Source organism: Staurois parvus, unplaced genomic scaffold (genome assembly GCF_062004578.1).
Source record: "Staurois parvus isolate SC_StPar_1 unplaced genomic scaffold, SC_StPar_1.0 ptg000481l, whole genome shotgun sequence".
In the NCBI taxonomy this organism is placed as follows: Eukaryota; Metazoa; Chordata; class Amphibia; order Anura; family Ranidae; genus Staurois; species Staurois parvus.
In genome coordinates, this window is record NW_028318277.1 from 1,841,798 (window position 1) to 1,985,976 (window position 144,179).

Consider the following 144,179-nt stretch of genomic DNA (forward strand, 5'->3'; position numbering starts at 1 on the left):
AGATAGATCTGGGTGTCATCAGCATAGAGGTGATATTGGAAGCCATGGGAGGTTATCAGTTGGCCCAGGGAGGAGGTATAGAGAGAGAAAAGGAGGGGCCCAAGAACAGAACCTTGGGGTACCCCAATAGAAAGAGGAAGCGGAGCGGAGGAGGAGGAGTTGTATGTGACACTGAAAGTGTGCTGAGAAAGGTAAGAGGAGAACCAGGAGAGAGCAGAGTCACGGGGGCCGATGGGGTGGAGTTTACTGAGGAGGAGTGGGTGGTCGACTGTGTCAAAGGCAGCGGAAAGGTCAAGGAGTATGAGTATGGAGTAATGGCCCTTGGTTTTAGCAGTTAGTAGGTCATTAGTATATTGTATATTTTAATATGGTCAAGAAAGGTATTTGTATCATATTGTAGGTATTAGTAACTAAAGTACAACTATTCAAGCAGCATATTACTTAGCATTGGCACAGTATTGCAGCGGTAAGTCACTCAGTACTACACAGTACTGCAGAGTGGCAGTGTTCCAGGCTTAAGGTGATTGTAAAGAATCATGATATCTCTTCTTGGGTTCCCTGCTGGCACTCTAGGCTTCTCCCCCCTGCCAAGTGCCCCCATAACAAGCTGCTTTCTATGGGGGCACTTGTGCAGGCTTATTTATTTATTTATTTCAGGCACTTATATAGCGCCGTCAATTTACACAGCGCTTTACACATACAGTCAGGTCCATAAATATTGGGACATTGACACAATTCTAACATTGGCTCTATACACCACCACATTTGTGGATTTGAAATGAAACGAACAAGATGTGCTTTAACTGCAGACTGTCAGCTTTAATTTGAGGGTATTTACATCCAAATCAGGTGAACGGTGTAGGAATTACAACAGTTTGCGTATGTGTCTCCCACTTGTTAAGGTACCAAGTGAAATAGGACAAGTGAAGAATGTCTAGTGAAGTCCAGTTTTGACTTCATTCATTGTGAGAGAAATTGGATAACCAATCTTTAGCTACAGTTTGTTGTAATGGCCATCATGAGTTTTGCTATTAACGTTCCATTGGGGAATATCCAGTAAAATCTGGTTTTGACTTTATTTGTTGTAAGGAAATTGGATAACCAAGCCTCAACTACAGTTTTTTTTTGTGGCCAACAAGAGTTTCACTATAAACTTTCTATTGGAGAATGTCTAGTGAAGTTTAGTTTTGACTTCAGTCAATGAGAGGTAATTGGATAACCAAACTTTAGCTACAGTTTATATTAGTGGCCATCAAGAGTTTAGCTCTTAACTATTCATTGGAGAATGTCTAGTGAAGTCTAGTTGTGACTTCAGTCAACAAGAGGGAATTGGATAACCAAGTTTTACCCACAATTTGTTTTAGTGGCCATTAAGAGTTTCACTGTTAACATTCCATTGGAGAATGTTCACTGAAGTCTAATTTTGATTTCAGTCTGCATGATGGAATCAATTAACCAAGCTTTCGCTACATTGTTTTTTTAATGGCCATCAAGAGTTCCGCTATTAACCTTCCATTGAAGAATATCCAGAGAAGTCTAGTTTTGACTTTATTCATTGTGAGGGAATTTATTTATTGTGAGTTTGGTGTAGAGGGAACTGGGTGTCCTGCACAGAGCCCTGACAGAAATCCTTCTAAACATCTTTGGGATTAAATGTGGATAACCAAGCCTCAACTACAGTTTTTTTTTGTGGCCAACAAGAGTTTCACTATAATCTTTCTATTGGAGAATGTCTAGTGAAGTTTAGTTTTTACTTCAGTCAATGAGAGGGAATTGGATAACCAAACTTTAACTACAGTTTATTTTAGTGGCCATCAAGAGTTTAGCTCTTAACTATTCATTGGAGAATGTCTAGTGAAGTCTAGTTTTGACTTCAGTCAACAAGAGGGAATTGGATAACCAAGTTTTACCCACAATTTGTTTTAGTGGCCATTAAGAGTTTCAATGTTAACATTCCATTGGAGAATGTTCACTGAAGTCTAATTTTGATTTCAGTCAGCATGATGGAATCAATTAACCAAGCTTTCGCTACATTTTTTTTTTTAATGGCCATCAAGAGTTCCGCTATTAACCTTCCATTGAAGAATATCCAGCGAAATCTAGTTTTGACTTTATTTATTGTAAGGGAATAGGATAACAAAGCTTCAGTTATAGTTTGTTTTAGTGGTCATCAAAACATGCATCATAAATTTAAATTGGTACTTTAAGAGGCATACAGACCTAAGGTTACATGGAAACAGAAATACCTTCATGGAAACATTTTTCAAAGATATTTAGCAAAAAAAATAAAATAACAAATGGGCTTTTAAGCCATCTCACTCTATCCAAAATAAAATAAAAAAAAAAGAAATTATGAAAACTATAGATACTTGTTTTCTATTTTTCTTATTTTGATGTTCCCCTAAAGTTTTGATGCAGATTCTGGCGTCTACTCTCCCCCGCTAAGCTATTTTTGTGAAGCATATTCGTTATTTCTGTGTAAAGCATTTTTCAGCTCCCCTTCTTTGTACTGTTCAAGCTTTAGTAGTAAACAGATCATGTTCGAAAAAACAGCAGGTTTCCTCGACAATGCTAGATTGCTAAATTGTATGCGCTTAATGAATACTCAGAAAAACATACATAAAATTAATAAATAAGTGGCTCTGTAAATTAATAACATCTGTATGTGGTAAATAAAATAATGAGCAAACTTTTCAAGTGTAAAAATAAAATAAATCGTCACTCCCCGCAATTATTTAATTGTACGTTATAATGAAAATATAATGAAATTAATGCTTTTCTTTCGGTGGCAGTTATTTATTAATGTTTCACATTATTAGCGGCTGTAATAACAGACGTCCTTAACGGATTACATGAAGTTCTGTTTATTGTAAAGTTGTAAAAACCGTGAGTTGAAGAAATGTTCTGCTCTATTTTTTGTTTATTAAGGCAATTAATTTAACGTGTTTAATTTGCTTGGGTTGGGAGTATCGTGACCTAAAAGTCGCACTGAGTTCTACAAAGTGTTCAAAGTAACTTTGTGCTGTAAAACTTTAAAAGACCAAAGCAAAGCTGACTAGGGAATGATATGTTCAAAAATAATATGCTTCAAAGCCTGCAGTGGTTTATCATGAAAGCAACAGATTGTATCAATGGCAAGGCTATGTAGGCTGCAACCTAAGGCAGGCCATAGGTTGAAGGAAATAAAATTGCTTGATTAAAAAAGCTTGACGAAACTCTGTTGAGATCCAACGTGAAGTGCCTTTTTTTACCCGGGATTAATCATAGAGTATGGGCTCAGTTGTTGTCAGGGCAGGAGCTGTGGAAAGGACAGGCAGGCCTAGTGGCGGGGTCACGCACTGACTGACGACAACCACCACCCACAGACCGGAGTCCCTCAGGGCATGGAGTCTAAGTCCCAGGCTGCCCTTCACCAGGGCCCCTGATGGTGGGGATGGACTTGACGCAGCCAGGAACCAGGTCGCAGCCCCCGAGACACCCCAGCTGCGGTAATGGAACCAGATCAGACAATAGCGTAGTCGGGCAGGCCGGGTCAACAACAACGGGACAAACGGTATAGAACAGTAGACAAGAATAACAGGTCACAGGCAACGGGAGGTCAGATCAAAGGAAAACGCAGAGAATGGTCTAGTCAAAAGCCGAGTCAGATTCCAGGAGAGTCACGAGAGTATAAACAGAGCTGTTGCAACACTAACACACAAGACACGAATGCCAAGAGCACGTGCGGACAACAGGCTTATATGTGATCAACCACACCCCTCTGGGGGATGGACCTCAGAGGCCTGAAGGCATAAAAGACTCCCACCATGCTCTTTGCAGAAACCCAAGATGGATGCCAGCACATGGAGCAGCATAACCTCTGGGAAAAGGTAGGACCCCGACAGTTGTAGAGTACATCTACAATTAAATCCAGTCTTGGGTGAAGGAGGTCTCAGACAATGGCTTGTTGGTCGTAATGTGTTATTTTTTTGCAGAGCAGATTCCAATTCCAAAAAGCTTCTGAGGAAAAAGACCAAAAACTGGTCCAAAGGTCCTTTCTGTCTTGCCACCGTTTCCTTCTACTGCTTGGGCATTGTTTGTTATCTCTGGTAGGATTTTCAGAGAAAATGTTTCAGACTGTTTTGGGCCCAGTCTGGAAAACCAGTAGTCTCCCAACTCACTGATCTGTAATACACACTATTTTGGAGCCTGGTTAATATTTGTATTAACTTCAATCGGAATTTTCGAAGATCGTGAATTTATAAAAAGTTTAGCCTAACCACGATTGATTGAACTTTTCAGAAGTTTTCTTTCACCTCTAGTGGCCACTCCTCCATTTCTGGTGTTTCCAATGAAGGGTACTATTATTTGTTAGAACATACAAAGACATTCCAGACAATTGTGCTCTTCCAACCTTGTGGCTCCAGTTTTGGTGAAGGCCCTTTTCTCTTCCACTGTAACTGTGCCCAATGAAGGGTACTATTACCTGTTAGAACATACAAAGACATTCCAGACAATTGTGCTCTTCCAACCTTGTGGCTCCAGTTTTGGTGAAGACTAGAGATGAGCGAATCGAAGTATCCGAAGTGGAATTCGAGTCGAATATCGGAAAAATTTCGATTCGTGCCGAATCCGAAAAACAGCCTAATTCGGACGCGCGAATCGAAATTTTTCCGAAAATGGCGGCTGACATGTGCGGCGACGGAGCAGGGATGTCGGGGAAGGCGCGCAGACAAGGCGCGCTGCCCCATAATGCATTCCTCAACGACATGTGATCGCATCAGCCAATCAGCAGCCAGCCAGCCAGCACTGTGTAATGGTCGAGGTATATATAGCGGCCATTTTGGAAATCTTCATTTGCCTGCAGTCATTGAACAGAGGCAGACCGCTCTGTACTAGGGACAGGGACAGAGTTAGGGCCACAGAAATGAGAATTGGGGACAGAGAGAAGTTACTTAGGGACAGAGAACCATTACTCAGGGACACAGACTTGTTAATGAGGGCCACAGAATCGTTATTTAGGGACAAAGAAACGCTAGTTAGGGCCACAGAATTCATACTCAGGGACAGACAGAATTTTCACTCAGTGCCAGAGAATTGTTACTTAGGGCCACAGAAACGTTATTAGGGCCACAGAATTTTTACTCAGGGACAGACAGAATTGTTACTGAGTGCCAGAGAATTGTTACTCAGGGACAGACAGAATTGTTACTGAGTGCCAGAGAATTCTTACTCAGGGCCACAGAATTCATTCTCAGGGACAGACAGAATTGTTACTCAGGGACAGACAGAATTGTTACTGAGTGCCAGAGAATTGTTACTCAGGGACAGACAGAATTGTTACTGAGTGCCAGAGAATTGTTACTCAGGGACAGACAGAATTGTTACTGAGTGCCAGAGAATTGTTACTCGCACAGACACAAAATTGTTACTTGCACAGACACAGAATTGTTACTCGCACAGACACAGAATTGTTACTGAGTGCCAGAGAATTGTTACTCAGGGACAGACAGAATTGTTACTGAGTGCCAGAGAATTGTTACTCAGGGACAGACAGAATTGTTACTGAGTGCCAGAGAATTGTTACTCAGGGACAGACAGAATTGTTACTGAGTGCCAGAGAATTGTTACTCAGGGACAGACAGAATTGTTACTGAGTGCCAGAGAATTGTTACTCGCACAGACACAAAATTGTTACTTGCACAGACACAGAATTGTTACTCGCACAGACACAGAATTGTTACTCAGGGCCACAGAATTCATACTCAGGGACAGACAGAATTGTTACTGAGTGCCAGAGAATTGTTACTCAGGGACAGACAGAATTGTTACTGAGTGCCAGAGAATTGTTACTCAGGGACAGACAGAATTGTTACTGAGTGCCAGAGAATTGTTACTCGCACAGACACAAAATTGTTACTTGCACAGACACAGAATTGTTACTCGCACAGACACAGAATTGTTACTCAGGGCCACAGAATTCATACTCAGGGACAGACAGAATTGTTACTGAGTGCCAGAGAATTGTTACTCAGGGACAGACAGAATTGTTACTGAGTGCCAGAGAATTGTTACTCGCACAGACACAAAATTGTTACTTGCACAGACACAGAATTGTTACTCGCACAGACACAGAATTGTTACTCAGGGCCACAGAATTCATACTCAGGGACAGACAGAATTGTTACTGAGTGCCAGAGAATTGTTACTCGCACAGACACAAAATTGTTACTTGCACAGACACAGAACTGTTACTCGCACAGACACAGAATTGTTACTGAGTGCCAGAGAATTGTTACTCAGGGACAGACAGAATTGTTACTGAGTGCCAGAGAATTGTTACTCAGGGACAGACAGAATTGTTACTGAGTGCCAGAGAATTGTTACTCAGGGACAGACAGAATTGTTACTGAGTGCCAGAGAATTGTTACTCAGGGACAGACAGAATTGTTACTGAGTGCCAGAGAATTGTTACTCGCACAGACACAAAATTGTTACTTGCACAGACACAGAATTGTTACTCGCACAGACACAGAATTGTTACTCAGGGCCACAGAATTCATACTCAGGGACAGACAGAATTGTTACTGAGTGCCAGAGAATTGTTACTCAGGGACAGACAGAATTGTTACTGAGTGCCAGAGAATTGTTACTCAGGGACAGACAGAATTGTTACTGAGTGCCAGAGAATTGTTACTCGCACAGACACAAAATTGTTACTTGCACAGACACAGAATTGTTACTCGCACAGACACAGAATTGTTACTGAGTGCCAGAGAATTGTTACTCAGGGACAGACAGAATTGTTACTGAGTGCCAGAGAATTGTTACTCAGGGACAGACAGAATTGTTACTGAGTGCCAGAGAATTGTTACTCAGGGACAGACAGAATTGTTACTGAGTGCCAGAGAATTGTTACTCGCACAGACACAAAATTGTTACTTGCACAGACACAGAATTGTTACTCGCACAGACACAGAATTGTTACTCAGGGCCACAGAATTCATACTCAGGGACAGACAGAATTGTTACTGAGTGCCAGAGAATTGTTACTCAGGGACAGACAGAATTGTTACTGAGTGCCAGAGAATTGTTACTCAGGGACAGACAGAATTGTTACTGAGTGCCAGAGAATTGTTACTCGCACAGACACAAAATTGTTACTTGCACAGACACAGAATTGTTACTCGCACAGACACAGAATTGTTACTGAGTGCCAGAGAATTGTTACTCAGGGACAGACAGAATTGTTACTGAGTGCCAGAGAATTGTTACTCAGGGACAGACAGAATTGTTACTGAGTGCCAGAGAATTGTTACTCAGGGACAGACAGAATTGTTACTGAGTGCCAGAGAATTGTTACTCGCACAGACACAAAATTGTTACTTGCACAGACACAGAATTGTTACTCGCACAGACACAGAATTGTTACTCAGGGCCACAGAATTCATACTCAGGGACAGACAGAATTGTTACTGAGTGCCAGAGAATTGTTACTCAGGGACAGACAGAATTGTTACTGAGTGCCAGAGAATTGTTACTCAGGGACAGACAGAATTGTTACTGAGTGCCAGAGAATTGTTACTCGCACAGACACAAAATTGTTACTTGCACAGACACAGAATTGTTACTCGCACAGACACAGAATTGTTACTCGCACAGACACAGAATTGTTACTCAGGGCCACAGAATTCATACTCAGGGACAGACAGAATTGTTACTGAGTGCCAGAGAATTGTTACTCAGGGACACCTAATCGTTGAATTAAATAGTATGTCAGACAACATGCAGAGGAGTGGCAGAGGAGGCAATGTTTTAGGAGCGAGCAGACGTGGCAGCAGAGGAAGGGGTCGAGGCAGCAGTATTCGCAGCCAGAGGCCAGTGCTCCCGGTGTCATCCAGCGGTCGTGTCTCCACCGACAACCCTGCCGTCATTGATTGGTTGGCTCGGTCGTCTTCCTCTTCCCAGGTCACCTCTGACACCTACAGCCAACGGTCGGTGGGTACGTCAGACACAACCGTTAGTTGGCATGGCCCGGGAGCAAGCCCACTGAAATCACGTGTCCTCTACCTGCCCCTGTCCTTTGCTGTTCCCTCACCAAGCGAAGTATCGCATGCTGTGGGCTCAGCCCCACTGTACAGTGAGGAAGAGCTAACAGAGGGCGGTCAGGAACGGGGGGAGACATCGGCCTTTTCAGCAGCCAAGCGAACAAGTACTGGCGAGGAGAGTGGCTCGGTAGCCGGTCTAGAGACAGGTCTGTCTCCTGACCCAGACGCAGCCGAGGGGGCTAGTAGTGAGGCGGAGACCCTACTTGATGATGAGGAGGTTGATCGCACTTGGCAGCCTCGTCGTCATCAGGCAATTTCTTCCGCATCATCAGGAGAAGAGGGTGGCAGCTTGGCAGCGAGCAAAACAGTCGGTGGGTTGCCCAGGAGACAGCAGCAGGGTCGCATCAGTGTCAGTGGAGCCAAACGTCCACGGAGTAGAGCACCAGCTCCACTGCAGCCTACCACCACGGCCAGTAGTGGTGCCGGTGCGCACGGAGGAAGTAGCAGTCAGCCAGTGAAGAGTAGCGGGGGCAAAGTTTCCTACTCGGTGGTGTGGCAATTTTTCCTCAAGCCGCCCGAGGAAGTAAACGTAGCCGTATGTCGACTATGTGGCCAGAAATGCAAGCGTGGCCAGGGGGCCCATGTTGGGACTACAGCGTTGCGTCAGCATATGCAGCGTCACCATTCGGTGGCCTGGGAAAACCGTGATAAACATACGGCGGTTCTGCCTGCCCCAGCCCCCGCTCCATCACCCGCTCCGTTACTTGCTCCGTCACCCGACGTCGTCAATCGCCCTCTATCAGCCAGTCAAGGCTCCAACACCTCTGCTGAGGGGAGTTGTCGCTCGTTGGCATCTTCCGCTCGTTCAGATGCTCCTTCTCCTGCTACTCCTCTTCTCGGATTCCGTCAACAGTCTTTCTTGGAATCCGTATCCAAGAGACAACAGTTTGCGAGCACGCACCCGACGGTGCAAAAGCTGAACGTCCTCCTGTCCAAGTTGCTGGTGCTGCAGTCCCTCCCTTTCCAACTGGTGGACTCAGCACCTTTCCGAGAAATGATGGCTTGTGCCGCGCCGCGGTGGAGAGTGCCAAGCCGTCATTTCTTTGCCCAAAAGGCAGTGCCAGCCCTGCATTCACATGTAGAAGAGATGGTGGGCCAGTCTTTGAGCATGTCGGTCTCTGCCAAAGTGCACGGCAGCGCCGACGTGTGGAGCTGTAACTACGGTCAGGGACAGTACATGTCATTTACGGCCCACTGGGTGAACGTGGTGCCGGCACAGCCGCACCAGCAACTTGGACAGGTCACGACGCTTTTGCCTCCACGTTTGCACGTCCTTGGTCCAGCAAGCATGTCCGCCTCTACCACCTCTTTTTCCGCCGTGTCCTCAGCCGCCACCCCCGTGCCAAGTCCCATTACCCGACCGGCATATCACATGTGCAGGGCGCAACGGTGTCACGCTGTGCTGCACCTGGTATGCCTTGGCGAACGTAGTCACACAGGGGAGGAACTGCTGAGTGTAATGAACAGAGAAATCGACAGATGGCTGTCTCCGCGCAAACTAAAAATCGGAACCATGTTGACTGACAACGGAAAGAACATGGTGTCTGCTCTGCGTCAAGGAAGGTTGTGCCATGCGCCATGCATGGCTCACGTGTTCAATCTGGTTGTCAAGCGGTTCCTAAAATCCACCATCCCACTGCAAGACATCCTTAAAATGTCACGTAAACTGTGCATGCATTTCAGCCATTCCTACACCGCAAAGAACACCCTCATTGAGCTGCAGCGGCAGAACGGAATTCCACAGCATCGCCTGATCTGCGACGTTGCAACAAGGTGGAATTCAACCCTACACATGTTAGACCGCCTTTACGAGCAGCGAAAGGCCATCACCGATTTCCTGATGTTACAAGCGGATAAAGGTACTCCCCTGTGTAACTTAGATGTCAGCCATTGGCAGCTCATGCGTGACACCTGCCGCTTGCTCAGGCCCTTTGAGGAGGCCACGCTATTCGTGAGTCGGCAGGACTATGGGATGAACGACGTCATTCCTCTGTTGCACGTCCTGGAACAAATGCTGTTAACAATGGCTGGTCAGGGTGCGGTAGACGTGGCGCACAGATCTCAACGCCACATGACCCCTGTGGGGGCAGGACAGGAAGAAGAGGAGGAGGTAGAGGAGGACATTTGTGCTCAGGAATTATTGAGTGAAATGGGTGGTTTTTCCACTCAGCGGACAGGAGTGGAGGAGCAGGAGCATCTGGTAGAGGAGGAGGAGGAGGAGACAGAGGACCCAGACGCACCGTGGCAGTATGCTGTGGAGATGGAGGCAGGGAGTCCCTCGCATTCCTTGGCACAAATGGCCCATAGCATGCTCGGTTGCTTGCGTAGCGACAGCCGAATAATAACCATCAGACAGAGGGATGACTTTTGGCTGTCCACCTTGTTGGACCCTCGCTACCGGTCCAAAATGGTGGCCTTTTTCACACCTGCTGAGAGGGAGGCCAAAATTACGTACTATAAAAACCACCTATGTAGTCAGTTGGTCTCTGCCTTTGTGCGCCAACGTCCATCCTCAGACACTGTGGGCCCTGTGCGCTCGCGTTCCGCTGGCATGGCAGCAGGGGAGGGGTGGGGTGGTAGGAGCAGTGGCAGCTCCACCAGCAGTGGCTGCCTCAGTCTGCAGTCGATGATGAGTAGCTTTCTTCACCAGCGCAGTGAGGAAACTACTAACCAGCCGCAGCAGCAGCAGCAGCATCAGGTGGACCTGGAGCAGGAGCTCAAACAACAGGCTTGGGCCTACTTGGACAGCACCCTGCCAACCGAGGTAGACAATCCCCTTGACTACTGGGCAACGAAACTTGACCTTTGGCCCCAACTAGCTGAATTTGCCCTTGAAAGGCTGTCATGCCCGGCCAGTAGCGTGGCATCGGAGCGCGTGTTTAGTGCGGCAGGAGGTATTGTACCTCCGCGGAGGACACGACTGTCCACCCAAAGTGTGGAGAGACTCACGTTTGTGAAAATGAATCAGGCGTGGATTAGTCTGGATTTCAAACCACCAGTTCCTGACACAACTGACTAAATCCGCCATGAATCATGCCTCAAACATGTGCCACTTTCAGGTCTCCTCACACTGCTGGTGTGTTTAATTTTTTGACATAGGGTGCTGGCAGATTACGGGCCTCCTATAGCTGCTGCCAGGCCCCTAATCTGCCATAGGCCCCTATATACCGCCTCCTCATGCTGCTGCTAGGTCCAGAGTCTCTCATGGGTCCCTGTACGGCCTCCCATTGCTGCTGTCTCCATCGCCACACTCTGCTGCCATGTGCCACTTTCAGGTCTCTTCACACTGCTGGTGTGCTAAATTTTTTGACATAGGGTGCAGGCAGATTACGGGCCTCACATAGCTGCTGCCAGGCCCCTAATCTGCCATGGGCCCCTATAAACCGCCTCCTCATGCTGCTGCCAAGTCTAGAGTCTCTCATGGGTCCCTGTACGGCCTCCCATTGCTGCTGTCTCCATCGCCACACTCTGCTGCCATGTGCCACTTTCAGGTCTCTTCACACTGCTGGTGTGTTTAATTTTTTGACATAGGGTGCAGGCAGATTACGGGCCTCACATAGCTGCTGCCAGGCCCCTAATCTGCCATGGGCCCCTATATACCGCCTCCTCATGCTGCTGCCAAGTCTAGAGTCTCTCATGGGTCCCTGTACGGCCTCCCATTGCTGCTGTCTCCATCGCCACACTCTGCTGCCATGTGCCACTTTCAGGTCTCTTCACACTGCTGGTGTGTTAAATTTTTTGACATAGGGTGCAGGCAGATTACGGGCCTCACATAGCTGCTGCCAGGCCCCTAATCTGCCATGGGCCCCTATAAACCGCCTCCTCATGCTGCTGCCAAGTCTAGAGTCTCTCATGGGTCCCTGTACGGCCTCCCATTGCTGCTGTCTCCATCGCCACACTCTGCTGCCATGTGCCACTTTCAGGTCTCTTCACACTGCTGGTGTGTTTAATTTTTTGACATAGGGTGCTGCAAGATAACGGGCCTCACATAGCTGCTGCCAGGCCCCTAATCTGCCATGGGCCCCTATATACCGCCTCCTCATGCTGCTGCCAAGTCCAGAGTCTCTCATGGGTCCCTGTACGGCCTCCCATTGCTGCTGTCTCCATCGCCACACTCTGCTGCCATGTGCCACTTTCAGGTCTCTTCACACTGCTGGTGTGTTAAATTTTTTGACATAGGGTGCAGGCAGATTACGGGCCTCACATAGCTGCTGCCAGGCCCCTAATCTGCCATGGGCCCCTATAAACCGCCTCCTCATGCTGCTGCCAAGTCTAGAGTCTCTCATGGGTCCCTGTACGGCCTCCCATTGCTGCTGTCTCCATCGCCACACTCTGCTGCCATGTGCCACTTTCAGGTCTCTTCACACTGCTGGTGTGTTTAATTTTTTGACATAGGGTGCTGCAAGATAACGGGCCTCACATAGCTGCTGCCAGGCCCCTAATCTGCCATGGGCCCCTATATACCGCCTCCTCATGCTGCTGCCAAGTCCAGAGTCTCTCATGGGTCCCTGTACGGCCTCCCATTGCTGCTGTCTCCATCGCCACACTCTGCTGCCATGTGCCACTTTCAGGTCTCCTTCACACTGCTGGTGTGTTAAATTTTTTGACATAGGGTGCAGGCAGATTACGGGCCTCACATAGCTGCTGCCAGGCCCCTAATCTGCCATGGGCCCCTATATACCGCCTCCTCATGCTGCTGCCAAGTCTAGAGTCTCTCATGGGTCCCTGTACGGCCTCCCATTGCTGCTGTCTCCATCGCCACACTCTGCTGCCATGTGCCACTTTCAGGTCTCTTCACACTGCTGGTGTGTTAAATTTTTTGACATAGGGTGCAGGCAGATTACGGGCCTCACATAGCTGCTGCCAGGCCCCTAATCTGCCATGGGCCCCTATATACCGCCTCCTCATGCTGCTGCCAAGTCTAGAGTCTCTCATGGGTCCCTGTACGGCCTCCCATTGCTGCTGTCTCCATCGCCACACTCTGCTGCCATGTGCCACTTTCAGGTCTCTTCACACTGCTGGTGTGTTAAATTTTTTGACATAGGGTGCAGGCAGATTACGGGCCTCACATAGCTGCTGCCAGGCCCCTAATCTGCCATGGGCCCCTATAAACCGCCTCCTCATGCTGCTGCCAAGTCTAGAGTCTCTCATGGGTCCCTGTACGGCCTCCCATTGCTGCTGTCTCCATCGCCACACTCTGCTGCCATGTGCCACTTTCAGGTCTCTTCACACTGCTGGTGTGTTTAATTTTTTGACATAGGGTGCTGCAAGATAACGGGCCTCACATAGCTGCTGCCAGGCCCCTAATCTGCCATGGGCCCCTATATACCGCCTCCTCATGCTGCTGCCAAGTCCAGAGTCTCTCATGGGTCCCTGTACGGCCTCCCATTGCTGCTGTCTCCATCGCCACACTCTGCTGCCATGTGCCACTTTCAGGTCTCCTTCACACTGCTGGTGTGTTAAATTTTTTGACATAGGGTGCAGGCAGATTACGGGCCTCACATAGCTGCTGCCAGGCCCCTAATCTGCCATGGGCCCCTATATACCGCCTCCTCATGCTGCTGCCAAGTCTAGAGTCTCTCATGGGTCCCTGTACGGCCTCCCATTGCTGCTGTCTCCATCGCCACACTCTGCTGCCATGTGCCACTTTCAGGTCTCTTCACACTGCTGGTGTGTTAAATTTTTTGACATAGGGTGCAGGCAGATTACGGGCCTCACATAGCTGCTGCCAGGCCCCTAATCTGCCATGGGCCCCTATAAACCGCCTCCTCATGCTGCTGCCAAGTCTAGAGTCTCTCATGGGTCCCTGTACGGCCTCCCATTGCTGCTGTCTCCATCGCCACACTCTGCTGCCATGTGCCACTTTCAGGTCTCTTCACACTGCTGGTGTGTTTAATTTTTTGACATAGGGTGCTGCAAGATAACGGGCCTCACATAGCTGCTGCCAGGCCCCTAATCTGCCATGGGCCCCTATATACCACCTCCTCATGCTGCTGCCAAGTCCAGAGTCTCTCATGGGTCCCTGTACGGCCTCCCATTGCTGCTGTCTCCATCGCCACACTCTGCCATGTGCCACTTTCAGGTCTCTTCACACTGCTGGTGTGTTTAATTTTTTGACATAGGGTGCAGGCAGATTACGGGCCTCACATAGCTGCTGCCAGGCCCCTAATCTGCCATGGGCCCCTATATACCGCCTCCTCATGCTGCTGCCAAGTCCAGAGTCTCTCATGGGTCCCTGTACGGCCTCCCATTGCTGCTGTCTCCATCGCCACACTCTGCTGCCATGTGCCACTTTCAGGTCTCTTCACACTGCTGGTGTGTTAAATTTTTTGACATAGGGTGCAGGCAGATTACGGGCCTCACATAGCTGCTGCCAGGCCCCTAATCTGCCATGGGCCCCTATATACCGCCTCCTCATGCTGCTGCCAAGTCCAGAGTCTCTCATGGGTCCCTGTACGGCCTCCCATTGCTGCTGTCTCCATCGCCACACTCTGCTGCCATGTGCCACTTTCAGGTCTCTTCACACTGCTGGTGTGTTTAATTTTTTGACATAGGGTGCAGGCAGATTACGGGCCTCACATAGCTGCTGCCAGGCCCCTAATCTGCCATGGGCCCCTATATACCGCCTCCTCATGCTGCTGCCAAGTCCAGAGTCTCTCATGGGTCCCTGTACGGCCTCCCATTGCTGCTGTCTCCATCGCCACACTCTGCTGCCATGTGCCACTTTCAGGTCTCTTCACACTGCTGGTGTGTTAAATTTTTTGACATAGGGTGCAGGCAGATTACGGGCCTCACATAGCTGCTGCCAGGCCCCTAATCTGCCATGGGCCCCTATATACCGCCTCCTCATGCTGCTGCCAAGTCCAGAGTCTCTCATGGGTCCCTGTACGGCCTCCCATTGCTGCTGTCTCCATCGCCACACTCTGCTGCCATGTGCCACTTTCAGGTCTCTTCACACTGCTGGTGTGTTAAATTTTTTGACATAGGGTGCAGGCAGATTACGGGCCTCACATAGCTGCTGCCAGGCCCCTAATCTGCCATGGGCCCCTATAAACCGCCTCCTCATGCTGCTGCCAAGTCTAGAGTCTCTCATGGGTCCCTGTACGGCCTCCCATTGCTGCTGTCTCCATCGCCACACTCTGCTGCCATGTGCCACTTTCAGGTCTCTTCACACTGCTGGTGTGTTTAATTTTTTGACATAGGGTGCTGCAAGATAACGGGCCTCACATAGCTGCTGCCAGGCCCCTAATCTGCCATGGGCCCCTATATACCGCCTCCTCATGCTGCTGCCAAGTCCAGAGTCTCTCATGGGTCCCTGTACGGCCTCCCATTGCTGCTGTCTCCATCGCCACACTCTGCTGCCATGTGCCACTTTCAGGTCTCTTCACACTGCTGGTGTGTTAAATTTTTTGACATAGGGTGCAGGCAGTTTACGGGCCTCACATAGCTGCTGCCAGGCCCCTAATCTGCCATGGGCCCCTATAAACCGCCTCCTCATGCTGCTGCCAAGTCTAGAGTCTCTCATGGGTCCCTGTACGGCCTCCCATTGCTGCTGTCTCCATCGCCACACTCTGCTGCCATGTGCCACTTTCAGGTCTCTTCACACTGCTGGTGTGTTAAATTTTTTGACATAGGGTGCTGCAAGATAACGGGCCTCACATAGCTGCTGCCAGGCCCCTAATCTGCCATGGGCCCCTATATACCGCCTCCTCATGCTGCTGCCAAGTCCAGAGTCTCTCATGGGTCCCTGTACGGCCTCCCATTGCTGCTGTCTCCATCGCCACACTCTGCTGCCATGTGCCACTTTCAGGTCTCTTCACACTGCTGGTGTGTTAAATTTTTTGACATAGGGTGCAGGCAGATTACGGGCCTCACATAGCTGCTGCCAGGCCCCTAATCTGCCATGGGCCCCTATAAACCGCCTCCTCATGCTGCTGCCAAGTCTAGAGTCTCTCATGGGTCCCTGTACGGCCTCCCATTGCTGCTGTCTCCATCGCCACACTCTGCTGCCATGTGCCACTTTCAGGTCTCTTCACACTGCTGGTGTGTTAAATTTTTTGACATAGGGTGCAGGCAGATTACGGGCCTCACATAGCTGCTGCCAGGCCCCTAATCTGCCATGGGCCCCTATAAACCGCCTCCTCATGCTGCTGCCAAGTCTAGAGTCTCTCATGGGTCCCTGTACGGCCTCCCATTGCTGCTGTCTCCATCGCCACACTCTGCTGCCATGTGCCACTTTCAGGTCTCTTCACACTGCTGGTGTGTTTAATTTTTTGACATAGGGTGCTGCAAGATAACGGGCCTCACATAGCTGCTGCCAGGCCCCTAATCTGCCATGGGCCCCTATATACCGCCTCCTCATGCTGCTGCCAAGTCCAGAGTCTCTCATGGGTCCCTGTACGGCCTCCCATTGCTGCTGTCTCCATCGCCACACTCTGCTGCCATGTGCCACTTTCAGGTCTCCTTCACACTGCTGGTGTGTTAAATTTTTTGACATAGGGTGCAGGCAGATTACGGGCCTCACATAGCTGCTGCCAGGCCCCTAATCTGCCATGGGCCCCTATATACCGCCTCCTCATGCTGCTGCCAAGTCTAGAGTCTCTCATGGGTCCCTGTACGGCCTCCCATTGCTGCTGTCTCCATCGCCACACTCTGCTGCCATGTGCCACTTTCAGGTCTCTTCACACTGCTGGTGTGTTTAATTTTTTGACATAGGGTGCTGCAAGATAACGGGCCTCACATAGCTGCTGCCAGGCCCCTAATCTGCCATGGGCCCCTATATACCACCTCCTCATGCTGCTGCCAAGTCCAGAGTCTCTCATGGGTCCCTGTACGGCCTCCCATTGCTGCTGTCTCCATCGCCACACTCTGCCATGTGCCACTTTCAGGTCTCTTCACACTGCTGGTGTGTTTAATTTTTTGACATAGGGTGCAGGCAGATTACGGGCCTCACATAGCTGCTGCCAGGCCCCTAATCTGCCATGGGCCCCTATATACCGCCTCCTCATGCTGCTGCCAAGTCCAGAGTCTCTCATGGGTCCCTGTACGGCCTCCCATTGCTGCTGTCTCCATCGCCACACTCTGCTGCCATGTGCCACTTTCAGGTCTCTTCACACTGCTGGTGTGTTAAATTTTTTGACATAGGGTGCAGGCAGATTACGGGCCTCACATAGCTGCTGCCAGGCCCCTAATCTGCCATGGGCCCCTATATACCGCCTCCTCATGCTGCTGCCAAGTCCAGAGTCTCTCATGGGTCCCTGTACGGCCTCCCATTGCTGCTGTCTCCATCGCCACACTCTGCTGCCATGTGCCACTTTCAGGTCTCTTCACACTGCTGGTGTGTTAAATTTTTTGACATAGGGTGCAGGCAGATTACGGGCCTCACATAGCTGCTGCCAGGCCCCTAATCTGCCATGGGCCCCTATAAACCGCCTCCTCATGCTGCTGCCAAGTCTAGAGTCTCTCATGGGTCCCTGTACGGCCTCCCATTGCTGCTGTCTCCATCGCCACACTCTGCTGCCATGTGCCACTTTCAGGTCTCTTCACACTGCTGGTGTGTTTAATTTTTTGACATAGGGTGCTGCAAGATAACGGGCCTCACATAGCTGCTGCCAGGCCCCTAATCTGCCATGGGCCCCTATATACCGCCTCCTCATGCTGCTGCCAAGTCCAGAGTCTCTCATGGGTCCCTGTACGGCCTCCCATTGCTGCTGTCTCCATCGCCACACTCTGCTGCCATGTGCCACTTTCAGGTCTCTTCACACTGCTGGTGTGTTTAATTTTTTGACATAGGGTGCTGCAAGATAACGGGCCTCACATAGCTGCTGCCAGGCCCCTAATCTGCCATGGGCCCCTATATACCGCCTCCTCATGCTGCTGCCAAGTCCAGAGTCTCTCATGGGTCCCTGTACGGCCTCCCATTGCTGCTGTCTCCATCGCCACACTCTGCTGCCATGTGCCACTTTCAGGTCTCTTCACACTGCTGGTGTGTTAAATTTTTTGACATAGGGTGCAGGCAGATTACGGGCCTCACATAGCTGCTGCCAGGCCCCTAATCTGCCATGGGCCCCTATAAACCGCCTCCTCATGCTGCTGCCAAGTCTAGAGTCTCTCATGGGTCCCTGTACGGCCTCCCATTGCTGCTGTCTCCATCGCCACACTCTGCTGCCATGTGCCACTTTCAGGTCTCTTCACACTGCTGGTGTGTTTAATTTTTTGACATAGGGTGCTGCAAGATAACGGGCCTCACATAGCTGCTGCCAGGCCCCTAATCTGCCATGGGCCCCTATATACCGCCTCCTCATGCTGCTGCCAAGTCCAGAGTCTCTCATGGGTCCCTGTACGGCCTCCCATTGCTGCTGTCTCCATCGCCACACTCTGCTGCCATGTGCCACTTTCAGGTCTCTTCACACTGCTGGTGTGTTAAATTTTTTGACATAGGGTGCAGGCAGATTACGGGCCTCACATAGCTGCTGCCAGGCCCCTAATCTGCCATGGGCCCCTATAAACCGCCTCCTCATGCTGCTGCCAAGTCTAGAGTCTCTCATGGGTCCCTGTACGGCCTCCCATTGCTGCTGTCTCCATCGCCACACTCTGCTGCCATGTGCCACTTTCAGGTCTCTTCACACTGCTGGTGTGTTTAATTTTTTGACATAGGGTGCTGCAAGATAACGGGCCTCACATAGCTGCTGCCAGGCCCCTAATCTGCCATGGGCCCCTATATACCGCCTCCTCATGCTGCTGCCAAGTCCAGAGTCTCTCATGGGTCCCTGTACGGCCTCCCATTGCTGCTGTCTCCATCGCCACACTCTGCTGCCATGTGCCACTTTCAGGTCTCCTTCACACTGCTGGTGTGTTAAATTTTTTGACATAGGGTGCAGGCAGATTACGGGCCTCACATAGCTGCTGCCAGGCCCCTAATCTGCCATGGGCCCCTATATACCGCCTCCTCATGCTGCTGCCAAGTCTAGAGTCTCTCATGGGTCCCTGTACGGCCTCCCATTGCTGCTGTCTCCATCGCCACACTCTGCTGCCATGTGCCACTTTCAGGTCTCTTCACACTGCTGGTGTGTTTAATTTTTTGACATAGGGTGCTGCAAGATAACGGGCCTCACATAGCTGCTGCCAGGCCCCTAATCTGCCATGGGCCCCTATATACCACCTCCTCATGCTGCTGCCAAGTCCAGAGTCTCTCATGGGTCCCTGTACGGCCTCCCATTGCTGCTGTCTCCATCGCCACACTCTGCCATGTGCCACTTTCAGGTCTCTTCACACTGCTGGTGTGTTTAATTTTTTGACATAGGGTGCAGGCAGATTACGGGCCTCACATAGCTGCTGCCAGGCCCCTAATCTGCCATGGGCCCCTATATACCGCCTCCTCATGCTGCTGCCAAGTCCAGAGTCTCTCATGGGTCCCTGTACGGCCTCCCATTGCTGCTGTCTCCATCGCCACACTCTGCTGCCATGTGCCACTTTCAGGTCTCTTCACACTGCTGGTGTGTTAAATTTTTTGACATAGGGTGCAGGCAGATTACGGGCCTCACATAGCTGCTGCCAGGCCCCTAATCTGCCATGGGCCCCTATATACCGCCTCCTCATGCTGCTGCCAAGTCCAGAGTCTCTCATGGGTCCCTGTACGGCCTCCCATTGCTGCTGTCTCCATCGCCACACTCTGCTGCCATGTGCCACTTTCAGGTCTCTTCACACTGCTGGTGTGTTAAATTTTTTGACATAGGGTGCAGGCAGATTACGGGCCTCACATAGCTGCTGCCAGGCCCCTAATCTGCCATGGGCCCCTATAAACCGCCTCCTCATGCTGCTGCCAAGTCTAGAGTCTCTCATGGGTCCCTGTACGGCCTCCCATTGCTGCTGTCTCCATCGCCACACTCTGCTGCCATGTGCCACTTTCAGGTCTCTTCACACTGCTGGTGTGTTTAATTTTTTGACATAGGGTGCTGCAAGATAACGGGCCTCACATAGCTGCTGCCAGGCCCCTAATCTGCCATGGGCCCCTATATACCGCCTCCTCATGCTGCTGCCAAGTCCAGAGTCTCTCATGGGTCCCTGTACGGCCTCCCATTGCTGCTGTCTCCATCGCCACACTCTGCTGCCATGTGCCACTTTCAGGTCTCTTCACACTGCTGGTGTGTTTAATTTTTTGACATAGGGTGCTGCAAGATAACGGGCCTCACATAGCTGCTGCCAGGCCCCTAATCTGCCATGGGCCCCTATATACCGCCTCCTCATGCTGCTGCCAAGTCCAGAGTCTCTCATGGGTCCCTGTACGGCCTCCCATTGCTGCTGTCTCCATCGCCACACTCTGCTGCCATGTGCCACTTTCAGGTCTCTTCACACTGCTGGTGTGTTAAATTTTTTGACATAGGGTGCAGGCAGATTACGGGCCTCACATAGCTGCTGCCAGGCCCCTAATCTGCCATGGGCCCCTATAAACCGCCTCCTCATGCTGCTGCCAAGTCTAGAGTCTCTCATGGGTCCCTGTACGGCCTCCCATTGCTGCTGTCTCCATCGCCACACTCTGCTGCCATGTGCCACTTTCAGGTCTCTTCACACTGCTGGTGTGTTTAATTTTTTGACATAGGGTGCTGCAAGATAACGGGCCTCACATAGCTGCTGCCAGGCCCCTAATCTGCCATGGGCCCCTATATACCGCCTCCTCATGCTGCTGCCAAGTCCAGAGTCTCTCATGGGTCCCTGTACGGCCTCCCATTGCTGCTGTCTCCATCGCCACACTCTGCTGCCATGTGCCACTTTCAGGTCTCTTCACACTGCTGGTGTGTTAAATTTTTTGACATAGGGTGCAGGCAGATTACGGGCCTCACATAGCTGCTGCCAGGCCCCTAATCTGCCATGGGCCCCTATAAACCGCCTCCTCATGCTGCTGCCAAGTCTAGAGTCTCTCATGGGTCCCTGTACGGCCTCCCATTGCTGCTGTCTCCATCGCCACACTCTGCTGCCATGTGCCACTTTCAGGTCTCTTCACACTGCTGGTGTGTTTAATTTTTTGACATAGGGTGCTGCAAGATAACGGGCCTCACATAGCTGCTGCCAGGCCCCTAATCTGCCATGGGCCCCTATATACCGCCTCCTCATGCTGCTGCCAAGTCCAGAGTCTCTCATGGGTCCCTGTACGGCCTCCCATTGCTGCTGTCTCCATCGCCACACTCTGCTGCCATGTGCCACTTTCAGGTCTCCTTCACACTGCTGGTGTGTTAAATTTTTTGACATAGGGTGCAGGCAGATTACGGGCCTCACATAGCTGCTGCCAGGCCCCTAATCTGCCATGGGCCCCTATATACCGCCTCCTCATGCTGCTGCCAAGTCTAGAGTCTCTCATGGGTCCCTGTACGGCCTCCCATTGCTGCTGTCTCCATCGCCACACTCTGCTGCCATGTGCCACTTTCAGGTCTCTTCACACTGCTGGTGTGTTAAATTTTTTGACATAGGGTGCAGGCAGATTACGGGCCTCACATAGCTGCTGCCAGGCCCCTAATCTGCCATGGGCCCCTATATACCGCCTCCTCATGCTGCTGCCAAGTCTAGAGTCTCTCATGGGTCCCTGTACGGCCTCCCATTGCTGCTGTCTCCATCGCCACACTCTGCTGCCATGTGCCACTTTCAGGTCTCTTCACACTGCTGGTGTGTTAAATTTTTTGACATAGGGTGCAGGCAGATTACGGGCCTCACATAGCTGCTGCCAGGCCCCTAATCTGCCATGGGCCCCTATAAACCGCCTCCTCATGCTGCTGCCAAGTCTAGAATCTCTCATGGGTCCCTGTACGGCCTCCCATTGCTGCTGTCTCCATCGCCACACTCTGCTGCCATGTGCCACTTTCAGGTCTCTTCACACTGCTGGTGTGTTTAATTTTTTGACATAGGGTGCTGCAAGATAACGGGCCTCACATAGCTGCTGCCAGGCCCCTAATCTGCCATGGGCCCCTATATACCGCCTCCTCATGCTGCTGCCAAGTCCAGAGTCTCTCATGGGTCCCTGTACGGCCTCCCATTGCTGCTGTCTCCATCGCCACACTCTGCTGCCATGTGCCACTTTCAGGTCTCCTTCACACTGCTGGTGTGTTAAATTTTTTGACATAGGGTGCAGGCAGATTACGGGCCTCACATAGCTGCTGCCAGGCCCCTAATCTGCCATGGGCCCCTATATACCGCCTCCTCATGCTGCTGCCAAGTCTAGAGTCTCTCATGGGTCCCTGTACGGCCTCCCATTGCTGCTGTCTCCATCGCCACACTCTGCTGCCATGTGCCACTTTCAGGTCTCTTCACACTGCTGGTGTGTTAAATTTTTTGACATAGGGTGCAGGCAGATTACGGGCCTCACATAGCTGCTGCCAGGCCCCTAATCTGCCATGGGCCCCTATATACCGCCTCCTCATGCTGCTGCCAAGTCCAGAGTCTCTCATGGGTCCCTGTACGGCCTCCCATTGCTGCTGTCTCCATCGCCACACTCTGCTGCCATGTGCCACTTTCAGGTCTCTTCACACTGCTGGTGTGTTAAATTTTTTGACATAGGGTGCAGGCAGATTACGGGCCTCACATAGCTGCTGCCAGGCCCCTAATCTGCCATGGGCCCCTATATACCGCCTCCTCATGCTGCTGCCAAGTCCAGAGTCTCTCATGGGTCCCTGTACGGCCTCCCATTGCTGCTGTCTCCATCGCCACACTCTGCTGCCATGTGCCACTTTCAGGTCTCTTCACACTGCTGGTGTGTTAAATTTTTTGACATAGGGTGCAGGCAGATTACGGGCCTCACATAGCTGCTGCCAGGCCCCTAATCTGCCATGGGCCCCTATATACCGCCTCCTCATGCTGCTGCCAAGTCCAGAGTCTCTCATGGGTCCCTGTACGGCCTCCCATTGCTGCTGTCTCCATCGCCACACTCTGCTGCCATGTGCCACTTTCAGGTCTCCTTCACACTGCTGGTGTGTTAAATTTTTTGACATAGGGTGCAGGCAGATTACGGGCCTCACATAGCTGCTGCCAGGCCCCTAATCTGCCATGGGCCCCTATAAACCGCCTCCTCATGCTGCTGCCAAGTCTAGAGTCTCTCATGGGTCCCTGTACGGCCTCCCATTGCTGCTGTCTCCATCGCCACACTCTGCTGCCATGTGCCACTTTCAGGTCTCTTCACACTGCTGGTGTGTTAAATTTTTTGACATAGGGTGCAGGCAGATTACGGGCCTCACATAGCTGCTGCCAGGCCCCTAATCTGCCATGGGCCCCTATATACCGCCTCCTCATGCTGCTGCCAAGTCTAGAGTCTCTCATGGGTCCCTGTACGGCCTCCCATTGCTGCTGTCTCCATCGCCACACTCTGCTGCCATGTGCCACTTTCAGGTCTCTTCACACTGCTGGTGTGTTAAATTTTTTGACATAGGGTGCTGGCAGATTACGGGCCTCCCATTGCTGCTGCCAGACATGTAATCTGCCATGGGCCCCCGTACCGACTCCTCATGCTGTGACGTTGCAACAAGGTGTAATTCAACCCTACATATGTTAGACCGCCTTTACGAACAGCTAAAGGCCATCACAGATTTCCTGATGTTAAAAGCGGATAAAGGTACTCCCTGTGTAACTTAGATGTCAGCCATTGTCAGCTCATGTGTGACACCTGCGCTTGCTCAGGCCCTTTGAGGAGGCCACGCTATTCGTGAGTCGGCAGGACTATGGGATGAATGAGGTCAAATCGGCCATGGGCCCCCGTACCGCCTGTTCACGCTGATGCTGGTCCCACAGTGTGACCTGGGTCCCTGTACGGCCTCCCATTGCTTCCACTCTGCCATGTACCTCTTTGAAATCTCCTCACACTCCTGCGGTTGTCCATTTTGTCATAGGTTGCTGGCAGATTAGCGGCCTTCCATAGGTGCCGCCAGGCCCCATATCGACCATGGGCCCCCGTACCTCCTGGTCACGCTGCTGCTGAGCCCACAGTGTGACCTGGGTCCCTGTACGGCCTCCCATTGCTTCCACTCTGCCATGTGCCACTTTGAAATCTCCTCACACTCCTGCGGTTGTCCATTTTGTCATAGGTTGCTGGCAGATTACAGGCCTTCCATAGGTGCCACCAAGCCCCATATCGGCCATGGGCCCCCGTACCGCCTGGTCACGCTGCTGCTGGGCCCACAGTGTGACCTGGGTCCCTGTACCGCCTCCCATTGCTCCCACTCTGCCATGTGCCACTTTCAGGTCTCCTCACGCTCCTGCTGGTTTCCATTTTGTCATAGGTTGCTGTATGGCCTCCCATTGCTGCTGCCTCCACCGCCACACTGTGGCTCCAAACACTGGTTTTGGCCCCGTGACTGGCCAAAGGAGTGAAGTGTGCAGTGATTCTAAGATCGACGGCACTCATCTGCATGTCATACTGACAGACAGTATTATTTCTCTTCCCCAGCAGACTCCAAGGGCATTTAAATTAAAGGTACAGTGTTCTGCACTAATATTAAGTCTCTCTGAAGCCTAGAAACACCCTTTTTTAAGTTAAATTCACAGCGAATTTATTCGACTCGAATCGAATATTGTCCACGAATTCGCCGAATCAGTCGAATCGAATTTTTCATTTCTTCGCTCATCTCTAGTGAAGACCCTTTTCTCTTTCACTATAACTGTGCCCAATGAAGGGTACTATTAACTGTTAGAACATACAAAGACATGCCAAACAATTGTGCTCTTCCAACTTTGTGGCTCCAGTTTTGGTGAAGGCCCTTTTCTCTTCCACTGTAACTGTGCCCCTGTGTATAAAGCCAGCTCTCTAAAGACATGGTTTGGTGAGTTTGGTGTAGAGGGAACTGGGTGTCCTGCACACAGCCCTGACATAAATCCTTCTAAACATCTTTGGGATTAAATGTGATGCCAATTGTGCTCCAGGTCTTCTCATCCAACATCAGTACCTGTTCCCACAAATATCTAATAGCAGTTAGCCAAATTTGACATATTCTGCAATAATATAGATGTTTTGTAGCATATGCAACCAACTTCTTTATTTTTTTTTTTGGTGGAATAGAACAAATTCTCACAATCCAAAGCCTTCCCAGAGAAGTGGAGGCTGTTATAGCCAAAAAGGTGGGCAACATCGTATTATTGCCCGTGGCTTTGAAATGGGATGTTCAATGCGCTAATGGTCGGATGTCCACAAATTGTTGACCATATCTTTTTTTTTTTTTGCAGATTTACCTTTATTAACAAAAGGCAGTATCCAATACAGACAATATGTAAAATTCCAAATGGTAAGACGGGATTCAGTCCTATAACTGGGTACTAGGAGCAACCAAAAACAACAAGCAGATCAAATTTTCACATCCAGAGTTTCAATATTGGAAACAGAAGAAAACAATAAAATGGAATGAACATTGACATCACCAATGGCCATATATTTTAGGTATAGCAATAAAAGTAATGTCCAGTTATTAATATAGCAGCGGTTGTAATACCCAATAATACTCAAAGCAATGGTAGTAATGTTTGCTAATGGTTACAACAATAATGGTAATACTTTGTGATGTGCATATCAGGATTAGTAATGTCTGCAGCAATATCATAAATGCCAAAAAACATAGAGAGCAGTACAAGCAATGGTCATTAAAATGAATAATAATATATAGGGCAGTACAAGTAATGGTCAGTAATAACATTTAGAGCAGTACAAGCAATGGTCATTAAAATAAATATTGTAAAGAGCTGAGCAAACTGTTGGCGCTATATAAATCCTGTATAATAATAATTAAAATCAATAATAATATATAGGGCAGTACAAGCAATGGTCAGTAATATAAATAATTACCACTAATGTGCATATTACTGGGGATTACTGCAGTGATGAACGAATCACTTTGAAAACCAGCCGATTTTGTCAATTTTTGTTGTCACTGAAATATATAGATTCAGATTTGTTGAATAAGGAGAGAATCAAGGCACAATTATTGGGAATATTGCACTGTGTCATTCTCTGTGATGTTCTCCAGCAAGATGATCCCTGCTGGTGATATGCCAGTTAAGGTCTTTCTTTTGAGAGCTACAAGCCGACGCTTTGTATGGTTGGCAGGTCTCAACTTCAACTGACAACGGCCCTACTGATGTTCAGGAACATCATGCAATGTCAGCTATGGCATAGTGATCACATGCAGGATGGAGGTGTAATTAACAAAAGAAGCCTTCAGCTTGCACTGGCACTGCAGATCCTACTACAGTCTGAAGGTGGCAGTGTTCATCTGTTTAATACTGTAATTATCAGATACTATTACAGCAGTAAAAAAATAAATAAATATATATATATTTTTTTTAATTTTTTAATTTTTGCACCTTTGTCAACCTACAGTACATTGCAAATTGGGAACAGCAGTTTTTATTATTATTATTATTATTATTATTATTATTATTAAAAAAGTATATAAAATATAATATAATTAAAATATTTTTTAAACCATTGAAAGCCATATATATTCTTAAAAATGTATAAGAAATGTAAGTAGGTAAGGGTTAAAGTGGAATTATTTTCAGATATACCTTTCAAAAGTGGGCCATCGTGTGCAAGGGTAACACCTCCTGGTATGTATTACCTCTCACAGAGATCCCAGTAGTCCTCCTGACCATGCCACCATCAGGTCTCCATCTACTTCCAGGACTGGGACTCCTGCTCAGAGATGGCACAATCATGTAAATCCTGGTGCCTGTGCAGTTCTTGGTTGTGTTCACAAATGTCTGACACAGATCAGCCTCTGCTTTAACCTCTCATCTTGCGACTTGCTACAACGTTGCAGTCTGATCCCTGGGGGGAAAGGAAACTGAGGAAATGCTTACCCTTGCTGGCAGCAGCCTGATTGTATCATCTCAGACTAGAAAAAGTCACTGGGGGTCAGGATGGCTTTTTAATGATAAAAGTTGGAGAGTTATTTGGACAATGATACTGTCGATGTAAACTGTGACAGGTCGGGAATGTATTCATGCAGTTTCTGAAAGTCTACTTTAAAGTGGTTGTAAACCTCAGACATGAAATATGAACAAAGCATATCCCTCTATCGCAGCCTTTCCCAACATTTTTAACACAGAAGAACACTTGAAATACTTTTCTGGTCTCGGGAACCCCTGCTAAACATTACTATATCTATGTAGCACCACCCCCTTGGGGGATGCTAAGAGATTTGGGTCCTCCTATAGTCCTGCACAGCCAGGCAATCTGCATTCTCCACACAAGCTTGCATTCAAAGTCAGAAATCAGTTTTTGAGAATTTTGTTTATTGAGGGGATTTAGAACAGGGATAGGGTGGGGGGGTATAGGATGCCCAAGGGAACCGATAATTTAGGACAATCTCCCTAGAACTATTCACAAGCTTCTCTGCAGCTCAGTCTCTATTGGAGACCTAGCCAGTGTCTCCACAGTGTACCACCTCAGAAACTAGATGAAATTCTCCTCTTCACCCAGCAATCTGGAGGTTTCTTCCTGAGTAGGGGATCTGGCTCCTGTCCCTTTAAAAAGGTGAACAGTAACTAGTAGAGGCTAATCTAGTTTCCCACTAGAGTGCTCCTTCCCCTATCCTCCAAGGGGGTGCAGTTGTATTCGCTCAGATCCTCTCCTGTACTGATTGCAGGTCGGCAGCTGCTACCAGCCCTATCAGCTGGTCTGCTTCATCTCTGCTATACCAGTGGTCCTTGCTCGGGGGCCAGTGAGTTCCAAGCTTTCCTTCTTTCCAGCTCCAGGCTCGCAGGTAGGCCCCATCCCACTAGGCCTCCTGGCAGCCTCCTTTCTCACAGCTTCACATCTTCCTCTCGATTGTCCACACTCCTCACTCCTGCTACTGAGCAGGTGCCAACATGTTTAAGGGAGTCCCAGCCCCTTGCCAAGCCTTCTGTTGGGAATTGGCTGAGGTCCCTCAAGAGTGCAGCCAGCCACTCCTCAGATCCACCCACTGCTACCAAGGTCTTCCTCCAAAAGCCTCAAAGCAGGGGGAAATTGCAGAGAGGCTGCCCTGAAGAGGCTCTCAGCCCTGACCATAATTTGACCCCTCTGGCTATTTCATCTGGGCTGCTATTCAGTATTTATCTAAACTAGGAGGGTGCTACATCTACAACTCATGATACATTAGTGTGATAGTCAGAGGTAAGAATGCTCCTCACACTTGTGGTTATTGGGAAGACTTCCCCCCTTACAGAGAGCTAAAAAGATCAATGGCGTCAATGGGAATTTATCTAAGAGGGAAAAACTGCTTATTGCACAAGGAACCCCTAGCAACCTTTGGAGGAACCCAGGTTGGGAAACCCTGCTGAATAGTGTGTACTTGTCTCTATCCAGAACACCAAGTGTCATTTGTGTCTGCTGCCTCCTTCCTCTGCTATCGGCATGAGTCACTCCTGACCAGGGGTGGACTGACCATTCGAGCACTCAGGCACTGCCCGAGGGCCCGGAGTCAGTAGGAGGCCCTATGAAATTCCCCTTGTACCTTTTATAGGCTTTTTTGGATGTGCTTTAAGTGTGGGCAAGGACACAGGGGCCCCATGATCCCCTATTGCCTGGGACCCCCATGAGTTGTCAGTCTGCCCCTGCTCCTGACAAGTTTTCCTGACACCAAAAAAAAAAAAAAGTGACAGGGGAGGGACCTCCAGCAGATTAACAGTCTCAGCTCTGCTCCTGTGTGCTGTGTGAGGGGGTTGTGTCCCTTCCCTCCAATCAGCTCTCAGAGCTCTCCCCTCTGAGCTCTGCAGTGTGTAATTTCAGCTCTTCGCCCCCTTTTTAACTGACAGCTCAGCTAAGCTCGATAAATTCTGGACTTTGAACGGATGTAGAAAAGTGAATACTGCAGATATACAGGTACAACTTATGTAGGAGGATTTGTTTCATCTCTGTGTATCACCTGAGGCCAGTCACTTCATTGGGTATACTGTATGCAGGGGCGGACTGACCATTTGGAAACTCGGGCACTGCCTGAGGGCCCGGGGTCAGTAGGGAGCTCCATGAGATGCCCCTGGTACCTTTTTCATAGGCTTTTTTGAGTTTGGGCAAGGACACAGGGGCCCCATGATCCCCTATTGCCCGGGGGCCCCATGAGTTGTCAGTCCGCCCCTGAATACACCCAAAGGTTTCATAGAAAGGCAGAACTATGGAAATAATTTTTGTAATATATACAGCAGTATTAGTAACCTCCATTAATATGTAACATATAATTAGTCGTGACAAATTTTATGTACGTAAGTAAAAAAAAAAAAAACTAAAAACGTTGAATCAGTACAATTGCTGAGTCATCACTTTTTGATTTTCCAAAATATCTGCACACAAATCTGCCTGACCTGCAAAGAATCTCACAGTCCAAGATTCCAGGTAATTGTGCTCCATGAATTGTGTTATATTCTCAGCTTACTTGGCAAATCTGAATTCATATATTTGGAGAATGAAAAAAAAAATCTGCAATCTCAGCTGGTTTCCAAAGCGGTTCGCTCATCACTCGTAGCAATCCCCAGATCAGCGCTTGTTTACAGCAATGCAGTATGTAGTCTTTAGTAGCATAGTATATGTAGTTGTAGTTAGAGACAATCAAAGGGACTTTGTTCTGTAATATTGAAGACATTTTTTGAAGACGTCTCGCAACAAATAGAAGTAGATTCTTCAGTTATGAAGAGTGTCGGGAACAAACCCCAAGGATTTATAGGCGCATGAGCTTCCTAGTGGAGACCACTGACCACCCATGTAGTGTCACGGAGGTGAATGTAATGGATCCATATGTGAGCAGGTGACATGGGATCTTCCTGTGCACTGAGGTTTGTTAAAGTGTTACTAAATCCCGGACCCTGCATTCACTATATCCGCTCTCCCCGGACCCTGCATTCACTATATCTGGTCTCCCCGGACCCTGCATTCACTATATCTGGTCCCCCCAGACCCTGCATTCACTATATCTGGTCTCCCCGGACCCTGCATTCACTATATCTGGTCTCCCCAGACCCCACATTCACTATATCTGGTCTCCCCGGACCCTGCATTCACTATATCTGGTCTCCCCAGACCCCACATTCACTATATCTGCTCTCCCCGGACCCTGCATTCACTATATCTGGTCTCCCTGGACCCCACATTCACTATATCTGGTCCCCCTGGACCCCACATTCACTATATCTGGTCTCCCCGGACCCTGCATTCACTATATCTGCTCTCCCCGGACCCTGCATTCACTATATCTGCTCTCCCCGGACCCTGCATTCACTATATCTGCTCTCCCCGGACCCTGCATTCACTATATCCGCTCTCCGCAAGACCCTGCATTCACTATATCTGGTCTCCTCGGACCCTGCATTCACTATATCTGGTCTCCTCGGACCCTGCATTCACTATATCTGGTCTCCCCGGACAATGCATTCAATGTATCCGATCTCCCCGGACCCTACATTCACTATATCCGCTCTCCCCGGACCCTGCATTCACTATATCCGCTCTCCCCGGACCCCGCATTCACTATATCCGCTCTCCTCGGACCCCGCATTGACTATATCTTGTCTCCCCGGACCCTGCATTCACTACATCTGCTCTCCCCGGTCCCAGCATTTACTATATCCGCTCTCCCTGGACCCTGCATTCACTATATCCAGTCTCCCTGGATCCTGCATTCACTATATCTGGTCTCCCTGGACCCTGATTTCACCATATCCAGTCTCCCTGGACCCTGCATTCACTATATCCGCTCTTCCTGGATCCTGCATTGACTATATCTTGTCTCCCCGGACCCTGTATTCACTATATCTGGTCTTCCCGGACCCTGCATTCACTATATCTGGTCTCCTCTGACCCTGCATTTACTATATCCGCTCTCCCTGGATCCTGCATTTCCTATATCTGGTCTCCCCAGACCCGTCATTCACTATATCCGGTCTCCCCAGACCCTGCTTTCACTATGCACTCCCCCAAGGAAAAAAACCTGCTTGATCCTGTTGTTCTCTATGTCCTCCTTCTGTCCATGTCCCCAATGCAGTTGGGGATTTTGCAGAGCAGTGTTGGCAGCTCTGCATATGCTCAGTTTTCAGAGAGTTTCTATGCTGAGCATTTCCTCCCTATCATATCTGAGCAGCCTATGTGACTATCGGGTCCCGCATGTGGGCGTATACACAGTGGTAAATGGCAGCTAAGTCCCTCCCTCCTGCTCCATGCCCACTAACCAGCTATACACAATAGGAGAGGGATATTACATCTTGACTGATGGAGGCTTCACCTCCCTCTTAATCTAAGACACTGGAGGGGTGTGACACAGCCTGTGACTAGTAGAAATCCGCTCACACCATGTTATTGCCAAATAATAATAATAATAATTTGATTTCAAAAATATATTTGTAAGATGATTTAAGACTGTTTACTGATATGAATTATTTATTTTTACAATGTATCCCAAAGGCTGTTTTTTTTTTTTTAACATGTGACCAGCAGCAGTGGACTACAAGCTCCTCCTGCTTATGTTTCCTTGCAGACAGGCTGGGAAAGAGCTGGGTCATGTGACAGCTGTGTATCGACTTATCAGTGTCCATTTGTAATACAGTGCAGTGCCTGTCTGCAGATTTTCTCTACCCTCTCTCACAGGCTTGGAGCCATTGGCCCCTGCTGCTGTCAGTCAAATCCTGTGACGAGGGAGCGGGGGGCAGGGGCAGGTCTCGCTGTGTGTGTCTATTGATGCACACAACCCAGCTTGGTAGCACGCCCACACATATGCCCTCATAGGAAACAGCTTCCTATGAGGGCAGAAGAGGAGGAACCGAGAGTGCTGGCAGAGGACCTGAGAAAAGGAGATTCGGGGCCACTCCACGCAATTCCATTGAACAGAGTGGGTAAGTATATCATGTTTGTTAATTTGGTTTTGAAAAAGGAGCCTTTACAACTGCTTTAACCACTTCACTTCCAGAAGGTTTTACCCCGTTCTTGATCAGGCCATTTTTTGCTATTTAGCACTGCACTGCTTTAACTGGTAGTTGAGCGGTCATGCAACGCTGTACCCAAATGAAATTGAATAGCTTTCTTTTGGCGGTATTTTTTTTTAACACTGGGTGTTTTATTTTTTGAGGTAAAAAATAAAAAAGACTGAAACGTTTGAAAAATAGCCCAATATTTTTTACATTCTGCTATAAAACATATCCAATAAAAAAAAAAATCAAAAAATCTAATGTCTTCATACCTTTTGGCCAAAATGTATTCTGCTACATGTCTTTGGTAAAAAAATCCCTAAGTGTATATTATTTGGTTTGTGTGAAAGATATAGAGTCTACAAACTATGGTACAGTGGAATTTGTTTTTTATATAATTATTATTATTATACAGTATTTATATAGCGCCAAAGGGTATGCTCAGCACTGTACAGTAGCGAGGGGGACAGAACATGAGACAAGACAGTACAATACAATACACGAGGGGTTCGAGGGCCCTGCTCTTTCGAGCTTACAATCTAGGAGATAGCAGTGATCAGTGACTTATAATGGGACTACAATAGTGCGGCCGGCAATCTGACACTAACTGACACTGGGGGGGGAACTGACTAACTGGCACTGACATCTCCAGTGACAGTAATACGGTGATCAGGGATAATACTATACACTGTCATTGTACCAGTGACAGGGAAGGGGTTAACATCTAGGGGGGATCAAGAGGTTCACTCTGTGCCTAACCCTGTGTAATGTGTGCTGCATTTAATAAGAGATCTCATCCCCACTAAGTTTCTCATCCCTGCTTTGCAGGGATTGGAAATACAGAGATCGGTCCCTCTGTAGAGAGCTCTGTGTCAATTGTTGACACAGAGCTCTAGGCTGTGATTGGACACAGCCGATCAGCAGGTCCCGGCCGGTACTTATTGACAGACTCCCGCTGTGTACAATCATGCTTGTGCCCTAAGTCTGGAAACAAGCAGTGATGTACCAGTATGTTGCTTTGCCTGCAAGGACCGCCCACTCGTATTCAGGTTTTGTGCTGCCCTAGGCAACACAAATATTGTGCACCCCCTCCCCTCCAATGAGACAGTTCAATGAGTGTGTGCATATTCTCTCCCTCTCTTCTCTCTCCCGCCTTTCTCTTTTCCCTCTCTCTCCCCCCATCTCTCTCCCCCCTCTCTTCTCTCCCTCCCTCTCTCTTCTTTCTCTTTCTCTCTTCCCTCTCTCTCTCTTTTCCCTCTCTCTTCTCTCTCTCTCTATCCTTTCCCTCTCTCGTTTCCCCCTCTCTCCCCCTCTTTTTTCTCCCTCCCTCTCTTTCTCTCTCTCTTTTCCCTCTCTCTCTCTTCTCTCTCTCTTCCCTCTCCCTTCCTTCTCTCCTCTCTCTCTTCCCTATTTCTTTGTCTCTCTCTCTCCCTCTCTCTATCGCCCCTCTCTTTCCTCTCTCTCTCTCTCTCTCCTCTCTCTTTCACGCTCTCTCTCCTCTCCCCCTCTCTCTCTCTTCCCCCCCTCTCTTTATTTCCCTCTCCCTCTCTCTCTTCCCTCTCTCTTCTCTCTTCCCTACTAGCACATATTTCCCCCATTCATCCTTGCAAATACCACCCCTATCCCAAAATCCCCATTACAATTCCTAGAAAAGTGGAGAGGAAAGAGCCGGGAGGAGGTGAGCTGTGTTGTGTTCTCTGGGCTCTCCCTCCTGTCGTGTATCAGTGATCGTGTATCATGTGCTGGATGGATGACAGGAGGGAGTGCACGGACAACACAACACAGCTCACCTCCTCCCAGCTCTTTCCTCTCAGCCACTTCTCCTTGCCCTGATCTAGGCTGTCCCCTGGTCCTGGCTCTGAGTGCGGGTGAGGGAAGGAGCTCAGAGGAGAGCGGCCTTTCAGGAACAGCAGGGCATCCCCTCCATCTTGCCAGGTCTGTCTCTCCTTCCAGCAGCAGACATCCGATGGGAGGGAGAGGGGAAGAAACCTAAAATGGAATTTCAGCTGCTGGAGGGAGAGATACACAGTGCACCCTTCAGCAACTGCTCTCCTCCATCACTCCGATCTTCCTGCTGTCAGGGCCACATACAGGAGTACTGGTGGTACCCCTTAGATGGCAGCCCTGCATGGCTCCTTCTGCCACTTCTCACCAGGTCTCTTCTTCCAGGGGGGTGGTGCATCCCCCCTAAAATTTGCCGCCCTAGGCAAATGCTTTGTTTGCCTCCTGATAGTTATGCCCCTGGTCTGCAGTACATTGGTGTAATTTTTCAGTTTTGCAATAGTTTGACTGACAATTGCTCAGTCATGCAACATTGTACCCAAATTAATTTGATATCTTTTTGTAACAGATAGAGCTTTCTTTTGGTGGAAAGTAGATACGTATATTTTTGCCACAATTGGAGAGAGAGAGGGGGGGGAGAGAGAGAGGGGGAAAGAACAAGAGAGGGGGGGGGGAGACAGAGAGGGGGGGGGGAAAGGGAGAAGAGAAAGAGAGAGAGGGGGAAAGAACGAGCGAGAGGGGGGAAGAGAGAGGGGAGAGAGAGATGAGAGAGAGAAAGAGAGAGACAGGGGAAAGAATGAGAGAGAGAGAGGGGGAAAGAGAGAGAGAGAGACAGAGAGAGAGAGAATAGTAGGGCACTCTTCTGGGTCCTTCCACCAGCCATGATCTGCCTACAGGCGTTCAGAGAGCCAGTGATGATGTCACTGAATATAAAATGTATATAATGAAAATGTAAAGGTTTTTGTGATAATGCCATTATCATGCTGATGGGGGGGGGGGGTGGAAAGGCAAAATATAAGCAGATTAAACTTCAGTTTTAGGGTCTGATAAAAGTTCCCACTCCAATCTGCTCCAATCACCTCTGCTCTATAAGTCAGTGGCATTCAGTTGATATGAACTGCGTTTTTTATTTTTATTTTTAGGTTTTAGTGGTCAAACTTACACCTTCACAGGCTGTAAAATGGTGTGAAAATACACTCTTTCAAAAAGTGAAAAATAAACATGAATTGCTCTAAAATTCCTTTCTTTTTATTTTTACAAAATTCTAATTGCAGAGTTATTAGACGGAATTTAGGTAGAGATTGGTTTATAAATCAACGCTGCCACCATGTGGCTTGTCACCAAAAGGCATGCAGGATTTTTTTTTTTTAATTATATTTTTCACTTTGAAAATGAAAAGAGCAGAATTTGGGCATCTCAGAGCTACTAAATGTTTTGTTGAGGGAAGAAAATATCTAGATGGAATATTTACATTGTAGATTTTTTTTATCAAACTTTAATGCTGATTCTTACATGCCTTTTTATATTGGAGTTACTGTAACAGGTCACTCCATTAGGTTCCTCAAAATCACCATATTGTCAATTTTAAAGCTAAATGTTAGACTGCATATACAGTATTTCACCTTCCCTGGTGATTCCCCTCTCCTTCATCAACATGCTAACTAAAAAAAAAATCCATTTACATTACTGTGTTTTCATTCCAATGATGTTCTCACTGGGTCTCTGTGCTGCTCTATGCAATCCAGGAAGATCACAGCTGGTGGGAGGGGCCATTGGGGTGCTGTACATAGCCTCCTGAAAACATCCCTGCACCCACTTCAGTTCTCCTCTCAAGAGCCTTCAGCCCTGATATTGGCAGTAGACAGGCTCTGGAGAGGGGGTTATGCAATCATTACAATGCATTGATGGGTGGTTGTCAGTCCAGAAGTGGGCACTCCCAGGCAGGGTACAGTTGCATGCTGACTGTCAAGCCTGCATGATTGAAAGAACTGAAATCCAGTGAATGAAAGGGGCACTCCAGGTACAGTCAGGCTGGGGAGGAAAGGGCGAGATGATGCTGGATGTCCATTGTTTGGGGCATTAATATTCCTGTTCTCTTTTGGAGAGACAGGGTGAAAAGGAAAGGTGGTGGTGTCTGTCTTTATGTGAGAAGTGATCTCAAAGCAACTGTGAAAGAAGACTTAGTTGAAGGAGATATTGATGAGGCTGAAGCATTATAGGTGGAACTGCACATGGGGGGGCGGTACTACAAAGGTAATCATTGGAGTTTGTTACAGGCCTCCCAGTGTTAATGAGGAGGTGGAAACTCAGCTCCTTGCAGAGATCGATAGGGCTGCAAGGGCTGGGACATTGATAATAATGGGGGATTTTAACTACCCAGAAATTGACTGGAGTAATGGTACTGTGGGAACAGTTAAAGGGCAAACATTTACAAACCTACTACAGGACCATTTTATGGTACAGTTTATAGAGGCCCCAACTAGGAATGATGCTCTGCTGGACCTGGTAACCATTACGTATGTCCATATAAAAGAACATCTGGGTAGCAGTGACCATAACATGATTTTATTTATTGTTAGCTGTAAACAACAAGTACATATGGGAAAAATAAAAACACTCAACTTTAAGAGAGCTAATTTTCCAAGGCTGAGAGCTGCTCTCCAAGACTGGGAGGGAATATTGGCATCGATGAACACAACACAGAAATGGGAGTTCTTCAAAAAGACTGTATGTGAACACACTGCAAAATATATTCCCATGGGCAACAAGTTTAAAAGGTTAAAAATCAAACCTATGTGACTTACAGCCAAAGTTAAAGAGGTTATAGATAATAAGAAAAGAGCTTTTATTAATGAAGGATATAAAAAAATGAAGGAACGTTATTAACGTTTACACATTACAAAGAATATAACAAAATATGCAAAAAGGAAATCAAGGCCACAAAAATTGAAAACAAATGACAGATTGTAAAAGATAGCAGGACCAACCCCCCAAAAATTCATCACATATATTAATTGTAGAAAGGTTCGGTCCGAGCATGTAGGCCCTTTACAGAATCATCTAGAGGGGGTGACTGGGGACAAAGAGAAGGCCAATGTATGAAATCCCTTCTTCAGCTCTGTGTATACAATGGAGCATGGGGGGGCTCTTGTCCATAATGGGCGTGGTACTGACACAGCTCCAGATGGTCCACATTGGCTCATAATTGATATGATCCAAAAATATTTAGACAGAATAAAGGTGAATAAAGATCCTGGACCGGATGGCATACACCCACGGGGCCTTAAAGAATTGAGCTCTGTCATTTCAAAGCCATTGTTTCTAATTCTTAGGGACCCGTTAATGACCGGCATAGTACCCCTGGATTGGCGTAAGGCCAATGTGGTGCTAATATTTAAAAAGGGATCAAAATATTTACCAAGTAATTATAGACCTGTTAGTTTAACTTCTACAGTTGAGAAGTGCCTCATCATTGGTGTCAGTGAGAGGACCCCCCCTCCCCCCATCATTGGTGTCAGTGGGAGGAATAGTGTCCCATCATTGGTATCTGTTGAAGGAATAGTACCTCATCATTGGTGTCAGTGGGAGGAATAGCCCCCATCATTGGTATCAGTAGAAGGAATAGTGCCCCATCATTGGTGTCAGTGGCAGATATAGTGCCACATCATTGGTGTCAGAGGGAGAAATAGTGCCACACCATTGGTATCAGTGGAAGGAATAGTGCCCCATCATTGGTGTCAGTGGGAGGAATAGTGCCCAATCATTGGTATCAGTGGGAGGAATAGTGCCCCATCATTGGTATCAGTGGAAGGAATAGTGCCCCATCATTGGTGTCAGTGGGAGGAATAGTGCCCCATCATTGGTATCAGTGGGAGGAACAGTGCCCCATCATTGGTGTCAGTGGGAGGAACAGTGCCCCATCATTGGTGTCAGTGGGAGGAATAGCGCCCCATCATTGGTATCAGTGGGAGGAATAGCGTCCCATCATTGGTATCAGTGGGAGGAATAGTGCTCCATCATTGGTGTCAGTGGGAGGAATAGTGCCCCATCATTGGTATCAGTGGGAGGAATAGTGCCCAATCATTGGTATCAGTGGGAGGAATAGTGCCCCATCATTGGTATCAGTGGGAGGAATAGTGCCCCATCATTGGTGTCAGTGGGAGGAATAGTGCCCCATCATTGGTATCAGTGGGAGGAATAGTGCCCCATCATTGGTATCAGTAGCAGGAATAGTGCCCCATCATTGGTATCAGTGGGAGGAATAGTGCCCCATCATTGGTATCAGTGGGAGGAATAGTGCCCCATCATTGGTATCAGTGGGAGGAATAGTGCCCCATCATTAGAGTCAGTGGGAGGAATAGTGCCCCATCATTGGTGTCAGTGGGAGGAATAGTGCCCCATCATTGGTATCAGTGGGAGGAATAGTGCCCCATCATTGGTATCAGTGGGAGGAATAGTGTCCCATCATTGGTGTCAGTGGGAGGAATAGTGCCCCATCATTGGTGTCAGTGGGAGGAATAGTGCCCCATCATTGGTATCAGTGGGAGGAATAGTGCCCCATCATTGGTGTCAGTGGGAGGAATAGTGTCCCATCATTGGTATCAGTGGGAGGAATAGTGCCCCATCATTGGTATCAGTGGGAGGAATAGTGCCCCATCATTGGTGTCAGTGGGAGGAATAGTGCCCCATCATTGGTATCAGTGGGAGGAATAGTGCCCCATCATTGGTATCAGTAGCAGGAATAGTGCCCCATCATTGGTATCAGTGGGAGGAATAGTGCCCCATCATTGGTATCAGTGGGAGGAATAGTGCCCCATCATTGGTATCAGTGGGAGGAATAGTGCCCCATCATTAGAGTCAGTGGGAGGAATAGTGCCCCATCATTGGTGTCAGTGGGAGGAATAGTGCCCCATCATTGGTATCAGTGGGAGGAATAGTGCCCCATCATTGGTATCAGTGGGAGGAATAGTGTCCCATCATTGGTGTCAGTGGGAGGAATAGTGCCCCATCATTGGTGTCAGTGGGAGGAATAGTGCCCCATCATTGGTATCAGTGGGAGGAATAGTGCCCCATCATTGGTGTCAGTGGGAGGAATAGTGTCCCATCATTGGTATCAGTGGGAGGAATAGTGCCCCATCATTAGAGTCAGTGGGAGGAATAGTGCCCCATCATTGGTATCAGTGGGAGGAATAGTGCCCCATCATTGGTGTCAGTGGGAGGAATAGTGCCCCATCATTGGTATCAGTGGAAGGAATAGGGACACAGAAAAAAAAGATGGGGTCCCAATCCCTCTGCCTTACGCTAAAATGAACAACAACAAAAAAGTTTTGCCTCTAGTTCTACTTTGGAAATTTTGGAAGAGGATTAAATAACTCTCCAGGTATAATTAAATTATTATATCACTGAAATTCAAATTAAGTTATTGTTAAACTATTATATATTATAATTAAGCTATATCATTAAGTTATTATAATTAATATCTTTTTTTTTCAAGTACAGAGATAGCTGAGCTGCAGCACATACACATACAGTACTTGCATCATATTATTTGGTAAAGCTGGCCATACAGTGGGAGAATGTTTGATCAAAAATATGACATATCGCCTCCTTGTCATCTGTCAACTGCCCTCTGAAAAGTGATCTACCACACCCTTTATTATAATACAGCAGCTAATGGGGGTTGTATATATGCCGTGGCTATAACAACTGAAGCAAAATTATGCTTCCTATTGCATTTGGCAGGCGGTACTGCCAATGAACCCAAATCATTAATATGAATGGGGCCAGTGTTGCAACCAGGGGCGGACTGACCATTTGGAAACTCGGGCACTGCCCGAGGGCCCAGGGTCAGTAGGGGGCCCCATGAAATGCCTCTGGTACCTTTTTCATAGGCTTTTTTGAGTTTGGGCAAGGACACAGGGGCCCCATGATCCCCTATTGCCTGGGGGCCCCATGAGTTGTCAGTCTACCCCTGGTTGCAACCATATGCAGTGCATGCATTGCAGCACAATGGTGATGGCTTTTCAGAGTTAAAAGAGGTGGTAAGGAGGTAACATATCATCTCCAAGCTGCCTGTCAACCACCCTCTAAAAAGCGATCCTTCACATCCTTACTGCCTCTTAATGTAACAAGAAGGAGGGTGTATACATGCCGTCAGTCATGACGCCTTGCTTTGTGGCTGTGGCAAAAATATACCTGTTGAATTTGGTAGGCAGTACCACCGCCAAATGCGACCCATTCAAGTGAGTGAGGCAGTGCAGCAACTGCCCCATACCTGAGTGCAATGCACGCATCACGGCACATGCATTCCGACTTTGTAGGATTAAAACAGAAGGAGAGAAGGCAACATATTGATTGTCAATGCCCTCTGAAAGTGATCCACTGCAGATCAGAGGGGTGGCAATAATGGCCACCAGCCCTAACAGTGAGTGTGGTCCTCAACTGGGAAAAATCCCTTGAATGGTTTTTAAGTAAATGTGTATGGCTGGACTTGTGTTTGGTTGGGTATCAAATGGAGGAGGACAAGGGTGATGTGTCCTACAGAGAGTTCCTTAGTTGCTGCCTCTCTACAAGAGATACATGATCTGGGGAATGATCAAGAACAGTTTTAGAAGCGCACATGGTATAGAGTTAAGTCACAACTGAGATTGGTTTTTAAGAAGTTTATTAAAGAACTTAGTTTACAGGTAAAAATCCAACGTGTTTCGGCGGAACCACCTACCCCTTTATTGGGGCTGTGTGGATCTGTTAAACTGAATCACAATCTGACAGCAACAGAAAGGCTTTCACCCGAAGCTGATCCCTGGTTCCAGATTCGCACCAATGTCATTTATCTAAACAGCCCTGATGAAGAGGGAGGCGGTTCCCCTGAAACACACTGTAAACTAAATTCTTCAATAATCATCTGAAAGACCAAGCATTCACAACGATCTGAAAGCACCAGAAAAGCTCTCACTCAAAGCTGATTCCTGGTTCCAGATCCATACCAACCTCATTTGTCTACACAGACCTGATGAAGTGGGAGATGGTTCCCCCCGAAACATGTTGCATTTATACCTGTGAACTACATTCTTTAATAAATTTCTTAAAAATAAAGAGGTACAATAATCTGACAGCACCAGAAAGACTCTTACCCGAAGCTGATCTCTGGTTCCAGATCGGCGCCAACGTCATTTATCTACACAGCCTGAATGACGTGGGAGGAGGTTTTCCATAAACACGTTATATTTTTACCTGTGAACTAAGTTCTTCAATTAACCTCTTAAAAACAAAGTAGTCACAATGATCTGACATCAACAGAAAAGCGCTCACCCGAAGCTGATCTCTGGCTCCAGATCCACACCAACGTTATTTATCTAAACAGCCCTGATGAAGGGGGAGGCGGTTCTCCCGAAATGTGTTGGATTTTATCTGTGAACTAAGTTCTTCAATAAACCTCTTAAAAACCAAGAGGTCACAATGATCTGACAGCGCCAGAAAGGCTTAAACCCAAAGCTGATTCCCAGTTCCAGATTTTCACCAACCTCATTTATCTACATAGCCCTGCTGAAGGGAGATGCAATTCTCCCGAAACATGCTGGAATTTTACCTGTGAACTAAGTTCTTCTATAAACTTCTTAAATGCCAGGGGATCACAATGATCAGGCAGCCCCAGAAAGACTCTCACCTGTAACTGATCCTCAGTTCCAGATTTGCAACAACCTCATTTTATCAACACAGCCCTGAAGAAGAAGGAGGCGGTTCAACCGAAATGTGTTGGTTTCCTACCTATGAATTAAGTTCTTCAATAAACCTCCTAAAAACCAACCTCAGTTGTGACCTAATTCTACGCATGGTGTGTCTTTAAACCTGCTCTTGAATAGTATTTGTAAACTATTGTAAAGGATTGAAAATCAAGCATTCAAATTTTATTAATTATTACGACAGTCGAACAAAAATTGATAACTGAATAAGGAACATTTTTGGGTCAATGATGGACACATTAAATGTTCACTCGAATGGTCTTCCATAAACGGCTGTTCTAAAATCTAACAGTGTAAGGTCAGCTTAACACGGTCAAAAAAGCCAGGGCTTGATGTCCTCTTTTCAAGATAGGGCAGTGGTCGGGTGAGGGGATGTGATCTCTGAGCATCAACGCAACAGTTCTGCAATATTGGCAATAGACGACTTACATTCCGTAGGTGTCGGCGGAGTCCATTTATTGTTGAAGCACATTTCACTCCATCTAATGGAATCGGATGCAGCATTAATTTTGACAACATATACCACGGCATGCGTGGGGGCAGATCAGGCAGAGTAGACACATTTTTATTGTGATACAAAAGCTTTTCCGATATGAAACATTATAATATGAACATTCCTCAGTGAGAGACATAAGATGAGCGACTTCTGTCTGCGAGACGATTAGAGATGTGGATTTTATACCATTGAAAAGAATTTGTATACAGTATGTGAATGAGATCACCCTAAAGAGGTATTTCTCGTTTCATTGAGAAGGTGGAAGACCTCTCCATTTGCCACCCACTGCTGATCGGCAGGAATATGACGCTCAGCTGTTATGCCAGTTAGAGGAGCCACCACTGCTCAGCGCTTGCATATATTTTTGTAAGTGTGTCACAGTGTCAGAGAGCGTCTTCTGAAATGTGTCACCCAACTCAACAAAGTGGTCCTAGGAACTTTTCAATACGCATTGCTAAGCCACACCTTGACTTACAAATTTGGGTCTCAACCAAAATTCAACACCTGGACCTAGTGGATGGCCAATACACATTGCTAATTGATGTGTACTGACCCACTCTTTAGACTGGCAAAAGGTTTCTGTGGACCCCTTCACCATTCAAGATGTGGATCACTTCAAACCAATCAACAACGTGTACTGACCATCCACTAGGTCCAGTTTGTTTAATTTAGTGTGACACATTTCGGAAGGTGCCAAAGGGTTCCTGTGGACCCCTTCACCAGTCAAGGTGTGCATACGTTCAAAACAATCAGCAATGTTTATTGACCATCTGCTAGATCCAGTTGAATTTGGGTTGACACATTGCAGAAGTTGCCAAAGGGTTCCTGTGGACCCTTTTACCAGTCAAGTTGTGGATCAGTTCAAACCAATCAGCACTATGTATTGACCATCCACTAGGTCCAGTTGTTGAATATGACTACCACCCTCTCCTGCAGTAATCAGTGCCACTGGTCAGTCTGGACCAGAGGTGGAGCCTGCCCTTGTCCCACCTGCTGTAAGATCTCTCCCTGCACTGTCATTGTGGTTGATAAGGACACAATGTATCTGACCACCAATGTAAGGGGCATTCTTCCAACCAATGTAAGGGGCATTCTTCCCCCAGACCATCGATGTAAGGAGCATTCCTACCACTGACCATTGATGAAAGGGGTATTCATCCCAATGGCCATTGATGTAAGGGGCATTCTTCCCACCTACCACCAATATAAGGGGCATTCTTCCCACTGACCACCAATGTAAGGGGCATTCTTCTCCATGACCATCGATGTAAGGAGCATTCTTACCACTGACCATTGATGAAAGGGGCATTCATCCCAATGACCATTGATGTAAGGGGCATTCTTCCCACTGACCACCAATGTAAGGGGCATTCTTCCCACTGACTACCAATGTAAGGGGCATTCTTCCCATTGACCATTGATGTAAGAGGCATTCTTCCCACTGACCACTAATGTAAGGGCGTTCTTCCCATTGACTACCAATGTAAGGGCGTTCTTCCCATTGACCACCAATGTAAGGAGCATTCTTCCCACTGATCATTGATGTAAGGGGCATTCATCTCATTGACCATTGATGTAAGGGGCATTCTTCCCACTGACCACCAATGTAAGGGGCATTCTTCCCACTGATCACCAATGTAAGGGGTATTCTTCCCACTGACCATCGATGTAAGAGGCATTCTTCCCACTTACCAACAATGTAAGGGCATTCTTCCTACTGACCATTGATGTAAGGGGCATTCATCTCATTGACCATTGATGTAAGGGGCATTCTTCCCACTGGCCACCAATGTAAGGGGCATTCTTCCCACTGACCACCAATGTAGGAGGCATTCTTCCCACTGACCACCAATGTAAGGGTGTTCTTCCCATTAACCACCAATATAAGGAACATTCTTCCCATTGACCACCAATGTAAGGGGCATTCTTCCCACTGACCACCAATGTAAGGGTGTTCTTCCCATTGACCAGCAATGTAAGGGGCATTCATTCCAATGACCATTGATGTAAGGGACATTCTTCCCACTGACCACCAATGTAAGGGCATTCTTCCAATTGAAGGGGCATTCTTCTTACTGAACTCCTCAGCCCTCAATTCAGGTGGCAGCAGCATCACTGTACCTCCACTGCTTTGTGAAAATATTCCACCATAGATCGCTGATCACAAATATAAATGATCTCCTTTTACAACACGTGAAAGCTTCCATCTTGATTATAGCAGGTGGACCTCTCCCACTCGTCACTTGCTGAAATGGATTTTTTCGGTATCCACAGAGCAAGAACAGGTAAGTATCTGGAGTTTGCCAAAACCCCTTCAATGTTTGAACCTGACCTGGAAATATTTTCGTTTTCCCCCTGCAAAGTAGAATTTGGATTTAAGAACTGCAGGCACACAGGGAGAAGAAAAAAAAATCTATTTTTGTAATCGTCCTATTTACTGTGAAGTTTTGTTTTTATCGTACTGCCCCCCAAAAAAATACGGATGTGCATCGGTTGTAACTCGGAGCGTCCTCTGACACCGCTGACGGATGATCAACAAAAGCTGATTCTGGCATCCAATTATTCTGATCACTTTCAAAGGATTCTTGACTGTGTCTAACCTTTTTTTTTTCGTCTTTTATAAACTATACTGCTGTAGATGTCTAATTTGGAAGGAATAAATCGCCTCTACTCCTGTCAAGACTTCACGTTTTTCAAATCTCGTTTGAGCAAAAGGTCAGTTTCTTTTGCTGCACTTTTGTTCCAGTTGTTTTTTCTGAAGTTTCTCTTTGTTTTGTAATTGCACCTTTCCGTTTTCTGCTTTGTACTTTGGTGGTCACCCTGATTTCCCGGGGCCAGCGTGTGAGTGGTACCGATGGAAGGGAGAAGGGAAAATAACGTCGACTGTTACCACGAAAACGGAGCTGACAGTGAAAGCAATATTTGACCCGAATTTGAGAGCTTTTTGGAAAATATTTTATTGGGAGATATCCTGCGCTGCCATCACATCATCTAGTACCCAAGCTGAAAATGCCAATTCCCCCCTCCCCCCAATTTCCTGTTTTTTCTGGTTTCTGCAAAAGTGTTGCACCAATGTCTCGAGCATTTGCACAGCAGTCATGAATAATCCCATAATTTGTGTAATATGTTTACTTCCTATGATTTTCAGCACCATCTAGTGGTTATAGTCAGGTATTTTCCTATTGGGGTGTTTCAGCAGAATAATGCATTATGGCCACTAGGTGATGCTGACGATCATAGGAAGGGGCATTCTTCTCACTGGCCACCAATGTAAGGGGCATTCTTCCCACTGACCACCAATGTAAGGGGCATTCTTCCCAGTGACCACCAATGTAGGAGGCATTCTTCCCACTGACCACCAATGTAAGGGGCATTCTTCCCATTGACCACCAATGTAAGGGACATTCTTCCCACTGACCATTGATGTAAGAGGCATTCTTCCCACTGGCCACCAATGTAAGGGGCATTCTTCTCACTGGCCACCAATGTAAGGGGCATTCTTCCCACTGACCACCAATGTAGGAGGCATTCTTCCCACTGACCACCAATGTAAGGGTGTTCTTCCCATTGACCACCAATGTAAGGGGCATTCATTCCAATGACCATTGATGTAAGGGACATTCTTCCCACTGACCACCAATGTAAGGGACATTCTTCCCACTGACCACCAATGTAAGGGACATTCTTTCCACTGAGCACCAATGTAAGGGACATTCTTCCCACTGACCATCAATGTAAGGGGCATTCTTCCCACTGACCATCAATGTAAGGGGCATTCTTCCCACTGACCCCCAATGTAAGGGACATTCTTCCCACTGACCCCCAATGTAAGGGACATTCTTCCCACTGATCAGCAATGTAAGGGACATTCTTCCCACTGACCCCCAATGTAAGGGACATTCTTCCCACTGACCACCAATGTAAAGGACATTCTTCCCACTGACCACCAATGTAAGGGACATTCTTCCCACTGACCCCCAATGTAAGGGACATTCTTCCCACTGACCACCAATGTAAAGGCGTTCTTTCAATTGAAGGGGCATTCTTCTTACGGAACTCCTCGGCCCTCAATTCAGGTGGCAGCAGTATCACTGTACCTCCACTGCTTTGGGAAAAATATTCCACCATAGATCGCTAATCACAAATATAAATGAGTCCCATCTCTTTTTACAACACGTGAAAGCTTCCAACTTGATTATATTACACAAATTATGGAGAATATTTGTGACATGCTTGGGACAGACACAGCAAATATTTGATTAACCACTTCCATTCCGGACACTTTTACCCCCTTCCTGCCCCCAGGCCAATTTTCAGCTTTCAGCGCTGTCACACTTTGAATGACAATTGCGCGGTCATGCAACACTGTACCCATATGAATTTTTTTAGCTTTTTTTTTAAACAGATAAAACTTTATTTTGGTGGTATTATTCACCACTGGGATTTAAATTTTTTTGCTATATGAATGAAAATGTCCAAACATTTTGAAAAAAAGTGTTTTTCTTATAAAATTTTGCAAATAAATAATATTTCTTCATAAATCTTGGCCAAAATATATACAGCTATCCTTTTAGTAAAAAAAAAATAACCCAACTTAGTTTATAACCAAAAATTATAATTTTTCTAAATTTTTTACATTTTTATTTTATCTTTATATATTATGATTTATTTATTTTTTTAACATACTGTCACCCTAGCAGTACAGTGTCACCATAGTGACACTGTAGTACTTGTGGGGGGTGATGAAGATTTTTTTTTTTTTTTTTACACTGATTGCTTTTACACCCACAAAGGCTGTAAAAGCAATCATTTCTCCTTCTCTCTGGCTGCATTCTTGCAACCATTGAGAAATACTGTGAGAGCTGTGTGATTGGTCACAGCTTGTCACATGGTACAAGGCTGTTGTGAATAGCCCTGTACCATGTGATCTCTGTGATCATTCACAGATTTCACTAGTAGTAAGCAATGATGTCAGGAAATGACATATTGCTTACTACTATTCATATGATCACTGATTGGCCAATCAGTGATCACATGATCGGGACCTCGCACAGAGGTCCCGTACAGCGATCGGTGTTAGCGGTGCCGCGCGCTCCCAGGGAGCGCGCACAAGCTGAAAATGCGGGCGCTGTTTATGAATGGCAACCCGCTCCTGCACTACTTTCGCCAGCCGTTTATATACATGGGCCGGACGGGAAGGGGTTAATAGACTCTATATGGTATTGAAGAAGGAATGTACTGAACTTGTATTGAACTTGTAAGGAATGCTGTGAACTGTATTTGATACCACAACTAATATTTTTAGTAATATTAACCAATACACGCCTGGCCAATAGCCAAAAGGCGGCCGGCAAAATGTACTGGATTTCCGGGTTGGACGCCAACTGGCGTCCTCCCGCACATGCGCACGTTTCGCGCTTGCAGAGCCGTGCTTGCAGAGCAGCGCAGCGGCGCGATCGGTCACCGGCCATGTACCTCGGACATGGCCGATGACAGATCTGAGTACCGGCCCCCGTTGCTGGTACCATGTGACCTGCTGTGACCAATCACAGCAGGTCACATGACAGTTGTATACAATGGATGGCTTCATTCATGCCATCCATTGTATACTAGTGTCTAGCTGTGAATGGTCACAGCTAATCACATGCACATGTCATGTGATTAACTGTGGCCAAATCACAGCTAAGCACAAAAAAAAAAAAACCCTGAATGAATCGATGTCATTCAGGTAAATGCTTGCTTATAGCAAAGTAATTCTTTGCTATAAGCAAATTGTGTAAAAAAAAAAAAAAATACTGATCACTTCCCCAAAGTAGTACAATGTTACTATGGTAACATTGTACTACTTTGGACATAGTGAAATATGAAAAAAATCTTAAAAAAAAGAAAAAAAGTAATAAAAAATTCAAAATAATAAAAAAAATTTAAAAAAAACTAAAAAAAAAAAATTTTTTTTTTCATACTGTCACCAGTGTCCCTGTTCACCGCCATGCCAGTTATATGATGACGCTGTACTGCACTGGTGACAGTATGTAAAAAAAAAAATTGTGAAAATATTTTTTGCATTTTTTCATTATCCGAAAAATTATGACAAAAAAAATACAACTTCAAAAAACTCGCCATGCCTGTTATGAAGTACGTCGGACTGTCTACTCTGCAAAAAGGGGTCATTTGGGGGATATCTGTACTATTCTGTTATTTGGGGGATATCTGTACTGTCCTGACATTTGGGGGATATCTGTACTGTCCTGACATTTGGGGGATATCTGTACTGTCCTGACATTTGGGGGATATCTGTACTGTCCTGACATTTGGGGGATATCTGTACTGTTCTGACATTCGGGGGATATCTGTACTGTTCTGACATTTGGGGGATATCTGTACTGTCCTGACATTTGGGGGATATCTGTACTAAACTGACATTTGGGGGATATCTGTACTGTTCTGACATTTGGGGGATATCTGTACTGTCCTGACATTTGGGGGATATCTGTACTGTCCTGACATTTGGGGGATATCTGTACTGTTCTGACATTTGGGGGATATCTGTACTGTTCTGACATTTGGGGGATATCTGTACTGTCCTGACATTTGGGGGATATCTGTACTGTCCTGACATTCTTGGACCTCCAAGAAATTAGATTGGCTGTCAGTCCTTCAGGATTGATCAATTTTCAGATCTATACCATAGTTTGTGAACTCTATAACTTTCCTACAAACTAAAAAATACATCCTAATTTGGGTTATTTTCACCAAAGACATGTAGCAGAATACATCTCGGCCTAAATTTATGAAGAACAATTATTTATTTGCAAACATTTATAACAGAAACAAAGAAAAACGTGTTTTTTTAAAAAATTTTCAGTCTTTTTTGATAATTTAGCAAAAATTTAAAACCCTGGGGGTAATTAAATACCACCAAAAGAAAGCTCTAGTTGTGTGAAGAAAATGATAAAATTTTAGTTTGGGTACAATGTTGCATTGTCATTCAAAGTGTGAGAGCGCTGAAACCTGAAAAAAGGCCTGGGCAGGAAGGGGGAAAATTGCCCGGTATTGAAATGGTTAAAGTAGAACTATAGACAAAACTTTTTTTTTTTCATTTTGGATAGAGTAATGCAGGCCATAGATGGGTCGAAAACCGGTCGATTTTTCCTTAAAAAACGAAAAATCGGTCGTTCAAGCGGCCGACGTTACCAGCAACCGTAAAAAAAATCGGCCCATTTTCACCCCGTCTACAGCCGGGAAAAAGTGTCCCTGCAGAGAGCTCCGCTATTTCTTTGACAGTTCCTTGACATTTATAGCAGTTGCAACAATGTATTTGTATCCATTTAGGATACAGATGTTTTTATTCGGAAACAAATAGATACATTGTTGCAACCGCTATAAATGCCAAGGAACTGTCAAAGAAATAGCGGGGCTCTCTGCAGGGACACTTTTTGCCGGACTGGAATTCCTCTTCTTCTTCATCCTCTTCTTCTTCCTCTTCTTCATCCTCTTCTTCTTCTTCATCCTCTTCTTCTTCTTCATCCTCTTCTTCATCCTCTTCTTCCTATTCTTCTTCTTCCTATTCTTCTTCTTCATCATCCTTCTTCTTCTTCCTCTTCTTCATCCTCTTCTTCATCCTCTTCTTCTTCATCCTCTTCTTCTTTCTATTCTTCTTCTTCCTATTCTTCTTCTTCCTCCTCTTCTTCTTCTTCCTCCTCTTCTTCATCCTCCTCTTCATCCTCTTCTTCTTCCTCCTCTTCTTCCTCTTCTTCATCCTCTTCTTCTTCTTCCTCTTCTTCTTCCTCTTCTTCTTCATCCTCTGCTTCTTCTTCTTCATCCTCTGCTTCTTCTTCTTCATCCTCTGCTTCTTCTTCTTCTCCTTCCTCTTCTTCATCCTCTTCTTCATCCTCTTCTTCTACTTCCTCATCTTCTTCTTCCTATTCTTCTTCCTCCTCTTCCTCTTCTTCATCCTCTTCTTCTTCTTCATCCTCTTCTTCTTCTTCTTCCTATTCTTCTTCTTCCTCCTCTTCTTCTTCTTCTTCCTCTTCTTTATCCTCTTCTTCTTCCTCTTCTTCATCCTCTTCTTCTTCATCCTCTGCTTCTTCCTCTTCTTCATCCTCTTCTTCATCCTCTTCCTCTTTTTCTTCTTCTTCATCCTCTTCCTCTTCTTCTTCTTCTTCATCCTCTTCCTCTTCTTCTTCTTTTTGTTTTCCTCTTGCAGGTCACTGCTCATGTGCAGATTTTTTTATCGGTAAAAAGATCGGCCGATTTGCCCATCATTGCCGCGAACATTGGCCGATCGGCAAAATCGGCCGATTTTTTTCCAACTTTACCGATTAAAAAAATCTGCCAAAATACCGAAAAACGGCCGAACAATTAGCCCACTAATGATCCGAAAATCGGCCAATTTTATTTTCGGCCGAAAAATCGGCCGATTTTCGACCCATCTATGGCCTGCATAAGGGAGGGTTTTAACCCCGTCAGATTTTTTTTTTTGCCATCTGTATTCTATTAGGGAGATTTGCCTTCACTATCTGTCACATAGCCAAAGCAGGAAGTGAGAGGAAATCCCTGTAAATTAACCTCCCTGGCGGTATGATTATTTTCGATTTTTTGTGCTGAAAGCGGTACCATTATTTTGCATAGAAATATGTAGTTTTTTATTGTAGGCTGTAATTTTTAGGAATAACTCACTGAAATCTGTCTGACCAAGAATCTAGTAAACATCCCGGGGATGATAAAACTTGAAAGACAAAATCATAAATTATAATTGAATAAATAATCATAAAAAATAATAATATAATAATAATAAATTTAATTCAATAATATAATCAAACCAAAAACACCGAAATTTGAAATATAGCGCCAAGTTCGCACATCGCTGAGCAAAGTCGCAGAATCGTTTTCAGTGTCTGATGAGGAATTTCCCCCACGAATCATTATCACTCAATTCTGCAAGTGGTTCTGATTTACTATCGCTGTTCTCTAGCCGGTCTAAAACCGCTTTTGACCTAAAGGGACGCTTTTTGGACGCCATGGACGTTTCTCAGTTTCCAGGCAGAAAGAACAGTAAAAATGCAGGCAGGGCGCCGGACAAAGCACTCGGGACAACATGTATGTGAAATGGGTTGAAACAGCAATGTTTTACTATGTAAAATCGTTTGGAAAAAAATTACATTTTTTTTTAAATTTTCAAATTTCCCGCCGCCGGCGGCGCCCGTACGTCCCGACGTCACAGGGACCGGAACACAGAAGCCGGATGCCGGCATCGGCCAGAGGAGATGGCCGGGGACGCTGCAGGGGACACATCGCGGGAGCGAAGGACAAGGTAAGTGCTGCATGGACTCCCTATGCAGCGCCGCATGGTAAGCCCGAGTGTAGCTCGGGGTTACCGCTTTTGGTACTGACATTTTGCCCCGAGCTACACTCGGGAATACCGTTAGGGAGGTTAATGGAATGCCTTGGGGCCCCCGCAGGTCACCAGAACTAGTGACCCCATTGGCAGATTTCCTCTCTATTACTTTTCTGGGGAAAAAATTTGGGATTTTCTTTTACTTCTACTTTCAATGATGATGGTAAACAGGACCAATATAGAGGGGGAATCTCCCTAATGGGCGCAATAAAAACCTAATAGGCATTCTAATCCCTCTCTACTCCATCCAAAACTAAAAAAAAAAAAAAGGTTTGTCTTTAGTTAGACTTTAATCAAATGAATTAAAATGGCCATAAAAGAAATTGCAGCATTCCCTTACTTTGGTGGTCAGTGAAGATAGGAGCACATACAGGCGCACCTCAGTTTACGAATTTAATGCGTTCTGCGGGACTTTTCGTATTACGAAAAATTCGTAAACTGAAACTCGGTTTCCCATAGGAATGCATTGAAAACCAATTAATCCGTTCCGGAGGTCAGAAAAAAGTTAAAAAAAAAATATTTTATCTGTTGAAAACTCATTATAAAGTGCACTTTAAAGGCATAAATACTGTACAGGGACATGATGAAAAAACAATTCGTAAATGCATTGAAAACCAATGAATCCGTTCATAAAAACGTCTGGCATGAGTGGTCTTTGGGGGTAAAAAAAAAGCCTCAGTATCAGCGGTTGGTGGGCAAAAAAGCCATGGTGTCAGTGGTTGTTGGGAACAAAGGCCCTGGTACCCATGGTTGTTGGGAACAAAGGCCCTGGTATCCGTGGTTGTTGGTTAAAAAAAGCCCTGGCATCCGTGGTTGTTGGGTAAAAAAAGCCCTGGTATCCGTGGTTGTTGGGAACAAAAGCCCTGGTATCTGTGGTTGTTGGGAACAAAAGCCCTGGTATCTGTGGTTGTTGGGAAAAAACGCCCTGGTATCCGTGGTTGTTGGGAAAAAAAGCCCAGGTATCCATGATTGTTGGGGAAAAAAAGCCCTGATATCCGTGGTTGTTGGGAACAAAAGCCCTGATATCCGTGGTTGTTGGGAAAAACGCCCTGGTATCCGTGGTTGTTGGGAAAAAACGCCCTGGTATCCGTGGTTGTTGGGAACAAAAGCCCTGGTATCTGTGGTTGTTGGGAAGAAAAGCCCTGGTATCCGTGGTTGTTGGGGAAAAAAAGACCTGGTATCCGTGGTTGTTGGGACCGAAAGCCCTGATATCCGTGGTTGTTGGAAACAAAAGCCCTGATATCCGTGGTTGTTGGAAACAAAAGCCCTGGTATCCGTGGTTGTTGGGAAAAAACGCCCTGGTATCCGTGGTTGTTGGGAACAAAAGCTCTGGTATCCGTGGTTGTTGGGAACAAAAGCCCTGGTATCTGTAGTTGTTAGGAAAAAAAGCCCTGGTATCCGTGGTTGTTGGGAAAAAAAGCCCTGGTATCCGTGGTTGTTGGGAACAAAAGCCCTGTTATCCGTGGTTGTTGGGAACAAAAGCCCTGGTATCCGTGGTTGTTGTGAAAAAAAGCCCTGGTATCCGTGGTTGTTGGGGAAAAAAGCCCTGATAGCCCGGTAGCTATCAGAGCAGACAGGAAGCCCGCTTGTTGCCAGCCACTGATCTGGAGCAAGAGGGAATGCCACACTACTGCTGCACCCAGGGCAGTTGTCCCTTCTGCCCACCCCTTGTCTTGGCCCTGCCTGCACAGTAGATAATGGGTATAAAAATGTCTGGCATGAGTGGTCTTTGGGGGTAAAAAAAACCCTCAGTATCAGTGGTTGGTGGGCAAAAAAGCCATGGTGTCAGTGGTTGTTGGGGAAAAAAAGCCCTGGTATCCGTGGTTGTTGGGAACAAAAGCCCTGGTATCCATGGTTGTTGGGAACAAAAGCCTAGGTATCCGTGGTTGTTGGGAAAAAGAGCCCTGGTATCCGTGGTTATTGGGAACAAATGCCCTGGTATCAATGGTAGAGGCAGTAAAAAATTCCTGCACATTACTGGCCTGTGGAAGTAAAACATTCCCCTGCCTGCATCAGTGGTCAGTAGAAGTAAAAAAAATTCCCTGTAGACAATGGTCATTGCATTAAAAAACACTAATTTCAGTAGAAGGAAAAATGCTCCAGCATCGTTCGACATAACAAAATGACCCCCTTTGGGGGCAGTAAAAAAAAATCTTCAGTGGACAGTGGGAGGTACAAATGTCTCATCGTGTCTGTGAAAATTTTTATTTATCCAGGTTATGGTATAGATCAGGGGTGGGCAACTGTGGCCGTCCAGCTGTTGTAGAACTACAAGTCCCATGAGGCATTGCAAAACTGACAGCTACAAGCGTGACTCCCAAAGTCAGAGGCATGATGGGACTTGTAGTTCGCCAAAACAGCTGGAGGGCCACAGTTGGCCACCCCTGGTATAGATGGTAGTATAGGTCAGTGGGATTCAAAAAGCCTCCCAAGAACCGGTGTTCTGTGGCACTCATCCCAGTGTAGGCTCCACGTCCCACGCCGCTTCTCATGATGACATCACAGCTGGGACTTGAACATGGTTGCAAACCGCTGAAATGAACAAAGCACATCCCTGTACAGTGTGTACTTGCCTCAATTCCTAGCCAGTTTGATTCATTTCTGCTCTCTTCTTCCTCTGTTGTCTCCTTGAGTCACTTCTGACAGGTTATCCTGACACCTCAGAATTTTGGTCGATGGGCGGTCCTCCCATCAGCAGACAGTAGGTGATTGACAGCCTCAGCTGTGCATGATTCCCTATGACACTGTGTAGAGAAGAGAGGGTGTCTTTTCCTTCCACTCAGGTCTCAGATTACACTCCTATAAAATCTTTTTTATATGTTATTTAATTTTCAGGGGTGAAAGTGAGATTTTTTTGGGTATATAATTTTGGATACCAAATTATTGTATTCATCAGATTACACTCATCTCTCTTGTGCTGAGCAGTGTGTGACATCAGATCCCCTCCCCCTGCTTTCTGGAGCTGAGAAATAGTCGTGTGCTTTAGGTGGCTGTAGAGAAAAGGGTTGCAGATAAACAGGCATAACTTACATACAAGGATTTGTTTCTGGCCTGAGGCCAGTCAATTCACTGGGTATAGGTAAGAGTTTACAAAGCACCATCAGGCAAGAGGTCGTTCCGCCTGACAGGCAAGAAAAAAAAATTCATGGCTGTTAGAATGTTCTCCTTTCCGGCGCCCACCACCCGCCGCCCCTCTGCGTTCCAGCTGCGCATGCCGGGGCCCGCCGATTGCAGGGGCTGGTTTATGGCACCCGTTAGTAGTTTGGAGACCTCAGTATTATTAAGAATCTTCCATTACCGGGATAATGTTTATCACCGTACAAAATGGATCGTCCCGTCTTATCTCTACGTCTTCTCCTAAATTCCACCGCCGTAAAATTGTCTGAGTGTCGGAAAATGCGCACAAATCATTCCAAATCACTCCAGTCGTGTCATTCACCGTCAGAAACGCCGATCTATCTCCCCGATCTACACAAAAAAAAATTTCATTCATTCGTGTTATTGGTACAATCGGAGTTCTGTCTAAACAAAGCATTTGCATGATTGATTTCCTCCGTCAGAGTCTTGTTACAATGTAGCACTTAGAGGCAGGAACAGAGCGTACCGATCAACAGACTGCGGCGGGAACTTCGCACTCCGCGCTGAATCGCTCAACTATAAAACGGGGCGGGCGGTAATCACGATGGCGATGAGAAGGAAGATGATGGAAAATCAATTCGGTGACGGTACACGAGCTTTCCTTGTCAATGCCATCTCAGCTTCAAATTAAAACTTTGTTATTTTCTGTGCAGTTCAAACTATTTCCCTTTTTTTATTCCTCAGCTGGACAAAAGAAAATGTCATATTGTAAATGGTAATAAATGCAAAATCTATTTGTATTTATGTTTTTTTTTCCTTTTATATCTCTTTGTATTTTTTATAATACTATTTCTTTGTATTTCGTTTTTTCCCCTTTTTATCTCTTTGTATTTTTAGCTTATTTTTTATCTTTTAGTATTTTTTTCTCTTTTTAATCTCTTTGTAAATATGTTTGTTTCCTTTTTTTTATCTTTTTGTATTTTTTATAAAATTACAAACACTTTTTGCATTTTTTATTAAAATATTCCATTGTATGTATGTTTTTATCCCTTTTATATCTTAGTATTTAGTCTTTCTCCCCTTGTTATTGCTTAGTATTTTTATGTTATTTTTTATCTCTTTATATTTTTTTTTCTATTTTTTATCTCTTAGTAATTATGTTTTTTTCCCTTTTTTTGTCTATTTGTATTTTTTAGAAAAATACAAATACTCTTTGTATTTTCTAAACTAAATATCATCGTATTAATGTTTTTTTTTCTTTTTATCTCTTTGGAGTTATGCTTTTTTTCCCTTTTTTATCTATCTGTATTTTTTAACAATACAGATACTATTTGTATTTTTTTTTTTTAAATCTCATTGTATTTTTTTTTTATCTTTTATATTGTTTTGTATTTTTTATAATACTATTTCTTTGTATTTAGTTTTTCTCCCCTTTTTGTCGCTCAGTATTTTTCGTTTATTTTTTATCTCTTTGTATTTTTAGCTTATTTTTTATCTTTTAGTATTTTTTTCTATTTTTAATCTCTTTGTAGATATGTTTTTTTCCTCTTTTTATCTTTTTGTATTTTTTATAAAATTACAAATACTTTTTTGCATTTTTTAGTTAAATATTCCATTGTATTTGTTTTTTCCCCTTTTATATCTTCGTATTTAGTCTTTCTCCCATTGTTATTGCTTAGTATTTTTATGTTATTTTTTATCTCTTTATATTTTTTTTTCTATTTTTTATCTCTTAGTAATTATGTTTTTTCCATTTTTTTATCTATTTGTATTTTTTATAAAAATACTCTTTGTATTTTCTAAAATAAATATCATCGTATTAATGTTTTTTTTTCTTTTTATCTCTTTGGAGTTATGCTTTTTTTCTCTTTTTTATCTATCTGTATTTTTTAACAATACAGATACTATTTGTATTTTTTTTTTTTAAATCTCATTGTATTTTTTTTTTTATCTTTTATATCGTTTTGTATTTTTTATAATAATATTTCTTTGTATTTAGTTTTTCTCCCCTTTTTATCGCTTAGTATTTTTAGCTTATTTTTTATCTTTTAGTTTTTTTTCTATTTTTAATCTCTTTGTAACTATGTTTTTTTTCCTTTTTTTATCTTTTTGTATTTTTTATAAAATTACAAATACTTTTTGCATTTTTTATTAAAATATTCTATTGTATTTATGTTTTTTTCCCTTTTATAGCTTCGTATTTAGTCTTTCTCCCCTTGTTATTGCTTAGTATTTTTATGTTATTTTTTATCTCTTTATATTTTTTTCTATTTTTTATCTATTTGTAATTATGTTTTTTTCCTTTTTTTTATCTATTTGCATTTTTTAACAATACAAATACTATTAAAAAAAATCTCATTGTATTTATTTTTTTTATCTTTTGTATCATTTTGTATTTTTTATAATACTATTTCTTTGTATTTAGTTTTTCTCCCCTTTTTATCGCTTAGTATTTTTAGCTTATTTTTTATCTTTTAGTATTTTTTTCTATTTTTAATCTCTTTGTAAATATGTTTTTTTCCTTTTTTATCTATTTGTATTTTTTTTTATAAAATTACAAATACTTTTTGCATTTTTTATTAAAATATTCTATTATATTTATGTTTTTTTCCCTTTTATATCTTCGTATTTAGTCTTTCTCCCCTTGTTATTGCTTAGTATTTTTATGTTATTTTTTATCTCTTTATATTTTTTTCTATTTTTTATCTCTTAGTAATTATGTTTTTTCCCTTTTTTTATCTATTTGTATTTTTTAGAAAAATACAAATAATCTTTGTATTTTCTAAAATAAATATCATTGTATTAATGTTTTTTTTCTTTTTATCTCTATCCATTTTTTTCCTTTTTTATCTCATTCTATTCATGGTTTTTTTTTTCCTTTTTCACCTCTTTTTCTCTTTGTATTTTTTTTTTCTTTTTTATCTCTTTGTATTTAAACCTTTTTTCCCCCTTTTTTATCTCTTTGTGTTTGTTTCTTTTTTCTTTTTCCTCTTTGTATTTTCTTTTTCCTTTTTTATATTTGTATTTTTTCCTCCTTTTTTATCTCTTTGTATTTATTTTTTTTCTCCTTTTTTATCTTTTTGTATTTATTTATTTATTTATTTTTTATCTGTATATATTTTTTTCCCTTTTTATCTATATATATTTGTGCTTGTTTTTTTTTCCTGTTTTGTGTATTTGAATTTAAAATTTTAAATAAAATTACTCAATCATCTCTACTCTCTCAGTCCTCTAGACTTGCTCAGTCATCTCTCCTCTCTCAGTCCTCTAGACTTGCTTAGTCATCTCTCCTCTCTCAGTCCTCTAGTGTCACTCAGTAGTCCTCACTTTCTGAGACCTCTAGACTCTCTCAGTGGCAGTTCCTTGATCTGCAGGCTCTCAGTCCTCTGGACTCGCTTAGTTGTCATGACTCTCTGTCCTGTAGACTTGCTCGGTCATCTTGACTTGCTCAGATGTCTCAGCTCTCAGTCCTCTCGATTGTTTTCAGTTTTTCGGACCCTGTCAGTGCTCTAGACTCATTTACTCAGCTCAACTATTTCATTCCTCTAGATTTGTTCACTCGTCTCGACTATCTTAGTCCTCTAGATTTCCTCAGCCATCTCAACTCACTCAGCCCTCTAAACTTGCTCAGTTGTCTGAACTCTCCAAGTCCTCTAGACTCACTCAGTCATCATGTCTCTCTCAGTCCTCTAGATTTCCTCAGTCATCTCAGCTTGCTCAGCCCTCTAAACTCGCTCAGTTTTCTCAACTCTCTCCGTCCTCTAGACTCAGTCAGTTGACTCGACTTTCTCTGTCTTCTAGACTCTCCCAGTCGCTGTTCCTTGATCTACAGGCTCTCTCAGTCCTCTAGACTCACTCAGTCATCATGACTCTCTCAGTACTCTAGACTTGCTTAGTCATCTCTCCTCTCTCAGTCCTCTAGTGTCACTCAGTAGTCCTCACTTTCTGAGACCTCTAGACTCTCTCAGTGGCAGTTCCTTGATCTGCAGGCTCTCAGTCCTCTGGACTCGCTTAGTTGTCATGACTCTCTGTCCTGTAGACTTGCTCGGTCATCTTGACTTGCTCAGATGTCTCAGCTCTCAGTCCTCTCGATTGTTTTCAGTTTTTCGGACCCTGTCAGTGCTCTAGACTCATTTACTCAGCTCAACTATTTCATTCCTCTAGATTTGTTCACTCGTCTCGACTATCTTAGTCCTCTAGATTTCCTCAGCCATCTCAACTCACTCAGCCCTCTAAACTTGCTCAGTTGTCTGAACTCTCCAAGTCCTCTAGACTCACTCAGTCATCATGTCTCTCTCAGTCCTCTAGATTTCCTCAGTCATCTCAGCTTGCTCAGCCCTCTAAACTCGCTCAGTTTTCTCAACTCTCTCCGTCCTCTAGACTCAGTCAGTTGACTCGACTTTCTCTGTCTTCTAGACTCTCCCAGTTGCTGTTCCTTGATCTACAGGCTCTCTCAGTCCTCTAGACTCACTCAGTCATCATGACTCTCTCAGTACTCTAGATTTCCTCAGTCATCTCAACACGTTCAGCCCTCTAAACTCACTCAGTTGTCCCAACTCCCTCAGTTCTCTAGACTCGCTTAGTCATCTTGGCTTTCTCACTCCTCTAGACTCATTCAGTTGTCTCAACTCCTTCAGTTTTCTAGACTCACTCAGTCATCTCTGCTCTCTCAGTCCACTAGACTCGCTCAGTTGTCTCAACTCTCTCAGTTTTCTAAACTTGCTCAGTCATCTCGACTCTCTCAGTCCTCTAGACTTGCTTAGTCATCTTGACTATCTTAGTCCTCTAGACTCGCTTAGTCATCTTGACTATCTTAGTCCTCTAGACTCCCTCAGTCATTTTGACTCTCTCAGTCCTCTAGACTCGCTTAGTCATCTTGACTATCTTAGTCCTCTAGACTCCCTCAGTCATCTGGACTCTCTCAGTCCTCTAGACTCGCTTAGTCATCTTGACTATCTTAGTCCTCTAGACTCCCTTAGTTATCTTAACTCTCTCAATCCTCTAGACTCGCTTAGTCATCTTGACTCTCTCAGTCCTCTAGATTCACTCAGTCATCTTGATTCTCTCAGTCCTCTAGATATGCTCAATTGTTTCAACTCCTTCAGTTTTCTAGATTCACTCAGTCATCTCTGCTCTCTCAGTCCATTAGACTCACTCAGTTGTCTCAACTCCCTCAGTTTTCTAAACTTGCTCAGTCATCTCGATTCTCTCAGTCCTCTAGACTCCCTCAGTCATCTTGACTCTCTTGGTCCTCTAGACTCCCTCAGTCATCTTGACTATCTCAATCCTCTAGACTCATTCAGTCATCTCAACTCTCTCAGTCTTCTAGACTTGCTTAGTCATCTTGACTATCTCAGTCCCACAGTTTTCTAGACACGCTCAGTTGACTCGACTCTCTCAGTCCTCTAGACTCGCTTAGTCATCTTGGTTTTCTCAGACCTCTAGACTTATTCAGTTGTCTGAACTCCATCATTTTTCTAGACTCACTCAGTTGACTTGACTCTCGCAGTCATCTGGACTTGCTCAGTCATCTCAACTCGCTCAGCCCTCTAGACTCGGTCAGTCATCCCTACTCTCTCAGTCCTCTAGATTTGTAGAGTTGTCTTGAATTTCTCAGTCCTCTAGACTTTGTTCAGTTATCTCAACTCTCTTGGTATTCTAGCCTTGCCCAGTCATCCCTACTCTCTCAGTCCTCTAGACTCAATCAGTCATCCCTACTCTCTCAGTCCTCTAGACTCAGTCAGTCATCCCTACTCTCTCAGTCCTCTAGATTCAGTCAGTCATCCCTACTCTCTCAGTCCTCTAGACTCGGTCAGTCATCCCTACTCTCTCAGTCCTCTAGACCCGCTTAACCATATCGACTCTCTCAGTCCTCTATTATTATTATTCAGGATTTATATAGCGCCAATAGTTTGCTCAGCGCTGTACATTATAATGGGAGACAATACACGAGACAGTACAGTAACAATACAATACACGAGGGGTTCGAGGGCCCTGCTCCTTGGAGCTTACAATCTAGGAGGGAGGGGGTGGTGGTACAGGAGGAGATGGCTGTGGGGGATGGAGTGGTGGGAAGAGTGGAGGAGTTCAGTAATTAGCAGAAGGCGTTGCAGGTTTCCCTGAAGAGGTGGGGGTTCAGAGTGCGCCTAAAGGAGAGGAGAGTAGGTGATAGTCTGATGGATTGGGGTAGTGAGTTCCAGACGATGGGGGAAGCCCAGGAGAAGTCCTGGAGGCGGGCATGGGATGAGGAGACCAGGGAACTAGAGAGAAGGAGGTCTTGTGAGGAGCTGAGAGTGCGTTTTGGGTGGTATTTAGGTATAAGGTCGGTGATGTCGTTTGGGGCAGTTTTATGAACAGCTTTGTACGTCAATGTTAGTATTTTTAATTTTATCCGTTGGGCAATTGGAAGCCAGTGGAGGGATTGGCAGAGGGGGGTGGCGGAGATGGAGCGGTTGGTAAGGTGGATGAGTCTGGCTGCAGAATTCAGGATAGACTGAAGCGGGGATAGCCTGCAGTGGGGTAAGCTGATGAGGAGGGAGTTACAGTAGTCGAGGCGAGATATAATGAGGGAGTGAATGAGTTGCTTAGTAGTTTCCGGGGTTAGGAATGGATGTATTTTGGAGATGTTGATTGGACTTGGGGCTGGAAGGACAGATTGGAGTCTAGGATGACACCTAGTACTCTGGCTTGAGGGGTGGGACTGATGGTGGTGTTGTTGGTCTTGATGGAGAAGTCGGGGGGGGGCGCGGGCAGGGGGGAAAACTAGGAGCTCAGTTTTGGATTTGGAAAGATTTAGTTTGAGGAAGTGGAGTGACATCCAATCCGATATTTCGCTCAGTAGGCAGGTGATTCGGGCGGAGACTGAAGGAGTGAGGCGAGGGGTAGAGAGATAGATTTGTGTGTCGTCGGCATAGAGATGGTAGTTGAAGCCATGAGAGTGTATCAATTGGCCCAGGGAGGAGGTGTAGATGGAGAAGAGAAGGGGTCCGAGGACAGAACCTTGAGGGACCCCAACAGCGAGGGGGAGAGAGGGGAAGGTGGCAGCGTTATAGGTAACACTGAAGGAGCATTGTGATAGATAGGAAGAGAGCCAGGAGGGAGCGGAATCTCTGAGGCCGAGGGAGTATAGTTTTTTGAGGAGGAGGGGGTGGTCAACCGTGTCGAAAGCCGCATAGAGGTCGAGGAGTAGGAGGACTGAGTAATGGTCTTTAGCTTTGGCAGTTAGCAGGTCGTTGGTGAGTTTGAGTAGGGCAGTTTCGGTGGAGTGTAGGGGGCGAAAGCCAGACTGTAGGGGATCAAGGAGGTTGTTGACGGTGAGGTGGGAACTCAGGCGATTATAGACTAGGCGCTCTAGGAGTTTGCATGTAAATGGCAGCAGGGAGATGGGTCTAAGGTTGTTCAGGTCGGTGGGATCCAGGGAGAGTTTTTTGAGTATGGGAGTGATGTGTGCATGTGTTTTAGAGGGGAGGGGAATGTGCCAGTAGAGAGGGAAAGATTAAAGATGTGTGTGAGGGAGCGTAGGATGGAGGAGGAGGGAGATCATAGGAGTTGTGAGGGGACAGGGTCAAGGGGGCAGGTGGTGAGGCGGGCTTCAGAGAAGACCTTAGTGACCTCTTCAGTGGTAGCAAGGTCGAAGGAGTGGAGTCTTGAGGGGGTTTTAGTGTGAGGAATGCTAGGTGGGGTGGAAGTCTGGGCAGTGGCGAGGTCGAGGGAATGGAGTGTTGAGGGGGTTTTAGTGTGAGGGATGCTAGGTGGGGTGGAAGTCTGGGCAGTGGCGAGGTCGAGGGAGTGGAGTGTTGAGGGGGTTTTAGTGTGAGGGATGCTAGGTGGGGTGGAAGTCTGAGCAGTGGCGAGGTCGAGGGAGTGGAGTGTTGAGGGGGTTTTAGTGTGAGGGATGCTAGGTGGGGTGGAAGTCTGAGCAGTGGCGATGTCCCTACAAATTGCGTCGATCTTGTTTTTGAAGTGGTTAGCAATCTCGTGGGTGGTGAGTGAGATACAGGGTGGAGGTGGAGGTGGCGAGAGTAGAGAGTTAAAAGTAGAGAAGAGCCGACGAGGACTGGAGGAGAAGGTATTAATGAGGGTAACAAAGTAGGCTTGCTTGGCAGCATGAAGGGAGGAAATGTAGGTTAGGAAAGTAGATTTATATCGGGTGAACACTTGGGATCTGGTTTTGCGCCATAGTCGCTCCAGCGCATGACTGCGTTGTTTGAGATTTTTGGTGTGGTCAGTCTGCCAGGGTTGTAGCGGTCGGGGTCTAATGCTTCGTGTTGTTAGAGGAGCTAGCAAGTCTAAAGTGGCTGACAGCGAGTCGTTGTACATAGCAGTGGCCAGGTCAGGGCAGGACAGGGGAAGGATACTGTCGTAAAGTTGGTCAGCAGCAGAGTGGAAAGGGGCAGGGTTCAAGTTGCGGAGGTTTCTGCTAGTGATGGTTTGACATTTGGAGGGATAGGTGTTTGAGGATGAGAAGACTGTGAAGGTGATGAGATTGTGATCAGAGAGGGGAAATGGGGTGTTTGAGAGGTTATAGGGAGTACAGTGGTGGGACAAGACAAGGTCTAAGGTATTTCTGTCGGAATGAGTGGAGGACTGAATACACTGCGTTAGTTCAAAAGAAGAAGTTAAGTGGAGGAGTTGGGATGTAGCCGGGTTATTGACGTTAATAGGGATGTTGAAGTCTCCGAGGATGATACTGGGTAGCTCAGAGGAGAGAAAGTAGGGTAGCCAGGCAGTGAAGTCGTCAAGAAAGCGGGACACGGGGCCAGGAGGCCGGTAGATCACTGCAATCCTCAGGGAGGTTGGAGAGAATAGCCGGATGCAGTGGGTCTAGAAAGAAGGGAAGGATAGAGAGGGGGGGTTAGGGAGGACTTGACAGATGCTTAGAGGTGACAGAAGTAGACCAACCCCGCCTCCTTTCCGACCGCTGGGCCTGGGTGAGTGGGTCAAGATGAGGACTCCATTGAAGAGTGCTGTGGTGGAGGCAGTGTCAGATGCTTGGAGCCAGGTTTCAGTGAGGGCAAGAAGGTTAAGAGAGCGGGACATGAAGATCCGCTAGATCTGCTTAACCACCTCGACTCTCTCAGTCCTCTAGCCCTGTCAGTCATCTTGACTCTCTAAGTCAGCGGTTCTCAACCTAGGGGTCGCGACCCCTTTGGGGGTCGAACGACGCTTTCCCAGGGGTCGCCTAAGACCATCGGAAAACACATATTTCCGATGGCCTTAGGAACCGAGACACCGCTCCTTGATCCGTCTGCAGGTGTGGGCGGGATGACATGCCGTCCCTGTCATCTGGACACACCCCCGGGATCAATCCTTCCTCGTCGGTGATTGGCCGCCGGAACTGTAGCTCAAGAGAGGCACACAGGCGGCCAATCACCGGCGAGGAGGTGGAGCTTGGAAAGGAGGAGCCAAGCGGCACCGCGAAGCACGAGCGAGTGAAGAGGAGGAAAGCGGCCGGAGAAGGAAGCCATCTGACCGGTAAGTGTTTGTACCATGGGAGAGGGAGGGAGCGAGCGAGCCCAGGCTGGAGCAGGGGTCAGCAAGGTAAGTATCATTGGTGTCAGTGGGAGGAATAGTGCCCAATCATTGGTGTCACTATTACCAACGATGGGGCACTATTCCTCCCACTGACACCAACGATTGGGCACTATAATTCCCTCTGATACCAACGATGGGGCACTATTCCTCCCACTGACACCAACGATGGGGCACTATTCCTCCCACTGACACCAACGATGGGGCACTATAATTCCCTCTGATACCAACGATGGGGCACTATTCCTCCCACTGACACCAATGTTGGGGCACTATTGCTCCCCCTGATGCCAACGATGGGGCACTATTCCTCCCAATGACACCAATGATGGGGGCACTATTCCTCCCACTGATACCAATGATGGGGCACTATTCCTCCCACTGACACCAATGATGGGGCACTATTCCTCCCACTGACACCAATAATGGGGCTGTATTCCTCCCACTGACACCAATGATGGGGCACTATTCCTCCCACTGACACCAGTGATGGGGCACTATTCCTCCCACTGACACCACTGATGGGGCACTTTTCCTCCCACTGACACCAATGATGGGGCACTATTCCCCCCACTGACACCAATGATGGGGCACTATTCCCCCCACTGACACCAATGATGGGGCACTATTCCCCCCACTGACACCAATGATGGGGCACTATTCCCCCCATGACACCTATGATGGGGCACTATTCCTCCCATTGACACCAACGATGGGGCACTATTCCTCCCCCCACTGACACCAATGATGGGGCACTATTCCTCCCACTGACACCAATGATGGGGCACTATTCCTCCCACTGACACCTATGATGGGGCACTATTCCTACCACTGGCACCAATGATGGGGCACTATTCCTACCACTGACACCAATGATGGGGGCACTATTCCTACCACTGATACCAATGATGGGGCACTATTCCTCCCATTGACATCAGTGATGGGACACTATTCCTCCCACTGACACCAATGACGTGGCACTATTCCTCCCACTGACACCTATGATGGGGCACTATTCCTACCACTGACACCAATGATGGGGCACTATTCCTACCACTGACACCAATGATGGGGCACTATTCCTACCACTGATACCAATGATGGGGCACTATTCCTCCCATTGACATCAGTGATGGGGCACTATTCCTCCCACTGACACCAATGATGAGGCACTATTCCTCCCACTGACACCAATGACGTGGCACTATTCCTCCCACTGACACCAATGACGTGGCACTATTCCTCCCACTGACACCAGTGACGTGGCACTACTCCTCCCACTGCAAAATTACAGTTATGAAGTAGCAACGAAAATAATTTTATGGTTGGGGGTCACCACAACATGAGGAACTGTATTAAGGGGTCGCGGCATTAGAAAGGTTGAGAACCACTGCTCTAAGTCCTCTAGACCCGCTCAGTCATCTTGACTCTCTAAGTCCTCTAGAAACAGAACCTCCTGACTCCAGCATGGAGTACGGTCTCCTGAGTGGAGAACACCTATCTCCAATGGGAGCTATGAACTCAAGCCTGTCATAAAGGTTGTGCACACCTGTACACACATCCTGCCGATTCTCTTGATACCAAGCCAAGGTCAGGTAGACCAAGAAAGATTGCAGCCATAACTGCCAGAAGAATTGTTCGGGATACAAAGGGAAACACATAGGTAACCACAAGAAAAATACAGGCTGTTCTGGAAAAAGACAGTGTGGTTGTTTTGAAGGAGACAATATGATGACACCTGAACAAAAATGAGCTGCATGGTGGAGGTGCCAGAAAGAAGCCTTTACTGCATCAATGACACAAGAAGGCCCGGTTAGGCATGTCAAGGTGTTGTCAGGCATATTGTAACCGGGCTTTTTTGTGGCATTGGTGCAGTAAAAGCTTCTTTCTGGCACCTCCACCATGCAGCTCATTTTTGTTCAAGTATCACCGTATTGTACTCCTTAAAAACAATCACACCATCTTTTTCCAGAGCAGCCTGTATTTCTTTTGAGGTTGCCTGTGGGATTTTCTTTGAAACCCAGACAATTCTTCTGTCAGTTATGGCTGCAATCCTTCTTGGTCTACCTGACCTTGGTTTGGTATCAAGAGATCCCCAAACTTTCCACTTCTTAATAGGTGATTTAACAGTACTGATTGGCATAGTCAAGGCTTTGGACATCTTTTTATGTCCTTTTCCATCAATATAAAGTTCCATTACCTTGTTACGCAGGACTTTTGACAGTTCTTTTCTGATCCCCATGGCTCAATATCTAGCCTAGTCAGCGCTTCCACGTAAGAGCTAACAAACTCATTGACTATTTATACACTGACACTAATTGCAATTTAAAAAGCCACAGATGTGGCATATTAACCTCTAATTGGCATTTTAACCCGTGTGTGTCACCTTGTGTGTCTGTACCAAGGATGAACATTCCAGGGGAGGGGAACTTTTGATCCGGGGGCGGAGACTTCTGATCCAGGGGGTGGAGACTTCTGATCCGGTCTATTTGTGTGATTTCTGTTATCATTATGATTTAAAAAGGAGCAAAACAACTATTTGATAATAAATGACTTCATATGATCATCATCCTTCAATAAAAGAGCATTTTTTGGCATGATCAGTCATATTTTCAATATAAATGCCAAAATGTCACAATTTCTGCCAGGGTATGCAAACTTTTGAGCACAACTGTATATATATACAGTTGCAAGAAAAAGTATGTGAACCCCTTGGGATTACAAGGAGTTTTGCATGAATTGGGCATAAAATATGCTCTGAACGTCATCTAAGTCACAACAATAGAAGAACACAGTCTGCTGAACATAATACTACACAAACATTAGATGTTGCCATGGTTTAATTGCACATAACATGTAAACATTCACAGTGCAGGGAGGAAAAAGTATGTGAACCTTTGGACTTAATAACTGGTTGACCCTCCTTTGGCAGCAATAACCTCAACCAAACGTTTCCTGTAGTTGCAGATCAGACCTGCACAACGATCTGGAGTAATTTTGGACCACTCCTCTTCACAAAACTGTTTCAGTGTAGCAATATTCTTGGGATGTCTGGTGTGAATCGCTCTCTTAAGGTCATGCCACAGCATTTCAATTGGGTTGAGGTCAGGACTCTGACTGGGCCACTCCAGAAGGCGTATTCTGTGCTGTTGCAGCCATTGTTTTGTTGAATGACTTGTATGCTTTGGGTCATTGTCCTGTTGCATCACCCATCCTCTGCGGAGCTTCAGTTGGCGGACAGATGGTCGTACGTTTTCCTGCAAAATGTCTTGATAAACTCTGGAATTCATTTTCCCATCAATGACAACAACCCGTCCAGGCCCTGAGGCAGCAAAGCAGCCCCAAACCATGATGCTCCCTCCGCCATGTTTTACAGTGGGGATGAGGTTTTGATGTTGGTGTGCTGTGCCTTTTTTTCTCCACACATAGTGTTGTGTGTTCTTCCCGGGGAAGGACTGACAACTCATGGGGCCCCCGGGCAATAGAGGATTATGGGGCCCCTGTGTCCTTGCCCAAACTCAAAAAAGCCTATGAAAAAGGTACCATGGGCATCTCATGGGGCCCCCTACTGACCCAGGGCCCTCGGGCAGTGTCCGAGTTTCCAAATGGTCAGTCCGCCCCTGGTTCTTCCCAAACAACTCAATCTTGGTTTCATCTGTCCACAGTATATTTTGCCAGTAGTGCTGTGGAACATCCAGGTGCTCTTTTGCCAACTTCAAACTTGCTGCAATATTCTTTTTGGACAGCAATGGCTTCCTCCGTGGTGTCCTCCCATGTACTCCATTCTTCTTTAATGTTTTCCTTATTGTAGATGTGTCAACAAAAATGTTAGCATGTGCCAGAGATTTCTGTAGGTCTTTAGCTGACACTCTGGGATTCTTCTTTACCTCATGCAGCATTCTGCGCTGTGCTCTTGCAGTCATTTTTACAGGATGACCAAGCCTAGGGAGAGTAGCAACAGTGCTAAACTTTCTCCATTTGTAGACAGTCTGTCTTACCGTGGACACATGAACATCAAGGCTTTTGGAGATACTTTTGTAACCCTTTCCAGCTTCATGCAAGTCAAATATTCTTGATTGTAGGTCTTCTGAGAGCTCTTTTCTGCAAGGCATGGTTCACATCAGACAGTGCTTCTTGAAACCAGTAAACCCAAAACAGGTGTGTTTTTTAAGGGCAGGACAGCTGTCAGCAACACATCCAATATCATCACACTGATTGGAGTCAAGGTTGGTTCACTCCTGGCTCCAATTAGCTCTGGGAGAAGTCATTAAGCTAGGGCCTCACATACTTTTTCCTCCCTGCACTGTGAATGTTTACATGTTATGTGCAATTAAACCATGGCAACATCTAATGTTTGTGTAGTATTATGTTCAGCAGACTGTGTTCTTCTATTGTTGTGACTTAGATGACGTTCAGAGCACATTTTATGCCCAATTCATGCAAAACTCCACGTAATCCCAAGGGGTTCACATACTTTTTCTTGCAACTGTATATATATGTGTGTGTGGGTATAAAGGAAAATTTGTTACATGGTTATAGCTTCCCATTAAACGTTTGATTCCTTTGCAGTTATTGTGCCTTTAAATCGCTCGGTGGTTTAAGAGCAAAAAAACAACCCAGGCACAGTTCCTTAATCTATAGTCAGGACCGCTGCCTATTGCATTGACGTGTCCAGATTCATCCTCTGTGGGTAGCAATCGGAGCGTGTTAGATTTTCTCACTGTGATAATCCTGTTGTACAGCGTTTGAGGTAAAATCAATCTTTGTGCTGCTGCTGCTTCTGATAATCTAATTTAAACCTAATGCATATCTGTTTGTTTCAGTCGGGGCTTAAATTAATATAGTCACATGCCTCGGCGATGCGCAGAAAGCAAAGCACGGCAGGAATTTGATGTTATGAATAAAAGAGGGGGGAACGAGCCGCAGTCAATCAGAAAGCAATTCGGGGATTTATTTTTTATTTTTTTTTGCACATTTGTAGCTCCAATCTTTGCAGCAAATGTGACTTTGCGAGATAATCGTGACGGTACGCGAGGGTGTACGGGGGAGGAAATGAGAATTATACACGGGATTTGCTGCAACGCAGACAGTTAAAATTGCAAAATCAGACGGAAGCTTTCCACTAATTGCAGTGATGGATGTGGATAAACAACGGTCCCCGACAAATGTGCGGGACCCCATGGTCAACTGTCACAGTTGGAGGTCATGTTATCATTTAACTGCCACATAGACCCAACAGACGTGAGTGCCAGGCAGGGGCAGACTGACAACTCATGGGGCCCCCGGACAATAGGGGATCATGGGGCCCCTGTGTCCTTGCCCACACTCAAAGCACACCCAAAAAAGCCTATAATAGGTACCAGGGGCATTTCATGAGGCCCCTACTGACCCCTGGCCCTCGAGCAGTGCTCGAATGGTCAGTCTATAATAGGTACCAGGGGCATTTCATGGGTCCCCCTACTGACCTCGGGCCCTCGGGCGGTGCTCGAATGGTCAGCCTATAATAGGTACCAAGGGCATTTCATGGGTCCCCCTACTGACACCGGGCCCTCGAGCAGTGCTCGAATGATCAGTCTATAAAAGGTACCAGGCGCATTTCATGGGGCCCCCTACTGACCTCGGGCCCTCGGGCGGTGCTCGAATGGTCAGTCTATAATAGGTACCAGGGGCATTTCATGGGTCCCCCTACTGACCCCGGGCCCTTGAGCAGTGCTCGAATGGTCAGTCTATAATAGGCACCAGGGGCATTTCATGAGGCCCCTACTGACCCCGAGCCCTCGAGCGGTGCTTGAGTGGTCAGTCTATAATAGGTACCAGGGGCATTTCATAGGGCCCCCTACTGACCCCGGGCCCTCGGGCGGTGCGCGAATGGTCAGTCTATAACAGGTACCAGGGGCATTTCATGGAGCCCCCTACTGACCCCGAGCCCTCGAGCGGTGCTTGAGTGGTCAGTCTATAATAGGTACCAGGGGCATTTCATGGGGCCCCCTACTGACCCCGGGCCCTCGGGCGGTGCGCGAATGGTCAGTCTATAACAGGTACCAGGGGCATTTCATGGGGCCCCCTACTGACCCCGGGCCCTCGGGAGGTGCTCTAATGGTCAGTCTAAAATAGTAACCAGGGGCATTTCATGGGGCCCCCTACTGACCCCGGGCCCTCGGGCGGTGCGCGAATGGTCAGTCCACCCCTGGTGCCAGGCCATCTCCATGTTAGACTATAGAGATCATTGTTAGTATGCACCTATGAAGTAGCTTCAGAGCATGAAGCATAGCACTAGACATGCTCCCCGTCTGGACAGCTGTGCCCACTTTTCGGTTGGCCCTTTGATGGCCAAGTTGACCCTTTTACGAGTTACTGTGCATGCTTACCCACATGGAAGAAAAATATATTTGAAATATATTTTAAAAATATTGTTCCCAAATATATTGAAATATATTTGAAATATATTTAAAAAATATTCTGCCCAAATGTATTGAAATATATTTAAAAAATATTCTTCCCAAATGTATTGAAATATATTTGAAATATATTTTTAAAATATTGTTCCCAAATGTATTGAAATATATTTGACATATAATTAAAAAATGTTCTTCCCAAATTTATTGAAATATATTTGACATATATTTTAAAAATATTCTTCCCAAGTATATTGAAATATATTTGAAATATATTTTAAAAAATATTCTGCCCACATATATTGAAATATATTTGAAATATATTTAAAAAAATATTCTGCCCACATGTATTGAAATATATTTGAAATATATTTTAAAAATATTAATCCCAAATATATTGAAATATATTTAAAAAATATTCTTCCCAAATGTATTGAAATATATTTGAAATATATTTTAAAAATATTCTTCCCAAATGTATTGAAATATATTTGAAATACTACAATTTTGGCCATATTCAATATATTTCACACAATAATAACACACACACACACACATATATATGTTGAAATGCGTTTTTTTCTATGTTACAAAATATATGAAAAATATAGTCTGCACACCTGAAGATATAGACATAGAGATATATTAATCTAGTCTTGCTTGTTATAGGACCGCTCCATTCAGCTGGAGACAAACAGCACCGTGCCAAAAGAATGTCATCATTACCATTTTTATTTTGAAAAGGTAATTTCTTTTCCCTCACACCGGGCTGCTGGGTTCAATTTAGTTTCCTGAGCTGAGTGTTTGATTTCTGCCATCTGCCTCACACTGGTCATCTGAACCTCCCTGCCCGTACACTCTAAAAAGAAGTTTCCCAGAGTATAGGGCAAGGAGATTCAGATGACCAGTGTAATTATTTATTATGCTCCAGCCAGTCCCTGAAAAGAGGTAGCCAGAAGGTGGCTGGGGAGTTGATAAATTTTTTGGGAGGCCTGAGTAGAATGTTTTCATCCTCCAGGGAGGGTCCCAGCTCACTTGGGGCTGCTGCCGCTGGAGGCAGTTTTACCTTTACAAAAAGTTGCAGTCTGGGCCACTGCAGCTGCTAGGTTGAGGGCCTGGAGAAGATTGCCAAAAGATCCCACATGGAAGAAAAATATATTTGAAATATATTTTAAAAATATTCTATTGCCCGGGGGCCCCATGAGTTGTCAGTCCGCCCCTGCTCCTCACAACTTCGACCACTACGTCTCCTCCCTCATACATACGCAAATGGGAAATGGACCTTGGCCGGCAACTAGACCCTTCTGACTGGGACCACATCTGGTCCAATACTAAATCGCCATAACAAAATATTGTAGCCCTAGAAACCAACTACAAAGTCCTGACTCATTGGTACCTAGTCCCAGCAAGAGTAAGTATACCCCTAACTACCCCTCCACTTGTTTTAGAGGCTGTGCGGACCTGGGTACACATTTCCACATATGGTGGGACTGCCCGATCGTCCAAGTCTTCTGGGAAGATGTCTTTAGTATAATATCAAAAACTCTCCAACCGAACCCGACCACCGCGCTGCTCAACCTATGCCCCCCTGGTGTCACAAACTCACAATTCAAACCTATCCTACAAGTTACTACAGCAGCCAAGCAGGTCATAGCTAAATCTTGGAAATCTCCCTTACTAGGCATTACAGTGGTTAAAAATAAAGTCACCCAGGCTATGATCCACGCCAAGGTAGAAGCCACAATCTTAGATACCATCCCTAAATTCAAGAAAGTTTGGAACCCCTAGGTAGAGCATTTCCTCCCACCAAACTTTGATGACTCACTTCTCAACCCATAATACATATCCCAAACTACTTTGGTACCACTCCTTACTATTCTCACATTCCCCTCCATTTACTGCTACTAACTGTGGAGTGACCTACCCCTTCTTACCCCTCCCCTCTTACCATCTGACCTTCCCAACCTGCCCCCCCTCCTCTTTTTTTCTCCCCCCTTTTTTTCTTTTTTTTTGTTGTTCTTCCCCCTTTTTATTATTTCCCCCCTCCCCCCCCCCCGTTCATACGGTATTACTTTACATTCCTATATTATGATCCCCCGACGCTACATTGGGGAGCGTGCATAGACTCCACCTCCGCAACATCGCCAAAATCCGCACGTTCCTAACCCCAGAAACCACTAAACAGCTCATCCACTCCCTCATCATATCACGACTCGACTACTGCAACTCCCTCCTCACTGGCCTGCCTCGCCGCTGGCTATCCCCGCTTCAGTCCATCATGAATACGGCTGCCAGACTCATTCACCTTTCCAACCGCTCCATCTCCGCCACCCCCCTCTGCCAATCCCTCCACTGGCTTCCGATTGCGCAACGGATCAAATTCAAAATCCTAACACTGACGTACAAAGCCGTCCACCATACTGCCCCGTACTACATCACTGACCTAATATCCAAGTACCGCCCAACACGCACACTCCGCTCCTCACAAGACCTCCTTCTCTCTAGATCCCTGGTCTCCTCCTCCCATGCCCACCTCCAGGACTTCTCCAGGGTGTCACCCATCCTCTGGAACTCCCTGCCCCAACCCATCAGATTATCACCTACTCTCCTCTCCTTTAGGCGCACCCTGAAAACCCATCTCTTCAGGAAAGCCTACCCCACCCCCTGCTAACTTGCCGACCTCCTCCACTCTTCCTACCACTCCATCCCCCACAGCTATCTCCTCCTGTGCCACCACCCCCTCCCTCCTAGATTGTAAGCTCCAAAGAGCAGAGCCCTCAATCCCCTCATGTTTTGCATTGTATTGTTGTTGTTCTGTCACATGTTCTGTCCCCTTTGTAATGTACAGCGCTGAGCGAACTATTGGCGCTTTATAAATACTGTATTATAATAATAATAATAATAATAATATCTATTTATCAAAACTTCGTATGTACTAAAGTTAATGGCTTCTCTCATCTTCTATTCCTTAAAACTGTTACTTCACTACAACCGCCATCCCCCTCCCCTTTCTTGTAAAGCCTTTGTTGTCATTGATGCCTATTTTTGTACTTATGCAATTTTCTGTATAAGAAATGTATATCCCCATTGTCCCTTCTTTTCCCCCCCGTTGAAATTAATAAAATCTTTCAACAAGAAAAATATTTTTTAAAAATACATTTTCAAATATACTGTATATCTTAAAAAATACATTTAATCTACATTTTTGGAATGCATTTACAAATATATGTAAAAATATATGTTAAAATGACTATTTTAGGTGTTAAGAAAAAATCTGAAGAATATATTTAAAAAATATATATTTTTTTAAATATTTTTCATATACTTTATAATATATAAAAAAACTCATTTCAACATGCAGTATATATATATATATATTTATATTGAAATATATTTTGAAATATATTGAATGCGGACAAAATTGTATATCAAATATATGTCAAGAATATTTTTAAACTATATTTCAAATATATTTTTCTTCCATGTGGGTAGTAAGTCAAATTAAGGTTATACTTTTATCCCAGCACACAGCCTGGGGCACAGCATTACTGGGACAAAAGACTGAAATGTAGGACTGAAATGTAGGTCCCACCAAGTTCGAGAGTTGTCATATATATATATATATATATATATATATATACACACACACTCACGGCCACTTTATTAGGTACACCTGTTCAATCGCCAGGTAACACAAATTGCTAATCAGCCAATCACATGGCAGCGACTCATTGCATTTAGGCACCAAGATATGGTGAAGACAACTTGCTGAATTTCAAACCAAGCATCAGAATGGGGAGGAAAGGGGATTTAAGTGTCTTTGAATGTGGCATGGTTGTGGCATGGTTGTTGGTGCAAGACAGGCTGGTCTGAGTATTTCAAAAACTCCTGGTCTACAACCATCTCTAGAGTTTACAGAGTTTATGGTCTGAAAAAGAGAAAATATCCTGTGAGTGGCAGTTGTGTGGAGGCAAATGCCTTGTTGATGTCAGAGGTCAGAGGAGAATGGGCAGACTGGTTTGAGATAATGGAAAGGCAACAGTAACTCAACAACCACTCATTACAACCAAGGTATGCAGAATACCATGTCTGAATGCACAACACGTCAAACCTTGACACAAATGGGCTACAGCAGCAAAAGACCAAACTGGGTGCCACTCCTGTCAGCTAAGAACAGGAAACAGAGACTACAGTTCGCACAGGCTCACCAGAATTGGACAACAGAAGATTGGAAAAACATTGCCTGGTCTGCTAAGTCTCGATTTCTTTAGAGATGGTTGTGCATAAAAATCCCAGTGGATCAGAATTTTTTTAAATACTCAGACCAGCCCATCTGACACCAACAACCATGATACGTTCAAAGTCACTTAAATCCCCTTTCTTCCTCATTCTGATGCTCGGTTTGAACTTCAGCAAGTCGTCTTTACCAAATCTACATGCCTACATGCATATATATATATATATTATTAAAAGGGCTGGGATGAGGGTGACATCATTCACCGAATATGGTGATGTAGCCATATTAGGTCAACAATGTCACCAGCAGGGGCGGACTGACCATTTGGAAACTCGGGCACTGCCCGAGGGCCCGGTGTCAGTAGGGGGCCCCATGAGATGCCCCTGGTACCTTTTTCATAGGCTTTTTTGAGTTTGGGCAAGGACACAGGGGCCCCATGATCCCCTATTGCCCGGGGGGCCCATGAGTTGTCAGTCTGCCCCTCGTCATCAGCATCCTCATCCTTTGTTAGGTGGGCCTCCTGCAAGTTTGGGCTGAACCTTAGTTCATCACTAGTTCAGTCTACAGATGGCCATGGTGACACGCATTGTCCAGGCACTGTCTTCAGTTGTCACCATCATGAAGCCAGTCCAGAGAATGATGGACAGCCAACACTGGAGCTTGAGCTGCTTTTTACAGAAAGAGAAGCAATCCTTGCAAATGCTTTTAGAACTACCACTGTTGTTGGGACCAGGGGCGGACTGACAACTCATGGGGCCCCTGGGCAATAGGAGATCATGGGGCCCCTGTGTCCTTGCCCAAACTCAAAAATGGTGAAAAAGGTACCAGTGGCATCTCATGGGGCCCCCTACTGACCCAGGGTTCTCAATAGGGGATCATGGGACACCTGTGTCCTTGCCCAAACTCAAAAACAGTGAAAAAGGTACCAGTGGCATCTCATGGGGCCCCCTACTGACCAAGGGCCCTCAATAGGGGATCATGGGGCCCCTGTGTCCTTGCCCAAACTCAAAAACGGTGAAAAAGGTACCAGTGGCATCTCAGGGGGCCCCCTACTGACCCAGGGCCCTCAATAGGGGATCATGGGACACCTGTGTCCTTGCCCAAACTCAAAAAAGCCTATGAAAAAGGTACCAGGGGCATCTCATGGGGCCCCCTACTGACCCCAGGCCCTCGGGTAGAGCCCGAGTTTCCAAATGGTCTGCGCCTGGTTGGGACTGTATATGAGGATGTGGCAATCACGCATTGATACCACCATACATACAGCAAAGCATCACAACCAAAGAATTATTGCACCAAACTGTGCAAAGACAGAAAACAGAAGCCAGGGGCTGCAAAATTTCACACCAAACATGGTACAGATTTCCATGTGAGATCTTCAGAATGACCCGGAGCGAAAAACTTGCGGAGCAGATAATTCTCCTCCAGAATAAATTCTCTCCTGAAAACGTAGGGTGCCACAATATAAAACCCACATCATCTCAACATGTTTCCAAAGTTGAAAAGCCTCGCCAGACTGCGATTACAAATTTACAAATTGTTTTAAGACTTACAGTTGAAATTACTGCTCAGCAGGAACTTGTTTAGATTCGGCGATAAATTTCCCCCCCAGACACATTTTACATAACTTTCCGTGAAATAAGGCCATAGTAAAGACCGGAATGATAAAGTGGAACTTACATCTTGATGAATATATTCATTTTCTAATTTTTAACACCCTGCCGGTGTAATGTGGGGACTTGTAAATCACAATGTAGCATTTTAGCAGCAGCAAACATGAAATGTAACGATGGGCAGAAATTCTTCTCTAAAATTGTTCGTTTGATTTGTGTTCTTGGCGGTACAGTTGATTAAGTTTGTCTTGTTATGGGGAAGTTTATACTGTTGTGAACAGACAGGTGAGAACTTTTGTCATCTGTGTTTTTATAGATAAGTGTTATCACAAAGTGTTTTGATGTACTTCCTGTGGGATGTTTCTCTCTGTAATATTTCATATATAGCTGTAGCCACCACATTGGGTCTTATATCTATTTTAGCAAACTACATCCTTGCAAGAGAGCAAAAGCAACACAAAGTGATGGACAGGAGTCCGACCCCACTACGGGCCGACTGGCTAATCAGGATTAGTATAAGCAGTTGGGGCTTGGCTGTGGAGTAGGCTAATAAGGATACACAAAGCAACAGTGGAACCTTAGAAAAGCAGGATACCTGGTATCATTGAAGGAATAGCACTCAGCATGCCCGCATGTTTATTAAAGGTAACGGTTCTTAGAAGCACAAAGGTGCAGGATCTAAGAATCTGTCTGGTTTTCACCAAAGCACCTTGCATGGAGCAATGGGTTCTGATGTTGATGGCTCCCAGGTTGCAGGTCTCTGACTCAACCTAGCACCTCTCAAGGAGTGATGGGTTTTGGTGCTGGTGGCTCCCAGGTTTCAGAATTCTGACTCAACCAAGCACCTCTCAAGGAGTTATGGCTTTTGCTGCTGATGGCTCCCAGGTTGGAGCACTCCATCTCAACCAAGCATCTCTCAGGGAATAATGGGTTTTGCTGCTAATGGCTCCCAGGTTGGAGCACTCCAACTCAACCAAGCATCTCTCAGGGAATGATGGGTTTTGCTGCTGATGGCTCCCAGGTTGGAGCACTCCAACTCAACCAAGCATCTCTCAGGGAATAATGGGTTTTGCTGCTAATGGCTCCCAGGTTGGAGCACTCCAACTCAACCAAGCATCTCTCAGGGAATAATGGGTTTTGCTGCTAATGGCTCCCAGGTTGGAGCACTCCAACTCAACCAAGCATCTCTCAGGGAATGATTGGTTTTGCTGCTGATGGCTCCCAGGTTGGAGCACTCCAACTCAACCAAGCATCTCTCGGGGAATAATGGGTTTTGCTGCTAATGGCTCCCAGGTTGGAGCACTCCAACTCAACCAAGCATCTCTCAGGGAATGATTGGTTTTGCTGCTGATGGCTCCCAGGTTGCAGCACTCCAACTCAACCAAGCACATATCAAGGAGTGCTGGGTCTTTCTGCTGATGGCTCCCAGGTTGCAGCATTTTGACTCAACCAAGCACCTCTCAAGTAGTGATGAGTTTTGCTGCTATAAGCACCTAGTTAGCAGTACTCTGACTCAGCCAAGCACCTCTCAAGTAGTGATGGGTTTTGCTGCTAATGGCTCCCAGGTTGCATTACTCTGACTCAACCAAGCATCTCTCAAGGAGTGATGGGTTTTGCTGCTGACAGCTCCCAGGTTGTAGCACTCAACTCAACCAAACACAAGTACCTCTCAAGGAGTGATGGGTATTGCTGCTGATGGCTTCCAGATTGGAGCACTCCAATTCAACCAAGCACCTCTCAAGGAGTGATGGGTTTTGCGGCTGAAGGGCTCCCAGGTTGAAGCACTCCAACTCAACCTAACACCTCTCAAGGAGTGATGGGTTCTTCGTCTGACGGCTCCAAGGCTACAGCACTCCAACTCAACCAAGCTCCTGTCAAGGAGTGATGGGTTTTGCTGCTGATGGCTCCCAGTTGGAGCACTCCAACTCACCCAAGCACCTCTCAGGGAGTCTGATTCACCCTGAGCAGACAGCTACTGGTCATGGGTCAATAGTAAACATGCAAGCTGCTCCAAGGTGAGCCGGCACAAACGGCAAGATCTCTGTATCTGGGGTGCTTGTCCACTTACAGCTGTAATGTATGAAACAGAACAAATCCGGATAACCGCACCCCCGATGAAAAATTCAAAGAAACCTTTATACGATCAAATCATGAAAAACGCACAGATGTACAAACAGGAGAGGGTGAAGGCTAACATGTTTCACACAAAAACTGTGCTTTGTTTCAAACAAGTCTGTAGTAAGTTACAGTCTATGGCAGGCAGAACAACATGACACAGAGATGAAAGGCTTAATACTGGAGCAGGATGCAAGCTGGAGTGAATGGGATCATTAGAGCAGGATGCAGGCTGGAGTGAACGGGGTCACACTAGAACCAGATACAGGCTGGAAGACTGGGAATCACTGGAGGTATATGGGAGCTGGATACAGGTTTGAATAGTCCTGGGAACCCTGGGGATCACTGGTAGCACACAGAAGCTAGATGCAGACCTGAAGGGTGGTGAGAACATTGAGGGTCACTGGAGGCATATGTGAGCTGGATACAGACTGGAACGGTGCTGGAAGCCCTGGGGATCACTGGAAGTACACAGGAGCTGGATACAGACTGGAAGGGTGGTGGGGACAATGGGAATCACTGGAGGAAAATGGGAGCTGGATACAGGCTGGAATGGTGCTGGGAACTCTGGAGATCACTGGAAGTACTCAAGAGCTAGATACAGACTGGAAGGGTGCTGGGAACACTGGGAATCACTGGAGGGATTCTTTATATAGGCTGGAAGGGTGGTGGAAACACTGGGGATCAATGCAGGCACATGGGAGCTTAATATAGGCTGGAAGGGTGCTGGGAACACTGGGGATCACTGGAGGTATATGGGAGCTGGATACAGGCTGGAAGGGTGCTGGGAACATTGGGGACCACTGGAAGCCCACCGGAGCTGGATACAGACTGGAAGGGTGCTGGGAGCACTGGGAATCACTGGAGGTATTTGGGAGCTGGATACAGGTTTGAATGGTCCTGGGAACCCTGGGGATCACTGGTAGCACACAGAAGCTAGATGCAGACCTGAAGGGTGGTGGGAACATTGAGGGTCACTGGAGGCACATGTTAGCTTGATATAGGTTGGAAGGGTCACTGGGAACCCTGAGGATCACTGGAAGCACACAGAGACTGGATACAGAATGGAAAGGTGCTGGAAATGCTAAGGCTGGAAATGTGCTGGAAACCCTGGGGATCACTGGAAGTACACAGGAGCTGGATACAGACTGGAAGGATGCTGGGAAACCTGAGAATCACTGGAAGCACACAGGAGCTGGATACAGACTGGAAGGGTGCTGGGAACACTGGGGATCACTGGAGGCATATGGGAGCTGGATACAGGCTGGAAGGGTGCTGGGAGCCCTGGTGATCACTGGAAGCACACAGGAGCTAGATACAGATTGGAAGGGTGCTGGGAACACTGGGGATCGCTGGAGGTATATGGGAGCTGGATACAGGCTGGAAGGGTGCTGGGAACATTGGGGATCACTGGAGGCATATGTGAGCTGGATACAGACTGGAACGGTGCTGGAAACCCTGGGGACCACTGGAAGCACACCGGAGCTGGATACAGACTGGAAGGGTGCTGAGAACACTGGGAATCACTGGAGGTATATGGGAGCTGGATACAGGTTTGAATGGTCCTGGGAACCCTGGGGATCACTGGTAGCACACAGAAGCTAGATGCAGACCTGGAGGGTGGTGGGAACATTGAGGGTCACTAGAGGCACATGGGAGCTTGATATAGGTTGGAAGGGTCGCTGGGAACCCTGAGGATCACTAGAAGCACACAGAGACTAAATACAGAATGGAAAGGTGCTGGAAATGCTAAGGGTCGCTGGAGATACACGGAAGCTTTATATAGGCTAGAAGGGTTCTGGGATCACTGAGGATCATTAAAAGCACTCAGGAGCTGGATGCAGGCTAGGACAACCACTTAAAAAAAATAACAATGTTACAGTCTAATCACCAGGAAAGAGGAGACTAAAGAAATGCTTTCTCTTGCCTGCAGCAGACTAATGACATATTCTAAGTCAATACAAAGGCACTGCAGTGAAGGCTAAGGGTGGCCTTTAAATATACTATTGCTGCATATTGTTATTTGTCAGTAATCCATTCAGGCAGATGTGTAAAGTTACAGAGAGGTTGACCTTAAAGCAGACCTTCGTCCCAAAAGACAGTTCACCCCCAAAAGAGTTTTTCCGCTGCTAAAACTTTATAAAACTGTTAAGGATTGTAGTGCTACAAAAAAAAAAAGTTTAAGGAAGTTTATATTAGGGTGATAGAGTAATTGTGTGCAAGAGCAATAATCATTTTGTTATAATATAACATTTCATTATGGCTATTATGATTATTATTGCTTTACAGCTATAATTGTTATCCAAGGCACTGCTCCATTGTAGTGTACTGACCAGGGGCGGACTGACCAGGGGCACTATTGTCGGTATCAGTGGGAGGAATTATGTCCCATCATTGGTATCAGTGGGTGGAATAATATCCGATCATTGGTATCAATGGGAGTAATAGTGCCCCATTGTTGGTATCAGTGTAAGGAATGGCACCCTAATTTTAGTATTCAAGGGAGAAATGGTGCCCCATTATTACGGTCAGTCGGAGGAATATTGCCTCATTATTAGGGTCATTGGGAAGAATAGTGCCCCATTATTAGGGTCAATGGGAGGAATGGTGCCCCATTATTAGGGTCAGTAGGAGGAATGGTGTCCCATCATTAGCGTTGGTGGGAGAAATGGTGCCCCATTATCAGGGTCAGTAGGAGGCAGGGGCGGACTGACAACTCATGGGGCCCCCGGGCAATAGGGGATCATGGGCCCCCTGTGTCTTTGCCTAAACTCAAAAGAGCCTATGAAAAAGGTACCAGGGGCATCTCATGGGGCCCCCTACTGACCCCGAGACCTCGGGCAGTGCCCAAGTTTCCAAATGGTCAGACCGCCCCTGGTACTGACTATGCTGACAGCTCTCCTGCAGTCTATCTTGCTAGGTACCACAGTTAGAGTTAGCTTGAGGGGGGAAGTCGTTAACATTTTGCTATCGGGTCCCATGGTTTGTAGCTGCTCCCCTGTCCATAGCGCAGTATCATTTCGGATTGCAGGTAAAAACCGCTTTCCATTGTCTTACTGCGCCATATTTACTTTGCAGCCAGACCTCTCTTCTACAAAGTTTAGGCATCCCAAGCCATAACCGGCTCCTGCTGGGGCAAGTCGGCGGGCCTGGCAATGTAGCTGTGTTACGTCCTATAGACAGTTAGTCTCACATGAGAAGAACAAAGTTATTATAGGCTCCAAGGCTGCAGCAGCGTGCAACTGATTGCCCCATCGCATGTACCACTGTGCTATCTATGTACAGTCGCATAATGCCGCACAATAAAGATGCCCATTAAGTTTTAAAGAACTACACATTAAGCAAGCAGATTCCATTTCTAATTTCCGGAAAGCAATGAAAGCGGCTTTGTGTTTATTGGCCCAAAGAGCCAGTTGGATTGAGCAGAAGCTGCGTGAATCAGCAGAATGGAGAAGAAAGAGAGAAGAAAGTCCAGACAATGGGCGAGGGAAGGAAATTAAAGTTCATGAAAGTATTTTATATGAACTCTTAACAGTGTCGTGTAATTAGAGCCAAGGCATGAATCACTTCACTCTTCAGGAACGCGGAACAGAGCCGAAATTAAAGGGGAACACCAGGCAGGTTAGAAATGATCAGCAGGGAGACATAAGAGTCAGTTCAACAAGGTACTCTAATTGAATTTGTTATTTTATTTCATAATCATTTTCATATCAAAATGTTCAGTTTACAAACATGACTGTAGTGTAACTCGGCATGAAATAATTATTAAAAATAATAATTCCTCTAAACTTTTATTTTATCTCTTCATGAAAAATGTCTTCAATATCTTTTTCTCCTCAATAGACACCTCAAAGAGCCTCATAGCAAAATTTGCCAAGAGATAGGCATTAAATGCTAGCTAGGGGTCACCAGCATTGTAAAGTGAACCCCTTTTTCCTTTCCCAGAAGTTTTGTTCATAGTCACTTTCCATTCATTCCTCTACTGCTTCATTTGCCCATCAATATGTCCGCACTCCCTTCCTACAAATAATGCTGCTTGTAAACCCTCCACACTTCTACACATTTTGCCCACTGTCATATGCACCACGCTCCTCTCCTGCACATACTTCCCACTGTCATACCCTCTGTACCCCTCTCCTACACATGTACTGCCCTCTCTCATACCCACCATCCTTTCTCTTGTACACATTGACCATTGTTATACTATACATTCTGCTCTCCCCTCCTACACATATTGCCCACTGTTATACCCTCCGCGCTCCTCTCCTGCACGTACCGCCTGCTCTCATACTCTCCTTTCTTGCACACAATGACCATTCTCATACCCTCCACACTCCTCTCCTGCACACACTGCCCACTGTCATATCCTCCATACTCTTCTCCTGCACATACTGCTCATTGTTTTACCCTCTGTGCTCCTCTCCTACACAAAATGCCCACTGGTATAGCCTCTGTACTTCTCTCCAACACATTTGCCCACTGTCATATCATCCACACTTCTCTCCTACATGTACTGCCCACTGTCATACCCTCCACACTCCTCTCCTGTACATACTGATCACTGTCATGCCCTCCGCACTCCTGTCCTGCACACACTGCCCACTGTCATATCCTCCATACTCTTCTCCTGCACATACTGCTCATTGTTTTACCCTATGTGCTCCTCTCCTACACAAAATGCCCACTGGTATAGCCTCTGGACTTCTCTCCAACACTTTTGCCCACTGTCATACCATCCACACTTCTCTCCTACATGTACTGCCCACTGGCATACCCTCCTCACTTCTCTCCTACACATACTGCCCACTGTCATGCCCTCCACACTTCTCTCCTACACATACTGCCCACTGTCATACCATCCAAACTTCTCTCCTACATATAATGCACGCTATCATATCCTCTGCCTTTCTCTCCTGCACACAATGATCCCTGTCACACTCTCTGTACTCCTCTCCTATACATATTGCCCACTGTCATACCCTCCGCACTTCCCTCCTACACATACAGCCTACTCTCATACCCTCTGTAGTCCACTCTTACACATACTATTCACTGCCATACCCTCCGCTCCCCTTTCCTACACATGCACACATAGCATACTATCATACTCTCCTCCCTTCTCTCCTGCACATAATGCCCACTGTCCTACCCTCCACACTCCACTCCTATATACACTGCCCACTGTCATGCCCTCCACAATCCTCTCCTACACATACTGCCCACTGTCATGCCCTCCGCACCTGTTTCCTACACATAATGCACACTATCATACTCTCTGCCCTCCTCTCTTGCACATGATTCACACTGTCATACACTCTGCACTCCTCTACTACACATAGAGGAAAGAATCCAGTGCAGCTCTGCATAGTAACCAATCAGCTTCTTACTTAAGCTTTTTCAATTAAGCTTTGAAAATAAAACGTGGAAGCTGATTGGTTACTATGCAAAGCTGCACCAGGTTCTATGTGCTCCAATTTTAGTAAATCCCCCCCCCCCCCCTCTTCCCCCATAGTTTCCAATGTCATATTCTCGGCATCCCTTTCCTGCACATAATGCTCACCATCATTACATCTTCCCCACTGTCATATTCTTCAAACTCCTCTCTTACACGTTTCCCACTGTCATACCCTCTGCACCCCGTTCCTGCACATAATGCCCATTGTCATACCCTCTGCACTCCTCTCCTGCGCATAATGCCCACTGTCATACCCTCTGCACGCCGCTCCTGCACATAATGCCCACTGTCATACCCTCTGCACCCCTCTCCTGCACATAATGCCCACTGTCATATTCTCTGCACTCCTCTCCTGCGCATAATGCTCACTGTCATACCCCCTACATGTCTATCCTGCACATAATGCCCACTTTCATACCCTCTGCACTCCTCTCCTGCGCATAATGCCCACTGTCATACCCTCTGCACTCCTCTCCTGCGCATAATGCCCACTGTCATACCCTCTGCACTCCTCTCCTGCGCATAATGCCCACTGTCATACCCTCTGCACTCCTCTCCTGCGCATAATGCCCACTGTCATACCCTCTGCACTCCTCTCCTGCGCATAATGCCCACTGACATACCCTCTGCACTCCTCTCCTGCACATAATGCCCACTGTCATACCCTCTGCACTCCTCTCCTGCACATAATGCCCACTGTCATACCCTCTGCACCCCGCTCCTGCACATAATGCCCACTGTCATACCCTCTGCACCCCGCTCCTGCATATAATGCCCACTGTCATACCCTCTGCACCCCGCTCCTGCACATAATGCCCACTGTCATACCCTCTGCACCCCTCTCCTGCACATAATGCCCACTGTCATACCCTCTGCACTCCTCTCCTGCACATAATGCCCACTGTCATACCCTCTGCGCCCTGCTCCTGCACATAATGCCCACTGTCATACCCTCTGCACCCCGCTCCTGCACATAATGCCCACTGTCATACCCTCTGCACTCCTCTCCTGCACATAATGCCTACTGTCATACCCTCTACACTCCTATCCTGCACATAATGCCCACTGTCATACCCTCTGCACGTCTATCCTGCACATACTGCCCATTAATACTTAAGCCTGGTACGCACAGTTTTTTTTAATGTTCAACCAGTGGGTTCAACGAAAATAAAAACTGATAGATCACCGAATCAATACAAGCAATGTCTACCCTCCAGCTGGTGCATTGTATTCTGACAGGAGGACTTCCCAATAGCTGCAAGCGCTGACTGACTGCTGGTTTTCCAACATAACAGTTCAACAGAAGCTGGTCGTTTGTTGGCTGGTTCCTGCTGAACTGGGTGATTTTTTGGCCAGTATGTACCAGGCTGTATAATATATGGCCATACAAGGAGCCAACCTGCTGTGTGTTATAACAGAACATGCTGATAGCAAAAGAGATCGAAGTGACAGAGAGATGAGCTCATAAATGTGCTGCTTCTCCTTTCACTGTCCAGTCACAGGCTGAGGTTGGGGAGGAGACCTGTAAGTGTTACTTAACTGCAGCAGAAAAAAATGAGGTCTTCTGTCTTTGTCTGTGTGGCAGAGCTGTGTAAAGCTCAGAACTGGATAGACAGATTAAACAGCTTCCTCCTGTGTGTTTGATCTGTTTGCCTAGGGCTCACCTTTAATATTTACATGAAGCAGTTAAAGGGTACAATAAAAAAGCCCTTTTAATTGATGGTTTTGCTGTCACATTCCAGGTAACCGTTCTATAACAAATGTGAGCGTTTTACCCATTAAGTGCCTCATTTATCTGTAAAATACCTGCTCATTAGCCATGGTTCTTGGTTTTCTGCCAGCCCTGCAGTTTCCCAGGTCAATTAGAACTGCTGGGCTCAGCTGCCGAGCTTAGGCTGTCTGCGAAGACTAAAACAAGGGAGGTGAATGTACCATTCCTGTGTTGTGCTAATGAACTGCAAGGGATCCTAATGTAATTTGTGCACCCTTTACACAATTAACAAAGGTAATTTTGATGTTGCGTTGTTCTGCGGTTTTCTTCCACGCCATGTTTTTTTTTTTTTTTTCAAAGACAGGAAGAGATGGCTGAATTAAATCCGCGGGGTATTATAATTTAGACAGTAATCACTAGGTGCCGTGAAATAATTATCTATTTCTGACAAACCCGGTGTGTTTTGAGTAAAATTAGCGCCGGTAATGTATTTTTCCATTCTTCGCCACGGTAAGCTTTTTTTGCCAATCTTGTAACTATGAATCAAGATTAATCACTAACTTAAATCTAGCAGACAGTCAATCCTCGCTAGATTTACTCCTTCCCTGAATTAATGGCACTTCAGCTGTCAAAAAGTTGATGATTTACCTTTGAAAATAGGACAGTTTGGAATATATTAGGCTGAAGACGTTGTTAGCAGAATGGTTAATCGGTAAACATTTCTCCCCCCAAACCTGTAATGACAACATGGGCTTCAGGGAGCGTGAGAAGACAACAGGGTGTCAGGCCTGGAACAGAGAAATGACCAATAGAAGAACACATGGCTGTGACCAGGTGGAGTCATGGCTCGTTCTGTGGAACTACAGATACCAGCATGACCAAGCAACTATGTTAGAAGAAGGCTAATGTGTTGAGGATTTGTGAATTTTACATGGAAAATTTTCTCTTTCTTTCTTTCTTTCTTTCTTTCTTTCTTTCTTTCTTTCTTCCTCCTCCTTCCTTTCTTCTTCCTTTATTTAATTAATTTATACTTTCTTTCCTTCCTTTTCTTCCCTCTCTTCCTTCCTTTTTTCCCTTACATCTTCTCTTACGCCTTTCCTTCCCTATTTCTTCCTGCTTTTATACCTTCCTTCCTTCCTTCCCTTTCATCTTCTCTTATGCCTTTCCTTCCCTATTTCCTCCTGCTTTTATACTTTCCTTCCTTCCTTCCTTCTTCCTTTCTTCCCTTTCATCTTCTCTTACACCTTTCCTTCCCTATTTCTTTCTTCTTTTATACCTACCTTCCTTCCCTTTCATCTACTTTTACGCCTTTCCTTCCTTTCTTCCCTCTCTTCCTTCCTTATCTTCCTTCCCTTTCATCTTCTCTTCCTTCTTTCCTTCCTTCCCTTTCATCTTCTCTTACGCCCTTCCTTCCTTACCTTCCTTCCTTCCTTCCCTTTCATCTTCTCTTACACCCTTCCTTCCTTCCTTCCTTCTTTCCTTCCTTGTTCTCTTATGCCTTTCCTTCCTTCCTTCCTTCCTTCCTTCCTTCCCTCCCTCCCTCCCTTCCTTCCTTCCTTCCTTCCCTTTCATCTTCTCTTACGCCCTTCCTTCTTTCCTTCCTTGTTCTCTTCCTTCCTTCCTTTTTTCCTTCCTTCCTTCCCTTTCATCTTCTCTTACGCCCTTCCTTCCTTACCTTCCTTCCTTCCTTCCTTCCTTCCTACCTTCCTTCCTTCTTTCCTTCCTTCCTTCCTTCCTTCCTTCCTTCCTTCTCTTTCATCTTCCCTTTCATCCTTCCTTCCTTCCTTCCTTCCTTCCTTCCTTCCCATTCCTTCTTTCCTTCCTTCCCTTTCCTTCCTTACTTTGCATAACAACAGATAAATGTAACTTGAGGTAAAGTAATGCCCGTAGCGAAAAAAGGAAAGGAAAATTAGCGCAGGGCAGGCATGACTAGGCCTAGAGTGGGAAGGAGAATAAGAAAGGGTTAATGATGTGCCAGGGGGGTGTGGAAAAGTATAGCTGGGTGTGCTGGTTGGTGGAGAGAGAGCGTGGGTGGGCTCTGCCGCACCTTAGGGTGGGGTGTCCCGGGGGGGGGGGGAGGCATCATTTCGGAGCTGGACGTTGGTGAGTGAGATTCCCTCCCGCCCTCCCATGTTATAGGGAGTATTGTGTTCCTCTCGGGGGACAGGGGGTTATTTCGGTCTTGGGCGGTTGTTGGTCTTTGGAGGCGGTTCTTATCTTGGAGGTACAGATAATGGTGTGGGACCCATCGGTGGTATGGTGTGCCCGGGGACATTCCAGTTAACCAAGGTTTAACTGGAAGGTGGTGGTGCTGCACTGCGGACGGTATGGTTGTCTCCGAGCTGGTTGGTTGCGGCTGGAGGCCTAGTGTATATGGTTGTCCGCAGGTGCATTTCAGATCATTTTTGTGGGGTGCCTTCGAAGACCAACAACAACAACTCTGTATGTTTCTGTTATAAGGAATGGTTGGTGTTAAAAATGTTTGTTAATAAAAGGCCATGTTGGCCATTTACTCCAAAATTGGTGTCATGGTTTTTATTTAAGTATAGTAAGGGGGGGGGGGGGGGGGATTTGGATGACCTATCTCTGGTGCTCTAGTCATGTGAACGTATTGGTCATTTCTATCTGACCACAAGTCTATTTTAGTGATAACCTTGATTGTACGGTTATTTGCAGCCAGGGGCGGACTGACAACTCATGGGGCCCCCCGGGTAATAGGGGATCATGGGGCCCCTGTGTCTTTGCCCAAACTCAAAAAAGCCTATGAAAAAGGTACCAGGGGTATCTCATGGGGCCCCCTACTGACCCCAGGCCCTCGGGCAGTGCCGAGTTTCCAAATGGTCAGTCCGCCCCTGTTTGCAGCTATTTTTGACCTCATACCATAAATGGGTTTCCTGATTATCAAACTGACCTCAGTGGCAGATGGGCTTAGCCACTAATAGCCAGTCCACTAGCATTTGCCAAAAGGAAATAATTAGTGTTGGGCTCAATCAACTGTTTGTGTGTTCACTGAACAAACAGTAAGGGCGTTCGGCAGGCTGTTCGCCCGCTGAACGCACCACAATGCATTGCCCTCTCACAGCGCATTGTGAGAGCCATGATTGACCAAAGCTATGCATCTGACCACAGGTTAGGTGCAATGCTTTGGCCAATCACAACACAATGCACTGTGAGAGCCATGATTGGCCAAAGTCACGGTGATTTCACCCCACATTATATAAGGCTGCTCACACTGCTGAAGACAGAGGGGAGAATATTCTCAATGAAAAAATAAACAAATAAATAAATCATAATAATTTAAAACAAATATATAAAAAAATAAAACAGTCCTTACCAGGCTTCTTAGGTCTGGTAGGAAGGTTAGGAGGGATCCCACAGTAAAAAATGTTTTTTTTTTTAAAGTACATGGGGTTCCCCTAAAAGCCATACCAGGCCTGTAGGACCTTTTTAGGGGAACCCCACCCCCCAAAAATGGGGGGGGGGAGCATGGGGTCCACCCTAAATTCCTACCAGACCTTTGATCCAAGCACAGACCTGGTAGAGCAGGAAAGGAGGGGGGGATGATCGAGCACTCCCCTCCCCGAGGTTTACCAGGCCCTGTGCCCTCAGCATGGGGATGGTGTCCCCATACTGATGGGGAAAAGAGCCTCTTCCCCACAACCCTAGCCCGGTGGCTGTGGGGGTCTGCGTGCAGAGGGGCTTATTACATCAGGGTACCACTTTAAATAAGGGGGCACCCTGATGCTGCCCCCCTTGTGAATGAGTAAGTAGTACTTGAACCTCTACCCATTCACTAAAGGGTTAAATGTAGGAAAAATAAAGATGCCAGACTTTTGAAAAATTCCTTTAATTGATCAAAAAACAAAAACAACTGTTTTTGACAAGTCCAGTAAAAAAAAAAAATGTTCCATGGAAGTAATCCATCGTCAATCACAGCGAATCTTGCCAAAACAAAAAAAAACCCGACACCCGCTGACCAGGATGTAAACAATTGGGCGGAGCTAGCTGTGATGTGTAACACCCCTATTTGTTTACATCTGACTGGCACCTGTCATATTGCAGCAAGTGCTCTGCGGATGCGGATGGGATGGCGAACTTTGTTTTTTTTTCGGCGAGTAGGCGTCGTCATGACACCGCTGGACACCATGACCGATGATGGATTACAATGGTGGAACCATTTCTTGGCCTTTTTTTAATTAAAGGACTTGTCAAAAACTGTTTTGTTTTATGTACAAGTACCCCTTATTCATTCACAAGGGGGGGGGCAACATCAGGGTGCCCCTTTATTTAAAGGGGAGCAACATCAGGGTGCCTCTTTATTTAAAGGGGTGCCCTGATGCTAATGAACCCCCCTGCCCGCAGACCTCCACAACCACTGGGCAAGGGTTGTGGGGAAGAGGCCCTCGTCCCCATAGGAATGGAGACAGCGTCCCAATGCTGAAGGCACATGGCTTGGTAATCCGCGGGTGTAGGGGTGCTTGATGGTCCCCCCTCTTTCCTGCTCTGCCAGACCTGGGCTTAGATCAAGGGTCTGGTAAAAATGCAGGAGGGGACCCCACGCTTTTCCCCCCCATGTTTTGGAGGTGGGGTTCCCCTTAAAAGTCCTACTAGGCCTAAAGGACCTGGTGTAGCTTTTAGGGGAACCTAAAACCATGGAACCATGCATTCCCCCCACATTTTTGTGAAGTTGGGTTCTCCTTAAAGGCCCTACCAGGACTATAGGGCCTGGTAAGGTTTTCAGGGGGGAATCCAACGCACTTTTTTTTTTTTTACTGTGCGGTCCCTCCTAACCTTCCTACCAGACCTAAAGGGTCTGGTATGGATTAGGAGGGACCCCACACTGTTTGTTTGTTTTTTTAATATATATATAAATTTCATTTTTAAAAAAGGGGACCTCCTCCCCCCAGGAATAATATTTAAAGGAATTTTTCTTTTTTTTTTTTTAATTTAAGCAAAGAAAAATAACTGTCCCTTTAAAAATGGTACTTTTTGAAAAAATGTCTACACTGGTTCCCTTACCCGTACCCCTTTTATGGCCATTAACTTTCATATAAGCCTTTAAAATGGGCACTTTTGAATTTACAAGTTTGAATCCCATAGACTTGCATTGAGTTCAAAGTTTGAGGTCGAACGTTCATTAGGCTCCAATGTTCGACCGCGAACCGATCACAGGGGTGTTCTGCCCATCACTAGGAATAATAAATGGCTGCCTACATACTTTACATTTATTAATGCAGGTTAAACCCTAAATTACATTTTTTAAAATCATCACAGGGGACATTACTGACTATTAATCTGATCTGCCCCTGTAGCGTCTGAATTCACTGGAACCTTCTTTCATCTATTGCACCCAGGGGCGGACTGACCATTTGGAAACTCGGGCACTGTCTGAGGGCCCGGGGTCAGTAGGGGGCACCATGAGATGCCCCTGGTACCTTTTTCATAGGTTTTTATGAGTTTGGGCAAGGACACAGGGGCCCCATGATCCCCTATTGCCCGGGGGCCCCATGAGTTGTCAGTCCGCCCCGGATTGCACCCCACCCCCAGCAGGTTGTGGTGTAGATATTGTTAACAGAGGGAGCTGTGCAAGAGTGCCCAGCTATGATCTGCCTGCATTGCTTAAAAAAGCACTGAGACCCAGTGATGATGTCATAAAGTTCAGAATAAGTGTGCCGATGAGAGGGGAAAGGAAGAACCAGTGAAGGCAAAACTTCATCATTAACCCTTTGACGCCGAGCGCACACAAATATGCGGCCTCTCGGCATCTGGGCCTTGATGCCGAATGGCCGCATATTTGCGTGCCGTTAGAAAATACATATGTGATAAGAGAGCAGGCATTGCGCTCTCCCAGCACATATGTCCGTGACTCACAGAAAGGTCCTGATCTCCCCTTGCGATCGTGACATTTTCCGATCATGTGACCGGCGAATCACGGCGGTCACATGACCCTAAAACCACGCCCGCCTCCCGGCTTCTGAAGCTCTTAAAGGGCCGGGAGGTGCCGGCGCTAAGAGGTTATTATTAATATTATTATTATTATATAATAATAAATATAATATAAATTATAATGAATATATAATTATTATTATTATTATTATTATACAGTATTTATAAAGCGCCAATAGTTCGCTCAGCGCTGTACATTACAAAGGGGGACAGAACATGTGACAGAACAATAACAATACAATGCAAAACATGAGGGGATCGAGGGCCCTGCTCTTTGGAGCTTACAATCTAGGAGGGAGGGGAAGGTGGCACAGGAGGAGATAGCTGTGGGGGATGGAGTGGTGGGAAGAGTGGAGGAGGTCGGTCAAGTTAGCAGGGGGTGGGGTAGGCTTCCCTGAAGAGATGGGTTTTCAGGGTGCGCCTAAAGGAGAGGAGAGTAGGTGATAATCTGATGGGTTGGGGCAGGGAGTCCCAGAGGATGGGTGACACTCTGGAGAAGTCCTGGAGGCGGGCATGGGAGGAGGAGACCAGGGAACTAGAGAGAAGGAGGTCTTGTGAGGAGCGGAGAGTGCGTGTTGGGCAGTACTTGGATATTAGGTCAGTGATGTAGTTCGGGGCAGTGTGGTGGACGGCTTTGTACGTCAGTGTTAGGATTTTGAATTTGATCCGTTGCGCAATCGGAAGCCAGTGGAGGGATTGGCAGAGGGGGGTGGCGGAGATGGAGCGGTTGGAAAGGTGAATGAGTCTGGCAGCCGTATTCAGGATGGACTGAAGCGGGGATAGCCAGCGGCGAGGCAGGCCAGTGAGGAGGGAGTTGCAGTAGTCGAGTCGTGATACGATGAGGGAGTGGATGAGCTGTTTAGTGGTTTCTGGGGTTAGGAACGTGCGGATTTTGGCGATGTTGCGGAGGTGGAGTCGCACGAGTTTGTTAAAGATTGGACTTGGGGCTGGAAGGATAGGTTGGAGTCCAGAATGACACCCAGTACTCTGGCCTGCGGGGCGGGTTTGATGGTGGCGTTAGACATGATGGAGAAGTCAATGGGGGGTGGGGGGCGCGCTGGGGGGAAGACAAGAAACTCGGTTTTGGAGAGGTTCAGTTTAAGGACGTGGAGCGACATCCAGTCTGATATGTCGCTCAGCAGGTGTGTGATTCGGGCGGAGACCAAGGGGGTGAGGTGGGGGGTTGAGAGATAGATTTGTGTGTCGTCGGCATAGAGGTGGTAGTTGAAGCCGTATAATAAATATATTATAAATATAATAATAATAAAGAGGTTAAAGAGGTTAAATAATAATGAGACTTGTTGGCTATACACTCATGATACAAAACCCCCCATGCTGTGATGTTTTCAGGAAGCTATATACAGCATCCTGCTGGCCCCTCCCACCAGCTATGATCTGCCTGCATTGCATAGAGACTCACAGAAACCCATTAATAATGTCACTGGATCTAAACAAACGGTATGTAATGAAAATGATTTTTCTTTGTTTTATTAGCATGTTGATAAGAAGAGAGGAAGAACCGGAGACGACAAAATATTTCGGCTTTAACACAAACCATTTTGATGAAAGCTCTTTGCAAAGTTTTCCGTTACAGGAAATGTTCCTTCTCTCCGTTCTGTGTAAATATACCTTGGGCCCAAGTTCACAAGTACAGAGTGTATTTCACGGCCGTACGTCTAATTATAACTATATTTTTTAAGTTAATACTCATTTTCCTTTCTTGGAGAAGTCGATTCCCCCGGTGGGCTTTGTGAATTCCCCCCCCCCCCCCCCACCTTATTCCATAACTGAACACACTGCTGAGCCGGCTTCTTGTGTAATTAAACTGTTTCAATAAAACTGAGTAACATGTGCCTGGAGACCACACATCATTTAAAAGAATTTCTTAATGTTCTCTCCCAGTGTTATTTATCCTATTCCCCGGCTCCAAATTATTCCATGCTTTCATTAAAAAAAAAAATGATTATGTGGAAAAAAAATTTCGGGGGGTGTGGAGAAGCTGTCTTCAAACTGACGGCAAAAATATGACAGTTCCTCTCCGCTTCCGTCAAGGGACCGCATCAATCATTACATTATAGCTCCGCTCACCTCCTACAGGATCCCAAACCTTCCCTTAACCGCTTACAGAAAAACGATTTTTGTATGTGTGTCTGTGAGCTTGATCAGCGTAATGCTTTCAGCCTGCACAAGCAAATTCCTGACATGTCACAACATACAGCAATAGTCTCATTTTTCAGAAGAAAACTCCACCTTTTATTGATAAAAAGCCTTCCTTGAGCTCCAGTCCAGTGACATTACCTAGGCTGAGATTGTGCCATCAGTTTGCTGCAGGCAGGAGGAAGCATTTCCTCAGTCTCCCCTCTCCCCAATGATCAAACTGCAGCATTGTAACTTTGTAGCAAGTCACAAGGTGAGAGCATACTGCAGGGGCTGATCTACATCAGACATTTGTGAACACAGCCAAGAACTGCTCAAGCACTAGGTTTTACATGGCTATGTCATCTCTGAGCCAGCATCTCAGTTCAGAAAGTAGATGGTGAACCTGGGAGATGTCTGAACAAATATGGTGCTGTCTTTCTGGTGCCAAAAACCAGAGATGTATTATATATCTGAAAGTGTTACATTGACACAATATTTAGCATGCATACAATTAACATGAAAAATATTCCTGATGCTACGTTCAATTAAAAAAAGGCCATATATGCCCTCTAGCTGATTTTACATAAAAAAATAAATAAATTATATATATATATATATATAAATATAAATATATATATATATATGCCGGGCCTTCACCACCTCCCGACGCCGGGCCTTCACCACCTCCTGACGCCGGGCCTTCAGCACCTCCCGACACCAGGCCTTCAGCACCTCCCAGCGCCGTGCCTTCAGCACCTCCCGATGCCGGGCCTTCAGCACCTCCCAACGCCGGGCCTTCAGCACCTCCCGATGCCGGGCCTTCAACACCTCCCGACGCCGGGCCTTCAGCACCTCCCGACGCCATGCCTTCAGCACCTCCCGACGCCGGGCCTTCAGCACCTCCCGATGCCGGGCCTTCAACACCTCCCGACGCCGGACCTTCAGCACCTCCCGACGCCATGCCTTCAGCACCTCCCAGCGCCATGCCTTCAGCACCTCCCGATGCCGGGCCTTCAACACCTCCCGACGCCGGGCCTTCAGCACCTCCCGACGCCATGCCTTCAGCACCTCCCGACGCCGGGCCTTCAGCACCTCCCAGCGCCGTGCCTTCAGCACCTCCCGACGCCGGGCCTTCAGCACCTCCTGACGCCGGGCCTTCAGTACCTCCAGTCACCGAGCCTTCAGCACCTCCCGATGCCAGGCCTTCAGCACCTCCCAGCGCCGTGCCTTCAGCACCTCCCGACGCCGGGCCTTCAGTACCTCCTGACGCCGGGCCTTCAACACTTCCAGTCACCGAGCTTTAGCATCTCCAGACGCCGTGCCCACCAACACCCCCAGACACCGCACCCTACAGCTCCTCCAGTCGCCGAGCCACTGAACCCACTGACACCGTGCCACAGCACCCACAGACGCCAGCATACAGCACCCAATAGACTGCAACTAGCCAGGTGTTGACCCAGCTGCCCACCACTCTCCTCCTGCTGATGGACTCAGATGAACTCCGCCAAGGCGTGACAGACTCTCCGCATCATCACGCCCTGATGTGAAACCTTTCACCTCCCCCTGAAATGAAAAGATACCTCTCAGCTTTGGTCATTTGCATTTAATCAATTTACTGGTTGACAAATAATTACTGAAAATACTAAGCACAAAGTTCTGACTCTCTCGTATCTGAAAGGTATTATTATTATACAGGATTTACACAGCGCCAATGGTTTGCTTTACATTATAGTGAGAGACAATACAGTAAAAATACAGTTCAGTACAAGAGGGGTTCGAGGGCCTGATTCTTGGAGCTTACAATCTAGGAGGGAGGGGTGGGTGGTACAAAAGGTAATAACTGTGGGGGATGGAGTGGCTGGAAGAGTAGAAGATTCCAGTATTAGCTGAGGGCGGGATAGGCTTCCCTGAAGAGACAGGTTTTCCGTGATCGCCTAAAGGTAAGTAGAGTAGTTGATAGTCTGATAGATTGGGGTAGGGAGTTCCAGAGGATGGGTGACGCCCTGGAGAAGTCTTGGAGATGAGCATGGGAGGAGGAGATTAGGGAGATAAGGTATGGTGGACAGCATTTGCCGGCGGTAAACCCATCAAGTTATTCAGTACACCACATATCCCAGCATTCTTTGCTGCCTTTGCATTAAGTTGGGTGTGTTAGTGGGCATATCACCAAGGGCCGCAAAGCCGGGCAGGATCAGTCAGTGGTGGGCGGAACTCTGTTATGTCACCACGTTGTGCCTCGTTTTAAAGTCCATCTAACCCATTGACAATGTGACAAGTGACAATGGGCTATTGCAGAAGGGTTCATAGGCATGGTGGTTGGAAATGTCCTAGGTGAAAATTCCTGTCCTCTCTACCCATCCCTACACACTGCATCGGTAATCTTCCGGGGTCGAATACAGCTGCTGGACCTGTTATAGGCGCCTATCAAGAATGCCGACTGCGCCCGCCCTTTCCTCCCGCTCCTCCATTCATAGAATCTGTGCTATGACTTCTGTCAATTAAATGTGTTCTATGAATGGAGGATGGTGGATGAAAAAAAGGTCCACCTCCTCCATTCATATAGCGCTTTCCATTTATGTAAACTATAGTACAGCTTTTGAATGGAGGAGGGGTGCCGAAAGGGTGAGTATAGTCGGCACTCTTGATGAGTGTCTATGACAGCTGCAGCGGCTGTGTGTAGCACTGGAAGATTACTAGTACAGTGGTGTGGGGGAGGGGGGCGATGAACAGCCAGTACCAGCACCGTGGACACTTCTCATTAAATGTAAATACTGTCCCTTGTGCTGATTATTATTTTATTTTTTTCATTCAACTTAACTTCGGCTTTAAATACTGCCGGTAGTCTTCTACAGGTCAACTCTGTAACTTTCATGTGTAGTCATTATATGTCTTTCCCAACTAATAAAATACATTTTTATATATTTGTTTATATGTGTATACTTATTCTTTATTTTTGCCATTCCTTTTCTATGATGGGACAGTATTTGTTACTCGAGCGTTTGATATTCTATTTTTCACTTTGACACGTTTTAAATTACAAGAGGGAAAACCACATCCCATGCAAGGAGCGGAGAAACCTCCAGATAGCTACAGCCAAAGATTTTCAAGAACAACCGTAAATTATGCAGGAAGACGGAAAACACAACATAAACAACTGGGCAGGACGGGCGCGGAAAGTCAGGCACAACACTAAATTATCTACCCAAAGCAAAAATAATCCCAAAGTTTGTCTACTGTGGACTATATTCAGAGAACTAGGAGGTTGGATGGACTGATTTTATCTGAATGAAAACACCTTTTCGTTCTCAATAAAATCAGAAAAAGCATCCGAGATGTTAACTCCACGTAAAATTGATCAGAGTGCTGCCTATGAGAGATAACCGGGCTTCTTATAAATTGCTGTGCTGAGATTTTGTGAGATTCACCGTCTGATGTGAGGCTATCCAGAAGGGGTGAATCTGATTACCTCTGCAGCTGCTCTAAGTCACCCTGACATGTAGAGTTTCCATAGTTCTGCCTTTATATGAAACCCTGGGGTGTATTCAGGGGCGGACTGACAACTCATGGGGCCCCCAGGCAATAGGGGATCATGGGGCCCCTGTGTCCTTGCCCAAACTCAAAAAAGCCTATGAAAAAGGTACCAGGGGCATCTCATGGGGCCCCCTACTGACCCCGGGCCCTCAATAGGGGATCATGGGGCTCCTGTGTCCTTGCCCAAACTCAAAAAAGCCTATGAAAAAGGTATCAGGGGCATCTCATGGGGCTCCCTTCTGACCCCGAGCCCTCGGGCAGTGCCTGAGTTTCCAGATGGTCAGTCCACCCCTGGGTGTATTTATGAAGCAGTGAATGTGGCGTTGACCAAACATTTAATAATGGTGAATCATTTACTGTATAATACTCTCCTTGCACCAACATAGCAAACATATGTATCTGCATGGCAGGTGGGCCCCAACGCAGGCAGTACGTATTAATGCGCTACTGTCAGTGACAGCTCCTGGTCACCATTTATGATCAGGAGCCAGTAGGCAAGGCTACCAATCATGGGACTGCTGCAACAGCCAATCACAGCCTGTCATTCATTGTATATTACTCTGTTCGCACCAACATAAAAAACATATGTATCTGCATGGCAGGTGGGCCCCAACGCAGGCAGTACATATTAATGCACTATTGTGAGTGTCAGCTCCCAGTCATCATTTATGAACAGGAGCCAGGACCAAGGCTACCAACCATGAGACTTCTGCAACAGCCAATCACAGCCAGTCATTCATTGTATATTACTCTGTTCGCACCAACATAGCAAACATATGCATCTGAATGGCAGGTGGGCCCCAACGCAGGCAGTACGTATTAATGCACTACTGTCAGTGACAGCTCCTGGTCACCATTTATGATCAGGAGCCAGTGGGCAAGGCTACCAATCATGGGACTGCTGCAACAGCCAATCACAGCCAGTCATTCATTGTATATTACTCTGTTCGCACCAACATAGCAAACATATGTATCTGCATGGCAGGTGGGCCCCAACGCAGGCAGTATGTTTGAATGCACTACTGTCAGTGACAGCTCTCAGTCATCATTAATGATCATGAGCCAGTGACCAAGGCTACCAACCATGAGACTGTTGCAACAGCCAATCACAGCCAGTCATTCATTGTATATTACTCTGTTCCCACCAACATAACAAACATATGTATCTGCATGGCAGGTGGGCCCCAACGCAGGCAGTACATAATAATGAACTACTGTCAGTGACAGCTTCTGGTCACCATTTATGATAAGGAGCCAGTGGGCAAGGCTTGAAGTCATGTGATTGCTGCAACAGCCAATTACAGCTAGTCGTTCACTGTATATTACTCTCTTCACACCAACGTAACACACAAATGTATCTGCATGGCAGGTGGGCCCTAACTCCAGCAGTCCCCTTATGTGTACTACTGTCAGTGACAACTCCCAGTCATCATTTATGATCATGAGCCAGTGGCCAAGGCTCCAAATCATGTGACTGCTGCAACAGCCAATCACAACCAATCATTCACTGCACATTACTCTCATAACACACATATGTATCTGCATGGCAGGTGGGCCCTAACACCGGTAATACACATTTACATTGTTTATTAGGAGTCAATGTGTAAGGCTCTTAATCATGTGACTGCTACAACAGCCAAAGTGGTGGCATGATCAGAAACACTGCCCCTACCACCCATGTTTCAAAACCCCTTAAAGAGCTGGTGGAAGCTGGCACCATAGGAAAAGTTCAGTAATTTGTTTTTTTATTTAAAGTTCTCCCATTGGAAAATAAATCCAAGTAGTATTTAGAATACAGTAGGGAAAAGTCAAACTTTTGAGGCACCATATATACAAAGTATAGGTTTTAAAATGTCCATTTATTCCAAGTATCAATTAATACGATCATAAAAAATCATCCATCAAAAAATTACAGGAAAACATTGTGTCTGAATTACAATCAGCCTCCTCCATTTAAACCTCCTCTTATGTTATCTCTCTTATTATCACTATATATATCATACTGTTACTCTAGACCAGTGGTCTCCAAACTGCAGCCCACCGGGGAAAATGTGGCCCTTTGCTTGCCCTTATCCAGCCCTTGGGGCACCAATGTTCCCACCAACACTAATGATGGGTCACCATTCCTCCCATTGACCCTAATAATGGGGCACCATTCCTCCCACTGACCCTAATAATGGGGCACCATTCCTCCCACTGACCCTAATAATGGGGCACCAATCCCCCGGCAACACTAATGATGTGGCACCATTCTTCCTACCAGGGGCGGACTGACCATTTGGAAACTCGGGCACTACCTGAGGGCCCGGGGGTCAGTAGGGGGCCCCATGAGATGCCCCTGGTACCTTTTTCATAGGCTTTTTTGAGTTTGGGCAAGGACACAGGGGCCCCATGATCCCCTATTGCCTGGAAGCCCCATGAGTTGTCAGTCCGCCCCTGCCTCCTACTGACCCTGATAATGGGGCACCATTCCTCCCATTGACCCTAATAATGGGGCACCATTCCTCCCACTGACCCTAATAATGGGGCACTATTCCTCCAACTGACCCTAATAATGGGACACTATTCCTCCCACTGACCCAAATAATGGGGCACCATTTCTCCCTTGAATACAAAAATTAGGGTGCCATTCCTTACACTGATACCAACAATGGGGCACTATTACTCCCACTGATACCAATGATGGGACATTATTCCTCCCACTGATACCAATGATGGGGCACTATTCCTCCCACTGACACCAATGATGGGGCACTATTCCTCCCACTGACACCAATGATGGGGCACTATTCCCCCCACTGACACCAATGATGGGACACTATTCCTCCCACTGCTACCAATGATGTGGCACTATTCCCCCCACTGACACCAATGATGGGGCACTATTCCTCCCACTGATACCAATGATGGGGCACTAATTCTCCCACTGATACCAATGATGGGACACTATTCCTCCCACTGATACCAATGATGGGACATTATTCCTCCCATTGACACCAATGATTGGGCACTATTCCTCCCATTGATACCAATGAATGGGCACTATTCCTCCCACTGATACCAATGATGGGACACTATTCCTCCAACTGATACCAATGATGGGACACTATTCCTCCCACTGATACCAATGATGGGACACTATTCCTCCCACTGATACCAATGATGGGACACTATTCCTCCCACTGATACCAATGATGGGACATTATTCCTCCCATTGACACCAATGATTGGGCACTATTCCTCCCATTGATACCAATGAATGGGCACTATTCCTCCCACTGATACCAATGATGGGACACTATTCCTCCAACTGATACCAATGATGGGACACTATTCCTCCCACTGATACCAATGATGGGACACTATTCCTCCCACTGATACCAATGATGGGGCACTATTCCTCCCACTGATACCAATGATGGGGCACTATTCCTCCTACTGATACCAATGATGGGGCACTATTCCTCCTACTGATACCAATGATGGAGCACTATTCCTTCCCCTGATACCAATGATAGAGCACTATTCCTCCTACTGATACCAATGATGGGGCACTTTTCCTCCCACTGATACCAATGATGGGACACTATTTCTCCCACTGATACCAATGATGGGGCACTATTCCTCCTACTGATACCAATGATGGGGCACTATTCCTCCCACTGATACCAATGATGGGGCACTATTCCTCCCACTGACACCAATGATGGGGCACTATTCCTCCTACTGATACCAATGATGGGGCACTATTCCTCCCACTGACACCAATGATGGGGCACTATTACTCCCACTGATACCAATGATGGGACACTATTCCTCCCACTGATACCAATGATGGGGCACTATTCCTCCCACTGATACCAATGATGGGGCACTATTCCTCCCACTGATACCAATGATGGGACACTATTCCTCCCACTGATACCAATGATGGGGCGATATTCCTCCCATTGAGGTAGAGGCATTTTAGACTCCCACTGGCCAGAGTCTGGCCCTCCTAAAGACTGAACAACAGTATACTGTCCCTTTGTTTAAAAAGTTTGGCGACCCCTGCTCTAGAAATATAGAGAATTAGTACAGATAACAGTTCCATAGTGAAGATGGGGTCATCTTGATTCAACATGTTTCGCAGTCTATTATTACTGCTTTATAAGGAGTTTGATGGAGTTGAAGTCTGTAGCAGATTACAAAACACATCAGTTCCATAGTTTATCTGTACATAATAGCAAAGATTACATGTTGTTACCACTTGAATTTTAAGTACATACACACTGCTCATCCAATACACACCTCACAGATGGTGAAGCCTACAAAACCCCTCCTCTACTTACCCTCTCCATCGCTTCCTGCTCAGTCTTGTACTGAACTATTGACATACCTCCTTAGACCCAGTGGGGTTTATTTACTAAAGCTGGAGAGTCCAAAATCAGACTCCCTTCTGCATAGAAACCAATCAGCTTCCAGGTTTCATTGCCAAAGCTTCATTGAACAAGCTGAGGTTAGAAGCTGATTGGTTTCTATACAGAAGGGAGTCTGATTTTGGACTCTCCAGCTTTATTAAATAAACCCCAGTCTGTCCAGACAGTATAGACACCTGCTGACTTGGCATATCCACAGGCAGCTTAACTGTTTAATAAGATACTGAAGTTAAATCCAACACAATTTTACTTCAGCTAATTCCAGTACAGAGGATGTTCTTTCTATTCTTTTGAAGGGTAAGAAGAGAATGACGTCCTAAGTGCTGTCTCTGTGAATAACTAGCACTGACTGAGGGAATGTAAGAATTGGATAGGGTAAACTAACTAGCCCTAAACAGAAGGGGAGGTCAGATGAAGATACCAAAACCACATTAGTAAACAGGTTGCAGTGGCCCAAAACTGCTGACGAATTCCAATACCACAGAACAATTACATGAATGTTGGCCAGAACAGTGCCTAAAGTGAATGGAGGTCTTCAGGACATTTCCAGCAGCGGTGGGGGACACACACCTAATCCCACAATGATGAGGTTGCATGTGCACCCCTCGACCTCTACCGGAGTGTATCCTGAGCCCTCTTGTTGATCAGATCGCCTATGTACAAGTTTACTTTTACAATCTGTTTAAAGCAAGGTGGAAATATCAAACTACCTGACTATGTAGTAGCTCTTTATGGTCTCATCTGCAGTTTACTAGAATATTATTAAAAGATATCAGGAGTCAATGTCCGGTAATTGGAGGTGGAAATATCCAACTACTTGTCTATGCAGAATGTTCACACCTGCAGTCTATTAAAAGATATCTTGGGGATATATTCCAATAATTTGAGAGATCTTGAATGGGGCCTAATTTTGGAGGTTAGTCATTCCCGCTTTATTATATCCCCTGCAGTCCCCCTGGGGGGGAACGATATTGCCTACGGTACCACACATACCAATCTGAAACTATATTTACTATATATATTACTCCCATACTGTCTGGGGAAGGGGACTTGATTCTGACAAATTCGTAACATGTTACACATTGCCATCATTTCACTATTAATTATTTGAGCCTTCTGCAAGAAATAGTCTTTGACTTATATGACAGATTGTGATTACCAATTAGTGGATAGCAAAGGGCATATGTATGAGAATATTATACATCTGTTGATACTTGCTAGCATCTATATAAAGAGTTTTTCAGATTATTTTATGAATTTTATGAGTTAAAGAAGAACTCCTGGCAAAATTTTATTTTACCATGCAGTCGGACTGTGCCCGCACTGCAAGGGTTAACAGATAGTTTTTTTTTTCTAGGGGTGATGGGAGCGGAGATAAACCTACCTAATCTGGCGATCCTTGGAGCACCAGACAGGTCCCTGCCAATCCTGCCCCTCCCCACACACTAGTGGTCTTGTGAATAGACTGCTCCTGATGTCATCGTGCCCATAGATCGGCTCTGGATGTGAGAACGGCAGGAACAGTCCACTGCTGGACATGGGGGAGCACTGTTTTCCATAGGATCGAAGGATTGGGTAAGTATAGCTTTTCCTTGTGCCCCTAGGCCAAATGAGCAGTTGACCCATGTAGTGTGGGCACAGCGCCACTGCATGGGAAAATAAACATTTCGCCCGGAGTTCTGCTTTAAGGAAGATCCTTTGTTCCCGTTTTAGGTTTAGGCTAGTTGACATTAGAGATTAGGGTGAAAGTTGGCTTTGTTTATCAACAAAGTCACACACTGATGTGATGATCACAAAGTCATATTTTCTTTAGAAGTAAATTTCAACTGAACAGTCAAAAATTGAGGCTAATTGTAACAAAAGTTTATTGAAGTGATCATTAGTCATTTTGCTACAACATTACTTTTTGAAAGATCACCCTACTTATTAATATGAATCGCAAAAAAAAATCTCTATTTCTGTATTAAACATTGAGGTACAAAGCACTTCATAATCATGAACCATAGGTTATATTGCTGCCTACAGGAGGTTGAGTACTTGACACATTAACAACAGGCCACCTTCTAGTGGGCATTACCCCTCCTACAACTAGCCTGCCCTTGGAAGGTCATTTTTCGTTCGTCCTTTCACCCTTGTTCCTTTTTGGTGGGACGAGTTCTCTCCTTTCTTCAGCTTGAAGTGGATTGGAAGATGGTTTTGAGCCCCATCAAAGGTCAACTCTGAGCCTTGCCTGTCTTTTTTTTAAGGCCATTGGCTACCTATTCATTTTTTTTCAGTGTGTCACTCATATTGCTCCTTCTATTAGACCACCATTTCAACCATGGGATTTAAACTTGGTCTTCAGTTCTTCAGAATCCTCCCTTTGAATCAGTTAAGAACATTATCTTGTTTTCCCTTTCTACAATGCACCATTCCGTGATCATTTTTATCTTGCAGATGGCAGCAAAGCCCATGGTTTATGACAATAAAGGTTTGTGGTTAGTAGAGATTAGTGATGAGCTGATCTTCCCTGGGTTACGTTTGAGCAGAGTTCTGAGAACTTCAAAGAAGTTGAAATCAATGGGGGCCAAATCAAATGTCAAATGAAAAATGCACATTTCTAGGCTAATGGGCAAAGGATTGTTAAAAAATAGCATTGGGATCGGAAGGAACCCCCTAAAGGACAGCTCCCAGAACTGTCATCAGCAATATAAAGCAAAGGTCAAGATAGTGGTGATATCATTGCCCAGTTATGGCCATGTGGCCATATTTAGGCAATGATGTCACTCCCTATGGCCATCCCTTTGCTTTCATGGTTAGGGATTTCCGGCCATGTAAGTGAATGTGCCAGTGCCAGTCAGTGGTTAGTAAGGAAGAAGTGGGTAAAAGCACTCACTGCTTTCTAAGCAACCATTGACAGAACTGTCTTTGGCAAGGGGCAGGGATAGTGATAACATCATTGCCCAATTATGGTGATGGCCATGTTTGCGCAATGCTGTTGCCCAAATAGGACCATGTAGCCATATTTAGGCAATAATGTCTCCCTCCATACCAACCCCTTTGGTTACATAGCTGGGGATTCCCGGCCATGTAAGTGAATAACCTGGGTCCTATCAGTGGCTAGTAAGGATGTGGCAGGTGCAAGCACCCAACTCTTCCTAAGCAACCATCGACAAAACTGTCATCAGAAATATAAGGACAGGGGCAGGGATAGTGGTAACATCATTGTCAATGCTATTTCCTAAATATGGCCATTTGGCTACATTTAGGCAATGATGTCACCCCCTATGCTCACCCCTTTGCTTACATGGCTGGGGATTCCCAACCATGTACGTAAGTGAACAGGCCAGGTGGCATCATTGGTTGGTAAGGACCCACTACTTCCTAAGCAACCATTGGCAGAACTGCCCTCAGAAATATAAGGAGAGGGGCAGGGATAGTGGTAACATAATTTCCCAATTTTGGCCATCATCATATTTAGGTAATTATGTCACCCCTCTATACCCGTCCCTTTACTTACATGTCCATGTCTATGTGGCCATATTTAGGCAACAATGTCACCCCCTATGCCTGTCTCTTTGCTTACATGGCTGGGGATTCCCAGCCATGTAAGTGAATGTGCCAGGTGATGGAAGTGGTTGGTAAGGAAGCAGCGAGTGCAACCACCCACTGCTTCCTAAGCAACCTTTGAACTGTCCTCAGAAATATAACGAGAGAGGCAGAGCTAGTGATAACATCATTGCCCAATTCTGGCCATGGCCATATTTGGGAAATGATGTCACCCCTATCCCCATCCCTTTGCTTACGTGGTCTGGCCTTGTATGTGAATATGCCAGGTAATGTCAGTCGTTGGTTAGGAAGCAACAGGTGCAATCACCCACTGCTTCCTTAGCATTCAACCAGAAGCTATCAAGTTCATCCATGCCAAACATTGTAAATTGGGCATTCAAACGTCAGAACAGTGAGTGTTTGGCCTTATGTTCAGAGGGGACATTCAGCTCATCCCTACCAGAGCTGGATCTAGCCTATTTGATCTTGGGGTGCAGTAAAAAATAATCAGGGGGCATAATGTCAACACCTATTGTGAGCCACTGATAGTCTGTCACACAGTGTAACAACCTGGGAAATACTGTGAAAAGCACACCTTATGATGCCACTCCAAGCTATGGGTGGAAGGAAAAGGATCACCCCTCCAGCAAGTGAGAAGAGGGGAGAAATGACCCCTTTTTGGAAAGTAGACACCCTAAGCTATCTGCTGAGAGGCATATTGAGTCCATGGAAGATTTATTTTTTCCACAAATATTTGGAAAATGGCAAAAACATTTTTTTTTTCACAAAGTTGTCATTTAAATGATACATTTCTCCAATGCTGTACCCTTAACCTCCGTTTTGCACAGAGTTGATGCTGTAATGCTCATGGAGTGTATTCATTATACCTTACTGGATAAGATGCACTTATTTGACAAAAAATGGGAATCATGGAAAGATTATAGACATTTATTGCATGATTAACAACATCCCAAGTGAAGATTGACTGGCATATACTGTTGACAGATGTAACATTCAACCTATTTAATTGCCTACGTTTTCATGTACATGCAATCTACTCTTTTCTACTTTCTATTTCCTCCTTTCTTATATTAATATACTTTTCTGTATTGTACTTTTCAAAAGTGCCTTGTTTTTGCTGTAAGTATCTCTTGAAACTGTACTGTTGTCTTACAGTCTACTTTTGCAAAATAAAACCGTTTGTAAACAAAAAAAAATTATACATTTCTCACAGAAGCCATGGGTATATGTGGAATTACACCCCAAAATACATTCTGATTCTTCTCCCGAGTATGGGGATACCACATGTGTGAGACTTTTTGGGAGCCTAGCCACATACAGGAGCCTGAAATCCAATGACCACTTTGAAAGTCTGAAGGTGCGTAACTTCCTCATTTCACTTCCCCACTACCCATCACAGTTTCAGAGGCCCTGAAATGCCAGGATAGCACCCCCCCTCCCCCAAATTAACCCTTTTTTTTTAAAGTAGACAGTGTCAGCTAATACAAGTGAAGAGATGGATGTTGCTCAATCGATCCTAGGAGTCCAATGTTGAGGAATGGTCTCAGTCGCCATTCTGACTACGCCCTCTGATGTGCTTTGCCCCACTCACCGGGGGCTTGGTTACAGAGCTGTGAACAAGTCCCGGTGGACAGGGTAAAACATGTCAGAGGGGTGACCAGAACGACGGCTGAGGCCATTCCTCAACATTGGACTCCTGGGATTGGTTTAGCAGCGTCCGTCCCTTAACCTGGGAAACACTATTATGTATTAGGTTGTCATTAGATTAGGGTGACTCATCAGAGTCCCCTTTTACATCAGGTTCCCATCACAGTGTCCTCTTACATCAGTATCCCTAATAGAGTACCCCCTTACATGAATTGTCCCCATCAGTGTTACATATGATCAATTATACCCATTACAGTGCTCTCTGACATGCAGTGCCCCCATCATAGTGCTTCCTTACATGGATTGTCCCCATCAGAGTGCCTCCTTACATGGATTGCCCCCATCAGAGTGCCTCCTTACATGGATTGTCCCCATCAGAGTGCCTCCTTACATGGATTGTCCCCATCAGAGTGCCTCCTTACATGGATTGTCATCAGAGTGCTTCCTTATATCAACTGTCTGCATCTGACTGGCACATGGATCAGTGGATCCATTCTCAGAGACATGGGGGGCACAACTAAAACCTGGAGGGGCAAAGTCCACCCCAGCATCCCCCTAGATCCGGCCCTGATCCCTAATAGAGATATACATGGAGCAATGTTAATGATCTTAAATTGCTAATTTTTCCTTTACAAACAAAGGTTTGGCATTCTACGGGCGGAGGTACTGGAGTATATAATGGCCAGGTGGAACAACTGGACCCTTTTGTATTTCTGAGTTTGAGTGGCAATATCTATCCTTGTCGTTTGAGTGGCTATACATATTCTTGATGGTCCATCCAATCTCTTTGGGCTTCTTCATGCAGCATCAAGCACATCTGTATTGCTAAACCAGTGCATGATCCCCAGTGTTTTGGTGGCACTCTGGGGGGGTATGAACTCTAAAATATCAAATGGTATATTTATTTCAGGTACTTATATAGCGCCATCAATTTACGCAGCACTTTACATATATATTGTACATTCACAGTCCCTAACCCTCAAGGGGCGTACAATCTAAGGTCCCTAACTCACATTCATATACTAGGGCCAATTTAGACAGGAGCCAATTAACCTACCAGTATGTCTTTGGAGTTCACTCTTACATCAGGGTCCCCATTAGAGTCCTCCCTACATCAGAGTTTCCATAAGAGCCCCACAAACATCAGAGTTGCAATAAGAGTCTCCCTTACACCAGGGTCCCTATACTATTCTGTTGATGTGATTGGCTACAGCCAATCACATGGTACAGGGTGCCAGGTATCATGTGATAGCTGTGGGCTATCACATGATATTGTTAAGTCATTTTAACATATATTTTTACATTCATTTGTAAATGCATTCCAAAAATGTAGATTTGTATTTTTAAAGACATACAGTATATTTGAAATGTACTTTTAAAAATATTTTTCATACATTTTGTAATAAAGACGCATCTCAACATGCAGTATATATATATATATATATATATATATATATATATAGAAATGTATTTTGAAATATATTGAATATGACCAAAATTGTAGCATTACAAATATATTTTTCTTCCATGTGGGTAAGAATATTTGGTGCAAGATTTCTATTTATTTTATATGGTTACGTATCTACAGGTGAAACTCAAAAAATTTGAATATCGTGCAAAAGTTCATTTATTTCAGTAATGCCCCTGTTTGAATGTGGCACTTTGAAAGTCCTATATCTTTTTGAGTATCCTTTGCAAACAGTTCACTGAAATGAGCCCCAATTTTGGAGATTTTACAGGGAGTCACATTTTTTTATAACATGGCCATCATGGTGTATATGGCCTCAGCCTCAGGCTGTTAAAGAATTATGTTGAAATGGTGGCAACCAGGACACCCATGGCTCCGTGCAATACTCTTTTTGAAATTTCGGTCAGTTTACGGGGGCCACGACTGACAGAAGAGCAATTTAACACATGCAGATTTGTAACGCCGAATCTCTCATTCCCGAGATATTAAACTGCGCATTCTGTGATTCAGATTTAATAATTTTAATTTTCACCACAAGCACCTTCCGAGCTGTCATACCACTTGAAGTGTTAGCAGTGCCTCGGGGTATAGGCTGAAATGACTAACTTTACATCATTTTGTCTAATTAAATCATGAATCAATTAACGTTTCAAAATCACGCTATTATAATGACATTTCTTAAACGAGAGAAGTATCTGTTCCTATTTGTCATGTACACTCACAGAAAACCAACTGACACAGATATTTCTTGCTTGATTAAAACACTTTTAATTTTTGGGTTTCTTTTTTTTGGATGATTTAAAGGGGGGCTCCAGCTAACCAGATAAACAGCTTAAAGTGTTACTAAACCCACAACAGTACAATCAGTCTGTATATGCAGTGAAGCAATATTGTTATACTCACTGTGGAACCTAAGGGGTTAATCCTCTGCATTGTGTAAAAAAGGCTGTTTGATCCTGTCTTCACCGATCCTCCCCCTTCTTCCAGTGTCCCCCTCTTATCTTTTGATAAGACATATTGCATAGAGTTACTATGCACATGCTCAGTTTGGTGTGTATTGCTTCAGAGGTTTTGTTTTTTTTTCTTGAGAGGGTGCATGTGATCAGCACAGGGCCAATCAGCACTGTCCAGACAGAGGTCAGGGGTTCTGCATCCTCCTAGAGCAGAAAGAAAACTCCTCCTACAAGCTTTTACCATTGCTCTGCTGAAGTCACAAGACTGATCTAACTGCTGATGAGAAAAGGTATTTAGCAGTTTATATTTACTAAAATAATTGCATTTTCATGTTCTGTGTACTGTGGGTGACCAGATATAGTGGATGCAGGGTTTGGGGAGAGCGGGTATAGTGAATGCAGGGTCCGGGGAGACCAGATATAGTGCATGCCGGGTCCGGGGAGACCGGATATAGTGAATGCAGGGTCCGGGGAGAGCAGATATAGTGAATGCAGGGTCCGGGGAGAGCGGATATAGTGAATGCAGGGTCCAGGGAGACCAGATATAGTGAATGCAGAGTCCGTGGAGAGCAGATATAGTGAATGCAGGGTCCAAGGAGACCAGATATAGTGAATGCAGGGTCCGGGGAGAGCGGATATAGTGAATGCAGGGTCCGGGGAGAGCGGATATAGTGAATGCAGGGTCTGAGGAGAGTGGATATAGTGAATGCAGGGTCCAGGGAGATCAGATATAGTGAATGCGGGGTCCGGGGAGAGCGGATATAGTGAATGCAGTGTCTGAGGAGAGCGGATATAGTGAATGCAGGGTCCGGGGAGAGTGGATATAGTGAATACAGGGTCCGGGGAGAGCGGATATAGTGAATGCAGGGTCTGAGGAGAGCGGATATAGTGAATGCAGGGTCTGAGGAGAGCGGATATAGTGAATGCAGGGTCCGGGGAGAGTGGATATAGTGAATGCCGGGTCCGGGGAGACCAGATATAGGGAATGCAGGGTCCGGGGGAGAACGGATATAGTGAATGCAGGGTCCGGGGAGAGCGGACATAGTGAATGAAGGGTCCGGGGAGACCGGATATAATGAATGCAGGGTCCGGGGAGAGCGGATATAGTGAATGCAGGGTCCGGGGAGAGCGGATATAGTGAATGCAGGGTCTGAGGAGAGCGGATATAGTGAATGCAGGGTCCGGGGAGAGTGAATATAGTGAATGCCGGGTCCGGGGAGACCAGATATAGGGAATGCAGGGTCCGAGGGAGAACGGATATAGTGAATGCAGGGTCCGGGGAGAGCGGACATAGTGAATGAAGGGTCCGGGGAGACCGGATATAATGAATGCAGGGTCCGGGGAGAGCGGATATAGTGAATGCAGGGTCCGCGGAGACCAGATGTCAGTGAATTCAGGGTCCGGGGAGACCGGATATAGTGAATGCAGGGTCTGTGGAGAGCCGATATAATAAATGTGGGGTCTGGGGAGACCAGATATAGTGAATTCAGGGTCCGGGGAGACCAGATATAGTGAATGCAGGGTCCGAGGAGAGCGAATATAGTGAATGCAGGGTCCGGGGAGAGCGGATATAGTGAATGCAGGGTCTGGGGAGAGCGGATATAGTGAATGCAGGGTCCGGGGAGACCAGATATAGTGAATGCAGGGTCCGGGGAGAGCGGATATAGTGAATGCAGGGTCTGGGGAGAGCGGATATAGTGAATGCAGGGTCCGGGGAGACCAGATATAGTGAATGCGGGGTCCGGGGAGACCAGATGTCAGTGAATTCAGGGTCCGGGGTTCAGTAACACTTTAAATATGAATATAGGATATAATAACTGGCTAAAAGATCTATAGAATAGAATAGAATTAGCTATTCTTCACAATAAATTTGGATCGATTTGAATCCATTTGAAAAATATGATTCGAATAAACAAAATAAAATTAAAAACATAACGAATCAATCCAAAACAAAACACATTTTTTTCGTTCTGCACGTCTAACTCTTACTGCAATCCTAATTTCAACATATCGCTTCCACATATTTATGTTTGCAAATATACAGAACTTAGACCTCTGCAGCCTAAGGATGTCAATGTTATATAATACTGTAATGGACAGATGCAATTACAGTACTAAAGCAGAATTAAACTCTCTCAATCCATATGAACTGTTTTTAATCCTCATGCTGCTAGCATTAGTAAGTGGACAGGAAGGTATATTACATTATATTTACTTGTTTTAAACTTTTTTTGTTACACTTTTTCTGTTGCTTCCTGTTTTCTGGCCTAGGCCACAAGAATGTCATGCGTCCCAAAAGTCTTCATGGGATTGTTTTTACAGTACATATTCACCACAAACTCCCCTGTCAATCCATGTCTTCATGCCTTATTCTGATAGGAAATTTCTGCTAAAAACACCCCCTAGCATTTCTGGCTGTGAACATCTTGAGTAAGGGCAGATGATTCATGTAGTATTTCCTTCCTGGAATCCATCTGCTCTTAGCTCAGGCATACAGGCAGGAGGGTGTGCTTAGCTGATAAAACCCGTCCTCCCATGAAGACTCCTAGGATGTATGACATCATTTTGGCCTAGGCCAGAAACCAGGAAGTAACTGAAAAAAAAAAAAGTTTAAAATAAGTAAATATGATATACTTTCTTATATATGTACTATGCTAGCAGCGTAAAAAAATTAAAAATAGTCAGTGTTGACAGAGAGAGTTAAATCTACCCAAGAGGGCACAGACAACAATAAAAACCTGTCAGAGGTTCTAATTCATTAACACTCATCCAAAATCTAAAAAAATATGAGCTTTAGATACATTTTAAGACCAACCTTTGTTTTTGATGTTTTGAGGGATTTCTCCCCACTTCCTGTCAGGGCGGGAAGTATTGGGAAAAATCTGACAGAGACACAGAACAAAACAAAAACGTGTTTTTAGTAAAACGAAAAGGGGTTAGAACTTCGGACAAGATTTTTATTGCTGTCTCCCACTACAAGGGTGTAACAAGGAAAAAATGTGTGGAAAATGTGTGGAAAATGTGTGGAAAAAGTGTAGAAATCTCACCAAAGGGCAGAGCAGAACAATAACATACATAAACAGATACATCCTGCTGAGCTGACTTGTATTAGCCAAATTACAGAAATGTCCAATGATATCAAGGAGGGACAGCAAAAAGCCGAACCAAATAATAGCAGCAGCAATCCATCATATTACCGGGAAAAGAGAAAAAAAACTGTTAGAAAGAAGGAAAAAGAAAATATAAAAACATAGAAAAAAATAAGAAAAAAGAAAGATTCAGAGAGAAAACAAGGAATAAAAGAAAACTAGAAGAATCACGGATCCAGGGCTAGCACAGGCAATGACTATAAGAGGCCATAACTAGTAGGAGGCAGGGATGGCAGGGAATAACGGATCCAAGGTTCCCAAACCAAAAATAAAACATGATAGAAATGTTAACTCCAAGTTACCCATTATCTTCCCCAATACATATGTACAGATTGTTTTCTTCAACATTTCTACAACTTCACCTACATGTATTTTGATGGTGATGATGATTATTATTATTAACTGCTTCCGCACCGCCCTATAGCAGAAATACTGCTACAGGGCGGCACGGGTGAGCTAAATCACTTAAATATACGTAATTTTGCAGTTCCGGGTAGGGGGCGCGTGACCATTTTTTGCGATACGCCGATGTGTTACTTTAACTGACAATTGCGCGGTCATGCAACGCTGCACCCAAATGAAATTTACGTTTTTTTTCCCCACGAATTGAGCTTTCTTTCGGTGGTATTTGGTCACCTGTGCATTTTTTATTTTTTGCGTTATAAGCAAAAAAAGACCGACAATTTTGAAAAGAAAAAACAATATTTTTTACTTTATGATATTAAACATGTCCAGTAAAAAAAAAAAATCAAATTTCGTCATAAATTTCGGCCAAAATGTATTCTGCTCCATGTCTTTGATAAAAAAAAATCCCAATACTTGTAAATTAATTGGTTTATGTGGTCGTCCAAATGAAATTTATGTCCTTTTTTCCCCACAAATAGAGCTTTCTTTCGGTGGTATTTGGTCTCCTCTGCGGTTTTTTATTTTTTTGCTATAAACAAAAAAAGACCGACAATTTTGAAAAAAAAAACTTTTTGATTTTAAACATGTCCAGTAAAAAAAATGTTAAAATTAAATTTCGTCATAAATTTAGGCCAAAATGTATTCTGCTCCGTGTCTTTTCTAAAAAAAAATCCCAATACGTGTAAATTAATTGGTTTACGTTGAAAGTTATAGCGTTTACAAATGGCGGTATATATACTGGGATTTTTTTTTTTATAATAGTAAACAGCAACTTATATCGGGACTGCGGCGGGCATTGTGACACTGGGGGGGAACTGACTAACTGTCACTGACATCCCCAGTGACACTAATACAGTGATCAGTGCTAATAAAAATCACTGACACTGTACTAATGACACTGGGCAGGAAGGGGTTAACATCTGGGGCGAACAAAGGGTTAACTGTGTGCTGTTTTACTGTATGTGCTTTACTGTGTAAGCCCGCTGCTTTGTATTGCTGTGTTCTGCAGAACCATACAAAGCAGCCTGCTGGTGCTGACAGGGGAGAGATCTGTACTATCCCTCCCTCCTAGATTGTAAACTGGAAAGAGCAGGGCCCTCGATCCCCTCATGTTTTGCATTGTATTGGTATTGTTCTGTCACATGTTCTGTCCCCCTCTGTAATGTACAGCGCTGAGCGAACTATTGGCGCTTTATAAATACTGTATAATAATAATAATAATTTACAGAGACCTCTCCTCTGTTAGTGTTCCTTGGCAATCGCCGGGTGCCGGCGGGGAATCTCCGGCTGGGATCCGGAGATCGACAGCTGTAGCCGCCGGTGGCGGCGCAGGCAGGGCAGAGCGCGCGCACGCGTGCCCCCTACCCGGAACTACAAAATCATGTATATATATATATATGTGTGTGTGATTTTGTGCAGCCCTGCCACCCTGTAGAAGTACTTCTGCTATAGGGCGATCAGGATGTGGTTATTATTTGACCTATTCAGATATCCTGCAGTACCCAGAGTTGTATGTGCCTAATGGTTAGCTGAGTGGTTAGCATGCTTGCCATGCAGAACTGTGATCCTGGGTCTAGTTTCCATTAGGGATGTGCATATAGGTCTTCATCCTTTTCCTCTCCATCGGCACCTTTCCCTCCTTACTCAAACACAAACTGGTTACCCTCTTATAGAATATGTTTGCATCCTAAAATGAATAAATAATAATAATGATGATAATAATACCAAAATAATAGTAACACTTAAATTCTTTAACAAAACTAATATTATGATGATGATGATGATGATTATTATTATTATTATGCAACATCCTGCAGAATATGTTGGTGCTTTGAAATACTACTACTACCAATACTATTTATTATTATTATTATGCAATTCTTATAGAATATTTTTGCATCCTAAAATAATATCTAAAATAATATTGCATCCTACATATAAAAAATTGCATCCTAAAAGAATAAATAATAATAATACCAAAATACTAATAAAACATAAATGCCTAAACAAAAGTATTATTTTTATTATTATAATTAGTGTAAAGCATCCTGTAGTATGTGTTGGTGCCTTAAAAAAAAATACATAAAAATAGTAATAATAATAATAATACCTTAAAACAGAACTCCAGACCAAAATAACAAGATAAAAATGAATAGACCATATAAAATAACAAACTCAACTCTTACTGCAGTGTTCAGCTTCAGTCTAGTAATTTTCCCTGCAGTACATTTTTTTTCAGCCACGAGATGTCCTCAGTCTAGGCCAGCACCGTTCAGCCCAACTCCTCTGAGCCAAGGTCATCCTGGACCTACCCCCAGTCACCCTGCTCTTTCCTCCTATCAGCATGTTTCTTGCCAGCACATAAACTGTTTCCTTGTGCTGCTTCTTCCTCTCCCATTTCAGCCCCGCTGTACCAGGATTGCAAGAGGAAATAAGAAGTAAGAAATAAAGAAACGGATATTTTTTTTTCCGCTTTATTACTGTTTTGCATTAATTTGTGTCTTTTATTTCTGCTCAGAGTTTGACTTTAAAAATGATACTAAAGGCATCATTATTATTATCTTTATTATTATTCTCAGTTACAGTTGAAAATGCATTCATATATAAATATGATCTATATTTTTTTTTCCCACAGGTAACCTAGCAACCAGCCTCATTGAATCATTGAATTCTAGCTACAATATTAAAAAATATTATCAATACTTCTTGTTCTGCAAACATTCGTATCTTCAGTATCAAAGGATAATACCCATTACTGAATGCAGCTCTCTTGCCAAGGTCAATTTTTATCCATTGGTGCTGCTGGCGAATGCTTTTAGTTAAACTCGCGTGTCTTTATGGCCTTCTTCTCTCTTTTTTTTTTTTTTTTATTTGTTCTTCAGCAAACAATATTCACGTTTTTTTTCACAGTTCCAATTCTTTTGCATTTACCTCATCTTTAGCCGCTGTTGCTGAGCTGACTGAATATATTCCATCTATCTCAAGTACACTTTATCCGCAGCGCGCTTACATTACAATTACAGCCATAGGAGCCATAATGAAAGATCTGTGGGTGGGTGTGAGAGTAACAAATGAATGTCAAGTGGCACGCAAATCACTGGATGGATCAGCCTGCATACAATGAAGACATTACTGCGCAAGCGGGAATAATGCTGTTTCCTTTCAGCCGGGAGAAGTTTTAATGCATCCACCATTGAAGTGTGCTAGAACTGAATACTTTTTTCTGCAGAATGGAGCAGAGATGAATTTGAGAGAGGGATAAAGAAAGAAAAAAAATATAAAAAATTCATGTTGTGACCCCACTACTATTGTGACTTATTAAAAAAAAGAGTCACACTTTTTTTGATGGCCATAGAAACTGAGGGCAAGGCACTCATACAAGGACACAAATGATCAACCAGTACGGCAGATTCCATTTTGGATGTACAAACAGGTTCATGGATAGGGTTTCATAGACTGAGGCAGTTTGGTGCATCCTTGTAGTTGTAGTGCAGGTCAACAATGGGCATACATAGTTGCCGACTGTTCCGGATTTGCTGGGACAGACCCAAATCTTGGCCCTCTGTCCCATTGTCCAGCTACATTATCAACCTTATTTGAGGTAATAACAAAGTATAGTAACTCAAAAAGGCAAATTCAAAATCCTAACACTGACGTACAAAGCGGTCCACCATACTGCCCCGAACTACATCACTGACCTAATATCCAAGTACCACCCAACACGCACACTCCGCTCCTCACAAGACCTCCTTCTCTCTAGTTCCCTGGTCTCCTCCTCCCATGCCCGACTCCAGGACTTCTCCAGGGTGTCACCCATCCTCTGGAACTCCCTGCCCCAACCCATCAGATTATCACCTACTCTCCTCTCCTTTAGGCGCACCCTGAAAACCCATCTCTTCAGGGAAGCCTACCCTACCCCCTGCTAACTTGCCGACCTCCTCCACTCTTCCTACCACTCCATCCCCCACAGCTATCTCCTCCTGTGCTACCATCCCCTCCCTCCTAGATTGTAAGCTCCAAGGAGCAGGGCCCTCAATCCCCTCATGTTTTGCATTGTATTGGTATTGTTCTGTCACATGTTCTGTCCCCCTTTGTAATGTACAGCGCTGAGCGAACTATTGGTGCTTTATAAATACTGTATAATAATAATAATAATGTAGGGATCAGGGCCTCAGGTGGGCAGTCCCCTGCCAGGAGGCCTCTCACCACTCCAGATTGTCCAGGAGCATCCTCAGTAGCATGCTTTCTCATTTTTGGAGTTTTCAACAGCCACATCGCGCATTAACATCGTTGACCATGTACCATGTATAGTAACTCAAAACGGCATAAAATGTTAGGATCAGGGCCTCAAGTAGAAGTTCCCCTGCCAGGAGGCCTCTCACCATTCCAGATTTGCTGGGACAGTCCCACATATTGCCCTCTGTCCCACCATCCAGCCAGAATCACATTATCATCATTGTTGACCATGTACCATGTATAGTATCTCAAAAAGGCGTGAAATGTAGGGATCAGGGCCTCAGGTGGGCAGTCCCCTGCCAGGAGGCCTCTCACCACTTCAGATTGTCCAGGAGCATCCTCAGCAGCATGCTTTCTCATTTTTGGAGTCTTCAACAGCCACATCGCACATTAACATCATTGACCATGTACCATGTATAGTAACTCAAAACTGCATAAAAATGTTTGGATCAGGGCCTCAAGTGGGCAGTTCCCCTGCCAGGAGGCCTCTCACCATTCCAGATTTGCTGGGACAGTCCCACATATTGCTCTCTGTCCCACTATCCAGCCAGAATCACGTTATCGACATTGTTGACCATGTACCATGTATAGTATCTCAAAAAAGTGTGAAATGTAGGGATCAGGGCCTCAGGTGGGCAGTCCCCTGCCAGGAGGCCTCTCACCACTCCAGATTGTCCAGAAGCATCCTCAGCAGCATGCTTTCTCATTTTTGGTGTCTTCAACAGCCACATCGCGCATTAACATCGTTGACCGTGTACCATGTATAGTAACTCAAAACTGCATAAAATGTTAGGATCAGGGCCTCAAGTGGGCAGTTCCCCTGCCAGGAGGCCTCTCACCATTCCAGATTTGCTGGGACAGTCCCACATATTGCTCTCTGTCCCACTATCCAGCCAGAATCACGTTATCGACATTGTTGACCATGTACCATGTATAGTATCTCAAAAAGGTGTGAAATGTAGGGATCAGGGCCTCAGGTGGGCAGTCCCCTGCCAGGAAGCCTCTCACCACTTCAGATTGTCCAGGAGCATCCTCAGCAGCATGCTTTCTCATTTTTGGAGTCTTCAACAGCCACATCACACATTAACATTGTTGACCATGTACCATGTATAGTAACTCAAAACGGCATAAAATGTTAGGATCAGGGCCTCATGTGGGCAGTCCCCTGCCAGGAAGCCTCTCACCATTCTTGATTGTTCCGCTGTATGATCAGCGGCAGTCTTTATCACTCTTGGAGTCTTCAACAGCCATATTGCACATTACCTGCAGCAGCTCCGTCTATGGCGGACGCAGTATGGTAGTTCACCTGTCCAGGTGCATCCTCAGCAGCATGCTTTCTCATTTTTGGAGTCTTCAACAGCCACAGCACACATTAACATCGTTGACCATGTACCATGTATAGTAACTCAAAAAGGCATAAAATGTTAGGATCAGGGCCTCATGTAGGCAGTCCCCTGCCAGGAAGCCTCTCACCACTCCAGATTGTCCACGTGCATCCTCAGCAGCATGCTTTCTCATTTTTGGATTCTTCAACAGCCACTGCCTTCTGTAGCTACTTACCTAAGTGGGTGCATTATCGATCCAATGCTGCATATGTCCCCCACCAGTTCTAAGTGTGAGAACTGAGCAATCAGACACCGCTGTCCGCTCAGCTCTATCCCTCTGCTTTGAGCAGACAGCCAGGGCTGTCAGTCTATGGCTCTCTGCTCTGCCCCCCCCCCCCAGCACTCAATGGAGTGCTGGACTGTTGAGGGGGTGAGAGGGTCTGACTCAGGCTCTCAGCAGATCACTGAGAGGCTGAGCCAGCTGCCAGGCCAGGGATCTGGGTGGATACCAACTTTAAAGTCAGGAACCTTCCCCAGCCTAGGTCAGCTGAGTGATGTCAGCCAACAGTGGATTTACTCCGCTGTTGGCTAAAAATGGGTCACAGAAAGAACTGCATTCCTGTGATCCGCAGGAGAAGTACAGGCACACAAGGTTTGGCTGTACTTCTCCTTTAAAGATTAGTAACAGGAACAAATGACCAGGAGGCCTCTCACTACTCTACATTGTTCAATTGCGTTCTTAGAAGCAACCTTTCTTGGAGTTTTCAACAACCACATCAAGTATTGTCTACAGTAGCTTAGTGTCTGGCAGGTATGATAGTTCTCTTTTCAGCAGTACAGGAACACCAGCAGCACAGGAACAGCAAAACCGTCTCTGGTGGGCACTGGATTTGCTGGGACAATCCCACATTTTGGCCCTCTGTCCCGCCATCCAGCCAAGATCATATTATCAACCTCATTGGATTTATATAACTCACAAAGGCATTACATGTGGAAATCAGGGCCTCAAGTGGTCAGTCCCTAGCCAGGAAGCCTCTCACCACTCCAGATTGTTGGTTGGTACATGCTCAGTGACAGTCTTTTTCATTCTTGGAGCCTTCAACAACCACATTGCACATTACCTGCAGTAGCTCAATCTCTGACAGGTGAAGTATGGTAGCTCTCTTTTCAGCAGTGCATGGACAGCAGCAGCACAGGAACGTTTTTTCGGGTTGCAATGGATTAGTGTGTAACCATGGAGGATGAGCTGGAGCGAGCCTTCTCATGATCCTGGCCCATTCAAGCACCCAGAGGAGGGAATCCCTGTAACACAGGCTGCAGACCCATCCATCCTTAAAGGGGACCTCTGGATGAGCAGACCATTTACCCAGCCCAAAAAATTCTGCTGTGCTGTTCCATGCCTAGAAGGAAGTTTACCACACGCCTGGCATATCCTGCTCCCATAAGTGGACCGTGTTGGATGTATTTATATGCGCATATTCAATGCGCATCCGGTGAGTGTGCATTTTTACTATACCTTCCAAGTACAAGCATCTGATTATTGCTGCGGTTGGGGTCCTATATTACCATTATCATTTTATGAACTTTTGATTTCTGAGTTTAATCTGTCATTTATATTTACTGGTTCATTTTAGTTTGAATTTAGCGCTGCACTCCTTATTTACTATAGGACAGCAGTACTATTCACATTGTTCACTACTTACACCTAACAGCAGCATTGTTTTTGGTGGGCTAAACACAGAAGCTCTGCACACTGGTCCTGGCCATCTGTAGGCTTCCCCCAGTCCATCAAAGCCCTCCAAACCACTGAGTAGAAAGGCCATTCAGGTCCTAGTCTCCATGTGGCTCCCTCCCACCTTCTTATCAGGTCTGGTGGGTGGGCTTGTAGCCTCCAGAGACAGCTGCCACCAAGAGAAGTCCTTCCCTCCCACCTAACAGAGATGAGCCCATAGTCCGGCTGCTGTTGTTGCCAATGGCAATCTCGTCTAGTTTTGATCTCCCCCAAAATGGCCACTGCTTTCCTACACGGGAGAAAATTTCCCCTCCAGAGCTGTCCAAAAATAGCAGTGCAGAATGTTCTGTTGGATGGCTTAAAGGGGCCGCCAGGTGGACTACCTGTCTATAATGTATTTGAATGACTATAGTAGAGATATTTCAGTCTTAACTCCTCGAGGGTGAGAAGAGATGTGAACCAATACCTACTCTGTATAATGCTAGTGAAATTTTTGCTTCTTTACACATTAAACATCAATGCAACCAGGGGCGGACTGACCATTTGGAAACTCAGGCACTGCCCGAGGGCCCCGGGTCAGTAGGGGGCCCCATGAGATGCCCCTGGTACCTTTTTCATAGGCTTTTTTGAGTTTGGGCAAGAACACAGGTGCCCCATGATCCCCTATTGCCCGGGGGCCCCATGAGTTGTTAGTCCGCCCCTGCATATACCCATAGATCTGTACAGCAAATGTAATATAAAGTGATGTAGCGCTGTGATGTATTTTGTGTTAGCGCTACATCACTTTATATTACAGTTACATTACAATTTGGTACAAGAGGAAACAGAGGGCCCGCCTCGTTAGAGCTTACAATCTAAGAGGAAGGGTTGAGTGATACAAAAGGTAATAGCTGTGGGGGGAGGGAAAATAATATAAAAATATAACACCATAGCACTATAAATAACATAAAAATATAACAAAATATTACTATAAATAATTACAAAATTATACCACATTACTATAACTAATATAAAAATCTAATAATATAAAATTATAAATAATACAAAAATATATTATTTATATTCTTATAAATAATATAAAAATGTAGCAATACATTACTATAAATAATATAAAAATGTAAAAACGTATTATTATTAATGATATCAAATATAATAATATGTTACTATAAATATTATAGAAACTTAATAATATATTAATATAAATAATATACACATATAATAAAGTATTATTACAAAACTTATAAAAAAGTAATAATATTTTAATATAAATATTATAATGTATTATTATAAATATTATAAAACTATAATACCATATTACTATAAATAATATAAAAACATAATAATATATTCATATATATACAGTTGTGGCCAAAATTATTCAACCCCCAATGCTGTAAAGGGGTTTAGGGACTATAGTGTACATTTGGAATTGTATTCAGAATCAAATCCTACAAGGACGTTGTAACTACCCAAATGCAACTAAAATGACATCAATTGTTTATGTAATACAGTAGTAAATGGTTCTTATGTGGTTTCTTCATTGCCACAATTATTCAACCCCTTAAAGACTACCACTCTGAAGAACAGAGGTTCATACAGGTGCTTTCCATCAGGTATTGAAAACACCTGTGGATGTCACCGAGCAGCAATCAAGCATAATAAGCACCAATTAGGCAGCTTTAAAATGACTGTGATACTCAGCTCCTTCTAGACATTTACTGGTGTGGTTACAAACATGGTGAAGGCAAGAGAATGGTCCAGGAAGACAAGAGAAGAGGTGATTTCTCTTCACAGGAAGGGCAATGGCTATAAGAAGATTGCAAAGATGTTAAACATACCAAGAGACACCTTAGGAAGCATCATTCGCAAATTCAAGGCAAAGGGCACTGTTGAAACGCTACCTGGTCGTGGCAGAAAGAAGATGCTGACTTCGACTGCTGTGCGCTACCTGAAGCGTAGAGTGGAGAGAAGTCCCCGTGTGACTGCTGAGGAACTGAGAAAAGATTTGTCAGATGTGGGTACAGAAGTTTCAGCCCAGACAATAAGACGCACACTGCGTAATGAAGGCCTCCGTGCCAGAACTCCCAGGCGTACCCCCTTGCTGTCTCCAAAGAATAAGAAGAGTCGACTGCAGTATGCCAAAAGCCATGTGGACAAACCACAAAAGTTGTGGGATAGTGTTCTGTGGACTGATGAAACAAAATTAGAACTGTTTGGGCCCATGGATCAACGCTATGTTTGGAGGAGGAAGAACAAGGCCTATGATGAAAAGAACACCTTGCCTACTGTGAAGCATGGTGGAGGGTCAATCATGCTTTGGGGCTGTTTTGCTTCTGCAGGTACAGGGAAGCTTCAGCGTGTGCAAGGTACCATGAATTCTCTTCAGTACCAGGAGATATTGGATGGAAACGTGATGCAGTCCGTCACACACCTGAGGCTTGGGAGACGTTGGACCTTTCAACAGGACAATGATCCCAAGCATACCTCCAAGTCCACTAGAGCATGGTTGCAGAGGAAAGGCTGGAACATTTTGGAGTGGCCATCGCAGTCACCAGACTTAAATCCGATTGAGAACCTCTGGTGGGACTTAAAGAAAGCAGTTGCAGTGCGCAAGCCTAAGAATGTGACTGAACTGGAGGCCTTTGCCCATGAAGAATGGGCGAAGATACCCGTAGATCGCTGCAAGACACTTGTGTCAAGCTATGCTTCACGTTTAAAAGCTGTTATAACTGTAAAAGGATGCTGTACTAAGTACTAAGATTGAATGTCACTTGGGGGTTGAATAAAACTGATAATGCTGTGAGCACAGAAAAGACATTTGTGGTTATTTCATTATAACTGTTATGTTATATTTGTCTGACCTACAAGTGCCTCTTTAATGTAAATGTAAGCAAGATGACTGAATGATCAAAAGCAATGTCAAACTGGCCAAAACACTCAATTTCAGTGGGGGTTGAATAATTTTGGCCACAACTGTAATACAAAACTATAATAATATCTTGTTATAAATAATAAAAACTGTAACAATATATTTTACTATAAATAATTAAAAAATGTAATAACATATTATTAAAAATATTATTATTATTATACAGTATTTATAAAGCGCCAATAGTTTGCTCAGCGCTGTACATTATAGAGGGGGACAGAACATGTGACAGAACAATACCAATATAATGCAAAACATGAGGGGATTGAGGGCCCTGCTCTTTCGAGCTTAATATAAAAATATAATAACATACTGTATCAATAAAATTGTATAACAATATATTAACATATTAATATAAATAATATAAAAATGTAATAACATATTACTATAAATGATATAAAATATAATAATATGTTACTATAAATATTATAAAATCTTAATAGTATATTACTATAAATAATATAAAAATATAATAAAGTATTATTATAAATCTTATAAAAATATAATTAATATAAAAATAAAATAATGTATTATTATACATATTATAAAAATATAATACCATATTACTACAAAAAAATATAAAACGATAATATATTAATATTTGACTTGACTACTGCAACTCCCTCCTCGCCAGCCTACCCTAACACAGTCTATCCCCGCTTCAGTCTATCCTGAATTCTGCGGCCAGACTCATCCACCTTACCAATTGCACAGGGACCCCATGATCCCCTATTGCCCAGGGGCCCCATGAGTTGTCAGTCCGCCCCTGAATGCAACTTATTATGACCGAACAATACCTTTAACTTTTTTTTTCAGCAGGTTTGCATAAAAAAAAACAATACATGCATTTCACATAAAATCGATTGGGTGGGATTTTATTATTATGCTGCTTCGGTGCTCATTAAAGGCTCCCTCCATAACAGAACCTGCATAGTAACATGCCTTAATTAAGTTTAATTGTTTTAATTAAGCTGCAAATGAAGCCACACAGATAAGTGAAACACCAAACCATTAATTTTTGTAATTTTAAAGAGTAAAGCAACGCCACTATTTGACATTAGTATATATCACACAATGGGCATTATAGAGCCTAATAATACATACAAGGTTACTGAAGCATTATACATAATCCCACAGGCTGTAGAAATGTGTAGAATACAATCGTTTCTTAACTCCCGGGAGGAAAAAACACAAGGTTGTGGGTTTATGTTCTGTCACAGCTCAATTATTTCATATAAAGAATTTATAACTGCTGGTGGCACTTCTGTTTGTTGTCTTTTGGTACAATCAGCATCCTTACTAAACAGCCAAGCAGCACAGTGGTTAAATGGTCAGAGGAGAGATCTAAAGGTTCCCATTCACACCTTAGTGTGCTCTTGTGCTCATAATGCCTGAAGGTACGTGTTTTAGTATGTGCATACTGAACTCTATTGTGTTGTTAACATGCATTGCAGTGCTTTTTTTAATTTATGTATTTATTTTCCACTTCTGTTATGTTATTATAATGCACTGCTGTGTGATGTGATGTATTACAGCAGAGCTTCCCAAACTTATTTGTCCTACTGCCCCTTTTTCAGAAAAAAATATTCAGTGCCCTCTTGAACAAACAGAAACATGCAGTGACAAATTTGCATTCTTGTATGTACAGTGAAGGAAATAAGTATTTGATCCCCTGCTGATTTCGCAATTGTTCCATTTGTGAATGATTGCACCAACTGTTGTCACCTTCTCACCAAGCTGCTTGGCGATAGTTTGGTAGCCCAGTCCAGCCTTGTGTAGGTCTACAATCTTGTCCCTGACATCCTTGGACAGCTCTTTGGTCTTTGCCATGGTGGAGAGTTTGGAATCTGATTGTTTGATTGCTCCTGTGGACAGGTGTCTTTTATACAGGTAACAAAATGAGATTAGCAGCACTCCCTTTAAGAGACTGCTTCTAATCTCAGCTTGTTACCTGTATGAAAGACACCTGGTAGCCAGAAATCCTGCTGAATGATAGGGGAACAAATATTTATTTCCCTCACGAACATGTAAATCAGTGTATAATTTGTTAGACATGCATTTCTTTTGAATTTTTTGTTGCTATTCTGTCTCTCAGTGTTACAATACACCGAACATTCGATTTTTAGACTGATCATTTCTTTGTGAGTGGGAAACCATTCAATATCAGCAGGGGATCAAATACTTATTTCCTTCACTGTATCTATATTTGCCAGGGATCGCCGCGGCGCTGGTCCCGGCGCAGGCGCAGTGCGCCGCCTCGCACGGGGATGCGGGCACTAGGTCCGGGCCGACCGTGGCGGCGAACTCGCGCATGCGCACTGAGTGACACGGGTGCGCGCCGGGCACCAATGACAGTGCAGGGCGCGGTATTTAAATCGCCCTGAGCTGTCACTGGTTGCCGTTTGGTCCCTTTCTGTTCCCTGATCTGTGTACCTGTATTTTGGATAAGTTGCTGACCCGGATTGCTTTGACATTGCTGTACTCTCCTGCCCTGACCCTTGGCTTGCCTGACCTCTCTCCTGGATACCCCGTTTGTTCTGATCTACTGTTGCTGACCTTGCGTGTGAGCCGACTATTCTCTGCCCTCTGTTTTGTACCTCGCAGACCCCACGGCTCCCGACCCAGCTTGTTTGACCCTGCACCTGCTCAGCCATCCATCCATCCATCCCGTTGGGATCACCCGACCTCCTCACATCAGGCTCTTACTCTGCGGGAGCCCTCGGCGGATACCTCTACCATTGGTGGGTGTGCCCAGTAGTCACGACCTGGTCTCGGAGCGCTCCAAGTCCATCCCCACCATCAGGGGCCCTGGTGAATAAGTGCTCCAGGACTTAGATTCCGCACTCTGGAAGGACCTGACCAGTGGATTTCTAGAGGTACCGCCGGGCGGTCCCTTACGATATTTCTACCTACATCCTAGAGAAAAGATGCGTAGCACTTCCTCCGTAGGAGCCATGGATTAGGATGGGTTCTCTGTTCTTTACCTCCAGCTTTTCCAAAAAAACTCAGTCCCTCTAACACACCAGGTTGAGTACACAAACATACAGTACCACATGGAATCACTGAAGGTAATATTTTGTACCCAATAGTAGTGATAATAGTATCTAAGAAAACAGGCACCAAACTAGGTAGTAAAGGCAAACATAATATATTGTCACCCAAAATGGTTGGAAACTAGGCAAGCATAAAATGGATTAACAGTGGTAACAACATAATTTAGCATACAAAGTGATTGACAGTGAGGACTAGGCATAAGATGACATTTGGCGTCCGGATCAACATAAATGGTAGCAAGGCCACCTCAGCTGCAGTACTGAGCAGCAGTAAAGTTTAATCTGCCAAGTGCTGGGACTATACTGCCAAAGGAAGCGATGCTAGTCCTAGATTGACTGGGTCTCCTTTGAGATGCTTTTCTGCCGGCTATCACTGGGGCCATTTAAGAGCGTTGGTGCACCTAATGACAGTCCCAGTTAACCTGCATACAGTATAGCTACAGGTACCCAAAGGTACAACCGCCCCCATGGATTGTTCCAGTGCCCTCCAGGAGGCAGCATTGCCCACTATGGGAACCACTGTGTTACAGCTTGACAGAACGCAATTCCAAAAAATGCAACATGCCTTAATTTTTTTCTGAAAAAGTGAACTAACTCTTTAACGAACTACATTTTCAAGGTGACATCAAATGTTTTATGCCATAAAGGGGTCTTTCGCCTATTGACTGGAGAATGTGGCCATGTTTGGATTCCATAGCGAGAATTTTCAAGCTCCTTGTGGACTCATTTCAACACTTTCTACTTGTAGGGTGCAACCATGGGGCATAGCACTCAATTCAAAAAACAGAAGGTTTAGAAACACACTCAAGGTTATAATTGTCCCCTATTTCCTTTCAGTCCTCAATATAAAATCTGTGTAGGCATGAAAGTGAGGCACCACCCAAGACTCCATTCTAGTTCTCTCGTTCTGGGAGAACGTTATATGATGTCCATCCACTCTAACCACTGTGCACGCCCCCCGGGGGGCACGCAGCGCGGCGATAAATGGTGAGCTGTGTCCTTGGACACAGTGGATCACCAATCAGCAGAAAGAGCTGATGACTTTGCTTTGTCATTTGATCAGCTGTGTCCAATCACAGCTGATCGCATGTAAATAAGGAAATGTCGGTTATCGGCATCTTTCGCCTCACGAGCTGGTAATCGGCATTCCTCAGAGGGGACATCTACATTGATCATCAGGACACTGATGATCAGGACACTGATGATCTGTGTAGCCCCATCAGTGCCACCTGTCAGTGTCCATCAATACGACCTGTCATTGCCCATCAATGCCACCTGTCAGTGCCCATCAGCGCACATCAATGCCACATATCAGTGCCTACCAGTGCACATCAATGCCACATATCAGAGCCCATCTGAGCTGCCTTTCAGTGCCACCCAGCAGTGCCACCCATCAGTGCCAGTCAGTGCCACCTATTAGTGCCAGTCAGTGCCAGTCAGTGCCTATCAGTGCCGTCAGTGCCGCCTAACAGTTCCAGTCAATGCCACCTAACAGTGCCAGTCAGTGCCGCCTATCAGTACCAGTCAGTGCTGCCTCTCAGTGCCACTTGTCAGTGCTGCCTATCAATGCCATATATATTAGTACTGCCTTTCAGTGCCCATCAGTGATATCTGTGAATGCCCACCAGTGATGCCTGCCAATGCCCATCAGTGCCTCCTCATCAGTGCCCATCAGTGCCACCTTTCAGTGCCCATCAGTGCAGCCTATCAGTGCCCATCACTGCAGTCTCATTAGCGCACATCAGTGAAGGAGAAAAATTACTCATTTACAAAATTTTCGAACAGAAACTAAGAAAAAAACTTTTTTTTTTAAATTTTCAGTTGTTTTTGATTTGCTTTATAAAAAAATCACCAGAGGTGATTAAATACCACCAAAAGAAAGCTCTATCTGTCTCAAAAACATGATAAAAATTTCATATGGGTACAGTGTTGCATGACCGCGCAATGGTCATTCAAAGTGCGAAAAGCTGAAAATTGGCCTGGGCAGGAAGGGGGTATAAGTGCCCGGTAGGCAAGTGGTTAAAGTTGATCTCCTAGAAAGCAACCGACCCAAACTAAATCTAACTACCCCTAACTACCTATAGTAGAATAAAAAAAAATCTAAAAGTTTAAATACTTAACTGAATCTGTGGTCATGTGACACATTAAGTCACTGTCTTGTAGCATGGACAACTCTAATTGATGGTCCATCGGCGGGGTCCTGAAGCCTTCAGCGGATGTGATAACTCCACAATAAGGGGAACCAACAAGCCCGCTCAGCAATGGAATGCAGTGGGGGGTAACCGCTCCTCCCTCCAAGAAGAAGCTCCATCGAGTGTCATGTGACAGCAGACTCGGGTAAATATAAAAGGGCTTTTTTTATGTTTGTGGGTGGGTGAGATGGGTTGAGGTGAGGATAACATTTGTCCTGAGATGGGCTTTAATGTTTTCATGTACAGCTGTTGAAGATTCTAGCTCAGGGTTGTCAAACTGGTGGCCCTCCAGCTGTTGTGGAACTACAAGTCCCATCATGCCTCTGCCTGTGGCAGTCATGCTTGTAACTCTCAGCTTTGCAATGCCTCATGGGACATGTAGTTTTGCAAGAGCTGGAGGGCCACCAGTTTGACACCACTGTATCTAGCCGGAACTAACAAATTGGTATATGACCAGGGGCGGACTGACAACTCATGGGGCCCCCGGGCAATAGGGGATCATGGGGCCCCTGTGTACTTGCCCAAACTCAAAAAGCCTATGAAAAATGTACCAGGGGCATCTCGTGGGGCCCCCTACTGCCCTGGGCCCTCAGGCAGTGCCCGAGTTTCCAAATGGTCAATCCGCCCCTGTATATGACAAGTGGGTTCACATTTTTGGTTTATTCCCTTTCCTACCCAAATTTTCAGGGTTTTTATATATGGCCTGGTAGTTTGGGCTCCTGTGATTACCTAGTTTACTTCCGTGGTTCACATATTAGATATGGTGGACTCTTTTGGTATTCATTGTTGTACCAGGTGTGAATACCTGTGCGATCCGATTCTAGTGCAGACCAAAAAAAGGGTCCTGCACCTTTTTGGTGTGGGTGCGATTAGAGCCATACAAAACGTATGTGATTTACACAGGAATGCGGTGCGGTTCCTATGAGAATCACATTCAATGCACCGCACCGTATATAAGTGAACCTGGGCTTAATGTATCAGCTGCATTCATTTTTAACCTGCATTCACTCTGTCTGGACTCCCAGAGTACACAGAACATGGAAGTGCAATTTTTTTGGTCAATACAAACTGCTAAATACCTTTTGTTATCAGCAGTTAGAGCAGTCTTGTGACTTCTATCAGTGTTCTGCAGAGCACTGGTTAAAACTTGTAGGAGATTTCTTTCTTCTTTTTTTTTATCTTTTTATTACATTTTTTCAATACAAAAAAGAGACCAACCTTGTATTCTCTACCCCACTCATCCTCCCACCCAGGGGCGGACTGACAACTCATGGGGCCCCCGGGCAATAGGGGATCATGGGGCCCCTGTGTCCTTGCCCAAACTCAAAAAAGCCTATGAAAAAGGTACCAGGGGCATCTCATGGGGCCCCCTACTGACCCCAGGCCCTCGGGCAGTGCCCGAGTTTCCAAATGGTCAGTCCGCCCCTGCTCCCACCCTCCCCCCATCCAGTTACCCAGTCCATATCCTGTTTCCTAGTGTCTACTTCCTCCCATATATTTCTGTCTATAACAGTGTCCCTTCACCTCCTATCTCCACTCTCTCTTTCCACTTTTCCATCATACTCTCACTAGACTTTTCACCTTAAACTCTGAACAATTCCAGATATCTTTTAGATCTTTTAAAGTCTGAACAGCTACTCCGCGGTTTCCTAAATTTTTCCCATTTTGTCCTCCTCAGCATGATAAAACTACTCCATCCTGTATATTTCTTCAACTCTATTTATCCATTCATTTATTTCCTCCTCCCCCGATCCCCCACTCACAACTTTACCATTAAGATCAACAGCACAACCATTGGTCCTTCCCCTCATGCCAGGGTGCTAGGCGTAATCCTAGACTTTGACCTCTCCTTTGGGCCCCACATCCAGTCACTGGCTAAATCCTGCCACCTCCATCTCCAGAACATTTCCAAAATCTGCCCCTTCCTGACCAATGCCATCAGAAAACAACATATCCACGCCTTGGTTATATCCCGCCTCGATTACTGCAACTCCCTCCTCACTGGTCTACCATTACACAGACTATCCCCCCTTCAGTCTATTATGAATACTGCTGCTGGACTCATACACCTTATCAACTGATCAGCGACTGCTGCCCCTCTCTGCCAATCCCTCCACTGGCCTCCACTCAGTGTCCTCCACCCCTCTCTGCCAATCCCTCCACTGGCCTCCACTCAGTGTCCTCCACCCCTCTCTGCCAATCCCTCCACTGGCCTCCACTCAGTGTCCTCCATCCCTCTCTGCCAGTCCCTCCACTGGCCTCCACTCATTGTGCTCCACCCCTCTCTGCCAATCCCTCCATTGGCCTGCATTCAGTGTCCTCCACCCCGCTCTGCCAATCCCTCCACTGGCCTCCATTCAGTGTCCTCCACCCCTCTCTGCCAATCCCTCAACTGGCCTCCACTCAGTGTCCTCCATCCCTCTTTGTCAATCCCTTCACTGGCTTCCACTAACCCAACGTATAAAATTCCAAATACTAACCACAGCTTACAAAGCCATTCACAACACTGCCCCTAGCTACATCGCCGACCTCATCCGCAGATACCACCCAAATCTCCCACTCCGCTCCTCCCAAGATATCTTCCTCTCTAGCTCCCTCATCACCTCCTCCCACACTCCAGGACTTCTCCAGAGCCTCCCCCATCCTCTTGAACTCCCTACCACAGTATGTCCGGTCTGCCCCCACCCTGTCTGCCTTTAGGCGATCTTTGAAAACTCACTTCTTCAGGGAAGCCTACCCCACCTCCACCTAAGAACTGTACTTGAATCACCTCCATCCAATCATCCCCAGCAGCTATCACCTTTTGTATCCCCTCCCCCTTCCTTTAGATTGTAAGCTCCATGAGCCGGGCCCTCCTATTCCTTCTGTACTGAAATGTATTGTAATTGTACTGTCTCCCTTATATTGTAAAGCGCTGAGCAAACTGTCGGCGCTATATAAATCCTGTATAATAATAATAATACCCAGATGACCTTACAAATTGTGGTAAGAGTCCATAGTTATTATTCTTTGCTACGTTAACATTATATTACTATATGCAGAGAATGTTGATTGAACTCATTGTTATACACTTACCTGCAAATCCCTAAAAATTGTATGTTTCTTGTACACCACAGAGGAAGCATTGTTTATATCTGTGAAACGCGTCGACAATCTGCCACCTCTGAATATCTGTGAACTGCTATTTGAGGATTAAAGACGTTGTCTGTTGCTAAAATTACTATCTTGCGATATGAGTGTGGCAGAAACAGTGGAGGGGTACAATGAAATAGGTGTAATACTTTTATTCACGTATCTTTTAAACTGTTGTGTTTTTTCATTTATATTGTGATAACATTATGGAATAGTTTTATTAACCCCTTGACCCCGACGTCACACAAATACGGAACTGGGCTTTTTTCTGTGGGGTCGTATATTTGCATACTTGTCTTTGTGCTGGGAGCATGCCGCTCGGCGCGCTCCCAGCACAAAGCCTGCGTTCTAACGATCGGGACCTGGGACTCCCGATTCCGGGTCACATGATCGCTGTAATAGCCTCTGATTGGCTATCACAGTCTGTCAGGGATCCCGAGTCCTAGCCGGTGAGCGCAGAGTCCTCGGCGATCGCGGCGGCCGCGCATGCGCAGTAGCGATCGCGGCCGCACCAATGGGAGAGCAGGGCGCTCTATTTAAAGCTGCCCTGTGCATCTCCAAGTTGCCGCAAGGTCTTGTTCCTGTCCTGTAAGTACGCTTCCTTGTTGCCAAACTCTGCCTGTTTTGTTTATGCTGACCTTCTCCTGCTCTGACCCCGGCTCGTTCCTGACCATCCCTCTGCCTGACCCTCTGTACCATGCTGCCCGCTACCTGCTGAACCTGGCTTGTGACCCCGACCATTCTCCGCTTACTCCCCCTGTACCACGCTGCCCGCACAATACCGACCCGGCTAGTCTGACCTCGTCTACTCCTGACAGTCGCCCATCCATCCCGCTTGGATCGGGATCTGTCATCCCATCCATCCTGCTTGGATCGGGATCGGTCGTCCCCTTCACAGCAGGCTCAACCCGGGCACATACCCTCAGCGGGACCCCTCTGCCGCCGCCAGGGGTGCTCAGGGACGCGACCTGGTTTCAATCTTGCACCAAGTCCATCCCCACCATCAGGGGCCCTGGTGAAAAGGCAGACTGGGACTTAGACTCCGCGTCCTGGGAAACCCCGTGCCGTGGACCACTACAGATCCCGTTGGGCGGAGCCTGACACAGTCACTTTACAGCCTGGCCCCCTTGCTCTTTTCTCTATGAATGGAGAAGAGAGATATATTGTATCCAGGGACGGACTGACCATTTGGAAACTCGGGCACTGCCCAAGGGCCCGGGGTCAGTAGGGGGCCCCATGAGATGCCCCTGGTACCTTTTTCATAGGTTTTTTTGAGTTTGGGCAAGGACACAGGGGCCCCATGATCCCCTATTGCCCGGGGGCCCCATGAGTTGTCAGTCCGCCCCTGATTGTATCTCTCTAACTCCTGGCATAGAGAGAAAAAAAATGTTTGTAAAAAAAAAAGAAGATACATAAATAAATATTAAAAAATAAAATAAAAAATAAAGAAAAATACCTAGATCAAGGTTTGATCTAGTTCTGTGCCAGGGTTAGTGTTTGGATCAAGGTCAGAATCAAATGTCAGGATTAAAAAAAATTTGGTATCAGTGTCAGTTAGTGTCAATGTCAGTGTCAGTGTGTTTTAGGTAAAAAAAAAAAGACAAAAACAAAATGTGCACTGTTGTTTGTGGGCTGTACTACGGGTACAAACAACAAATAACATACACATATATGGTATCGCTGCGATCGTCAAGAGCTGGAGAATTTATTTTGGGTTGTTCTTTGGTGGTAGGTTATGGTAGTAATAAGAAACACACAGCTAAATAAGAAAATTTTTTTTTTTTTACTATTTTGGGCCAGTTTTCCTTTGATAATAAAAAAATCAGGAGGTATCCATTACCATTTGATGAAAAATTGCTCCTGCGCTGTAATGGGCCCCCAATCCCTACCTATCAGCTGCTAACACTCAAACTGATACCCAACCAGTGCAAAATGAATTATAAACAATAGTGCAGCGCTAACACACTAAATCATTATAAATACTACTTCATGGGCTAAAAAAGCCAAAAACACCTACATGTGAAATATTTAAATAAAAGCATAAACATAAAAATATATAAAATGTGAAAATTATAACACATCTTAAGGTGACCAAATTATCTTAGTGCCCCACTCCTGTGCCAACAAATAATATTAGAATAAAAATCGCAAACACCATTACCATTTACCACCAAATGAAAGCCCAATTTCTCTTGAAAAAATCAAGGTATGATTCACCTGGATGTACAAAGTAGTTGTGACGATATGTACGGTTTTACTAATGCAGGCCATAGACGGGTCTAAAATCGGCCGATTTTTCTTAAAAAAAAAATGAAAAATCGGTCGTTCAAGCGGCCGACGTTACCAGCAACGGTAAAAAAAATCGGCCGATTTTCATCCCGTCTACAGCCGGCAAAAAGTGTCCCTGCAGAGAGCTCCGCTATTTCTTTGACAGTTCCTTGACATTTATAGCGGTTGCAACAATGTATCTATTTGTATCCATTTAGGATACAGATGTTTTTATTCGGAAACAAATAGATACATTGTTGCAACCGCTGTAAATGTCAAGGAACTGTCAAAGAAATAGCGGAGCTCTCTGCAGGGACACTTTTTGCCGGACTGGAATTCTTCTTCTTCTTCATTCTCTTCTTCTTCATCCTCTTCTTCACCTTCTTCTTCATCCTCTTCTTCACCTTCTTCATCCTCTTCTTCTTTTTCTTCTTCATCCTCTTCTTTTTCTTCTTCATCCTCTTCTTCTACTTCATCCTCTTCTTCTTCTTCATCCTCTTCTTTTTCTTCTTCATCCTCTTCTTCTTCTTCATCCTCTTCTTCTTCTTCTTCCTCTTCTTCCTCTTCTTCCTCTTCTTCTTCTTCTTCTTTTTTCTTCTTCTTTTTGTCTTCCTCTTGCAGGTCACTGCTCATGCGCAGATTTTTTTATCGGTAAAAGATTGGCCGATTTGCCCATCGTTGCCGCGAAAATCGGCCGATTTTTTTTCCAACTTTACCAATAAAAAAAATCTGCCGAAAAACGGCGGAACATTTAGCCCACTAACGATCCGAAAATCGTCCGATTTTATTTTCGGCCGATTTTCGACATGCGACATGTCAAAGTTGCAGAATTGTGCTTAGGCATTTAGATTTGTTTTACCCTTAGGAGTGACGGGGTTAAAAAAACATTTGTTGCATGGGTTTATATGTGTGGTGCCTCAAAAATCCTTGTCTCGAAAAAAACGATTCTGTTGTCTAACCTGGACTCAAGTCATGTAAATAATCCTGATAAAATTATTTTTAGAGCAGCAGAATGCAGACGGCCTAATAATATGACACAAACCTACTTCTACAAGGCGATTTTTCCCTCTGTGTTCCCCCTGTTGGATCGATATGTTTGTCAGAACAGCGATGAGAAATGTGCTTGTGATAAATCTAAAATCTATCCTTGACAAGAAAAATCTAAGCAGGGTTTTTTTTTATTTCCCTGGCTAATGACCACCATTCTTCGGGAATAATTGCACTTTTCTTTAACACTTGCGGTGGAAGAATTGACAAAGACTATGGACAAACAACTCAGAATAACAATGAGTCCGCAGAATGGTGGATTGTTAAAAGGTTATGAAATTCACTTCTGAATTGGGAATTTGATGTAATATGTATCAGTTCCAATATTAATGGGAAATTCACCAACTTTCTGCTTTATAACATCAATGAACCCAAAAGCTCATCTTCTGGTTCTAGTAGAGAGGACTTTAGTACTGAGTTCTTCTTTACTGTGCAGACATGTGTAGCACCCTTCTAGTGAAGTGTAGGCTGCTAGGTACATTAAGCTAGCTCCTCTTTAATCAGAGGAGCACAGATTGATTGGTTAGGGCTGCTCAGTGTCTCATAGGCTGCTGCTTTGATTACTTCCCCCTATATTCCAGAGGATTCTGGATATATTGTGGAAGACTGAACAGAACAGACAGCCTGAATATTTATGGAACTCCAGCCATTCTCTGGGGAGGAGTGCCCAGTAGGTGGTTGGAGAGCCAGTAAATAGAGTCCTGAGGCAGCAAGGTAGTGGTCCTGGGTCTAGATCTGCTGGAGACTCTGCAGGAGTGCTAGGGAAGCCTTTGGGAAGTTATCCAGGTCCCAGTTAGGATTAGCTTGGGGGACTTTTTTGCACACTCATTCCTGAAATCAAGTTTGGTCAGGAGAAGCTCACCAGAGAGATCCAGGAGAAAATTGGTCAGAAAAGTGTCCAGCTGTCCTATGGTGGTGTGAGCCTGCATCTCCCTCACTGAGAAGAGCCTGGTGGATATCAGAAGGAGGCAACCATTGATTCTGTGGCTGTGTGAGTAAATTACCCCAGTGCTGGAAAGTCAGTGACTGCGTGTAGCTTTGGGTCTCTGGGAGAGGTCATAGTCACCATCAGCACAAAATTATGTGGGACATTCCTTTTTGAGCAGTTCAGCAAGTTAGTTAAGGAGTCCTCAAGTTGTCTTTTAGTTCCTGGGGTACCTTTGGTACCTTCAGTTCCTGGGGTATCCCATGCTCCCCTCATCCCAGTCTAAGTTCTATGTTCCAATAAAACCTAAAAAGGATACCCCTAGACCAGGGGTGGGCAAACTTTTTGACTTGAGGGCCGCAATGGGTTCATATATTGGACCCGGGGGCCGGACCAAGAGTAGATGAATGATGTGTATGTGTCATCCATAGTAAGTATAGTAATATTCCCCCATAGTAAGCATAGTAATTAATCCCCCATATAGTAATTCATCCCCCATAGTAATTCATCCCCCATAGTAATTCATCCCCCATAGTAATTCATCCCCCATAGTAATTCATCCCCCATATAGTAATTCATCCCCCATAGTAATTCATCCCCCATATAGTAATTCATCCCCCATAGTAATTCATCCCCCATATAGTAATTCATCCCCCATAGTAATTCATCCCCCATATAGTAATTCATCCCCCATAGTAATTCATCCCCCATATAGTAATTCATCCCCCATAGTAATTCATCCCCCATATAGTAATTCATCCCCCATAGTAATTCATCCCCCATATAGTAATTCATCCCCCATAGTAATTCATCCCCCATATAGTAATTCATCCCCCATAGTAATTCATCCCCCATATAGTAGTTCATCCCCCATATAGTTATTCACCCCCCCTATAGTAATTCATCCCCCCTATAGTAATTCATCCCCCATATAGTAATTCATCCCCCATAGTAATTCATCCCCCATATAGTAATTCATCCCCCATAGTAATTCATCCCCCATATAGTAATTCATCCCCCATAGTAATTCATCCCCCATAGTAATTCATCCCCCATATAGTAATTCATCCCCCCTATAGTAATTCATCCCCCCTATAGTAATTCATTCCCCATATTAATTCATCCCCCATATTAATTCATCCCTCATATAGTAATTCATCCCCCATATTAATTCATCCCCCATATTGAGTCCCCAAGTCCCCTCTGTGTCAATTCACTTACCTTTGCTCCGCACGTTCCTCTCGCCGTGTTCCCGCGCCGTTCCGGTCTTCAGGGCGGACTGTGAGAGGAGCCTAGCTCCCCTCACGTTCCTCACGCTGCCCCGCCTACACACATTCTGACAGCCGATGTTTGCCACGCTCCGTGGGCCGGATTAAAAGGTCCGCCGGGCCGTAGTTTGCCCATTGCTGCCCTAGACTGTTCCTTCGAGTCAGTAGAAGAGTAAAGAAAATGCTGAGTGCTACACATGGTTCCTGGTGGCTTTGGGAGAGCCAACACATCACTTATCACTTGATCACTCTGGCTAGAATCTAGGATAGAAATGTAGATTCATATGGTGGTCAGAGCGTCATTCAAGAGAGTGCAAATGGACATTAAAGGGTGTAAGCAAGTGTATTTGTTCAGAGCTGTGCTTCCAGGTCATGGGGCCCAATGTTGGCTTTGTGAAGTTGACTTTAAGACATATTTAGGTGAACTAGATATAAAACACCTGTGTTTTCCTACCCCCCTTCACCCCCAACACCTTTCTAACCCTTGCCATCTCATTAAGCACTTTTTGTGATATCTACTGCTTTCATTGTACCTCTTGTGTCAGAGATAAGTCCAGTACTGAGTTCATCTTTACTGTGAACCAATGTGGCTGTTGGTTGTTTTGGGAGAGCCACCATATCACATATCACTTGATCACTCTGGCTGGGATCTAGGATAGAAAAGTGGATGCATATGGTGGTCAGAGAGTCTTTCAAGAGAATGCAGATGGACATCAAATTGAGTAAGCAACTGTATTTGTTCAGAGCTGTGCTGGTCACAATGCCCAATTTTGATTTTGTGTAGTTGACTTTAAGACACATTCAAGTGAGTTAGATCAAAAAACACCTGTATTTGCCCACCCCCCAACACCTCTCCAACCCAACCATCTCATTATGCACTTATTATGATATCTGCCTCTTTTTCTCTACCTCTTCTCATTCATTTCCCCTTCCCTGTTCTTGCTGCTCCTACTATAATCTGCACTACTACTCTACAATTAAGTCCCTGAGCAAGAGCAAAAGGCATCAGAGCAAACGAGACTGGTAGGCATCACCAACACATATATATGAAATGTGTGAGTGCTAAAGTATTAGTAATCTTGTTCATCCAGTCCTGTGATCCAAGCATCCTTGATAGACAGTAGTGATGGGCCGAACACCCCCCTGTTTGGTTTGCGATCGAACATTCGAACATAACAAAAGCGCGACCATGAACTTCAAACAGAGGGGACAATTCACAAAGAGGTATCTTACCACATCTGAATAGGCAGTAAGATACCGCAGAGCTACTAAAAACATTTTTTAATGTTTTAGTTGTCAGCGGGGAATGTAAAAAGAATTGCTGTTGCCCCAGTGACTACGTCCATTAGGACGAAACGTGTTGGGTGGAGACATCATCACACCCGCAGGGGCACTGGATGTCTTGTATCTGATATGCTTCTTGAATTGTAATGTTTGGGAGTATAATTCTTCGATTTGACCAATAAATTCATTGTGAATGCTTTACCATGAGTGATTTTTCATATGATCCTGATGATTCTTGTATACCGACTTGGAGGTTATCCGACGGCAGAGCTATGAGTGGGGCATAAAGTACCAGTGGAGATTGATTGATGCTGGCTGGATGCACGAGCTTTTGGGGTTTTTTTTGGTTTTGTTTTTTTTCATCTAGCGCTGATAGACTTTGATTGTAAGGTCCCTGGTTCTGGTAAGAGGTCTATATTTATGTGGGTGGCATGCACAATGGCGAATATTTTACGATCAGCTGCATGGATTGACCACGGATTGTTTTACTCCTTTTGGGAGATTGGACTTTAAAACTTATTTATTGTATTATTTATTAATTTGTTTATTTTTATGCATTTATTTTATAGGAGAAATAATGCTACAGGGCAGCAGGGATGTGCATAAATCACACATATATACGTGATTTAGAATTTCCGGGTAGGGGGCACATGCCACCATTCGCTGACGCGGCTGTCAATCACCAGGTCCCAACCAGTGATTACCCATCCTGCCCTGTGATTACTGAGCATCTCTGACAGGGAGGAGGACTGGTTTGTTTACTAACAGTCCTCCCTGTCGGCTTGGGCACACTGCTCTTGATGGCTGTGCACAGTGAAGCATAAACTCACCGCCCCCTAGTAAAACACTTCATGCACACATTTAACCCTTTGATCGCCCCTCATTATTAACCCCTTTCTATGCAGTGCCATTAGTACAGTGCCAGTGCTTTTTTTTTGGCATCTAGGGATGCCAGTGACACCAAGTCAGTTCCCACCAGTGTCAGAATGTCCGTCGCAGTCCCGCAATAAGTCATTGATCACCACCATTACCAGTAAAAACAAAAAATTCCAGTATCTATACTGCCATTTGTAAACGCTATAACTTCCACGTAACCCAATTAATTTACACGTATTGGGATTTTTCTTAGCAAAGACATGTAGCAGAATACATTTTGGCCTAAATTTATGATGAAATTTGTTTTTTTAAGCAAAGAGTCCAAAATATTGTTTTTTTTCTAAAAAATGTTGATTTTTTTTTTTTAATAGCGCAAAAAATAAAAACTACACAGGCGATCAAATACAAGAAAGCTCAATTCGTGGGAAAAAGAGGACGTAAATTTCATTTGGGTGCAGCGTTGCATGACCGCGCAATTGTCAGTTAAGATAACGCAGCGCCGTAATGTAAAAAATGGCCTGGCCAGGAAGGGGGGTAAATCCTCAGGAGGGCAAGTAGTTAACATTGTCATGAATTTTGTCTGTTTTGGCACTTTATTGGATTGTTTCTGTCACATTTCAAACAATATGAATTTAACATCATTGACAATACTTATATTAGCACTTTATTTGATTTCAGGGGTGTTATATATATATATGGTTTTCCAACAGCGCAACACATTTAAAAGATTTATTGAGTTTGTATTGTGGTGGGAATACACAGTGAGTGCAGCTGTTGGTTCTTTCACACATATTTTCATCTTTTTATTTGATATTAACTGTTGTTTTTTTCACACACAGAGTGCAGGGTATTATTTTTAATTATGAGCGTGTGCCCCCTTCCTGTAGACCCCCACTACCACTGGTCCAGGGTTGTGAGAAGAGGCCCTTATCCCCATTGACATGGGAACAAGGTGTTTTGTCAGGTCCACCATGGTAGGGTGCCCTCTTCATGATGAAGGCATGTGGTCTGCTAAGGTTCTGGAAGGGGGAGAGGTGCATGCTTGTTGCCCCTTCCTTTCCTGGCCAGCCAGGTTGCGTGAATAAGGATCTGTGTTTCAAGCCATAAGGATCTGATGACAAGCCACTGTCACTCCCTTGTGACACTCCCAATGGACCAGGGTTGTGGGAAGAGGCCCATGTTCTTATAAACATTGGAACAAGGTGTTTTGTCAAATCCACCATGGCAAGGTACCTTCTTTGTGATGAAGGCATGTGGTCTGCTATGGTTCAAGAAGGGGGGTGATGCATGCTTGTTGCCCCTCTTCATTCCCGGCCAGCCAGGCTGCATGAATAAGGATGTGTTTCAAGCCATAAGGATCTGATGACAAGCCACTTTCACTCGCTTGTGACACTCCCATTGGGCCAGGGTTGTGGGAAGAGGCCCATGTTCTTATAAACATTGGAACAAGGTGTATGGTCAGGTTCACCATGGTAAGGTACCCTATTCGTGATGAAGGCATGTGGTCTGTTAAGGTTCTGGAAGGGGGGGGGGGTGCATGTTTGTTGCCCCCTTCCTTTCCTTGCCAGCTAGGTTACATGAATAAGGATCTGATTTTCAAGCCATAAGGATCTGATGACAAGCCACTGTCACTCCCTTGTGACACTCCCATTGGGCCAGGGTTGTGGGAAGAGGCCCATGTTCCTATAAACAGGTGAACAAGGTGTTTTGTCAGGTCCACCATGGCAAGACACCTTCTTTGTGATGAAGGCATGTGGTCTGCTATGGTTCTGGAAGGGTGGGGCCATGCTTGTTGCCCTCTTCCTTTCCTTGCCAGCTAGGCTACATGAATAAGGATCTGATTTTCATTCCATAGGGATTTGATGACAAGCCACTGTCATTCCCTTGCGTCACTCCCAGTGGGCCAGGATTGTGGGAAGTGGCCCATGTTCTTATAAACAGGTGAACAAGGTGTTTTGTCAGGTCCACCATGGCAAGACACCTTCTTTGTGATGAAGGCATGTGGTCTGCTATGGTTCAGGAAGGGGGGGGGATGCATGCTTTTTGCCCCTCTTCATTCCTGGCCAACCAGGCTGCATGAATAAGGATCTGTGTTTCAAGCCACCATAAGGATCTGATGACAAGCCACTGTCACTCCCTTGTGTCACTCCCAGTGGGCCAGGATTGTGGGAAGTGGCCTGTATTCTAAACATGTAAACAAGGTGTTTTGTCAGGTCCACGGTGGCACGGTACCTTCTTTGTGATGAAGGCATGTGGTCTGCTATGGTTCTGGAAGGGTGGGGCCATGCTTGTTGCCCTCTTCCTTTCCTTGCCAGCTAGGCTACATGAATAAGGATCTGATTTTCATTCCATAGTGATTTGATGACAAGCCACTGTCATTCCCTTGTGTCACTCCCACTGGGCCAGGGATGTGGGAAGAGGCCCATGTTCTTATAAATATGGGAACAAGTTGTTTTGTCAGGTCCACCATGGCAAGGTACCCTCTTCATGATGAAGGCATGTGGACTACTATGGTTCAGGAAGTGGGGGAGGATGCATGCTAGTTGCCCTTCCTCCTTTCCTGGCCAACCAGGCTGCATGAATAAGGATCTGATATGGATTTGGAGGGGTCATACATTTTTTCTTTTTTGACCGTCAAATGATGTGATGGCCAAACATCAGTGAGCACATTGGTCATCCTATAATTATTATTATTATATAGTGTTTATATAGCGCCAAAGGGTTTGCTCAGCGCTGTACATTAGAGTGGATAAACCAATCAAAACTGGGATTTTTCCTTTTGGAGGAGCTGACATTTAGACTGCTTTAACTCTGTTCCAAGCCAAACTTTTCAGAACTCCCAAAACAAATACCGGCAATCAGCTAATATTTATTTGTTCACCTGGCACATTGTGACAAATAAATGAGATATTTCAGACCTCAAAAGCGTTTAACATATTATCTTTTATTCAGATGGAATATTGCGGACACCGATAGCATTGTGATAATAATAGTCAATGTTTCTTTGTTGCTATGGCAACTATCATATTCATAACTCCTCATCTGTATCTGTAAAAAAATGTCCTTTGTGCAAGGAAGAGATTGAAACATAGAAAGAACATACGGCATACAATTCGCTTTATAATTCAAATAATAAATGTACACATACAGCTGTTGGAAGGCGATGGATAAAATATTCAATTACTCCGTGTATAAATTCTATCGCCTTGTAACAATGTTTTGACAAAATGTGTCCACTTAGAACAATAAACTGTGATGTGCTAATTTCCCCAAAGGTTATTAATGTCTTTGTAATACAAAGGAAGTTTATTAGTGTGTGAGATATCACTCAGCGCTGCATCTGGGGGACGAAGGAACAGTCTGAACAAATGAATGGTGGTTTGGTTTGCTGTAAATATTTTAATTACTGTGCAAAACTGCAATAAAACATGAAAGTCAAATCAGGACTCCACTTTACAATAAAAAAAATAAATTGGCTGTTTTTTAAATAAATGTAGCGCACCCCCGAAAGAGCCGCTGGTGAATTTATTCCTATTTCCCCTTTATAGCAAACATAGCCAGGCACACAGCATTTTCTGCAGTCTTCTGCTGCCTCCAAAGAACAGTCTAGGGCAGGGGTGGGCAAACTTTTTGACTTGAGGGCCGCAATGGGTTCATTTATTGGACCCGGGGGCCGGACCAAGAGTAGATGAATGATGTGTATGTGTCATCCATAGTAAGTATAGTAATTAGAGATGAGCGAATTACTCAAAAATTCAATTCGACTGATTCGGCGAATTCGTGAAAAAATTTCGATTCGAGTCGAATATATTCGCTGCGAATTTAACTTATAAAAGGGTGTTTCTAGGCTTCAGAGAGCCTTTATATTAGTGCAGAACACTGTACCTTTAATTTAAATGCCCTTGGAGTCTGCTGGGGAAGAGAAATAATACTGACAGTCAGTATGACATGCAGACGAGTGCCGTCGATCTTAGAATCACCGCACACTTCACTCATTTGGGCAGTCACGGGGCCAAAACCAGAGTGTGGAGCCGCAGTGTGGCGGTGGAGGCAGCAGCTATGGGAGGCCATACAGCACCCTATGACAAAAATGGAAACCACCAGCAGTGTGAGGAGACCTGAAAGTGGCACATGGCAGAGTGTGGCGATGGAGACAGCAGCAATGGGAGGCCGTACAGGGACCCATGACACACTCTGGACCTGGCAGCAGCATGAGGAGGCGGTACAGGGGCCCATGACAGATTACGGGCCTGGCAGCAGCATGAGGAGTTGGTATGGGGGCCCATGGCAGATTACGGGCCTGGCAGCAGCAATGGGAGGACGTACAGGGACCCATGACACACTCTGGACCTGGCAGCAGCATGAGGAGGCGGTACAGGGGCCCGTGACAGATTACGGGCCTGGCAGCAGCATGAGGAGTCGGTACGGGGGCCCATGACACACTCTGGACCTGGCAGCAGCATGAGGAGGCGGTACAGGGGCGCATGACAGATTACGAGCCTGGCAGCAGCAACTTGGACAGGAGGACGTTCAGCTTCTGCACCGTCGGGTGCGTGCTCGCAAACTGTTGTCTCTTGGAAACGGATTCCAAGAAAGACTGCTGACGGAATCCGTGAAGAGGAGTAGCAGGAGAAGGAGCATCTGAACGAGCGGAATATGCCAACAAGCGACAACAGGGGCCCATGGCAGATTACGGGCCTGGCAGCAGCATGAGGAGTCAGTACGGGGGCCCATGGCAGATTACGGGCCTGGCAGCAGCAATGGGAAGCCCGTAATCTGCCAGCACCCTATGACAAAAAATGGAACACACCAGCAGTGTGTGAGGAGACCTGAAAGTGGCACATGGCAGAGTGTGGCGATGGAGACAGCAGCAATGGGAGGCCGTACAGGGACCCATGAGAGACTGTGGACCTGGCAGCAGCATGAGGAGGCGGTACTGGGGCCCATGGCAGATTACGGGCCTGGCAGCAGCAATGGGAGGCCCGTAATCTGCCAGCACCCTATGACAAAAAATGGAACACACCAGCATTGTGTGAGGAGACCTGAAAGTGGCACATGGCAGAGTGTGGCGATGGAGACAGCAGCAATGGGAGGCCGTACAGGGATCCATGAGAGACTGTGGACCTGGCAGCAGCATGAGGAGGCGGTACTGGGGCCCATGGCAGATTACGGGCCT